The sequence below is a fragment of the Dendrobates tinctorius genome, unplaced genomic scaffold, assembly GCF_039654945.1.
Source record: "Dendrobates tinctorius isolate UK_male_01 unplaced genomic scaffold, ASM3965494v1 ptg000202l, whole genome shotgun sequence".
Classification (NCBI taxonomy): Eukaryota; Metazoa; Chordata; class Amphibia; order Anura; family Dendrobatidae; genus Dendrobates; species Dendrobates tinctorius.
In genome coordinates, this window is record NW_027361869.1 from 6037562 (window position 1) to 6181740 (window position 144179).

Here is a 144179-nt window from a genome sequence, read left to right on the forward strand (position 1 = left end):
CACGTGTAATCCATACTGGGCGTGAGAACGTCTGGCGAGCTGTTAAGCAAGCTACAGCACCTGTGGTTTGCACACGTAAGTTTTTCATTTTTTCAGGAATGACGGTTAGGCCTAATTCCGGAACTGCGGTTGACCTGCACTTACTGGGAAATCATTGATCGCGGGTAATAATTGTAATCAGTGATGCCCATCACTAACGTTGTTCAGCGGGTTATCTGCACCTGTAAGCGACAAACGCTGGCCTTTTCAGTGTAGCGCACATGCAGCCACGGACATGTAAGGGCATGACACACCAGTTATTGGCCAATCTCATGTGCCAGAGCCTCACGTGTCCCTCTAGTAAGCCGGACTCGGACCGCGGGGCATGACGGAGTCTCGTTCGTTAACGGAATTAAGCTTGCAATGTGTGCATCTGTTCTGTAGCTGGCATGGTTGAGGTTTCCCAGGTGGAGTCGAATTTAACTCCACTCCTGGTGGCTCCACTCCTGGTGGTGCCCTTCTGGACATTCCTTTAAGGTTCAGCTTTGCAACCATACTGCCCACGTAAAACAAACACTTTGCCTTCATGAACGCTGTTTGGAGGGTCATGACTCGTGGGAATAACGCCGCCCAATCAGTTAACCTGCTAGAGAGATCGTTCGCTGCTCCCAAGCATGACATCAAACTCCCTAGGAAGAAGGTAATGCCACTGTGGCGACCGTACTCCTGGGGGCGACACAAGTGCACTGATGCCCAGCCACTGCTCGATGAATCTGCTGGTACATTGACCCAGACCACTACATTCCCCTCGCACGCTACACGGCCTGAATCTGACCCTGATGAAACTCAGGTTACCCTTCCCATATACAGTTCCATCTTACACGGTGACAAAGAGGAAGCTGCAGATGAAAGTGCAGGTTCGGCCCATCCGCCATCAGACACACCAGCGTACTATCAGGGGCCCTGTGCCATTGCCGTCGCCAACGAGTGGGCTCCCCCTGCTTGCTCAGGATCACAGCACTTGCAAAGTTGAAATACTGTGCAGTGAGATGGAAGATGGGGACGACGAGGAGTCCAGACAAGTACAGGGATTCCCTAGCGAGGAGACTTATTTGATTGTTTTCAATGTTGGGACAGCAATTTTTGGGGAGCACTATACTCTGGAGAATGATAGATGGGGCCCACCATACACTGGAACATTCTAAAGGTGGACATCAGACACTGGAGCAGCATTTACAGGGCCCATTATACACTAGAGCATTAGAAATGGGGCCCATTATGTTTGGAGCATTATTTGGGCCCATAAGACAGTGGAGCTTCATCCATGAGGACCAACATATACTGTAGCATTATGTGGAGCTCATCATATACTGTTTCAAACATTATATGGGACCAATGATTCTGTAAGGAGAAATAGATGGGCCTCGTCATGAGATGTAAAAAGTGAAGTATTTTTCATTGTACTATACCGCTATTTCTCTGCCGTATCGGAGCATGATGAGTTGTAGTATGTGTTAAAGGGGCGCTCTTTCGCCCAGGGCACATGAAAACCTGGAGCCAGCCCTCCCCCCCCACAGTCTGTAGCCAAATAACCCCCATTTTTCAGTGCGTAACTTGTATTATGAAGTTAATTAAGGTTGACAAGCTTAAGTAAGAAGAATTGATGCTTTTGGCATTCAAATGGGCACTGTTGGTGTGTTTCCTGTCCTCCTCTCACTGCCGACTTTTATTCCCCATTGACTTACATTGGGTTTTGTGTTTCGGGACGACCCCGACTTTTCCCTATAATCGGACGATCTTGCTCGACTCGACTTTTGGAAAAGTCGGGTTTCACGAAACGAAACGCGACCCTAAAAAACCAAAAGTCGCTCAACTCTATTTAATACCCTAACAAAGCATAACCTTGTCATTATAGGACATTATAGGCAATGATATAGTGTGAGTTGCCATTTCCTTGTACAGGGCAAATATTTTGACCCCCTATCCCATGGACCATTAGCATTCCCTGAGTCCCATCCACCAGCCCAGTATTGAACCTCTTATTCCACAAGAGTATGTTTTATATTTTAAGAAAATACTAATGTAACTATATATTTTTCTATTACATTCATTTTTATGTAGCTATTTTATTCCCCTAACCCTAGATAAGGTCGGAAAAAGTTTTTTAAAAAAATGAATTATGAAACTAAACAAAATTGGGACAGCTTTCCCTTTAGGCCCTGACTCTCCACTCACAAAATTACAAGGGAGAGAAGAGGCAGAGATCTACAGAAGTGTGCAGCGCAGCACATGTGTATTTATCCAATACTGGTGCTACCTATGCAGAGCACAACAGTTGAGATGAGTTTGTCATCGACTGCTGCACTCTGCATAGGTAGAAAAAATAATAAAGCTCACTTTATTATACTGAGAGCTTTGTCATCTTGATAGCACTTACTGCGCCCCTCCAAGAAGAAAGTTCTCACTGCAGTGGAGTCCGTCTTCATTTTACAATGCGGAGGAGGAAATTGGAAAAATTTTGCCTCTGAAGAATTTGAGGCCCCTCTCCATGCTGTGCCGCTAGTTGTAGACATCCACATACACGGCTGCCAGGACATGCCAAGAGTTGTAGCTTCCCAATGGTTAGTCTGGAGACCATGGTTTTCGAAGATGATTTCACCTATCATCTCTAATACCCTCATAAATTGCCATATCTTTATAGGGTCCTATAAGCAGTCAGATATTTCGCCTTTTATCTGCGCTGCCGATTTTGTCGCTCTTTGAACATGAGCAGTGCTCAGCGTCTAGGGAGCGCAGCACAATTACTGAACACACATTTCATCAAAATTCAGTACAGTCACTCTTTTAATTGACTGCTCCTCAGCATGCAGTGCAATCAATTTGTAGCCTAATAATAAGCATTTTCACATAATACCTCTGTGCGGTGTAAGGCACTAGATGGGACTGACGCTAAGAAGCAGTTTATAAAATTGGCACAACCTCGGACAGCACCATGCCCCAATGACGGGTTTATCTGTATATTCCTTTAAGAATCAATAAAAAGAAGTTCTGAGCCTGGGCTTCACAGATCTTCCCTTTTACTATTACGCACATGTGCCTGATGTTAGGACATCCTTAATGAAGATATCCCATGCCTATAGCATAAAGTTGTTGTGCGTCTGCGGGCGAAGAAGAACTAATTGGCTTTTCTTTTTCTCTCGATGTCCTTTGTAAACAAATTGCCAGCATAAAAGATTTTCTTTGATTACAAGATGCTGTATATTAAGTATGTTCTTTCTGTTTTTTTGGTTGCTATTGTTATTTTTTTCCCTTTTTTTTGTTTTAACGGAAATGTCCACCCACGAAGACGTTATTTTATAAATAAGTTTGACTCTTTCATCATTAACTATTAATCAAGTGTAGCACCAGATAAATTATAAAAATAATGCTTTTGAAAACTTAAACAATGTATACAAATGAAGGGTGAAGTGTCAACTGGGTGCAGCCGGACATTCCAAATGTTCTGGTCAGTCTTCGTTAGACACACCCCTGGTCTGGTCATTGAGGAAGAGATGAAAACCAGCCCACATGCTGAGCATTTGTCCTTTTGTAGGCAGAGTAGTCAATTTTACTCTGTGCATTGCCTAGCCTTGGCCGGGCCTACTTGGATCTTGGAGAAAAGTGAGAACTTTACCTTTTCACTACTCCCTTCTTTTGTAGTGAGAGAGGCATGGGAAAAGAAATATCCAGGAAAAATGCTGGAACCAGGGATGAGCCATCCCAGCCATAGATGCCCTTTGATGTTTTGCCTCCTAGTAGTCAAAACAGAATTCACATTGGTAGTTAAAGTTGTGCTCTCCTTCCTTTGTGGTCACCTTTTCTCCTTTAAGTGCTTCAATGGCCACAGCAGCCCTCCTGCATCCTCAGTAGTTACTTTAGCCCCGTCACATATCTCAATAGTCAAACCAATTCAAATTATATCTCCCTAGTCATAACAGTAGTCTGCATCACTGCCAAAACTGTCCTAGAATCCCCTGTCCGTTCCCAGTAGTCCCAGTAGGGGGTCTTCATTTTAACAGTTGTCTTGGAATCTCCTCATAGGTCCCCAATAATCACATGAAGATCCCCCAATTTAACAGTCATTCTGGAACCCCTTGTCAGCTCCATAGTGCACACAACAACCTGCCTTAGTCCCATGGTAGTCCTAAAATCCCCTGTCAGTACCCCAGTAGCCACATCAAGCCCTCTCACTTAGATAGTAGTTCTAGAATCCCCGCTTAGTTCACATCATCATTCATCAGTCATCCTAAAATGTGCTCTCAGTTCACCAGTACACACAGTAGTCTTAGAATGCCCTTTCCATTCACCAATAGTCACAGCAGGCCCCCTTACTTCCATAAAAGTCTGAGAATCTCCTATCCATTCCTTAGCAGTCTTAACAGGTTACTTTACCTAGAATCCTAGAATCCCATCTCATTTCCTTAGTAACCAGAACTGATGCCCTCTCATTACCACGTCAGTCCTAGACTCATGTTTCTGTTTCCCAGTAGTCACAGGAGGCCCCCTTACTGCCATAAAAGTTCTAGAATCTCCTTTCAGTTCCCTAGGAGTCATAACAGGGCCCTTACCTTCCTCAGTGGTCCTAGAATCCCTTCTCAGCCCCTTAGTAGTCAGCACATGCCCTCTCATTTCTACACCAGTCCTAGATTCATGTTTCAGTTCCTCAGTAGTCACAGCAGGCTCTCTCACATCCACAATGGTCCTAGAATATATTCTCAGTTCCCTATGAGTCATAACAGGCCCCTTTACTTTTATAGTGGCCCTAGAATCACTTCTCGCCTGCTCAGTAGTTAGGACAGGTCCTCTCATTTCTACACCAGTCCTAGATTACATTTTCAGTTCCCCAGCAGTCACATTAAACCCCTCACTTCCACAACAGTCCTAGAATATGCTATCAGTTTCCTAGGAGTAATAATGTTCCCTTTTACTTCAATAGTAGTTCTAGAATCTCCTCTGAGCTCTTTAGTAGTCAGGACAGGCATCTCATTTTTACACCAGTCCTAGATTGATTTTTAAGTTCCCCAGTAGTTACATCAACCCCCTTCCTCCCCCACACACACTTCTACAATAGTCCTAGAATTTGCTCTCAGTTCCCTAGGAGTTGTGTAAGGGGGACGACAAGACAGCGGGTACCTGCATGCCGGGTCCGGAACTGAAAAGGCTGCATCCCCTGTTCCCTGGAAGGGAAGCCTGAGTGAGCCTGAGTTTGGCGCAAATGCAGAGCAGCACGCAGAGCAGTGAGCGTCGCGCTCTGCTTCCCCTGCCCCCACCACAGAGCACCGGCACAGCGACAGGCAGCACTGACAGGGTACCCTGATCTCTGCAGAAGGACCGCTGCACTGAGGAGAGCCGGGAGTGCCACAGCAGTTCAGGATGAGAGAAGTGCTCCGTCCTGGGAGCACCAGCATCGTGCAAGCCAGCGTCCGTCATTGCCCGCCGCCAGCAGCGGGGACCAGAGAGGGAGAGGAATGGGCAGTGTGTGCCCAGTGACTACAGAGAGAAAGTGCAAGGTGCCGGTGACCACCAGAGAGAAAATATGCACCAGTGGTTGTTGGCGCTTGAGTCTTGGCACGAACAGGCAGCACACAGCATGAAGAGGAAAGTGCAGCATGCCCAGCAGCGACCAGAGAATGAGTTGTAGTATGCTCCATGTCCGTGAGTACAGAACACGTGCCACATAAGAGTGACCACATACGGGACAGACACTTGTGCACTGATGTTACCAGCGACTATTTGCCCAGACACTTGCGCCTTTACTTCGCCAGTGTGTATTTGCAGAGCCACGTTGGGCTTGTACAGGACTGTGGCCCATACCCTTTGGAGCCACTGTAGTATATGGACTAGGCTCAGTGGAAGGTACTGGAGACTGACCACTGCCGCCAGAAGACTTGACATTGTTGTCCACAGTACCTTCCTGGAAAAGACACTACGTCAACTGTTGTCGGCGCTATTGAGTTCCTAGCATGAGTAACAGTTTGGGGAACTCCTGACACCAGTGCTACACAGGAACTTCTGCACTTGATCCTTTATCCTTCATCTTACAATATCCTTTGCCATTTACACTGTTTTATCTGTTGTTTAGCCCTTCACCTCGCTGCGTGGAGTATTCCCCTGTTAAATAAAACTGTTCATCCTTGCTCTGCCTCCCGTCCGTCACTGCATCCCGCAACCTGCTTACAGTCATAACAAGCCCTTTTATTTCCACAGTGGTCCTAGAATCCTATCTCAGCTCCTCAGGTGTTAGGATAGTAGCCCTCTCCTTTCCATACCAATCCTAGATTTATTTTTCAGTTCCTCAGTAGTTTCATCAGCCCCCCCCCCACACACACTTCTAGAAAAGTCCTATAATTTGCTCTCAGTTCCCTAGGAGTAATAACAGACCCTTTTACTTCCATAGAAGTCCTACAATTTCCTTTCAGCTGTTTAGTGGTCAGGACAGGCATCCCATTTTCACACCAGTCTTAAGGGGGCTTTACACATAGCGATATCGCTAAAGCGTCACCGATTTTGTGACGCAGCAGCGATATTGCTATGTGTGATACTTACCTCCAACCGGCTCCCCCACTGGCTATCGCTGATTGCGCTAGATCGGCCTGGTCCATTTCTCGTCGTCGGCTTCCTGCTGGCGCCGACGAGCGAGCCATGGACGCGGGCGGAAGACGGACACCCTCGCCGCGTCTGAAAGGTAAGAGCGACCGCCGACCGCTGCTGCATCGCTAGTGAGATCTGCCTGTTTAGCAGCTCACTAGCGACCATTTAGCGATGCACCAGCGATCCTGACCGGGTCATATCGTGGTCGGGATCGCTGGTGCATCACTAAATGTAAAGGGGCCTTTAGATTCATTTTTATTTCCCCAGCTAGTAACATCTGTCCCTTCCCCCCCCCCCCACACACACTGTTCTACTGCAGTCCTACAATTTCTTCTCAGTTCCCTAGGAGTCATAACAGGCCCTTTTACTTCCACAGTGATTCTAGAATCCCCTCTCAGCTCCTTAGTAGTCAGGATAGTAGCTCTTTGATTTTCATACCAACACTACATCCATTTTCAGCTCCCCAGTAGTCACAGCAGGCTTAGCCTAATTCTTCAGTCACATCCTCCACAGCAGATCTACACTCTGTTCTGGATCATAAAACGAGATCATCTCCTTGATGGATGCAGGTTATGAGACAACCTCTTTAACCAGATGATTCTCACTTTCTATTACTGGTTATTCCAGAGATTTCTGAAGCCTTATTATGTAGACCCAGATTTTTGTAAGGTCACAGGTCACCTCTTTAGTGCTTCATTCAAATTCAATTTTCTGACGCTTACACCATCTCATCATGACCTTTTCTTTTTCTTCTCGTCTATTGAAATTTTCACGTCCTATTGTAATCACTCTTTTCAATTCTCTTGTAGTAAAAAGTGCATTCAACTTCAATAGAAGAGAAAGCCAGAAAAAAAAATATATAACATTTCTTGACCTATCAGTCTCCGATGAAAGCAATTTCTTAACTTACCGGAATGTACAGGTTGGATACTCTTCAAGGTGCTTAAATAAAAATTGATTTTCTTATTTCAATATCTTCAAGTGTTCCTCTTGTTGAATGGTGCGATAGAAAGCCAAGCTGATTCATTTCTCCTGATTACATTTACCTACCTTGGAAATGCACACAGACAATGTTAGATTCTCCTCTGGAATAATCACAGGTCAGAGGGCGCAAAATGCCAGTCGTCTGCCCGAGAGAGTGCACCACGCATTTCGAAACAAAACGTGATCCTGTGTCTTGAAGCTGCCAGGTCACACGCAAATTGTTGTTTAATTAGGCCCATACAGAGCAAGATATGATCTGCCGAAAAAAGCAGATGGCATCCGATTCCAAACTGCCCTTTAGCAGTAGGAATCTATCCAATGTTTGCAGAAGAAATAACATTTTATGTATTATTCCTTATGATTTGCATCATCATTTTATCAGTCACATTTAGAAGGAAATTGCTTCTCTGCAGATGAGCAGCCATATCAATCTGCAAACCGCTCATGTCACAGCCAGAGAATATGGTCAGCTCCTCTTTGGCTTTCATATATTTATGAATTAGATATTTCCATGACATAGTAGTTATTGCATAAAATACTAGATAAGGAAAATAAGTACTGTCAAATTCGAGAAGCGGATCCTTTATTGGATGTTTTCACATGTCCTTGTAATACTGCATTTCGCCTGCAGTGGCCACTGTAGAAAAAATCAGCAGCTGGCAGCATCATGATCACAGCAATCAGCTGATTGAGCCGCAGTAGCTTTTGAATAAAAGGTGAGAAAATCTCTTAAAGGGAATTTTCCAAAAGGTTCATGCAACCTGATCTGAGAGCAACATAATGTAAAAAAAGAGACCCTGATTCCAGAAAAGTGTTAAAGAGTGTTGCACATTATCCTTATGGCTGGCTTGTGTCTTGGTGTTCCTGGAGGCTCTGCATCAAGGCCGCTCCCGGGTTTTTGGAGGTCTGTCCACTAGGGGAACTATTACAAATCATAGAGCTATAGCTTGCATCACACAGGGTAATATACAGTTAAAAGCTTGGGATTAGCCCACTAGTTGGGAGGGGTTAGACCAGCTATTAAGAAAAGCACTTCCTACTTTAGTCAGAGTCAGAGAGAGAGAGGGATTTATAGTCAAGAGAGTGTGTGAGTGGAGTTCAGTCAGAGGAAGTGCTAGATAATCACAGTGTTTACATGTTCCAAGATGGTTGATGCAGCAGAGGTGAAAAAGTTCTGTCAGTGCAAGTCTACAACCAGTATGAGGACACATCTGAAGGTTTGAGAGGACACCAGGGAGTCTTGGGCCTAGGGCCCAGAAGAGGCATTGACTGTCATGTCTTTGTCTCCTCTGAGAGGAAGATGTCGGCAGGGTCTTAGCAAAAGGGAAAAATGGTGGGCCTCAGGGAAGCTGTACTGCCAGATAGAAGGTCACTGGTATCACTAATGAATGTTGAGGTGAGGGCAGGTCAGGCAGAATGGAGGCAAAGACTGATAGTACACAAGACAAAGAGAATATCACCAAAAAGGGACTCTATCTCAATATTTATGCTGAAGCCATGTGTGTAACTCAATTGCGCAGTAACGCTGAACCTGTTAAACCGAACCCAAGGTCTCCTGTCATATCTGTAGCTGTAACCGGCCCCATGGACGGGGAGGTAACATGGACTCCCGAACTACAAGTGAGTAGAGAAAGCACTTAACAACACGTCACACTCAACTCTGATTCCTGTTTAGAAGATGAGTTTCAGGGCAGAGAGAACTCAGTTCCAGTACATAGCAACCGGCACAGTATCCCCATTCAGTTGGACCAGGAGGCGCGAGACACCTAGTCCTGTAGTGATTCTCTCCTGCTGGTAAAACAATCATTGAATGATAATAACAGCACTCAGCCTAATAAGTGACATATTACTGAAATCAACGCCTCAGCCTCTACATCATTCTATTCTCAGATAAAAAAGGAAAAACCTGCTGACAGATTCTCTTTAATCTAGTACCTGATCTGTTAGGAAATCCAGTAATCTGGCAGAATAAAATGGCATCGTTCACTGGAATTTTAAAGAATTGTAAGCAGAAGAAAGAGCAGGGAGATGATTATAAAATATATTAAAAGCAGATTATGGCTCTTTATTAACTTCTCATTTAGAAATCTATGGGATCCATATTCTTGCTCCATATATTCTGAGTTATGTTTCTTTTGCATTCCATATGAAGTCAACAGAAGAAGTTGCATCATCCAGCCAACAGTCCCCTTCATTGTACTGCAGACAGGCCAGAACCCCAAAATAGCTGCACATAGATGGGTGACTAGTTTGACTAATATGGAATATTTTTTCTTCCTTTTTTTCTTTCTTTTTTTGTTTGCATACTCATTTTCCAATAGATTATTGTTTGTAAATAAGTCTTCACATTGGGAACCGGCACCACCCTCTGATCAGCTATAATTAGTACCTATTATGGATGTTTTCTCCCATAGCACCTAAAAAGTAGAGAAGCTTCAGCTAGGACCAGTAGAGAACATTTGAGGAAATCTGTTATCCATGGACCGGGGTGTCTTAAAACCCATGGAGCAGATAAGCTCCAGGAGTGGCAACACACACCTTAACTTTCCTGGCTATGCCAATATGGGGGTAGCTGGGTAGTTATCAGGGTACATATCTTCATAACTTATTTTTGCTCTCGTGTTGTCCACTTTTTGACCAAGCAGGATGTGGTGCCCTCATGGGTTGTCCCTATTGTGATCTAGGGTGTGTGTGTTCATAAGGTTCTGCCACAACCCTTAAGCCACCTCCTTTGGAAGGCAGAGAGATCTAGGTTGAAGTTCTCAGATTAAAATGGGATGCCAGCCTAGATGGAAGCCAAAACTAAGACAGGTTCTTTCAAGATGTTTGTGAGGGTAGGCCACCTATCTGTGACTTTAGCCGTGGGTTTTTAGTCTGTAGTGATGGGAAAAGGTTTCTATAGGGGGATTGTGATATTCTATCCTTGTGTAAAGTCACAAGTTATGGGCTTTCAGTACAAAAAATGAATATCCAAAAAAAAAAAAAAAATAAGCGTTTAATTTTAATACAGCATTACTACAGGGGATATAAAGAATTACATAAAGCCCATGGAAATCAGCAGATGTGAGACCTGGAAGATAAAAAAAAACAAGACGGACGAAGAATCGACGTCTTCGAAAGGTGGTGCTTGAGAAGGATGTTCTCAATACCATGGATGGCAAGAAGAACAATCAATTTTGGAACAATTCAAGCCAGACTACGACTTGTCTACTTTAGACACGTCATGCGAAGAGAGCGATCACTGGAGAAGGACATCATGGTCGGAAGAATACAAGGAACGAGGTAAATAAGACCAGTAACCCAACAGCTTGATGCTATCAAAATAAAGGTTAAAGATAGGTATGCAGGACGCATGCAGAAGTAGGGGGACCTAAAATGAAGAAGTGCAGAAGTGGGCGGAGCTTCAGGGAGGAAGTACGCAGCCCTCCGCAGAGCCCCGCTACGCTAATGTGAAACCAACCTAAATGAGTATTTCTAAATCAACTTTTTTGTATAAAAATAAAACAATATTTCATTCTTCCATGTACAGGATTGTAATGTAATTTTGAGTGGCATAAATAGCATTTTCATTTTTATCATTTTAGAATCCATCCATTTTTTTAGAAACATCCTAGGCAAAAATAAATTGCAGAATGATGCCCTTCTGATGGCCTATAGTTGCAGCTGGAGGGTTTGGTAAACAGCTTGGCCACCGAGAAGCTTTGGCTCTTAGCATTGTATATTTCTGTCAGTTTTCTCAATTAACCAATCAAATCGCTTGAATTCATAGAGAGAAAGCATCTGTTGTATAATTCCATTAGCTATTTCTTCTTCCCTAATCTTGTTATCCCAAAGCAGGAGTTAGCTTTTCACTGCTTAATTTCTGCATTAAGGGCCATTCAGAGTAAATCTGTCTTCTGTGGCGGGCTATGATTAAAATAGAAAATGAAGGAGAAATCATTGTGTGAACCGACCAACAAGAGAATTATTTCAAGTGTTTGAGTTATGAAACCAAACATCTGCGCCTCTTATCAGCAGGATGTGTAAATTTACATACTATGGATTTGGGCCCTAAATATTTTTTAAAGTACAAGAAACATCCTAATAAAATCAAAGCCCCCTGAGTTGTTCCTCTGTTTTTTGTGTAGTACCGTCATCATACATACTAATATTCCCCATAAAAGATCAACTCTGGAGCATCTTCTCTTAGAACTAGAGTAGAATCGTAAGACCTGGTCCGGTGGCCACTGGATGGGAGCCCCGAGAACTCCTTACTACGTGATGGCATCCGCGGCTTTATTTTAATTAGACGGCCTGGCACGATGTCAAACGTATCAATGCATCGATTATGACGTTGTACCAGACGGGCTAATCAAAGGAAAAGCCACTCATGTTTTCAGGTTTGACTCCAATCCAGTGGCCACAGATCACTGACGTGGCCAACGAATCAGGTACTGAGAATTGATTTGCCCAAATTCTACGCAAAACTACGGTATGTGTTATGCTGCTACTCTTTTATTCCTCCTAGAGATGAATGAATTAATTGGCACCGAGTGTTAGCCGTTGGGGTGGTTGACTTTTGCACACTTGTTGTACTTCTAGTTTATTCTTTATAGTAATTCAGAAATAAATCGACAATATTCTGTTACAATTATTCTTTTTAAAGAAGCTTTGTCACCAGGTTTTTGCCACCTAATCTGAGAGCAGTATAATCTAGAGATAGAGATCCTGATTCCAGTGATGCGTCACTTATAGAGCTGCTTGCTGCTGTTTTGATGAAATCATTGTTTTATCAGCTGAGATTACTATAAGAAGAATAGTAATCCTGCTGCCATGTAGTCCAACCACACCCCTTGCACTGATTGGCAGCTTTTTGCCTATGAACAGTGTACTTAGAAAGCTGCCAATCAGTGGTATGGATGGGGTTATACAGAGCTCAGCAGTCAGAGAACGTCTAGACATACAGCAGAAAACAGTTTTTTATTAAAACTGCAACATTGAGTAAAGTTAGTGATGCATCAGGATCTCTGCTCGTACATCAGATGGGTTAGCAAAAAACAGATTCCCGTTAACAAGTGTATTAGCAACAGCCAGTTGTTAATTTATTCTGAAACTTCTAGAAAGAATAACAGAGGAATGGAAAGTCATAATCATGAGGAAATGCAATTTAATGGGGAATACTCAGACTTTCCTGGAGAATGTATGTCCTCTTTAAGCAGCTGGAGCGCCCTCACTCACCAGGGCAGTGGGGTACTCGGTACCGGGCTGGTTGATCTTCTCAACAGGGGGTTGTCACGGCAGCAGTGACCCGGTCCGTGGCCCCGGGGCTCCATTACAATAGGGGTTGTTTCAGTGTGCTTATGGTGGTGAAAGTTTATAAGTGATTCATGACGCCACCTGTGGTGTTCGGCAATGAAGATGTTGAGCCGACGCTGCAGACAGATCCTCTGGGACAGATGGTGTGGTGCAGCAGTGATGTTATAGCCCTCCACAGGCAGGGCTGTAGTCCCAGGGCACAGTAGGTGAAGTAACACTTAGATAGTGTAGTGTCAGGCGCAAGGGATGTAGCAGTGCTGGACGGGTTGGCACAGGAGTACGTGGAGGACACCAGGGCATGTAGTTCCAAATCTTTACTCACAGTCTGTTGCAGGTACAGGTGTCCGCATCGGTGCCGTGTCCTCCGGGTCAGGAGCTCAGCCAACCTCCAGGCAAGATGAAGTACTCCTTTCCAACACTCCGCCAACATATGTGCCTTTTCTGAACATCTCCCTCTTAGCGCCTTTGAGTGAAGTACTCACAGTACTGAGTTACACTAGAGTTCCTCCTGTCAGATGTTCCTAAGAATCCTACTTGTACGGCAGACAGCTGTAGCCTACTTCGGGGACTCCTTCTACCTAGTCCCGGCTCACTATCTTTGCTGTTGTGCCCCCAAGTCTTGTGTGGGAATAAAGTGGTGACAACTTCTATTTCTCCCGTGTCTGCTGCAGGACCATTAGTATCCATACAACCTCGGGGACCGGACCCCGGCCTTGCGCTTAGAACTTGGGAAGAGTTCTTCTCTAACCCTGGTCCTTTTTCTCTTCTACTCCTCACGTTCCGTACTAATCCTTTCCTTCTTATTGAGAGTCAGGATTTCTTTCAATGTTCCTTCCTTGTGCCAGCGGACCCAGATCATTGAGGTCGGCTGCAGCATTTCCTTCGTCCGTCCCACACAGGGGATCTCCTTTCACAGACTGACCTCGTCAGACTCCTGTGACTCACTCCCTGAATCCTATCCTCTTCCCGCTCTTTTAGTGCAACTAAACTCAGCTCCACCCACCTCCCAGCACGTTTCATGTTCCAAGCAGGGAGCCACCAAGGGGTGCTTTGCTACACTACTATGTTGTGTGGGATGCAGGTGTTGGAGTGTGGTCAGGTGTCTCCACCTTACCTGGATGGTGGGGTACCACACCTCAGGAGGAGGTGCAGTACCTCTGTGGCGACTGAACCCTCAGGGGTGCCACACAGCCATACTGTTACCTTGAAGACTAAAATCCTACTTTTTGAGTTGGGCTTAATGGCTTTTTTTACTCTGAACAAGAAGGTTCCTCCAGTAACAAAGTGCAATTTTTTTCTTCATGAAACTCCAGCAGCTATCTTTCTGTGAGTAAGAACTAGCATATGAAGTCAAGCTAGGGAATATGAGCTTTATAGAGGGGCTCCCGTTATTGGTCAGGGTACGTGGCTGATGTAGGAAATTTGTGCAGCCATCCAGAGTGTCATCTGTAATCTTTGTTATGTAATATGAGAGCAGCATAAAGTAAAGCAAGAGATCCTGATTCCAGTGATGTGTCACTTACTGGGCTGCTTGGAGTAGTTTTGATAGAATCCCTGTTTTATAAGTGATCAAAATGCTGAGCTGTGTATAATCCCACCCACATCACTGATTGGTTGCTTCCCGTATACAGTGTACAATGTCAGCAAGCTGACAATCAGTGTTGAGGGTGGGGTTGCACAGATTAGCCTGACTGCTGTCCACGTGAGACCTAGTCCTGAAGTGATAGATTCCTGTTGATAAAAGACTGATTGTATTGAAGCTACAACATACAGCCTAGTAATTGATAGATCACTGGATTTGGGCTCACTTGCTCTATATTGTGCTGCTCTCAGGTTAAACAGAAAAAAATCTGCTGAAAGATTCCTTTAATGGCAGTCTGTCAGCACAAAATGACTACACGCACAAGTGCTCGGTGCACCTTTGTCCTGGCAGACAGTTCAGTGTGCAACTTCTCATCTACTTGTTTTCCATCAGTCAGTACCCTCCTCTGGTTCCTGTAAAGCCTGCAAAGAGGAGATAGATGGACAACAAGCAGGTGGGAAGGTGCATTGAACTGTTCGCCCACACCAATGGTGCACTGAACACCCATATTTTTTTAAGGAAAAATATGGAAGAGTCAGAGATTATTGGAGGAAAGTCCATATTAATCATAGCCTTCCTATTACTGTTGGTGGTTGTGGAAAAGTCAGATTTTAATCTTTACTGTCGGACCCCATAGGTATGTACGACATCTCTAATAATGTTTGGCAAAAGTTTTAAATTATGAATAATTCCTTGGAATACACAATCATGCATTTTATGGGCAGCACGGTGGCTCAGGGTTTTGCTTTGTTTCTTTGCAGTCTTGGGTTCAAGTCCCACCAAGGACAACATTTTCAAGGAGTTTGTATGTTCTACCCGTGTTTGCGTGGGTTTCCTCCGGGTTCTCCGGTTTCCTCCCACATTCCGAAGACATACTGATAGGGAATTTAGATTCTGAGCTCCAATGAGGACAGCGATCTTAATGTATGTAAAATGATGCAGAATATGTTGGTGCTATATAAGCAATCATAATAAATGAGAAGACATTTAAGATAAAAATGGCTACCATGTGATGGAGAAAACAGGAGGAATGATCCGGACAAACTGCTCTCTATTGGTTTGGTATTTAATATGACGTAGACCAGAAATGATCATGAGTCCCATAGACCAGAATGACTAAGTAATGGCTGAGGAATCCTATCAAGTAGACACACTAATTGGCACACGTTGGTTTCCAACATGAGAATCCCTATAGATTGCTGTTAGTTGCATGCTCGGGCTTGTTTGTTGTGCTCCTTTCAGAATCATGAGCCTAATTAGTTGAGAATTGTTCACACCCTTAGAAAAATGAAATCACCAGAGATATTACACTTTTCCTTGCCTCCTTCAGCTGATATGAGTTAACAACGTACCACTGCACGAAAAGAAGATGTTAAATTGGGTTACAGTAGGCACGAGCGCTCTAAAAACAACCCCAACAATTACGCAACAGGAATGAGAATAAAGTGTAGATTTGAAGAGGAGAGAAGATAATTCATTATTTGAAAGGAAAATCCAGTTAAACTCTTCATCCAATTGGTCACATTGATGGAGCTTTGATGTTGGACCCTCAATGATTTCTGAGAATTTTGGATTCCTTAGAGTAATTAAATCTCTTTGGTGTCGTCCAGAGATTCCAGTCTGTTTAGAGTCAGAAATCTATAAACATTGTCAAAAGAGTTGGATAACTCTTCATTCTTGGATGACCAACCATCATTATGCTACCTTGTCGCTCATCTGTCTGGCCACCACCGCAACCCACCATCAGGAACTCTTCTCCATTCAGCCTCTTCGTCCCACCTGTCCATCTCCTTCAGGCATCTTGACTTTACACCAAGTAAGCCTCTTTCATGTTGCATTTAATGACATCACCATGAGCGCCACCTGAAGCCTAGTCAGCTCCTTAGGTGGTACACGTCATAATATCGCGACACATGCCATGACGAAAGAGGCCTACTCAGCATAAGAAGTCCCAGTACAAAGTGAAGATGTCCAAAGAGAAAGAAGAAGAAGCTGGACGGAGTGGAGCACTGCACGGTGGGCTGCAGCAGTGAGCATCGAGGTGAATATTAGTTTTTCTTTACACCCTACATCCATTATGTTGTGGGAGTCTGTAGATAAGAATCAAATTTTCCTTCTAAATTTGACCGATCTTATTCCAATCTCAGCAAATTGGCTTATCATTAGCAGCAATAATTGTTTCTATAACTCCTTCACAACAAGGCCAATTTCCATTTTTGCGGTTTCATTTTTTCCTCCTTTTTTTCCAGAGTCATAACTTTTTTATTTTTCTGTCCACATAGACATATGTGGGCACAGTGTACTGGAAAATGGGAAAAAATTCCAAGTGGGGAGATATCGTAATAGGGCTCATACTCACATGAGAGAAACTCGGACGAGTCTCGCACATCAATATCCGGCAATGATGTTGGCACTCGGAGCGGAGCGTTCAGCTGCATGTATTTCTATGTAGTTGAACGCTCCGATCCAAGTGCCGGCAGAAGTGCTGGGTATTGACAGTGTACATTTTGTGGGAAAAAATGGCCTCGCAATATAATTCTACTCATCAGTACAATAACAGCGATATTATTATTTTTAATATTTTGATAAATCAGACTTTTCTGAATGCGGCAATACCACATATGTGTATTTTTCATATTTTTAAATTATCTTTATTCTTAATCAGGGATAAGGCGGGTGATTTGAACTTTTAAGCTTTTTTCTTATTTTTAAAAAAACTTTTTTTTTACTTTTCATTGTGCTGCCATATTGTGAAGGGGTTAAGAATCATTGCTCAAGTCTTTCATTCTTGGCATTGGGATAACACAAAAAATGAAAACACCAAATGCTGTGATGGGAGTATAATCACAGACAACTGAAGAGAACTATGACATAATCTAAAAATATAATATATTAATACATTTTTAAAAAACATACTGGCAACAAAACAGGGAATACCTCAAACTTGAGGGACACTAAAATACCTGAACTAAATACATGGTGTATATAAGACATGGAGCATAACTGTGAAGGATAGAGGTATAATTCAATGTCGGTGCTAATAAATGAGAAAAATTCCCTATCCACAGCATGTATTTGCCTATACTCAATGTAATCTCAAGCAGCCTAACATGCATAAAATGAAACTTGAACCGTAGTGATGTCTAAAGTATCTATACCTCTGCTATAGAGGATATGTCAAATTCAGTGTCCCTCCACCCCGACGCGCGTTTCACCTTGCTTCTTCCCAGGGATTCTGCCAATGGTTTTTGATTATCATCACCACCTTATTTTCTTTTAAAGCAGTAAGTATTTAATTTTTAACAAGATAAAGGACATTTCAAATGGTATTACAGGATAAAAAAAAAGATGTGCATATGCAAGAATATACAAAATACCATAACAAAAATACAATGTTACTTCATCATTCAATGGGATCAAGATACAACATCTCTGTGGATAGCTGAATCTGTAACTGCAATGTCCACTGATAAACCATAAGAGATGCCCAAAGGGTCAGACAAAAAAAGTCAGGATGTGCTGCTGTCTTGTTCATAATAGGGAAGGAGTTTTAATAACCATGCTATAAGGCAGTCTATGCGCTAAGCTGATCTTGTTGAGATAGTGAATAAATGTTTGTGGTGGAATCTGTGCTGTGGTGTGAGTACTTGATTGCACTGCTTCATTAGTAGAAGCGTGACAATGCAATAATTATTGTGATGGGGAAATTGATTCCTCTAACCAACCAGTGATGAACTTCGAAGGTCCTGTGAAGTCCTTGGGAGTTTTGAACCTCTCCGGGGGTGAACGAGATGAATAGCTTGGATAGATATACTTGTTGCCCGGCATGTGCAGGTTGATCACAATTCTCAGCACTGCTACCGGCTGGTGCCGTACTCTGAGACGAGATCACTGCCAGTTGAACTCAGTGGTATGTAATGCTAGTGTTTGACGTCACTCTAGTCCAAGTCTAGCTGATTCTAATCAGATACATTTCAAAAGCTGCGGCTTTCTTCGTCAAGTCCACCGCCCCTCTGACATCTCCTCCTGCCAGAGTAGAAAGAAAATGTTAAATGGGCATGGATTGGGGTGTGGCCAGAGGCATGGCCAAAATTTGCTGCAGCGAGCATAGTGCATATCTCCATTCAAGAGATATGGTCCTTTCTCCATGTATATAAATCTTGACTTTTAGCCTTTCTAGTCAAGTGGGTGACTAGTCAATTTTTTGGCTAAGAACCAGTGAGGGAGTTTCCTTCAGGACCACGCCTAGTTGGCTGAAATTACTAGATTTTTGCACATGTCAGTGGGGCTATATCTCAGGAACGGAGAAGTATGGGATGAAAAAATAAACAATGCTAGATTCAGGAGAACAGCGGTATTTCCAAAAGTTTAAAAAAATATATAATTAAGGTAAGTGACAGATCTTCTTTAGTGATGAGCGAACGTGCTCAGACAAGGTGTTATCCGAACATGCTCGGGTCCTAACCGGGTGTCTTTGGCATGTCTCACGGCTGTTTGACAGCCACAACGCATGCAAGAATTGCCTATTTTTGAGCATGCTCGGTTAGCACATGAGCACGCTCAGCGAACACCTTGTCCAAGCACATTCGCTCATCACACCTTTCCTTTGAGGCTGAAGATTTTTCAGAATGAAGACCTTTAGATAGAATAATGCTGCTCTGCCAGATGCAGTTTATGCTATATGTGTCTGAATGAGAATATAGGGAATTTGTTTTGCGTTCCTCCATTAAATTGCGGATCATGGCAGAATGCAGCAGAACATAGCTTTATGTCTCTAAGTCTATGGATGACTTGTCTCTTGGAGGTTGCATTGTGCGATAGTGAATGAGACTTAAGGATGCATGAGGCTTTAGGGTGCGCTCACACATGCGACACGTGACCTTGCCCTTACCACCCTGAGTGATTGCATTGCACCCACATATCCTTCTTAGACCCGCCATGCACTTATGTGAATAGGTTAATAAAATAAAATACTTTGCACTCATCGAACGCATCATTCAGAAAACAAAGTAAAAAAAGAACCTGTTAATTCCGCACATGAAACAGCGATACATTCCCTAATGGAAAACTAATCTTTTATAGAAAGGATAAACAAGGCGATCAAGTGAAATGTGTCATAGAAATTACACTCTGAAAATACAGTGCAATACAGAATATTAAATTGGTGTTTTATGAAGGCTGCAAAGTCCAATTAAAGGGTAGGAATTTAAAGATCCTATTTCTGGTGTATCTACAGTATATATTACTGAAAAAAAGAGAAATGTTGTAACACCGCTCCTTCCTTAGTGCTTTTAGTCCAAAAGGACGCTCTATGGTAAGTGGGATTTTTTTAACTTGTAGGATGGTCTTGCAGACAGATTTGCTAGACAGAAGGACTCACCAAAAATCAAGAGGTATACATATTTTTGCAATGGCAGTCAATACTACAGTACTTTGCCTAGCAAACTATAGCGGCATACTGCGTAAAGCCTGCGTAAAATTTTCTTACGAGTGAGGAAGAACAAATCAATTCGAAGTTAATCAAATTTCCTTACAATTTCCCAAAATTTGCAGATTCCAGTAAATCCAAATTTTAGGAAAGGAATTTTCTGTTTCTATGAATTCATCAAAACCACTGGCCGCCATTTTGCTGGATTCATTTGAGCTGGGAAAGAGGTAAAAAACAATAACATAGGTTACTCACTAAGCCCATCAGCTCTCACTTCCAGTCCTCCATTTGTAGTCTTCTATTCACTTTGTGCCGAGTTTCTGGTGCCGGAGAGGTTTCGACATATGTTCTGATGTGGGGCAACACACACTCTGACATCGCCCAGCCGACCCTGGTTGTGTCAGCAAACAGCGAGGTGGAGACCAGCAGAGTGAGGGCCTAGGAAGCCAGAGGAGGACTAATGGGGATCTGCAGAGGCAGGAACAGGTGAATATGATTTGATTTTTTTATTGGCTTTTAAGCTCTTCCTAGACCATCTATTTTTTAGGCTTTGATTTGTATCTAATACATTTAATTCAAATTGAACTTCCTGCCTGATTTTGAATTTGAATTTTGGCATAGTTTGAATTTGAATTTTAGAAAAGTTTGGGAATTTCTTCTACTGTTGTTTTTTTAATTTTTTTTCATAGATCCTCTTTAAGCTCCTCGGGGGACGGTTGAGCTTCCTGGAAGCATTTTGCAAATGCTTTAATCTAAAGACTAGCCTCCATGATAAAAAGTTCCCTTGACTATTTGGTCAGAGGGAATGTAATCTTCTTGAGTTACCAGAATGGAGGTTAATCATTGCTACTATAGTCTTGTCTGTCTAAGATCCTCAGGGGCGGTTCATACTGTAGTCTAATCTGTCTAAGATCCTCAGGGGCTGTTCCTACTATAGTCTTTTCTGCCTACGATCCTCAGGGGCAGTTCCTACTACGGTCTTATCTGTCTAAGATCCTCAGGGGTGGATTATTTTTCATGAATTTCTTTCAATATGCTTTAATCTATAGTTAGCTTCCATGATGACCGGCTCCTTTTGCATCACATAGTTCAACAAACTAATAACTTGAGTACTTACCCTTTAATATTCATGTTATAAGAGCCTATGGTGAATGTTCTTTTTCATTTCTGTCATGTGCTTCTCTACCTTAGGAACATTTCGGATAATTGTGTGATTTTGACATTTGTTCTAAACAAGGCTACATATTTCATTTAGCAATCTGCATATTTCACAGTACGCTGAACACAAATAATTCCTCGTCAGAGCCAAGGCACAGTTTTTACTTGACATTTAATGTAAGATAGCGGCACTCATTAATGAATAATTACAGCTTTTTTCGCTTTTTGTTACTATATGTTGCATTCAGCTTGTTAGTTGCTTTTGTGATTGGTTTTAAATACATATTAGCCAATTTTTACAGACTTAATTGCCTATAAAATTGCTTTCTATGGAAACCCCTTATTAGCTGTTCTGATTCATTGCCTCTCTCATGCCCACTGAGGTTTACCTGCCATCTCATTTACAGGGAATCATAAACACAATGGCTGCGCAAAAAAAAAAAAAACAATAGACCCAAAGATGCATAGGATGCAATGATCTGTAGATGCATCACCATAAAGCCATCTCATGGGAGTTCTGGTCCGTTAAAAACTTCTGCAGATTTATTTTTGCAGATTTAGTTTGGCTGGAATTAAGAAGTCATTAGGTTTGTGAAAATCAAGTGATAAAACCAGTTAAATAGAAAATGTGATAAAAAAAAGTAAAGAAATATCCCAGATGCTTTTTTATATAGTTTTGCTTGTACAATAAAAAAACATCAAATATAATAAGAAAGTTAAAAGGGCCAAGGAATATGAGATAATTTACTGATTGCTTGGGGTCCAACTATTGTGACCCCAAGCGTTTCCGAGATTGGGACTCTGAATGAGTGATGAGCGAGCATGCTCAGATAATGTATTATCCCAGCATGCTCGTGTGTTAATAGAGTATCTTCATCAGACACAAATACTATGTTCGAGTCCCCGCCGCAGCTGTTTGACATCTGCAACATATGCAGGGATATATTGTTTGTTAGACAATCCCTACATGTGTTGCGGCTGTCGAACAGTCACGAGACATGCATAGTATTCGAGCACGCCGAAAATACTTGGTTAGCATCTGAGCATGCTCGGATAACACCTTGCCCGAGCACGTTTGCTCAACACTACTAAGTACAGGACTCCCATAGGCAATGAATAGAGAGAAGGTCAAACATGTGCATCTCTTCTCTATTGAGGACTGGGAGGGTTCTGAAGCTCTATTCTTGGGGTTTTCGAACACTGATGTTGGGATTGCTGATTGTTGGTTATGAGTTTGTTAGTTATTGTTTTCCCCAGCATGCTAGGGTGTGTTCTGAGTATTTTGGAGTGCTCGGAGATTTAGCTTGTGTTGACATAGCTGCTTGATTTCTGGCTGCTGGACAGGCTGAAAACATGTGAGGAATGCCCGTTTGCTAGGAAATCTCCACATGTATTCAGGCTGTCTAGCAGCCGGAAACCATGCAGCTGCTTCCACACAAACTAAATCTCAGAGCACACCCAAATACTCGGTGGACACCCGTGCATGCTCGGGAAAGCCTCAAGCAACTAAGAGTTTAATTATAAATTTATTGGTGCTTTAAATATTATTCTTTATATTTTCTGGGAGGAAAATAGAGGAGGGATAGGTTGGAAAATTTTGGTTGCTCCCCAGCTTCCCGTCCTCGTGAAATCCCCAAATGATGAAGTTCAAGGAAAATACGGCGAGTTTGCCAATCCTCTGTGAATCATGTGATCTTCAAGGTTGAAGCCCATCGGAAAAAAAGGTATGTCCAATTAACATGGAGAAATCCACTGAATATCTGACTTCTGGAAATCTACAGAGAAACCACACAAAATCCCTATATATAATGAGAAAATCTATCACTTGATAAATATATTGATTCTGTAATAATCCATCATTATTGATCAGACATCTAGAACATGATGGGGGTAAGATGGGAAGGATGGAATGAAAGAAACGGACACTTATTTGAAGACAATGCTACACTTCACAAATATTGATGACCTATTTTGAAGACTGATATTAATGTTGTATGGAGCAGATCGTCATCACTCTGTCACACTGGTTGATGCTCTAAAGGTGCAGCAGCTAAGCTTCATTCTGTTGTTGGAATTGCTAGCAGCTGATCAGTGGGGGTGCCAGGTGTCTGACCCCAGCTGATCTCGTATTGATGAACTATTCAAAGCAAAAAAGAAGGCTAAGAGGGGACGTAATAGCTGTCTACAAATATCTGAAGGGCTGTCACAGTGTAGAGAGATCATCATTATTCTCATTTGCACATGGAAACATGAGAAGCAATGGAATGAAACTGAATGGGAGAAGAAATCTCCTCTTAACCTTCTCTTTTCCAAGCTAAACATTCCTAGATCCTTTAATCGTTCCTCATAGGACATACTTTGTAGTCCCCTCACCATCTTGGTCGCTCTTCTCTGAACTTGCTCCAGAGGAGTAGAGGGGGATGATTACTTCACATGATCTAGACCTTCTGACAGCAAAATGTAACGGTGAACACTCTCTGCTCATTCTTCTCGACCTTTCTGCAACTTTCGACACTGTTGACCACCATCTCCTACTCCATAAGCTCCAGTAGCTAGGCATTAAGGACATCGCTCTCTCCTGGTTCTCTTCCTATCTCTCTGACCACTCCTTCAGAGTTTTGTTCACTGGGTCCACGTCATCTCCTCTTCCTCTCGCTGTCGGGGTACCTCAGGGCTTAGTTCTTGGCCCCCTTCTCTTCTCTCTCTACACGGCCCCAATTGGACAGACCATCAGCAGATTTGGGTTTCAGTACCATCTTTATGCTGATGACACACAACTACAGTATATACGTCATTCCCCGAACTTACCCCCGCTGTACTACAGAACGCCAGTGACTGTCTGTCCGCAGTTTCCAACATCATGTCCGCTCTGTATCTGGAACTCAACCTCTCCAAAACTGAACTTCTGCTCCCCCGTCTACTAACTTCCCTAAATCTGACATTTCCCTCTCCGTGGGTGGCACCATAATAACACCCCAGCAGCAGGCACGCTGTCTGGGCGTTATATTTGACACCAATCTCTCCTTCACATCTCATATACAATCTCTTGCAAGCTCTTGTCGCTTACACCTAAAGAACATTTCCAGAATTCGCCCTTTTCTCACCATGGAAACAACAAAAACCCTCACTGTTGCATTGATCCACTCCCGCCTGGACTACTGCAATGCTCTATTAATTGGCCTTCCCATTACTCAACTTTCCCCTCTCCAGTCTGTACTTAATGCAGCAGCCAGGGACATCCATCTGGCTAATCGGTACTCAGACGCGTCCGCTCTTCGCCAGTCCTTACATTGGCTGCCCATTCATTATAGGATCCAATTCAAAGTACTTGTTCTCACCCACAAAGCTCTCTACAGTGCTGCACCCCCCTACATCGCCTCCCTCATTTCTGTCCATCTACCTAACCGACCGCTGGGCTCTGCAATCGACTTTCGACTAACCTCTGCACTAATCCGTACCTTCCACTCCTGACTCCAAGACTTCTCCCGCACTGCGCCAATCCTCTGGAATGCTCTACCCCAAGAAATTAGGACTATCCACAATTTGCACAGTTTCAGGCGCTCCCTCAAAGCACATTTGTTCAGAGCGGCCTATCACGTTCACTAATCAAAGTCATTCTATGTGTAAGTGTGCGTGTGTAGCCCATTCACTATCTCCATCCATTACTCACTCCCTCAAGAGGTCTGGACCATCATTGTAAATACATCACTGTAAATACACACCTGTACTTTGTATCTCCCTTACCTCATGGTAGATTATAAGCTCTCACGAGCAGGGGCGGCTTATTTTACTTTAATTATTGTATGGGTTAACGTTGTTACTTATGACTTGTATTTTGAAACTGTTAAACTGTAAAGCGCTGCGGAATCTGTTGGCGCTATATAAGTAAAGATTATTATTATTATTATTATTATTATTATTATTATTATTATCTAGACTCTTTGCTTCTTTTAATACATCCTAGAACTGTGTTTGCCTTTTTTTCTGTAACAAATCTGTGCAAATTATCCCTACACTGTGACATCTCTGTGTATATTATCCTGTACTGTGACATCTATGTGTACATTATCCCTATACTGTAACATCACTGTCTGCATTATCCCTATACTGTGACATCACTGTGTGTATGTTCTCTGTACTGTGATATCATTGTGCTTATATTACTGTACTGTGACATCACTGTGTGCATTATCCCTATACTGTGACATCTATGTGTACATTATCCCTATACTTTGACATCTCTGTGTGCATTATTCCTATACTGTGACATCACTGTGTACATGATCTCTGTACTGTGATATCACTGTCCTTATATTACTGTACTGTGACATCACTGTATGCATTATCCTTAGACTGTGACATCTATGTGTACATTATCCCTATACTGTGACATCTCTGTGTGCATTATTCCTATACTGTGACATCACTGTGTGCATGATCTCTGTACTGTGATATCACTGTCCTCATATTACTGTACTGTGACATCACTGTGTGCATTATCCCTGTACTATGACATAGCCCTGTGCATTAGGAAGACCAATTATGATATTTTCTTAACATTCTGCTGAAAGTTTTCATGCTGGAGTCGTGGTCCCATTCCAGGCTTTGTTGTGGGCCCCAATTTTCACTTTTTAATCCTGTATTTGTCGTGGATCATTTGTACTATTTTAGAGACACTTCTCCTTCTCATCATCACTTTCTCCAATGTAACTTAGATAAAGGGTAACCTTTATCCCGACAGCACTAAAAGTTTCCTATTAGACTCCCTCATTACATCCTATTCTGATTTATCTGGCTACAGTAACAGAGCATGACAAAGGCATTGTCTGGGTCAATCTCTGTTTCCCTCTTCATGCCCGTGGGCAACTAGCACATGGCATTTGTTTAACGCGCATTGATTTCCATCCAGTGTGATTTGTGGACGGTTCATTCTCCGTTTAAACTTGGGAAGATACTGTTCAAGGACGTCGCCTGATGTTTCTGCGAGTGACAGCTTTATAGAGCAATAGATGTTGATATGATGTATGCTTTCTGATAATAAGACCTTTCTATACAATGTTTGTTCCCATAAAAATGATTGGTTTTAAGCTGTTATTGTAATATTGCAATGACTGTACCACTGAATGCAACGCTCTAAAGCGAGATGGGTATCGAAAACTGATTAATGGATTTCAGTGTATTCTCGCGGCCCGGCTCTCGCCGTCTGTATGCACATACTCTTTCAGAAATCATAAAACTCAGTCTGGAAATATTTCTGCATTTACATTTCTTCTAGTAACATTGCATGATTTTTACCAGGATGGATTTACTGTATATAAGACGTCCAGCAAGAGGTTGATGGGCACTAGGGCAGAGCTATAGGGCGTGTAGAGGTGACAGTCATACCAAAACTCTAGTACTGGAGGGGAGAGCATAGGGTATGGTCACGTAAGGCCATGGGGATAACTATAGTGGGTGAAGGAGTTAGATTTGCACTGGGGATATGGAGATTACGGGGGCAAGACGATCGTCTTGGTACACAGTCAGAACAGGGACCCAGTACAAGAATAATATATGGGTCCTTTGCAGTCCAATAACTTATCAAATTGCACAATTCCATTTGTTTTGGATGTAGAAATTGGCCCCATTACCTCCTAAGCCCCTGTGCGACTGCATCGGTTGCACCAATGGTATGGCCGCCCTTGTCTTGGCCCACATAAGAAGACCAACACTTAAAGTTCAGTGATAATTGAGGGCTATGAGTTATGCCAATAGATAAAATGCCAATATTATAAATGGTAGGTGGAGCCCTATTAAAGATTTTGCAATGAGGCCTAGTGACTTTAAATTACTCCTTAGTCAGACACAGAAAAAATATGTGCAATACCCAATGAGGCCACTGATAAAGTCATATTGCGAGGATCTTTAAAAGTTGGCACATTGATTTACATAATTTTATAATTTACTGTTATGACTATCAGGATATTCCAAACTTATGACTCCTGTATAATAAATGTGTAATAACCAATTTACTACAGTCACTATATGGAGACACATCACTAATGTGTATGGTGACAATCAGTGTTACAAGTGCACATAATGCATAGACAGGCATATGCCAGGACATGGATGCAGCTGGAAGAAGGCTAGGCAGAGAGGAGGCACAGGTAGCCCACTGTGGGACATCTCGGGGGAGCCATGGTCAACGGTAGAGATGAGCAAGTCAGGTAAAACTTGAATCCCCTTCTTTTATGTGTTTTCCAGTAAAAATTCAGTTTACAAAGTTATTCTCTGCATTTTTAATGTTCCTTATTATGCTTTCGGGTCTTTTAAAACCCTAGAGTATTATAAACTTATAATGTAAAAAATGAGAAAAAATCCTTTTATTCACCTCTCCATCCCCCCTGCTGCTCACCACCACCTGTCTGGTCCTCATTGCATCTTCTAATCCCCGCCACTTTAGTAAAAGGTCTTGATTAGTGATGAGCATATGTGCTGGGATAAGGTGTTATCTGAGCAAGCTTGGGTGTTATCCGAGTGTTTTTGGCGCGCTCGAATACTATGTTCAATTCCCTGCAGCTGCATGTCTCACGGCTGTTCGACAGCTGCAACACATGCAGGGATTGTCTAACAGACAGGAAACCCATGCATGTGTTGTGGCTGTCTAACTGCCGTGAGACATGCAGCCGCGTGGTTTCAAACATATTATTTGAGCACGCCGAAGTCACTCGATTAACTCCTGAGCATGCTCAGATGATGCCTTATTGGAACACGTTTGCTCATCACCACTAATCACTAGTGGTGATTAGAGTTGAGCGACTTTTGTTTTTTTAGGGTCGCGTTTCGTTTCGTGAAACCCGACTTTTCCAAAAGTCGGGTCGAGCAAGATCGTCCGATTATAGGGAAAAGTCGGGGTCGTCCCAAAACACGAAACCCAATGTAAGTCAATGGGGAATAAAAGTCGGCAGTGAGAGGAGGACAGGAAACACACCTACAGTGCCCATTTGAATGCCAAAAGCATCAATTCTTATTACTTAAGCTTGTCAACCTTAATTAACTTCATAATACAAGTTACGCACTGAAAAATGGGGGTTATTTGGCTACAGTTGTGGGGGGGGGGAGGGCTGGCTCCAGGTTTTCATGTGCCCTGGGCGAAAGAGCGCCCCTTTAACACATACCACAACTCATCATGCTCCGATACGGCAGAGAAATAGCGGTATAGTACAATGAAAAATGCTTCACTTTTTACATCTCATGACGAGGCCCATCTATTTCTCCATACAGAATCATTGGTCCCATATAATGTTTGAAACAGTATATGATGAGCTCCACATAATGCTACAGTATATGTTGGTCCCCATGGATGAAGCTCCACTGTCTTATGGGCCCAAATAATGCTCCAAACATAATGGGCCCCATTTCTAATGCTCTAGTGTATAATGGGCCCTGTAAATGCTGCTCCAGTGTCTGATGTCCACCTTTGGAATGTTCCAGTGTATGGTGGGCCCCATCTATCATTCTCCAGAGTATAGTGCTCCCCAAAAATTGCTGTCCCAACATTGAAAACAATCAAATAAGTCTCCTCGCTAGGGAATCCCTGTACTTGTCTGGACTCCTCGTCGTCCCCATCTTCCATCTCACTGCACACTATTTCAACTTTGCAAGTGCTGTGATCCTGAGCAAGCAGGGGGGGCCCACTCGTTGGCGACGGCACTGGCACAGGGCCCCTGATGGTACGGTGGTGTGTCTGATGGCGGGTGGGCCGAACCTGCACTTTCATCTGCAGCTTCCTCTTTGTCACCGTGTAAGATGGAACTGTATATGGGAAGGGTAACCTGAGTTTCATCAGGGTCAGATTCAGATTCGAGTAGCGTGCGAGGGGAATGTAGTGGTCTGGGTCAATGTACCAGCAGATTCATCGAGCAGTGGCTGGGCATCAGTGCACTTGTGTCGCCCCCAGGAGTACGGTCGCCACAGTGGCATTACCTTCTTCCTAGGGAGTGTGATGTCATGCTTGGGAGCAACGAACGATCTCTCTAGCAGGTTAACTGATTGGGCGGCGTTATTCCCACGAGTCATGACCCTCCAAACAGCGTTCATGAAGGCAAAGTGTTTGTTTTACGTGGGCAGTATGGTTGCAAAGCTGAACCTTAAAGGAATGTCCAGAAGGGCACCACCAGGAGTGGAGCCTACGGTTAAATTCGACTCCACCTGGGAAACCTCAACCATGCCATCTACAGAACAGATGCACACATTGCAAGCTTAATTCCGTTAACGAATGAGACTCCGTCATGCCCCGCGGTCCGAGTCCGGCTTACTAGAGGGACACGTGAGGCTCTGGCACATGAGATTGGCCAATAACTGGTGTGTCATGCCCTTACATGTCCGTGGCTGCATGTGCGCTACACTGAAAAGGCCAGCGTTTGTCGCTTACAGGTGCAGATAACCCGCTGAACAACGTTAGTGATGGGGATCGCTGATTACAATTATTACCCGCGAACAATGATTTCCCAGTAAGTGCAGGTCAACCGCAGTTCCGGAATTAGGCCTAACCGTCATTCCTGAAAAAATGAAAAACTTACGTATGCAAACCACAGGTGCTGTAGCTTGCTTAACAGCTCGCCAGCCATTCTCACGCCCAGTATGGATTACACGTGATTGCACAAAGGTGAGAAAGGGTACCGTATCCCCAGATAACATGTATTGATAGCGTACACATTCAAAATATATGTCTATACATCAGGAGGCAGGCTCAGACGGTGTTAGGCCCAGTATGGATTGCACGTGATTGCACAAAGGTTAGAAAGGGTACCGTTTCCCCAGATAACATGTATGGATAGCGTACACATTCAAAATATATGTCTATACATCAGGAGGCAGGCTCAGGCGGTGTTAGGCCCAGTATGGATTGCACGTGATTGCACAAAGGTTAGAAAGGGTACCGTATCCCCAGATAACATGTATGGATAGCGTACACATTCAAAATATATGTCTATACATCAGGAGACAGGCTCAGACGGTGTTAGGCAAAGTATGGATTGCACGTGATTGCACAAAGGTGAGAAAGGGTACCGTATCCCCAGATAACATGTATGGATAGTGTACACATTCAAAATATATGTCTATACATCAGGAGGCAGGCTCAGACGGTGTTAGGCCCAGTATGGATTGCACGTGATTGCACAAAGGTGAGAAAGGGTACCGTATCCCCAGATAACATGTATGGATAGCGTACACATTCAAAATATATGTCTATACATCAGGAGGCAGGCTCAAACGGTGTCAGGCACAGTATGGATTTGACGGCCCAGACTACACAGCGGAGGAGCAGGGAGAGGTAAAGATTGCAAATGCTGGGGCCCTGCCCAAGCAAGGGGGGCCCACTCGTGGGCGTCGGTACTGGCACTGGGCCCCTCATAGTACGGCGGTGTGTCTGACGGCGGGTGTGCACCACCACCGTCAGAGACACTTGATTGCACTATGAGGGACCCTGTGCCAGTGCCCATGCCCAAGAGTCGGCCTACCCACCTGTCCAGGGCAACGGCACTCGCACGGTGTCGTGCGCTTGGTGGTGACCCCGGCCATGGGGGGGGGAGGCAGCACAGTTAGGGAGTTTTAGAAAGTGGCATATGTTGATGTTGGACATTCAGCTAATGCAAAAGGTGAAATAGGTCAAGTCCCAGGAAGCGGTGGACCAAAGCAAGCCATTTTTCTGTCACCCTATGTGTCATCAGGGGAAGGTGGGACAAAATCCTTGGAAACCCATGCGTGGTTCATTTTAATGAAGGTTAGATCATCCACATTTTGGGTTGACAGACGGGTCCTTTTTTCTGTCAGGATTGATCCAGCTGCACTGAAGACTCTTTCCGATAGCACACTTGCAGCTGGGCAAGCGAGCTCCTGTAAGGCATATTGGGCCAATTCAGGCCAGGTGTCCAGTTTAGCGGCCCAATAGTCAAAGGGGAATGACCTGTGTGGGAGAACATCGATATGGGAGGAAAAGTAGTTTGTAACCATAGTTGACAACTGCTGTCTCCTGTCACTTTCCATCGATGCAGTATTACCAGTTGTGTGAGCGGTACTTGAAAAATCAGTCCACAACATTGTCATGAAACCCCTGTCTCCAATGCCACTTCTGCAGTGTGCACCATGAACACCTCTGCCAAGCTGACCCCGGCCCGTACGGCTCGTGTGAGAACCATCACCGCTGCTGTGTGCTGGGAATGCCTCAAGCAACCGATTTACCAGAGTTGCTTGTTTATTAGCCAATATTAGGTCAAGGTTCTCCTGTGGCATGATGTTTTGTAATTTGCCTTTATAGCGTGGATCCAGGATGCTGGCCAACCAGTAGTCGTCATCGTTCATCATTTTGGCAATACGGGAGTCGCTTTTTAGGATCTGCAAGGCATAATCTGACATGTGGGCCAATGTTCCCGGTGTCAATGATGCACTGCGAGTGCTGGTTGGAGGAGCACTTTCTGGCAAATCCACATCCCTCCAGTCACGCACAAACCCTGTACCAGGCCTTGCCACGCCAACATTTTCACTTGCCCCACGAGATGCATCCTCCTCCCCTAAGTAATCATCCCCATCATCCTCCTCCTCCTCCTCCTCCTCTTCTTCCTCCACCTCGTCCAGGAGAGGTCCCTGAGCAGACAATGGCTGAATGTCATCAAGGATTCCCTCCTCCTCTTCCTCCTCATCAACATTGGCTGCAGAAGCCTGCTCCTTAAGGTGCGTCAAAGTTTGCATGAGCAGACGCATAAGTGGGATGCTCATGCTTAGGATGGCGTCGTCTGCGCTTACCAACCGTGTGCATTCCTCAAAACACTGAAGGACTTTACTGGGGTCTTTCAGCTTCGACCACTGCACACCTGTCAACTCCATGTCTGATCTCAAAGTGCCTGGCCGTGTATCCTCCCACAAATGCATTATGGCCTGCCTCTGCTCTCACAGCCGCTCCACCATGTGCAGGGTGGAGTTCCACCTTGTTGCAATGTCGATAATGAGGCGGTGGTTGGGAAGGTGGAGCAATCGCTGCAGCTTCTGCATACGAACGGAGTGTACAGGCGACCGGCGGATGTGCGCGCACAGTCTTCGCACCTTCTGGAGCAGGGCTGTTAACTCCGGATAATTTTTGAGGAAGCACTGCACCACCAGGTTCAAGGTGTGAGCCAAGCAAGGTATGTGGCTGAGTTTTGAAAGGGCTATGGCTGCCACAAAATTACGGCCATTATCACTAACTACCTTGCCTGCCCCAAGATGTACACTGCCCAGCCATGACTCAGTTTGTCGCTTCAAGTACTCGGCCAGCACCTCGGCGGTGTGTCTGTCGCCCAAACACATCATCTGCAACACAGCCTGCTGACGCTTTCCACTAGCTGCTCGATAGGGGGACACCTCGTGTGCAACAGTGGCAGCTGCAGATGAAGTGCTCGTACGACTGCGCTCTGTGGACGAGCTTTCGCTTCTGGAGGAGGAGGAGGAGGGTCGAACGCCTACAGCCAACTGTTTCCTATACCGTGGGCTAGGCAGCACTGTCCCACCACCGCTGTCCCCTGTGGACCCTGCATCCACCACATTAACCCAGTGCGCAGTGATGGACACGTAACGGCCCTGGCCATGCCGACTGGACCATGCATCAGTTGTGAGGTGCACCTTTCCGCTCACTGACTGCTTGAGTGCATGGACAATGCGGTCTTTCACATGATGGTGGAGGGCTGGGATGGCTTTGCGAGAGAAGAAGTGGCGACTGGGTAGGTCATAGCGTGGTACTGCATAGGCCATGAGTTCGCGGAAAGCTGCGCTTTCCACCAACCGAAAGGGCATCATCTCAAACGAGATTAGTTTGGCAATGTGGGCGTTCAAACCCAGTGTACGCGGATAAGAGACTGAGTAATTTCTTGACCTACTCATAGTGTCTGGGAGGGTGAGCTGGACTTGAGAGCTGCATATGGTGGAAGTAGCGGTGGACAGGGCGGACTGAGAGAGGGTTGATGATGGTGATGGAGTTGGTGTTCTTTCTGATGGCCTAGAATCAGTCTTTCGTTGATATAACAGTGGGATTCCCTGACTGCTGTGGCCTTGCAACGACACCTCAACATTTGCTGCTTTGCTAACCGGTGGGCTTACAGTGGGGGAAACAATGTAGCGTTGCTGACTACCTTCGTTGTGATCAGTTGCACATGTGGCACTTGAGGTTTGGTGTTGTGTCCACGCTTGCAAGTGCATGGTGTTTAAATGTCTAAGCATGCAACTGGTATTCAAATTTTTCAGATTTTTCCCTCGGCTAAAGGTCTTTGCGCACTTCTTACAGATAACCTTGGCCTGATCATGAGGATTTTGTTCAAAAAAGTGCCACACTGCACTCTTCCTACTTTGGCAGACATTTTGCGGCCTAGCACGCTGTGATCTTTTGACCCTCTGGACAACCTGTCCAGCAACTCTTTTGATTTTTGGAACCTGTCTTTGGAGTGCTTCGGGCCTGCCAGATAACAGCTGTTGCGATGTCGATGTCTGCTGTGGATGCTCCTCATCTGAGCTATTGGAAGCAGCACCCTCTTCCCCCAATGGATGCCAATCTGGGTCAACAACTGGGTCATCCATTACCTCCTCTTCAATGTCATGTGCACCTTCCTCTGTGTCACCGTGTATGGTGGTATAGTGTGCGGGAAGGGGCACCTGAGTCTCATCAGGGTCAGAATCTGGCTCTGTACACTGCGAGGACAATGTAGTGCTCTGAGTGAATGTACCAGCAGAATCATCCATCAGCGGCTGTGCATCAGTGCACTCCATGTCAGATTCATCTTGGCCTGGGTAACACACACTTTTGGACACTGGACACTTTTGGATTGTGTGAGGCCCACTGAATATCTGAGCGCTATGTCACAGGCTCGATGGCACAGCTGTGACCAAAGTGACTAGAGGATAAGTGAGATTTTGAATTTCTGCAGACACTTGTGGACACTGGACACTTTTGGATTGTGTGAGGCCCACTGAATATCTAAGTGCTATGTCACAGGCTCGATGGCACAGCTGTGACCAAAGTGACTAGAGGATAAGTGAGATTTTGAATTTCTGCAGACACTTGTGGACACTGGACACTTTTGGATTGTGTGAGGCCCACTGAATATCTGAGCGCTATGTCACAGGCTCGATGGCACAGCTGTGACCAAAGTGATTAGAGGATAAGTGAGATTTTGAATTTCTGCTCACACTAGTGGACACTGGACACTTTTGGATTGTGTGAGGCCCACTGAATATCTGAGCGCTATGTCACAGGCTCGATGGCACAGCTGTGACCAAAGTGACTAGAGGATAAGTGAGATTTTGAATTTCTGCAGACACTTGTGGACACTGGACACTTTTGGATTGTGTGAGGCCCACTGAATATCTGAGCGCTATGTCACAGGCTCGATGGCACAGCTGTGACCAAAGTGACTAGAGGATAAGGGAGATTTTGAATTTCTGCAGACACTTGTGGACACTGGACACTTTTGGATTGTGTGAGGCCCACTGAATATCTGAGCGCTATGTCACAGGCTAGATGGCACAGCTGTGACCAAAGTGACTAGAGGATAAGTGAGATTTTGAATTTCTGCTCACACTAGTGGACACTGGACACTTTTGGATTGTGTGAGGCCCACTGAATATCTGAGCGCTATGTCACAGGCTCGATGGCACAGCTGTGACCAAAGTGACTAGAGGATAAGTGAGATTTTGAATTTCTGCAGACACTTGTGGACACTGGACACTTTTGGATTGTGTGAGGCCCACTGAATATCTGAGCGCTATGTCACAGGCTCGATGGCACAGCTGTGACCAAAGTGACTAGAGGATAAGGGAGATTTTGAATTTCTGCAGACACTTGTGGACACTGGACACTTTTGGATTGTGTGAGGCCCACTGAATATCACAGCACTATGTCACAGGCAGAAATTGGCTAGTGTATCACAAACTGCAAGGTGTATGTAGAATTGGGCAGAGTAGGAATCTCCCTAGAGTGCAGGTCTGTAAGAACGGAACATGTCCTCGACTTATTCTCACAGAGTGACACAGATAGCTTCACTGTGGCTGTGATAACAGTCGTTACACGGTACTGTGTGAGGAGCGTACACCGCTGTATGGTGTGAAAAAATGCACGCTCAGTACCTCAGCAGGACAAAAAAAAAAATTGGGATTGCTTTTAAAAAAGCAGTTTGCAGCTCAGTACCTCAGCAGGACAAAAAAAAAAAATTGGGATTGCTTTTAAAAAAGCAGTTTGCAGAGCAGTGGGTAAACAGCAATGCAGCTGTCAGGAAGCCTTATAAGGCAGCCCAACAACCAACACCACTGATACACCACAATATAACCTCCCCTTGCACAGCACACACAGTGACTGGTGTGTTGTACAGGCACAATCGCTAGCAGCAGAAGCAGTTTTTTTTTCTTCTTCCCTGCCTAACGCTCTCCCTACAGAATCAGCAGCAACCTCTCCCTATGCTAAGATCGGCAGAAGTAAGATGGCGGTCGGCGTGCACGCCCTTTTATACCCCCTGTGACGCCCACCAAAGCAAGCCAATCACTTGCATGCCCTTCTGAAAGATGGTGGTGACCCATGCCTATGTCATCACGTTGCCCACAGTGTTCGTGGATCCTGATTGGCTGAAAAAGAGCGCAAAACAAACTTTTGAAACGCGACTTTGGCGCGTAAGTCGCCGACCTCGTGGCCGACCTCATCCTAGGGTTTCATTTCATGAAACCCGACTTTGCCAAAAGTCGTCGACTTTTGAAATTTTTCGACCCGTTTCACTCAACTCTAGTGGTGATGATTAGAGTTGAGTGACTTTGGTCGGATCGGGTTTCGTGAAACCCGAATGAAACAAAATTTGTTTTGGATGAAACTTGTCTGACTAGGGCAAAAAAAGTCGGATTTTTGTCCGAAACCCAACCCCAATGCAAGTCAATGTGGAATAAAAGTCAGCATTGAGTGGATGAATGTCATCCGCTCAATGCCGACTTTTATTTCCCATTGACTTGCATTGGGGCCGAGTTTCAGACGAAACTCCGACTTTTTTTGCCCTAGTCGGACCAGTTTCATCCGAAACAAATTTTGTTTCATTCGGGTTTCACGAAACCCGATCCGACCAAAGTCACTCAACTCTAGCGATGATATGATCAAATCATCTGTGCATAGTGGTGATGATATGTATAGTGGTGATAATATGACCACGTGTGCACAGATTCTTCCTGGTCCTCATCAGAGCCAAAATTCCCAGCTCAGTGCGAGAGGATTTCAACAAAAGTGATGGGGATGAGATGTGATGAGGAGTGGACGGATGATGGAAATGAGTGGCAGGTCGGAGAGGTAAGCCGTCAGTGCAAATATTTTTTTCTTTTCTTTCCCTTTTGATGGCCTTTTTTGGTTCAGAAAAATGGTGGTCATTTTGCTGATTATGTGCAAAAAGTACGCATTTTGACAAATAAGGATTTTTGTAAAATATGAGTAGAATTCAATTCCACTTGAATTTATTCTTTCATCTCTAGTTTATGCAGTGTGGATAACGAGGAAAAACCTAAGCAGGTCCATGGCGCTTGTCCAATTTGCCCTTCTTGCAATCTTAACCGGAGAACATCAATTTGACATCTGCCGCCAATCCGGCATGCACACCACATGATCACTGAGGCCAGTGATTGCAGGAAGTGACCGGGAAAGAGAGTTGATGACCAGAGAGGTGGAGGATTGATGACGTGATACATTACTATAAAACCTTTTTAACAGATTTTTAAGTCTATTCTGTACCTTTACAACAGCTGATGTTACAGCCCAGGGGACTTTACAGGGGTTTGGGGCTTTTTATGGTAAAGAGATTTGACTTCTATAACATTATATTAATAATCACAAAGATTCATTTAGAATTTACAAAAAATTGGGTTAAATAAAATGCAGCATTTATTTTCCGTAGACTGAGAATCAAATGTGCATGTGGTCTTCCATGTTCTCCCTCCTACAACGAAACAAGTCGCTAGCGAAAATACACAACAATAATCATAGATTACCTAGACTCACAAAATAATGTCAAATTGACCCAGGTCGGCCAACTAAATAAGGATTTGTTTGTTTAAGTCAGAGAACTTTAGTTCATTGTCATCTTTTTCATTTCTAGTGGTAAAGAGATAAATTGTAGTTATAACTATGGAAACAAATTGGTTCTTCTTTTGTATAAAAAAAAATGTCATAACCATGGAAACAGGCAATGGAATAGCTTTATTTTATTTTTTATTTTTAAGAAAGCATTGTACTTGTATTTTAGAGTTTCACTCATTAGATATAGAAAAAAAGCAAAAGGCTTGAAATACTTTACAATTGAGCGAAGCACACAAGACCCCTATTAACCAGACACATGGAAATACTAAGACATGGCAAAAAATATATCTTGTAGTTCGAAAATTATACAAAAACCTTCATTTTCGGAGTTCTGTAATGTGTAGGGTCATTAATTTTTGAAGGGGGTTATCCAGTGGAAACAAGATATCTACTATCCACGGAATTGGTGATAGCTTAGCGATCGCTGCGGTCTGACCGCTGACCCCGATGACAAATTTTTATCTCAGATGGGGAACTTTGTCTCCTGTTACAAAAAGGAGAAGCATTGCATCTGCCCAACCACTGCTCTATTCTTTCACTATAGGCTTCACGAAAAAAGCCTAAGACAGCGCTCCGGAGCTTCAGGAGAAAGGCATCAAGCATTGGTCCAGCATGTGAACTCTTGGCAAAACTAATGACGACAAAAGTTCCCCGTTTGACCAATTCGTGCAGGTCCCCGTGGTCAGACCGCCACCGATCATCAAGTTATCACCTATCCTGTGATAGTTGATAGTTTGTTTTCACCGGACAATCCCGTCAAGCGTAAGGTTTACTATATCCGAAAATGTCACTATGTCGAAAAATGAACAATGTAGTTTATCATATTTGTCAAATTAGTTAATTTATTTCTAATGGATGTGCCTAAGTCTGTTTTTTAGAGTTGAGCAAAAATGATTCACAGGATCCTGGTACAGCGGCAGTGGCCTACTAATCAGAAGCGGCATCATGGATGCCTCAGGCAGTAGGAGATTTGCAGTGCTTTGGTCCAGTGGCCTTAGACTACAGACATGGTTAGTGGACCAGGGTCATAAAATTCTTTTTTTGCTCAATTCTAGTGCTGTAGCTATTTTTTCTTGCTAGGCTGCCATTGGTGTATAAAGGTCATGTCTAGTCAGTTCCTCATGGAAGCAAAAATCTCGGATTGAGCTACATAAAGTGCATGGTCGACCATAAAGGAAGACTAAAGTCCAGCATTTCATACTCACGGTATCTCCAATCTTTTTCAAAGTTGTTTTTTGCTGCTTAAATTTTACATTTTTCTTAGGTCCCAGTCACATGTACCTATCTCCGGTATTTGTGACGTCCATTATTTTTCACAGATACCACACGTACCCATTATAACCTATGGTGATCTTCACATGTCCGTATTTTTACATGGACCAAACGTCTGTATGAACCATATGGAGACATGTCCATTTTTTACCGATAGCACCATGACAACTGCCAATACAAGTCTTTGCACGCATTTAACATTGCAAAGTATTAAAAAAGCTTAGTAATTCATTTATTTCTTTCATAGAATCATAGAATCATAGAATCGTAGAGTTGGAAGGGACCTCCTGGGCCATCTGGTCCAACCCCCTGCTCAAAGCAGGATTCGCTAAATCATCCCAGTCAGATGTCTGTCCAGCCTCTGTTTGAAGGCTTCCATTGAAGGAGAACTCACCACTTCTCGTGGCAGCCTGTTCCACTCATTGATCACTCTAACTGTCAAAAAGTTTTTTCTAATATCTAATCTGTGTCTCCTCCCATTCAGTTTCATCCCATTGCTTCTAGTCTTTCCTTGTGCAAATGAGAATAAAGTTGATCCTTCTACAATGTGACAGCCCTTTAGATATTTGTAGACAGCTTTGAAAAACATGGATAAAACACTGATGAGACCGGTACTGTTTATTTCTGGCAACGACTTTATATGGACATGTGAAGGAGCCCTTCTACCTTGAAAATTCAATTTTGGACGATTGGAGGTCATCAAATTAATATTTAGTCTTTAACTATTCTTCAAAGATTCCAGACCATTTAAAGAGAACCTGTCTATAGATTCCTGATGCCTGATGGTCAGCAGGAGTTACATACTGTCTGCGTCATTATAGCTGTGTATGTTTTAGGCCTCGTTCAAACGTCAGTTTTTTGCATACAAGTGCAGCCTAAGTTTTTTAATTAATAGCATTTTTACCATTCACATGTCCATGTTTTTTCAAGGAATGAACAGTCCGTGAAAAATCGCAGAGATGCGTCTGATCCTGATCCAAGTGTCGGATCAAAATCGACAATGCAAGTCTATGGGTCTGTGAAAAGCTCGGACATTACTCAGATGGCATCTGAGTGTGGTCCATTTTTCATAGACTGTGAGATAGAAGAAGCTAAACACTCACCTTACCCTGACGACTCCACACGATGTCTAATTAGACCAGAAGAGAAATCTGAAAATTGTGGCAACAAAAGGGACAAATGATTATTACTTTGTTTTTGATGGGAGAAAATAAACAAAAAAAATCACTGCTTTCAGTATATTATTGCGGTGAAACCATCTTGGTATGAAAACTCCCACACAGGCTGTCAAACATCAAAGGGAATGGTTAGAACTGAGGAGACTGGTAATGAGGGAACAGATTCATCAACTTTACAGAAAAAAATGCAACACTGGGCTCATTTTGTGATAAGGAAAAGCAATGGGTGAGATCACTGTTTTATCACTTTTAATTCACATAGTTACTCAATGGCTAGTGATACCAGATATGTTCTAATGGTTTTCCGTTCTTTATGTCTATCGCAAGGTTAAGCAATAAGTACTTAAAGGAGTTTTCTAAAGTTGTTTCTTGAGCAGTTCAGAGCAATGCTGTCCCTTCAATTCCCGGTTTCTGGCAGGGCGGTCTCTCCTCTTTGAGTGACAGCTCTGAACAGAAAAAATCTTGCAGGATATTCCGGGCACTGCCAGTGGATGAAGGATGTCCAAAGTCAGGTAGATGAAGAGTTTTTATTGTATAATGTGTTACAGAATTGATCCAACTCTTTCCTCAGAGAGAAGGAAAGTGAGCAGATAACTGCTCTATAGAAATCAAAGGGCTGGAGAAAGGTGACTGGGAGGTTAAGAGTTAACTCGTCTTCTGGAATCTAACTACTGACACTGACTGCCAAGTACTAGAGGCTAGGCTACATGGAAACCAGCTGTACACTGTAAAATATAAAAGCTCTCATTGCAGGAAAAAGGCAATAGATAGAAAAAGCAAATCAATAGCAAATTTTCTACTTTTTATGCTGTCTAATTAATTAATTTAAAGGGAATCTGTGAGAAAGTTTATGTTATGCAATATGAGAGCCTGAGTTAGGGGCTGAGATACTGATTTCAGTGATGTGTAACTGGCTGTGTGCTGTATTTTCATCACAATCACTGCTCTATCAGCAAGAGATGACGACTGCCTTCGGACTAGCTGCCACATGGCTCCTGGTCCAATCACCCCCCCAGCAATGATTATCAGAAAACTCTGGTTGCATCGCAACTGCTGCACCTAGTAAACCAAGTGATACATCATTGGAATAAGGGTATTTTTCCCTACATTATGCTGCTCTCATATGAGGTAGCAAAAGCCTTCTGACAGATTCCCTTTAGCTTGAGTGCAAATCTTTAATAAGGGGTACTGCGTGTCCTTTCTTCTGTTGATCATTGGGCATCTAGCGGTGAGAACCCAACATTTGCAAATTTTTGGCCTATTTTAAAGAGGTTTTTCACTACTTTTACATTGATGACCTATTCTTAGGATAGGTCATCAATGTCTGATCTGCCGGGATCCGGCACCCGGTAACCTGCAGATCAGTTGTCATCGGTGACGGCTGCGGCTGGCCGGAAGCACTCACTTGCTGAGCTGCTCCATCTTCTGATAGTGGCCTCCCCAGGGTACTACACATCTGTCTCCTATTCAAATCAATAGGAGGCGGATGTGTAGTACCCTTCAGTGGCCACTATCAGAAGATGGAGCAGCTTGGCAAGTGATTGCATTCAGCTAACCGCAACAGCCGCTCACACAGACAGTATCTCATTAGTGGGGTGCCAGGGGACTGACCCCGGCCAATCAGACATTGATGATCTGTCCTAAGAAAAGATTATCAATGTAAAAGTAGTGGACAACTTCTTTAAGGATAGCAGATCATTGTAAATCTCAAAAAAAACCTCTTAGAAATGTTTCTAAATTAGTTTTAATTATAAATTTGATTACACTAAAGTGACCATAAAGGACTTTTCCCAGAATTACAACTCCATAGGATAGGCGATAAGCATCTGATTGCTGAGAGTCATTATATCACGGCACCCATTGATCACCAAAATGAAGGTGTCTAGTCCTCTGTTAAATTGCTAGAACAATCGTGTGTACTTCTGCCCCTTTCATTTTTCTCTGGGATTTATGGAAGTTGATTGCTACAGCGTTTTCAATCTCCGTCAGTCCTATAGACAGTAAATGGGATGGCAACGCACAATACCTCCCCTCCTTTAAGACAGGAGTATCAGAAAAGTAAATTGATTCTAAACAAATTGAATTAGTGTAGAATTTTCCAAAATCCATGAATTTAGAGGAATTTAAATTTTGGGCTTTTATCTTCCCCTGAATCAAGCAAATAATAAAAATTTATAGTCTACTTGACTTGGCCCTCTCATGTCCAGCCTTGCTGTCCTTCTCCACTCTCACACAGCAGACTTGGCATCTTCAGCCCCTCCGCACTGACCTGACCAGGCCTCAAAATGTCATGATGTAGGTTCCCCGACATTGTGACTCCTTGGGGTAACGTTGTAAGTCATTGATGCCCAGTCAGTGAGGAAGAGCTAAAGAAGCTGGGACGCAGTGTGCAAAGACAGTGGAAGACGAGAACAGAAAGGGGCTGTGAGACTGGACAGGGAGAGACCTTGGTGATATATCATAATAATCTTTATTTTTATTTTTATAATCTTTATTTTTATCATTTTGTTATATGCGTTTAAATTATGTTTTATTATGCTCTGAGGCGGCCTCAAGCCTTGAAGGGAACCTATCACGTCCCTAAACGCAATTTAATCTGCAAATATTGGGTTAATCTGCAAGTTAATAGCATTCCAAAGCTGCCCGGCTGCTGCACTAAAATCTCGGCTATGGGAAAAAATGAACTTTATTCCTTCCGATGGCCTTGGGCTTTCAGTCATAGAGGCGTGGCTTTCAGTCATAGAGGCCGAACTACAATGTACTGAGCGGTGACTAAAGCCACGCCGGCCATGGCTCTATGATTGAAAGCTCCAGACTGCGGGGAGGAATAAAGATCATTTCCTCCCATTGTTGGGCTTTCAGGGCATCGGCCGGGCAACTTTCAAACGTTATTAACCTTCAGATTGATCCCGCATCTGCAGGTTAATAGCGTTTTGGTACGTTACAGGTTCCCCTTAAATAATAGCAAAAAACAGGTTTGTAGCAAATAAAGTCAATCTGAATGGAGTTTCTTGGCCAAATTCGAATGAATCTGCCAAATCAATTTTCAGCAAATTCGCCCAGCGTCATCCATTTCTTATAAGTCAGTGTACTTTTCAATACGCAGACATGTCTACATGCATATTTCCTATCTCTAGCTATGCTCGTTGTATCCGCAGCGCCAGTTTTTCATCTTTCTATCCTCTTTTATAGATCTGTAAACAGCACTATGAACGAGAAGTGAGTTATGAGTGAAGAAGTGCAGCTAATGCTCCAAAGTCTTTATATACAGCCAATTACCGGGGAAATACTTAGGCATTATGAAAGATAATACCAGTCATTTACTAACTGCTTGTTTAAATAACTGGCGCGGTTGGCATTAAAATACATAGATGAGTTATGGGAATGGTGTATGCCGCGCTAATAAAAACTAATACTAAGGTCCTTGGCTGTAAACCAGGATGACTGGCGAGAAAGTGGAACTGCCAATGATAGTGACTTAGTGGCAGCTGCAAATGCAGTTATAATACCCGTGCGTCTGATTGGTGCCCAAATGGAGCCATAAAGGCGTGATTTCTACAGTATCTTAACTGACGGTAATAATCCGTAAAGTCTGAGGATTTAGGAAGCAAGAGGTCCAAAGATCTACCATCAATGACCAATCAATTGTCATCCGTGTGAAATCCGTTTTTTTTAATACATCAGCAGTTAGAGATGAGCAGATCGACTCTCCAGACTCCCGTCCAAAATCCAGGTCTGTGGTACCTGTCAGCTGTACGGGACCTTCTGAATTATTCATGGTCAGGGTGACAAATCGTTGCAGTTCTACCGAGATTGTGACAAAAAATGCACCATTTTCGCAACGTTTTGAGAGCATCCTTACAGGGGTGGTCCGAAGTCAAATGAAATTTCATTCTCAATCCCTATCTATTTTTTTGCCATAATCTAAGCTATTTTCTCTTTTACTTATATTAAAAACTCCCTACCGTTTCATAATTACACTATCCAACAGTTATTCTATTTTTTTCCCTGTGTGATAATGTTTCATTTGAGAGTCCCAGGGCATGCTGGGATACTCAAATTAAACCTTAGAGCAGGAGGCAAAGGCTGCAATCACCGCCACAGCCCCTGCCCCCTCCCTGAAACAAAGAATCATCCGTGACGCTGTTTTCAGGGACTTTGCTCGTCCCTGCTGTGTCCCTCCCTGTGAGCTGTGCATTCTGCACAGTGACAGCGTCCACTCTGTTGTCGGCTCAGATTACTAATAATCAGCCGGCAACAGAGCAGTGTCAGAATACCCAACATAGAATCATAGAATCATAGAATCATAGAGTTGGAAGGGACCTCCTGGGTCATCTGGTCCAACCCCCTGCTCAAAGCAGGATTCGCTAAATCATCCCAGTCAGATGTCTGTCCAGCCTCTGTTTGAAGACTTCCATTGAAGGAGAACTCACCACTTCTCGTGGCAGCCTGTTCCACTCATTGATCACTCTAACTGTCAAAAAGTTTTTTCTAATATCTAATCTGTGTCTCCTCCCATTCAGTTTCATCCCATTGCTTCTAGTCTTTCCTTGTGCAAATGAGAATAAAGTTGATCCTTCTACAATGTGACAGCCCTTTAGATATTTGTAGACAGCTATTAAGTCTCCTCTCAGTCTTCTCTTTTGCAAACTAAACATTCCCAAATACTGCAACCTTTCCTCATAAGACAGGGTTTGCAGACCGGTCACCATTCTGGTCGCTCTTTTCTGAACTTGCTCCAGTTTGTTGATGTCTTTTTTAAAATGTGGTGCCCAAAACTGGACACAATATTCCAGATGAGGTCTGACCAAAGAGGAGTAGAGGGAAATAATGACTTCACGTGATCTAGACTGTATGCTTCTGTTAATACATCCTAGAATTGCATTTGCCTTTTTTGCTGCTGCATCACACTGTTGACTCATATTCAGTCTGTGATCTATTAGTATACCCAAGTCTTTTTCACATGTGCTGTCACTTAGCCCTATTCCTCCCATTCTATATATGCTTTTTCCATTTTTATTGCCCAGATGTAGTACTTTGCATTTCTCCCTGTTAAAAACCATTCTGTTAGTTGCTGCCCACTTCTCCAGTTTATTTAAATCTTTTTGAATCCTCTCTCTCTCTTCTCTAGTATTAGCTATCCCTCCTAGCTTTGTGTCATCAGCAAATTTAATCAGTTTACCCTCAATTCCTTCATCTAAATCGTTGATAAAGATGTAAGTGACTAGTGTTGCTACCCCGCTAGTGACATCACTGGTCTCCTGCACGCCGATTATTCTGACAATGCTCTTTTGCCGGCTGATTATTACTGATCTGAGCCAACAACAGAGTGGATGCTGTCACTGTGCAGAATGCACAGATCACAGAGAGCAGCCTCTGCCCCCTGCCCTGATGGCGCATTGTTTCAGGGAGCGGGCAGGGCTGTAACAGGGACCGCAGCCTCTGCCCCCTGCTCTGATGGCGCTTTGTTTCAGGGAGTGGGCAGGGCTGTAACAGGGACCGAAGCCTCAGCCCCCTGCCCTGATGGTGCATTGTTTCAGGGAGCGGGCAGGGACTATAACAGGGACCGAAGCCTCTGCCCCCTGCCCTGATGGTGCTTTGTTTCAGGGAGCGGGCAGGGCTGTAACAGGGACCAAAGCCTCTGCCCCCTGCTCTGATGATGCTTTATTTGAGTATCCCAGCAAGCATTGGGATTCTCAAACGATGCGTCATCACACTGGAAATAGGAAACAAAATGTTACAGACAGTGTAGCTAGGAAACATTAGGGATTTATTAATTCAAATATATTAGAAAATAGCTTAGATTACGGCATTAAATAGATAGGGACTTAGAATGAAATTTAATTTGATTTCGGACCACCCCTTTAAGTTGCAGTAAACAGAGAACAGACCTTGTTTGGTACAGAGGAGGTTAAAAGTCTTAAGACTTTTTGATCATTAAAGGAGTGACAAAGGGAGATTCTTCTCCTTATCAAACGCTTTACATTCCACCTTTTACGGATACATTGCGATTCTGTAACATAGGAAACTGTAAGTTGTCTTGTAAATGATTAATAGTTCCTGCTGTAAAAAAAAATGCCCAAATTACATGTTTTTTTTCTTTTGTTTGTATCATATTGTTACTGTAGTTTGGGTCATGAGCTAATGAGTAAGAGTCCGTCTCATATCCAGAAGTCGTGGGAATCGAGGAAACTAGGGGAGCGCTATTTTTACATTCTGACGAAAGAAAGTTCACATTGACTTTTACATGCCAAGCAATACCAAGCAGAAATGAAGAGAAGTGGAAATCGCAGCAGGTGGTAATGACCTAAATAATAATCTTTATTTTTATATAGCGCTAACCTATTCTGCAGCACTTTACAGCTTGAAACATTTTGAACACTGTCCCCGATGGGGCTCACAATCTATATTCCCTATCAGTATATCTTTGAAGTGTGGGAGGAAACCAGAGTGCCTGGAGGAAACCCACGCAAACACGGGGAGAACATACAAACTCCTTGCAGATGTTGTCCTTAGTGGGATTCGAACCCAGGACCACTGAGCCACCGTGCTGCCCTAGATAGGGTTACATTATTGTAACTGTGTCACCTCTATTGAATTAGGATTAGTATTTACAGTTTTTATGAATCCAACGATCCACATTATAGCACCCCCATGGTGAAAAATCCATAAAATTCTTGAAAACAAAATGTACATTAAAGTCGATAACTAAAACCCACGTTAACTGGAAACGGTCACATTCTTCTTAGAAATAATGATAATTTACAATAAAAGTTATTTAGTTCTTCACCTTTCTATTCTGTACAGTGTTTTATTTGCATGACAACATGATTACATAATTGATCCATCAATCAATGTTGATGTTTATTTCTGGATTTCTCACAGGTAAAAAAACATCATGTAGCTATTAAATGCACTTGGGAACCCAACAGTGTTCCTTCAGATCACAGCGTTAGAACATTTGTTCCATCGGAAGGTGGAAATTCACTTTTAGGGCAATTAAAAGAACACCAACTAGCTCAACTTTTATTAAAATGAAGCCCAAGACGTGGGCGATTGACTTCTTTAGAGAAAAGTAAAGAAGTTGACTCCTGATCCTTTACTGCTTTTGTCATTTGAACACTTCTGGCATGACCCTCCCGTCACGGTCATTACATTTGGAAACAATGGAAACACAGTCAGCAGAGGTACAATGTAGCATATCTGTAACTGATATTAAGAAAAAAGGGACTGTCAGCACAAAATGAAGGTCCTAACTAGTGTTGAGCTTTCCGATACCGCAAGTATCGGGTATCGGCCGATATTCGCTGTATCGGAATTCCGATACTGACTTCCGATACTTTTTTCATATCGGATACCGGAATCGGAAGTTCCCATAATGCTATCAGCACGCTCGCTTTGATTCAGCCAATGGGATTCCTCAGAAGTGTGGGCACATCCTGTTAGGCATGTAGGCATGTTAACTATTGGCATGGCTGTGATTGGCTGCTGAAATGATGTCATGATGCACTATAAAAGCCACTGCCGCCGCCATTTCTGGTCACTCTGCTGTGAATTCAGTTAGGGACAGGCTGCTGTTGAAGACTGTGAGGGACAGTTAGAAATAGCGATTCTCAAAACAATATTGTGCTTTACCCAGGCTACATATACCACCACTGTAGCTTGCTTTTCCCTAGCAGCAGTGTTCACAGCTGTCTGCAAGGGCTGTGTGAGTGCAGCTCACACTGTGGAGTGGGTCCTGCAGCCACGTCTGGTTGTAGGCCGCCCAGCATGCCTCACTGCTGCCTCATACATATTTTTCTTTTTGAGCTGCTTATTTAAAAAAAATTCTATCTAGTGTGCTTCCATCCGTATCCATATACGTTAGTTGCAAACACTAATAGTAGACAGCAGAGCCTTTCTGCAGCCTTTCAGTGCTAGTGCCCACTTATCTGCACTGTTCACGGCTGTCTGAGAGGTCTCTGACTGTGTGTGAGTGCAGCTCACGCAGGGTAGAGTGTCCTGCAGCTACGTCTGGTTGTAGGACACTCAACGTGCGTCACTGCCTCACACATATTTGTCTTTGAGTGCAGCTCATTTTTTCTTCTCCTATTAGTGTGCATCCATCCGTATCCATCTACATTGGTTGGTTGCAAACACTATATAGGAGTAGGTAGAGGAGCCTTTTTTCTGGCTTGTGCCCTTCAGCTGCAGCCAGATTAGTATTACCCAATTTTTTTGGAGCCTCATCTTTTGCATTGTAGGTTACCTGCCTGCATTGTAATAGCTCCAGAAAGTTGGTGATACTCTGACTTTCAAATCTTTGGTCACATCCTTTTAGTTTTTTTTCCCCCCCCAAAAAAAAACAAAGTTCACCAAACACTACATTTGAAAGTTGTGTAGGCCACATTAGCTCCCATTAAAGTGTAGTCGACACACACTTCATAAAATTTGTGTTTCTTATACCTGTAACCAGCTGTTCAGGAATAAGCACACTAAGGCCACCCTTTGTACTTTTCTGCCTATCTTTCTCAGTCTAGCAAGATGAAGAAGGCAGGGAGTAAGGCGCGTGGCCGTGGGCGTGGAGTTTCAGCAGGGAGAGGACGTGGGGATTCTGCAGGGAGAGGACGTGGGGATTCTGTGCCTGCTGTTGGCACCAGTGAGTCAGCATCCCCCAGTTTTAGCAGGCAACAGTCCTTTATGCGCAGCTTTGTAGGACCTCACCGTACCCCACTGCTGCGGGAGGAGCAAATTGAAGCCGTTGTCGGATGGATGGCAGCTAATGCATCGACTTCAATTACTTCCACATCCTCTCAGGGCCAGAGCACCGAAGAGCAACCATCTGTCTCTTCACCACCTGCCAAAGTGCCCAGGCAGTCAGAGACCCCTGGACAGGAGCCATCACAGTCTCTACTTCTGTTCTCGGAATCTGTTGGTTTGGAAAGAGGGGACCAGCCAAGCAGCATTCCAGAATGTGAAGAAGAGGGAGTATGCAGTGATGCGCAACTTCTTTGTCCCTCTGAATATGAAGAGGCGGGTGGGCCAGTGCCTATGGTCAGCACACCTCATTACGCATCAGATGATGACAAGACTCAGTTACCACTTTCTGGTGCGTACGGTGCTGGCGAGACAACCCAGGAGAAGCAGGTGTTTGAAGAGGGGAGTGTAGATGATGAGGTCCTTGACCCATCATGGTGTAAGGAACAGGAAGGTGGTGGGAGCAGCTCTGAGGAAGAGATTCCCCGAACGGCCAAAACCATAGGGAGAGGGAGGGGGCAGACTTGGTTGCCTGTAACCTCCACTTCGGCACCCGTTAGGAGCATTCCACTTTCAAAAGGCAAAAAGGGCGCTCCCAAGACTTGCAGTGCGTGGTCCTTTTTTGACACAGTTGCAGATGACATTTGCTTTGTCAAATGCAAGCTGTGTCATCAGAGAGTCAAAAGAGGGAAAAATGTCAGCAACCTCAATACCACTAATATGTGGAAACATGTGCGGACCAAGCACGTGGTGGAGTTACAAAGACACACTGAAGACCTAGGCCAACCTACAGCGCCACCTACCACCTCTTCAGCTCGTGTTGGGGCCTCTTCCTCCAGCTCACACACAGCTGGTTCGGCTTCCTCACAGGATCACCAAGGAAGAACCTCTGGCACTGTTGTCCGGAGACCCTGTGACATTCCACCCACAGCACCACGTTCCCAGTCATCCTCACACTCCCAGGCCACTCGGCAGCCATCGGTAGCACAGGCATGGAAGAAAAGGCGGCCATACTCGGCAAACCATCCCCGAACACAGGCTCTGAATGCTGGCATTGTCAAACTACTGGCCCTTGAAATACTGTCATTCAGGCTGGTGGAGACTGACACCTTCCGGGACTTCATGGCATTGGCAGTCCCACAATACACTGTGCCCAGCTGCTTTACTTTCAGCAGGCGAGCCGTCCCTGCCCTGCAGAAACATGTGGAGGCAAACATAAAACATGTGCTACTAAACACCGTCAGTAGCAAGGTCCACCTGACCACCAATGCGTGGACCAGTAATCATGGACAGGGACGGTACCTTTCCCTCACTGCCCATTGGGTCAATGTTGTGGAGCCGGGTACAGATCTGGAGAGTGACGCTCTACGTGTTCTGCCAACTCCACGTATTGCAGGAATCCAGTCTGTACACATTGACTCCTCCTCCTACTCCAGTTCCTCTGAAACAGCGCAGCAGGAGCCTGTTACAACCGATATGAGCACAGCCATGGCCAAACGTCAACAGGCCATACTGAAATTAATTTCATTGGGGAATCGAAGCCACACAGCACAGGCGCTCTGGAATGCCATCAAGCAGGAGAGCGACATGTGGTTTCTGCCAGCGAATCTCCAGCCGGGCTTGGAAGTGCGTGACAATGGCCGAAATCTGGTGGCAGCTCTTGGCCTTGGCAACCTCACTCACATCCCATGTCTGGCACATGTGCTCAACTTGGTTGGGCAGAGCTTTCTGAGGGACTATCCGGATCTTGATGCACTGCTGCACAAGGTCCGCATAGAGTGCGCTCACTTGCGTCGTTCCAGCACGGCAAGATCGCGCCTTGCTGCTCTGCAGTGCCGATTACGCCCTCCGGAACATCGCATCATATGTGACCTACCCACCAGGTGGAATTCAACGTTACATATGTTGGAGCGGTTGTGTGAGGAGCAGGCAGCAGTCATGGAGTACCAGCTGCATCAGGCGCAAACAAGTCGCAATGTGCGCCGGTCACACTTCAGCACCACTGAGTGGGCCTCTATGAAGGACATCTGCTTCGTTTTGCGTGCCTTCGATGATTCCACGTGGATGGCGAGTGCAGATGATGCATTAGTCAGCATGACTGTCCCCTTTATCTGCATGCTTCAAAAAACACTGCAAGCACTAAGGGATGAGGTTTTGGAAGAGGTGGAGGATGAGGAGTCCCAAATGCCATCTGCTTCTGGACAGTCTGCGCTACATGCTTCCTCACAAAGGCCTAGGCAGGGGACACTTTGTGAGGAGGATGAGGAGGAGTCGATGGAGGAGGAAGACATCTCTCTACAGGAGGGAGGTACACAAAGCTGTAGTCAGTATGTACAGCGAGGGTGGGGTGATGCAGAGCAGGCAGAGATCACGCCTCAAGCAGGGGACAGCGGTACTTTGGCAGTTGGGAGTCTGCAGCACATGGTTGAATTCATGCTGCACTGCCTGAGAAACCACCGCCGCATCGCCCACATTCTCTACACGGCTGATTATTGAGTGTACACCCTCCTAGATCCTCGCTACCGGGACAACTTGCAAACCCTCATACCAACGTTGAACTGGGAGCGTAAACTGCGGGAGTACCAAGACACACTGGTGCAGTCCATCATGTTTTCCATTCCACCCGACAGCAGTGGTGCTAGTGCTTTACAAAGCACCTCTGCGCGTCTACCCAGTGGAGGAAACTCGGCACAAAGAGGGAGCAGAGGCAGCGCCTCAGCACAAGGCAAGACCACTATGGCCCAAATGTGGCAAAGTTTTGTGTGTCCGCCACAATTGTGTACACCATCACTGACGGCTCCAGTCAGCAGGAGGCAACGTTTCTGTCAGATGGTGACAGACTACATGTCTTGCCTGTGACGAAAGGCCCACTGCCGTTCGTCCAAATACGGAGGCGACTAACGGGGGTCCCGCTGCCACCAAAACGCGACGGACAGCAGACCCTGTGTCACCACTATGTCACAGTCCCACCACTGACACGGGTGTATCAGCGGACGGAGGGACGAGACACAATGCCGGCACACGGTTATCACAGGCACAGTTGGGGCTTATCTTAGTTATCCCACCACTGGCACCATGTGACAAAAATATCCAGCAAGCTACTCTCGCTCTACAATTTGCCGCAGGGGGAGTTTAATTTGGATGCCCCACCACTGCTATCAATCTTCCAAGTACTGTGGGGATTTATGTATATCCCACTTTCTCAGTTCCACTTTGGAACTCGCAGCTCTCCGGCGCCCCCCTTACCCTCAGGTCAGTCAGGGAACTGCACCTAGGATAATTAGTCGCCGGACGGACTGCCTGTTGTGAACCGGCAATTAGGCTTCTGCAGTAAGGGAATTATCAATGCTGTGGCCGCAGCCCCTTATTCAGCAATATAAGACCCTTCTGTACTGCCAGCAAGCCGCAATAGCCGTGCACAACGTGCTGCCACCAGTCACGGTTACTTAATTCACAGTGTTAAATTAAGAGGGTCCGTGGCAAACCCCTTGAATTAGTAGCGATTATCTATCAAAGGCGTATAGTTCGATTCTTAGAGCATAGAGACAGAACTAAATAATTTTATCATTTATTCCCCGAAAAAGTAGGGCAGTGGTTACAGATAAAAGATGCTATAAAATTGAGACATTAATTATGTACAGTACAGATATAAAATAAAGGGATTAAAAACAGAGGTACACTCACGGTTGTTCATGACTCGTTAGGCAAACCCATGCGGCTGAGAAAGAAGGCGGAGCCACACATCTCCACTCATCTGGAGTTCTTGTCAGCGCGAGGATTGGAGCTCTTCTGAGCTGGTTTGCCCAGGGAATGCCTTATAGACTTTCCTATGTGACATCACGGAGAGGTGCATTCTGGGTTGATCCCACCTCTCTCATCCAAGTTATGTTTTGGCTACAAAACTTAGATTAGCTATAACTTTATGGGAGAAGCTGGTATGGACTCATCAGTGGTATCATGTTTCCCAGCGTAATGAGCCCATCAAGAAAACATCAAACATCTATGCGATATGACCGTCCATTTGGGAACAAATCATATCTCATGTTCTGGACAGGGTAGAACTTCGAAAGATATGCGGTATCGAAGCTGGGACCGCTCAGGTTACAAAAATATGATTTTCATAAATCTACTTGGTACGGTTTTTGCAGGGCAGGCTCTTAAAGGTTTACTTCTAACTCCTGATTTCAAACAAAGAGTTTTTCCCGCACTTTTTCTCTTTCAGCTGAGAGAAGAGGAGCCAAATGGTGTGACAGGAAGTCTCCTAGCTAATTAACATTCCTGCTCTGCCAGAGGAAGTGGTAGGGTTGATAAAACCTGGGGGGAAGGAATTCCTACTACTGACAGTTTACAATGTCCTAGGATGGAGGAATTCTAGCACAGTCCAACAGAAAACATATTTTGCAGACATTGTATATCACACCTCCCACCTTAAGAGGGCGCTAAGGAGGCATTACCTCTCGGTAATCGGCCATGCGCACCTCAGCGGGTTCGCCCCGGCAGGACAACCCATCGGCATTGCCGTTTTCACTGCCCTTCCTGTGTTTTACAGTAAAGTCATACTGCTGAAGGGCAAGGCTCCAGCGGAGCAATCTTCCATTGGTTCCCGACACTGTGTGCAACCAGCTCAGAGGGTTGTGGTCGGTTACCACCGTGAAGGCGCGCCCGTACAGGTAGGGCTGCAAACGTTGCAGTGCCCACACCATGGCCAGACACTCCTTCTCGATGGTCGAGTATGCCACTTCCCTCGGCAAAAGTTTCCGGCTCAGGTACAACACGGGGTGCTCTTGGTCCCCAGAGTCGACCTGGCTAAGCACAGCACCGAGGCCAAACTCGCTGGCGTCGGTCTGTACCAGAAACGGGCGACTGCTGTCGACTGCTCTCAACACTGGAGAGTTGCACAGGGCTGCTTTCAAAGCTTGGAAAGCCGCCTCACAGTCATCTGTCCAGTTGACTGTTTGGGGTAGCCTCTGCTTGGTGAGGTCAGTCAAGGGTTTGGCAAGGGCGCTATAGTCCTGTATGAACCGGCTATAGTTCCCTGCAGTGCCCAAGAAGGACTTCACCTGTTTCTTGGTCCTGGGGGTGGGCCAGGACACGATTGCGTCCACTTTTTCTGGCTCCGGACTCATGAAACCCCCGCCTACCCGGTGCCCCAGGTAGTGGACCAAGCTCATGCCCATCTGGCACTTCCCCGGCTTGATGGTCAGGCCTGCCTGGTGAAGACGCTTGAGCACCTCCTGGAGGTGATGAAGGTGTTCCTCCCAGGTGGAACTGAAGACAGCAATATCGTCTAAGTACGCTACCGCGTACTCCTCCAGTCCCCGAAGCAGGTGGTTGACCATCCGCTGGAAAGTGGCAGGGGCATTCTTCATGCCGAAGGGCATGACCATGGACTCGTACAGTCCAAAGGGGGTGATAAAGGCGGATTTCTCCTGCGCCTCAGAGCTCAGGGGAATCTGCCAGTATCCCCGACTCAAATCCATGATGGATATGTAGTTGGCGTTTGTCAACCGCTCGAGCAGATCCTCGATGCACGGCATCGGGTGGGCATCAGAGGTTGTGATGGCGTTGAGCCCCCTGTAGTCCACGGAGAACCGGGTGGTTCGATCCTTTTTAGGCACGAGGACTACAGGTGAAGCCCACGCGCTTTTTGACCGTCGAATCACCCCCAGCCTTAACATCTCATCGATCTCTTGGCGCATGACTTGTTGCACTGTTTCAGAGATCCGATAAGGTGTTCGCCGTAATGGGGCGTGATTCCCGGTGTCCACCTCATGAACCGCTAACTCCGTCCTCCCCGGTTGGTTGGTGAACACGGGCCGGAAGAGTTCCAGGGTGGCCATCAACTGCAACCGCTGGGACACGGTGAGCGAACCACTTATCTCCATGTCCTCAATGGACCCATTGGCCTTGGCCTGGGCCAGCATGTCCAGGAGGGGATCTTCCTCCCCATCCTCTGGCAGATTGCAGACCGGTAGGACGCAAGCTTCACGTTCGTAGTGCGCCTTCAGCATGTTGACGTGAAAGGCCTTGCGCCTACCCCGAGCATGGTCAAGCGTGACCACGTAGGTGACCGGGTTGAGCTGTTGGTGGATGACGTACGGGCCTTCCCAGGCTGCCTGAAGCTTATCCGTTGGTACAGGGACCAGCACCCACACCTTTTGACCCACCTGGTAGGTCCGCTCCCGGGCGTTCTGGTCGTACCAGTGCTTCTGGTCAGCCTGAGCCTGCGTCATGTTGTCATGTACCAACTGCGTCAAGGTCTGCATCTTGTCACGGAAGCGCATGACATAATCCACGATGGACACTTCTGTGGGGTTTGGCTCATCTTCCCAGGATTCTCTTATCAACCCAAGGGGTCCCCGGACTCGCCTGCCATACAGGAGCTCGAAGGGGGAGAACCCGGTCGAGGCCTGCGGAACTTCTCTGTAAGCGAACAGCAGGTGTGGGAGGTACCGCTCCCAGTCGCGCCCTTGGGTCTCAACCAGTATGCGGAGCATCTGTTTGAGGGTACCGTTGAAGCGTTCACACAAACCATTAGTCTGTGGGTGATACGCACTCGATACCAGGTGCGTCACCTGCATTTTCTCACAGAGAGCCTCCATTAGGCGAGACATGAATTGGGGCCCTTGATCGGTAAGCATCTCCCTGGGAAATCCTACTCTTGAAAAGATGGTCACCAGTGCGTCAGCCACCTTATCTGCCCTTATTGAAGACAGAGCTACTGCCTCTGGGTACCGGGTAGCGTAGTCTACCACGGTGAGAATGTATCGCTTTCCGGAGCTGCTGGGGACGGACAGCGGTCCTACAATGTCCACCGCGATTCTCTGGAAAGGCTCCTCTATCACCGGCAAAAGAATAAGGGGAGCCTTAAGAGCAGGCCCCGCCTTACCCACTTTTTGACAGGTGGCGCAGGAGCGGCAGTAGTGTGTTACATCTGTCCCCATCTTGGGCCAATAGAAGTGTTGAGACAGCCGTGCCTTTGTTTTGCTGATCCCCAAGTGTCCAGCGAGTGGAATCTCATGGGCAATCCGCAACAACTCAGTTCTGAACTGATAGGGGACGACCAGCTGTCTTTCCCTCAACCACTCCATTTTAGGATCTCCGGGTACTGTCTCCCGGTACAACCTTCCTCGTTCCCAGAACACCTTCTCCTTATCAGACTCGGAGGTGGGCGTCTTGGCGAGACCTCTCAATTTCTCCAGGCTGGCATCTGAGTGCAGAGCAGCCTGGAACTCCATGCTGGAGGCTGCCAGAAGTGACGTCAGGGTCCCCTCTTTACTGGGACCCTCTGGAACCGGCTCTGGGTTCACCTCTGGTTCAGTCTCTCCTGTAGCAGCAGAGGGTCCAGAAGACAGTGCGTTACCTGCGATCTGGGCACTCTGACTGCGTGTGACAGCTGCTATGTATGCTGCCTCCCTGGGGATTTCTACAGACCCACCAGCCGGTGCTGCCCTGGGCTCTACCTCCCCATCCACCCCCAACACTTCAGGAGCAGTGCTACTTATGGGCCAGTTACCTTCCTCGGTGGCACTGGTCAGCTGCATGGCATTACCTTCCTCATGGTCCCCATGCACCTCCCCATTTCCTTGAGCACCGTTGCTTGCTCCTGCCAGGGGTTCCTCAGCCGTCTCACTCCGCAGAGTGACGGGGCTGAGCACCTCGGTACCTGTGGACACATCTACCGTTTCAAAGAAAGGGTTAACGGGTTCAGTCGGCACAGATACATCAACATCATCATCATCCTTCCTAGGAAAAGAATGGTTATCAGTTTGCTTTGGTACATTCACATCAGCATCAGCATCATACCTGGGGAAAGAATGGTTGTTAGTTGCATCATTACTCATCAAGGCATTAGCAGGTAACACATTCAGTTTCCCATCATCAACATCATCAGGGTTAACGTTACCCTTATTATCAGTTTGGGGAAGGGTGTCAGGGACATAGTATGCAACCATCCTCCCCAAGTCAGTCCCCAATAAAACATCAGTGGGCAGGTTTTCAGACACTCCCACCTCCCTCAACCCGCTCCCGGCACCCCAATCAAGAAAAACCCGGGCCACTGGCAAGGGACAACGGGTGCCTCCAATCCCGGTGACAGTCAGGGTTTTCCCCTCAACAAACTCTTCAGGGGCCGCCAGTCCAGGACGGATGAGGGTTCATTCAGCCCCGGTGTCCTTGAGGCCTGTAGCAAGACGGGCCCCCACCTGAACAGGTTGAACGTTGTCGTCAGCCCTCCCAACCACACCTCCCACCAAAAGAACAGAGGCGTTGGGCCCGGGGGCCTTGGCTGGGGGGTTCTTCGGCCTATCCGGACAGGTGTAAGAGAAGTGACCAGGCCGCTTGCAGAGGTGACACAGGCGACTGTCAGTAGCCGGCCTGCTGTTGGCAACAGGGACTGGGCCTCCGGAGGGACGGCTAGCTGGGGCACTGGGGTTGGTTGCAGGCTTACCCCCTTTCCAGCTGGTGGCACTGGCCTCCGCATCTCGGGCTTCCGGTTGGCCTCGTAGTTGTCAGCGATCTGCGCCGCTTTGTCCGCGTTCGTTGGTTCGCGGTCCAGGATGAACTGTCGGACCTCAGCTGGGCAGAGATGCAGGAACTGGTCTTTGATCATCAGGTCCCGTAGCTGCTCAAAGGATTCAACGGACAGTCCATGGATCCACTGGTCAAAGTGGGTCCTGAGTCCTTGCACCACATCACTGTAGCTATCATGTGGGCCACGTTGGAGGTGTCGGAACTTCTTTCGGTATACCTCAGGTGTCAGCCGATATTTGGCGATCAGCGCCTCCTTTTTGGCGCGATAGTCATCATCATGCGCTGGCGGAAGAGAAGCAAACGCCTCCAGAGCTTTGCCTTTTAGCCCTGGGGTCAAGTACCTGGCCCTTTGGTCTTCGGGCAGTCGGTACTGTCTGCAGGCTTTCTCAAAGGCTCGCAGAAACGTGTCCAAGTCCCCGTCCTTTTCCATCAAGGGAAAATGCTCTGTCCGGGGTTTAGGAGTCTGGACGCTGCTGGGCTCACTGGTTCGGGCTGTGGGGGCATTCCACCCCCGCTGGAGCATCTCCAGCTCATGGGCCCTCTGAGCTTCTGCATGGCGTTCAGCTCTCTCAGCCTGGGCTTGACGCTCACGTTCGGCTCTCTCAGCCTGGGCTTGACGCTCGGCCTGGGCCTCCTGCCGATATTGCCGGATCAGTGTCAGACGACCCTCACTGTCTTCGGCAGGGAGTTCGTCCAAGGCCATTTGCAGATAGGGGTCCACCCCGTTATGGTTGAATGTGGGGCCAGCGCTCATGAGTGGAGCCTCTGCTGCAGCCCCATTGTTACTTGAGCCCGCTTCTGCTTTCGCTGGGCTCTGGTCGTTTTCCCATTGCACCAGAACCGCGATCATTTGGGCTTTGTTTTTGTTCGTGGTGTCGATCCGCCACACCCCGCAGAGGGCAATAAGAGATGCCTTGTTATGCTGCTTATACCACTCTGCTCCCATCGTAGCCATGGTTGCCAAATAAAAGACAGAAAAGAAAAACGGAGGAAAAGGGAGGGAATACTTGCAAGTACACACTAATGTCTCAGGACTAGTAACCACTGAGTCTGTTCTCCAAAACCTATGATGCAGGATTCCCGCAGGAACCGTGCAGGTCTTTAGTGAGAGGAATGATTGCTCAAACCAAATCACTAATGCTCTAGGATTATCCCACCGCTCTGCCACCAATATGTGACGAACGGCCCACCGCCGTTCGTCCAAATACGGAGGCGACTAACGGGGGTCCTGCTGCCACCAAAACGCGACGGACAGCGGACCCTGTGTCACCACTATGTCACAGTCCCACCACTGACACGGCTGTATCAGCGGACGGAGGGACGAGACACAATGCCGGCACATGGTTATCACAGGCACAGTTGGGGCTTATCTTAGTTATCCCACCACTGGCACCATGTGACAAAAATATCCAGCAAGCTACTCTCGCTCTACAATTTGCCGCAGGGGGAGTTTAATTTGGATGCCCCACCACTGCTATCAATCTTCCAAGTACTGCGGGGATTTATGTATATCCCACTTTCTCAGTTCCACTTTGGAACTCGCAGCTCTCCGGCGCCCCCCTTACCCTCAGGTCAGTCAGGGAACTGCACCTAGGATAATTAGTCGCCGGACGGACTGCCTGTTGTGAACCGGCAATTAGGCTTCTGCAGTAAGGGAATTATCAATGCTGTGGCCGCAGCCCCTTATTAAGCAATATAAGACCCTTCTGTACTGCCAGCAAGCCGCAATAGCCGTGCACAACGTGCTGCCACCAGTCACGGTTACTTAATTCACAGTGTTAAATTAAGAGGGTCCGTGGCAAACCCCTTGAATTAGTAGCGATTATCCATCAAAGGCGTATAGTTAGATTCTTAGAGCATAGAGACAGAACTAAATAATTTTATCATTTATTCCCCGAAAAAGTAGGGCAGTGGTTACAGATAAAAGTTGCTATAAAATTGAGACACTAATTATGTACAGTACAGATATAAAATAAAGGGATTAAAAACAGAGGTACACTCACGGTTGTTCATGACTCGTTAGGCAAACCCATGCGGCTGAGAAAGAAGGCGGAGCCACATATCTCCACTCATCTGGAGTTCTTGTCAGCACGAGGATTGGAGCTCTTCTGAGCTGGTTTGCCCAGGGAATGCCTTATAGACTTTCCTATGTGACATCATGGAGAGGTGCATTCTGGGTTGATCCCACCTCTCTCATCCAAGTTATGTTTTGGCTACAAAACTTAGATTAGCTATAACTTTATGGGAGAAGCTGGTATGGACTCATCAGTGGTATCATGTTTCCCAGTGTAATGAGCCCATCAAGAAAACATCAAACATCTATGCGATATGACCGTCCATTTGGGAACAAATCATATCTCATGTTCTGGACAGGGTAGAACTTCGAAAGATACGCGGTATCGAAGCTGGAGCGGTCCCAGGTTACAAAAATATGATTTTCATATCTCTACTTGGTACGGTTTTCGCAGGGCAGGCTCTTAAAGGTTTACTTCTAACTCCTGATTTCAAACAAAGAGTTTTTCCCGCACTTTTTCTCTTTCAGCTGAGAGAAGAGGAGCCAAATGGTGTGACAGGAAGTCTCCTAGCTAATTAACATTCCTGCTTTGCCAGAGGAAGTGGCAGGGTTGATAAAACCTGGGGGGAAGGAATTCCTACTACTGACAGTTTACAATGTCCTAGGATGGAGGAATTCTAGCACAGTCCAACAGAAAACATATTTTGCAGACATTGTATATCACATTGCTCTGTCAGTGTACTCCCAGATGGCTCTTCCCCTTCAAGTTTTGGGTCTCTAAGCTGGATACATGGCCAGAGCTTAGCCAGAATGCATTGGAGGTGCTGGCTTGCCCTGCTACCAGTGTATTATCGGAACACATCTTTAGTGCCGCAGGTGGTGTACTAACAGACCGTCGCAAGCGACTTTCTTCCGATAACGTCGACCGGCTTACTTTTCTGAAAATGAACAAGGCCTGGATCTCCCCAGAATTTGCCAGTCCTCTTCCAGACTAAATAATTGGTTGGCAGCTGTATCCGGGTCTCCTGTTGTGTTCATGTTTCTACCACCTGAACTATAATCCCTGGGCTTCAAAACAGCCAGTTGTTGCTCAGATGTGTCGTCTGCACAGAGAAAAACACTAGCTCCTGTGTTAGTGGGGTTCAGTAACGCCAGCTGCTCCCCTGCTGTGTGGACGGCAAAGTCTCCTGCTCCATCCACATTCAAACTACTACTGATTTCTAACCCTGCTCCACTTAGGCCTCTGGCTCCACCTTCTCTAGTATTTCCCCTGGCCTCCAACCCTGCCAGTGACAGCTCTTAAGTGGCGTCTGCATAATCCACACTTGTTCCAGTGTTACTTGGCCTCAGTCACGTCAGTTGATCCCCTGATGTGTGTCCGGCAAGGTCTCCTGCTCTGTCCACATTCCCATTACTAGTAGTGTGAATGAGGACAGAGCAGGAGACCTTGCCGGACACACATCAGGGGATCAACTGAAGGGACTGAGCCCAAATAACACAGGAACAAGTGTGGATTGTGCTGACGCCACTTCAGAGCTGTCACTGGCGGGGTTGGAGGCCAGGGGAAATACTAGAGACACTGGAGCCGGAGGCCATAGTGGAGCACGGTTACAAGCAGTTGTAGTCTACTACCTCTATAAAACATGCTGCAAGTTGGCCTCAGCCAGCTCCATGCCTCATCCTGGGCTCCAACAACGTCAGTTGGTGTTCAGAAGTGCTGTCTTCACAGAGAAAAACACACTAGCTCCTGTGTTAGTGGGGTTCAGTAATGCTAGCTGTTCCCCTGCTGTGTAGACGGCAAAGTCTCCTGTTGCCTCCACATGCCAACACCATCAGGCCTCAGCCTGCTCCAGGCCTCATCCTGGGCTCCAAAAACGTCAGTTGGTGTTTAGAAGTGCCGTCTTCACAGAGAAAAACACACTAGCTCCTGTGTTAGTGGGGTTCAGTAATGCCAGCTGTTCCCCTGCTGTGTAGATGGCAAAGTCTCCTGCTGCCTCCAAATGCCAAAAAACAGCAGGCCTCAGCCTGCTCCATGCCTCATCCTGGGCTCCAACAACGCTAGTTGGTGTTCAGAAGTGCCGTCTTCACAGAGAAAAACACACTAGCTCCTGTGTTAGTGGGGTTCAGTAATGCCAGCTGTTCCCCTGCTGTGTAGACGGCAAAGTCTCCTGCTGCCTCCACATGCCAAAAAACAGCAGGCCTCAGCCTGGTCCATGCCTCATCCTGGGCTCCAACAATGCCAGTTGGTGTTCAGAAGTGCCGTCTTCACATAGAAAAACACACTAGCTCCTGTGTTAGTGGGGTTCAGTAATGCCAGCTGTTCCCCTGCTGTGTAGATGGCAAAGTCTCCTGTTGCCTCCACATGCCAAAAAACAGCAGGCCTCAGCCTGCTCCATGCCTCATCCTGGGCTCCAACAACGCCAGTTGGTGTTCAGAAGTGCCGTCTTCACAGAGAAAAACACACTAGCTCCTGTGTTAGTGGGGTTCAGTAATGCCAGCTGTTCCCCTGCTGTGTAGACGGCAAAGTCTCCTGTGCCTCCACATGCCAACACCATCAGGCTTCAGCCTGCTCCATGCCTCATCCTGGGCTCCAAAAACGCGAGTTGGTGTTCAGAAGTGCCGTCTTCACAGAGAAAAACACACTAGCTCCTGTGTTAGTAGGGTTCAGTAATGCCAGCTGTTCCCCTGCTGTGTAGACGGCAAAGTCTCCTGCTGCCTCCACATGCAAACTACTACAGATTTGTAACTTTGGTCAACTTAGGCCTCTGGCTCCACTGTCTCTAGTATTTCCCCTGGCCAACAACCACGCCAGTTACAGCTGTGAAGCGGCGTCTGCACAATCCACACTTGTTCCTGAGTTACTGTGGCTCAGTCCCGTCAGTTGATCCCCTGATGTGTGTCCGGCAAGGTCTCTTGCTCTGTCCACATTCACATTACTAGTAGTGTGAGAGGACTGAGCAGGAGAGCTTGCCAGACACACATCAGGGGATCAACAGACGGGACTGAGCCACAGTTACACAGGAACAAGTGTGGATTGTGCAGACGCCACTTCACAGCTGTAACTGGCGGGGTTGTTGGCCTAGGGAAATACTAGAGACTGTGGAGCCGGAGGCCATAGTGGAGCACGGCGACAATCAGTAGTAGTCTACAACCTCTATAAAACCAGCTGCAAGTTGTCCTCCGCCTGCTGCATGCTTCATCCTGGGCTACAACACAGCCAGTTGTAGCCTGGAAGTGCCGTCCGCACAGATAGAAACACTCGCTCCTGTGTTAGTGGGGTTCAGTAACGCCAGCTGTTCCCCTGCTGTGTAGACGGCAATGTCTCCTGCTCCATACACATGCCAACACCATCAGGCCTCAGCCTGCTCCATGCCTCATCCTGGGCTCCAACAACGCCAGTTGGTGTTCAGAAGTGCCGTCTCCGCAGAGAAAAACACACTAGCTCCTGTGTTAGTGGGGTTCAGTAATGCCAGCTGTTCCCCTGCTGTGTAGACGGCAAAGTCTCCTGCTGCCTCCACATGCCAACACCATCAGGCCTCAGCCTGCTCCAGGCCTCATCCTGGGCTCCAACAACGTCAGTTGGTGTTCAGAAGTACCGTCTTCACAGAGAAAAACACACTAGCTCCTGTGTTAGTGTGGTTCAGTAATGCCAGCTGTTCCCCTGCTGTGTAGATGGCAAAGTCTCCTGCTGCGTCCACATGCCAAAAAACAGCAGGCCTCAGCCTGCTCCATGCCTCATCCTGGGCTCCAACAACGCCAGTTGGTGTTCAGAAGTGCCGTTTTCACAGAGAAAAACACACTAGCTCCTGTGCTAGTGGGGTTCAGTAATGCCAGCTGTTCCCCTGCTGTGTAGACGGCAAAGTCTCCTGCTGCCTCCACATGCCAACACCATCAGGCCTCAGCCTGCTCCATGCCTCTTCCTGGGCTCCAACAACGCCAGATGGTGTTCAGAAGTGCCATCTTCACAGAGAAAAACACACTAGCTCCTGTGTTAGTGGGGTTCAGTAACGTCAGCTGTTCCCCTGCTGTGTGGACGGCAATGTCTCATGCTGCCTCCACATTCAAAAAACAGCAGGCCTCATCCTGGGCTCCAACAACGCCAGTTGGTGTTCAGAAGTGCAGTCTTCACAGAGAAAAACACACAAGCTCCTGTGTTAGTGGGGTTCAGTAATGCCAGCTGTTTCCCTGCTGTGTAGACGGCAAAGTCTCCTGCTGCCTCCACATGCAAACTGCTACAGATTTGTAACTTTGGTCAACTTAGGCCTATGACTCCACTGTCTCTAGTATTTCCCCTGGCCAACAACCACGCCAGTTACAGCTGTGAAGTGGCGTCTGCACAATCCACACTTGTTCCTGAGTTACTGTGGCTCAGTCCCGTCAGTTGATCCCCTGATGTGTGTCCGGCAAGGTCTCTTGCTCTCTCCACATTCACATACTAGTAGTGTGAATGAGGACTGAGCAGGAGAGCTTGCCAGACACACATCAGGGGATCAACAGACAGGACTGAGCCACAGTTACGCAGGAACAAGTGTGGATTGTGCAGACGCCACTTCACAGCTGTAACTGGCGGGGTTGTTGGCCTGGGGAAATACTAGAGACAGTGGAGCCACAGGCCATAGTGGTGCACAGCGACAATCACTAGTAGTCTACAACATCTATAAAACCAGCTGCAAGTTGTCCTCCGCCTGCTGCATGCTTCATCCTGGGCTACAACACAGCCAGTTGTAGCCTGGAAGTGCCGTCCGCACAGATAGAAACACTCGCTCCTGTGTTAGTGGGGTTCAGTAACGCCAGCTGTTCCCCTGCTGTGTAGACGGCAATGTCTCCTGCTCCATACACATGCCAAAACCATCAGGTCTCAGCCTGCTCCATGCCTCATCCTGGGCTCCAACAACGCCAGTTGGTGTTCAGAAGTGCCGTCTCCGCAGAGAAAAACACTCTAGCTCCTGTGTCAGTGGGGTTCAGTAATGCCAGCTGTTCCCCTGCTGTGTGGACGGCAATGTCTCCTGCTCCATACACATGCCAACACCATCAGGCCTCAGCCTGCTCCATGCCTCATCCTGGGCTCCAACATCGCCAGTTGGTGTTCAGAAGTGCCGTCTCCGCAGAGAAAAACACACTAGCTCCTGTGTTAGTGGGGTTCAGTAACGTCAGCTGTTCCCCTGCTGTGTGGACGGCAAAGTCTCCTGCTGCCTCCACATGCAAACTACTACAGATTTGTAACTTTGGTCAACTTAGGCCTCTGGCTCCACTGTCTCTAGTATTTCCCCTGGCCAACAACCACGCCAGTTACAGCTGTGAAGTGGCGTCTGCACAATCCACACTTGTTCCTGAGTTACTGTGGCTCAGTCCCGTCAGTTGATCCCCTGAAGTGTGTCCGGCAATGTCTCCTGCTCTCTCCACATTCACATACTAGTAGTGTGAATGAGGACTGAGCAGGAGAGCTTGCCAGTCACACATCAGGGGATCAACAGACGGGACTGAGCCACAGTAAATCAGGAACAAGTGTGGATTGTGCAGACGCCACTTCACAGCTGTAACTGGCGGGGTTGTTGGCCTGGAGAAATACTAGAGAAAGTGGAGCCGGAGGTCATAGTGGAGCACGGCGACAATCAGTAGTAGTCTACAACCTCTATAAAACCAGCTGCAAATTGTCCTCTGCCTGCTGCATGCTTCATCCTGGGCTACAACACAGCCAGTTGTAGCCTGGAAGTGCCGTCCGCACAGATAGAAACACTCGCTCCTGTGTCTGTGGGGTTCAGTAACGCCAGCTTTTCCCCTGCTGTGCGGATGGCAAAGTCTCCTGCTGCCTCCAACATCACACTACATGTTATTTTCCACTTGCTCTAAGTAGGCCTCAGCCTGCTCGGAGCATTGATCCTGGGCTTCAACACAGCCAGTTGTAGCTTGGAAGTGCCGTCCGCTCAGATAGAAACACTCGCTCCTGTGTCAGTGGGGTTCAGTAATGCCAGCTGTTCCCCTGCTGTGTGGATGGCAAAGTCTCCAGTTGCCTCCAAACTCACACTACAACGCTTTTTCTCCTCGCTCCAAGTAGGCCTCAGCCTGCTCGGAGCATTGATCCTGGGCTACAACACAGCCAGTTGTAGCCTGGAAGTGTCGTCCGCACAGATAGAAACACTCGCTCCTGTGTTAGTGGGGTTCAGTAATGCCAGCTGCTCCCCTGCTGTGTGGACGGCAAAGTCTCCTGCTCCATCCACATTCAAACTACAACTGATTTTTAACCAAGCTCCACTTAGGCCTCTGACTCCCCTGTCTCTAGTATTTCCCCTGGCCTCCAACCCCGCGAGTGACAGCTCTGAAGTGGCGTCAGCACAATCCACACTTGTTCCTGTGTTACTTGGCCTCAGTCACGTCAGTTGATCCCCTGACGTGTGTCGGTAAAAGGTCTCCTGCTCTGTCCACATTCCCATTACTAGTAGTGTGAATGAGGACAGAGCAGGAGACCTTGCCGGACACACATCGGGGGATCAACTGACGGGACTGAGGCCAAGTAACACAGGAACAAGTGTGGATTGTGCTGACGCCACTTCAGAGCTGTCACTCACGGGGTTGGAGGCCTGGGGAAATACTAGAGACAGTGGAGCCAGAGGCCTAAATGGAGCACGGTTACAATCAGTAGTAGTCTACAACCTCTATAAAACGTGCTGGAAGTTGGCCTCAGCCAACTCCATGCCTCATCCTGGGCTCCAACAATGCCAGTTGGTGTTCAGAAGTGCCGTCTTAACAGAGAAACACACACTAGCTCCTGTGTTAGTGGGGTTCAGTAATGCCAGCTGTTCCCCTGCTGTGTGGATGACAAAGTCTCCTGCTGCCTCCAACATCACACAACATGTTATTTTCCACTTGCTCCAAGTAGGCCTCAGCCTGCTCTGAGCATTGATCCTGGGCTTCAACACAGCCAGTTGTAGTTTGGAAGTGCCGTCCGCACAGATAGAAACACTCGCTCCTGTGTCTGTGGGGTTCAGTAACGCCAGCTGTTCCCCTGCTGTGCGGATGGCAAAGTCTCCTGCTGCCTCCAACATCACACTACTACTGACTTTTACCCGTGGTCCACTTAGGCCTCTGGCCCCTGGCCTCCAAACCCACCAGTCGCTGCTCTGATGTGCCGTCTGCACAATCCACACTTGTTACTGTGTTACTGGGGCTCAGTCACGTCAGTTGATCCCCTGTGGTGTGTCCGGCAATGTCTCCTGCTCTGTCTCCATTCCCATTAATAGTTGTGGGAATGTTGACAGAGCAGGACACCTTGCCAGACACACATCAGGGGATCAATTGACGTGACTGAGCCCCAGTAACTCAGGAACAAGTGTGGATTGTGCAGACAACTCTGCAGAGCAGCAACTGCCGTGGTTGGAGGCCAGGGGAAATACTAGAGACAGTAGAGCCAGAGGCCAAAGTGGATCACGGTTACAATCAGTAGTTGTGTACAACCAATATAAAACTCGCTCCAAGTTGGCCTCAGCCTGCTGCCTGATTGACCCCTGGGCTTCAACATCGCATGTTGCTGCTCAGAAGTGTGTTTGCCACGGGTACTCCCTCCTGCCCAGCCGGGTTCCAGCAACGTCAGCTGTTTCTCGGCAGAGCCTTTGGCCTAGGTGCCTCCTTCATGGTATCCGAGTTCCAGCAACGTCTGCTGGTCCTTGGTAGTGCTTTTTTAGCACAGGTACCTCCTGCTTAGTAACCGTGTTCCAGCAACGTCAGCTGGTCCACGGTTGTGCCATTGGCTCTTGTTCCTTCTGCTGCCCCTCCGGGTTCCAGCACCGTCAGCTGGTTCTCGGAAGTGTCTTTGGCATGGGCACTCCCTCCTGCCCAGCCTTGTTCCAGCACGCCTGCTGTTTCCGGGTAGTGTCAATGTCACTTTGCCACCTATACGTTGTCCTGTCGTGTTGCGGTTGGCTTAGCCGAGTCTAGGGTGCCTGCAGTTTCGATGCTTCCTATGTGGGCTGCGGGTTCTGGTAATAAAGGCTGGTTCCGTAGTGCCAATAGGACAAGCACCCCCTGTAGAACTGTGGGTTTCGGTAACTGCGGCCGGCTCACGGCCTTGCAACTTTGTTTTTTTCCTGGGTACCTTCTGCTACCCATCCGGGTTCCAGCACCGTCAGCTGGTTCTCGGCAGAGCCTTTGGCCTACGTGCCTCCTTCATGGTATCCGAGTTCCAGCAACGTCTGCTCGTCCTTGGTAGTGCTTTTTAGCACAGGTACCTCCTGCTTAGAAACCGTGTTCTAGCACCGTCAGCTGGTCCACGGTTGTCCCATTGGCTCTTGTTCCTTCTGCTGCCCCTCTGGGTTCCAGCACTGTCAGCTGGTCCTCGCTAGTGTCATTTGCTCTTGCAGCTTCTGCTACCCATCAGGGTTCCAGCACCGTCAGCTTGCTCTCAGCAGAGCCTTTGGCCTAGGTGCCTCCTTCTCGGTATCCGAGTTCCAGCAACGTCTGCTGGTCCTTGGTAGTGCTTTTTAGCACAGGTACCTCCTGCTTAGTAACCGTCCACGAATGTGCCATTGGCTCTTGTTCATTCTGCTGCCACTCCGGGTTCCAGTACAATCAGCTGGTTTTCGCCAGTTCCTCAGCCTTCTTGTAACTTCTGCTACTTTTCAAAGTTCAAGCTTGTGGAAATGGTTTTTGATTCTCACTCTGGATCTCCCTGACAATGACCCTGAAGACGATGACCCTGAAGACCACACAGAAGAATACCTAAAAGATGACCCTGAAGAAGATGACCAAGAGGACAAAAAACAGGAAAACAACCACCAAGATGCAGAACAACAAGAGACAGAAGACCAAGAAGCATAAAAACCAAAAGCAGAAGAACATTAAGCATAAGACTAAAAATCTGAGCAAATGAGATAATCAAATTTATAAGCAGAAGAAGACTAAGCAGTGTATGGGGGTGGGTCTGTTCCTCCTCGTGGTGCCCCTGGAAAAGGCCTGCTGCTGCAGGCCAAACTGAACGTGGACAAATCCTGTTGTAAATCTTTTGTGACAGGCTGAACGGAAGCTGTAATCTTCAAACTTTTAGAGATAACAACTACAGGAATGCCTGACACAAATAAGAATATGATGAAGAAGAGTAGGAAGAAGAAGAAGAATAGGAAGAAAAAGAAGAATAGGAAGAAGAAGAAGAATAGGAAGAAGAAGAAGAAGAAGAAGAAGAAGAAGAAGAAGAAGAAGAAGAAGAAGAAGAAGAAGAAGAAGGATACTGCTGCTGCTGCTGCTGAAGATGATGAAGGAGAAAGTGTGGGAGAAGTAAAAAAGAAGGTGAAGAGCATGGAAGTAGTGAAACATACATATCTGACAAAAATTAAAGACTTTAACATAGTCAATATCTTTGTAACTACGAACGTCTTTAAAAAAAAAAAAAAATTCCTGCTATTCCATTTGATTGGGCTAAACCTCTATGGCTTTAATGTCTCCTACACCTCCCACAATACATTCTACATTATTATTAGTTGTTTTTCTCCATGTAGAATTAACCAACAGGGAAAGAAAGGGTTTTTTTTAATTCCGATATTTCTGTTCCATTGACTTGAATGGGACTTCCGGGATCGGAATCGGCGATACCCGATACTTTTTTTAGATCGGCCGATCCATTCCGATACGATATTTTTCAGTATCGGGTGGTATCGCTCAACACTAGTCCTAACCAAGCACAGGTACTTGGTGCACCCTTGGTGTAGCCAAACAGATAAGTGCACCTTCCCACCTACTTGTCTGCCCTTCTCTGGCTTTACAAATCAAAGTAGAGAGTGGTTAAGGGAGCACCAAGCACATGTACTTGGTTAGGACTGTCATTTTGTGCTGCAGGCCTAAACTGTTGATCTTTAGGAGTGTACTTCCACCCTCCCCAGCATGCAGAACAATCTCCTGAAAATAAAAAAAGATTTTAGAGCTTATCATGGAGTAAAAACGAAGCCAAACTTTATATTGTTCACCCCTATTTCCTTCAATTTCTAATAATCTTTACTACAACTAACTCTGATGTCAACTATTCCCAAACTTTATGTTCCCATTTTTTATTGCTCTGACATAACCATAATACTTTATAAAGAAGGCGCTTACATCAATCACTGTTCCAAAGGCCAAACTAATTTATCAAGCACACATGTACACTAGGGCCAATATGAGAGTGAGCAGAGAGAGCTTGAGGAAACTGGAGCAGCTGTACAAGCCTACAGAGATGCAACCCAGGTTAGATTGGAAAAAATTATGTGAGGATGCTAACGTGCTAACAACCTTGACAGGTTATATTCAGATCTACGCTCTGGCATTTAGGAGAAAACAAAGTGCAAAAATCCAGCTGGGGATCATTGTCAGAGATGAGAACAGTCCAGTGCCATCTACTCCTTTCATCACTCTAGTTGATTGACAGGTCTCTTCTCCATATACCTGTCAAACACTTGTAGTAGAGGGGAAAGAAGTCGGTTAGGGTCTGCAGCAGACTAGCTTTCTCTCTGCCTAGCGTCCATAGTCAGATCCTTAAATTTTTTGGGTTTGGGGGAGCATTTCAAAGTAAGCAGCTTTTATTCATGCTGCCCGTGTATAATGCAGCATGAATTGACTGGCAAGTTCCCTTTAAATTGTGACCGGTTTATTGGAGAGGAATTAGAGGGCAATTTTAATCTTTCAAAATGGACAAAAACATGAATAAACAGCTACCAATTGAGTGGAGACCTAGTGTAGTCTGCCAACATCTAGAACAGTGTACTTAGTTATTTCTGGCAGTCCCATAGACAATGAATGAAGTGGAGATAATAGAGCCCCATAATTTGGATCGCTGGAATTCTCAGCAGTCAGACCCCCAATGATCAGTAGGATATCCCTTAGTATACAGGTAGGGACTAACTTGCAATATGGGGAAAATCCATTTTTAACATAACCTGTATTTACTTACCAGTTACCTATGCAACCTGAGCTGATTGTGATTGACTCCTATTGTTGGGATCCTAAATATGGAGTGGTATGTGAATAATCTAAGCCAGAAAATTATTTTAACTTGATTCAATGCTCAATGAAAGTGGATGGTGAAACACAGGAACTCGAAGAATAGTTCTTGAAACCACCATGTTTGGTTTCTATTAGATATAGCATTGACCATTATTCATACATTTTAGGCAGGAGTGAAGACGTAATAGCCTCATCCAGGTCTTGGTTCCTGAGGAGGCCCAAAGACCTCTTGCCAGATAAGAAAACACTAGTATTATTAATACTTGTCAACCTTTCTAGATCATCCCAGAGACTCTAGGAAAAAGTAGAAAACTCCCAGATTCTTAGGAACATTGGTACATTTAACAGTGCACACCAAATCCTTCCGAAATGGACCAAAAAGCATGGCTTCTGGAAGGGTTCTTCCATGTAAGAAGCATGAACTAGGCATGTAGGGAGTGTGGCAAAATGGTGATTTTACATTCACTAACCTGTGTGGTGGAACCTGCCTAAAAGTTGGTAAATGTGATACTATAAATGGTACATGGCAGGTCTGGGCCCTGTTACAGATCTGAGAACCTTCAAATGGCGCCTCTGATGTTACCTCTTGAATAATATCAAGCAAAGTTTTCTATTTCTATGGGAACCTCAACAGTAAAAGAGTGCAACCTGAAGGTCTTGTCCCCCTGTCCCCTTCATGGTGCTGGAAGGAGTTGCATATTGTAGGGGGACTAACTCATTTTGAGAAATAAAGGTTTGTGATGGTGGCAAAAACCAGTAAAAACAAGGTGAGAGGCTCATTTTCAGCTTTTCTGAGTGTCCCGCTCTCCTCTATGTACAGTATGTTCCTGTTGGCAAGCATACAGTAATTTTATAAAAATTTTCTTGCTTTTAAATTACGGTAATTGGTAGATTAAAGTATTCTCTTTTTAAAGTCCAAAATCACCTTTTTAACAACTATTTTACTTTTTGACATAACTGAGAAAATAAATTCATCTTTGTGAATTGGAGAGAAATCAGCATGTCACGTATGAGTACAGCCATTTTACAGCACTTTGTAGAAAAATTACCGACAGATAATCTTTCTGAGTTAGAAAAATTCCACATCAGTCAACCGGAAAAGCTACATAACCTGCAAACTTTTTTTCTACAAGCTAGTTGAAATATATAATACTGTAAATTCAAGCAATATTAAAATTGTGATGATATTTTTTTTTTCGTTTAAGTGAGGTTCACATAGTTCAATTTTTGTACAGTTTTTCCCAAATGTTTCTTATGTGCTCTGTGATCCAAAAACAACAGGAGTAGTGGATCAAATACATGGAATGTACAATACTGTATTTCCAAATGTTAGGAGCAGTGACAATTAAAGGTGACTTTTTCGAACACTCTGATCAATGGAAGTCCACATTTCATTGGATATCATGTCATACTCTTAATTTCCCTTATGATGGGGCTGCAGGGAAATAAAAAATTGCTGTTGCAAATTGTAGGTCCCTGCAGCAGGAGACCTAGAGATCATTTCATTTTTAAGAAAATATTTAGTAAATGACGATCATTCAAAATGATCAACTAGGCATGAGTGAACCAGTGGAAGTTCGGGTTCGCTGGGTTGATCGGAAATTGAGAGTTTGGTTCGGGAACCAAAACGTGACCCAAATTTAACCCATATAAGTCAATGGGGACCTGAACTTTGGTTCTGTAAAATTGTAGAAGTAATTGTCTCTTTTGTAGGAAGGCTGGGAGGATCTTTGTTTCTGTGACTCTTCTCCCCCGGCACACTACAAGCTGGCACAACATAGAGGCGAGCTTTTAGTTTAGAGCAGTCAGGCCAATGGACAATGGCAGGAGCTACGTATTCTCAGAAGTTAGGAGAAAGGAAGTTTCTACATCTATGGTGCAGGCAGAATGCTTAGAAAGAATTAAGAGAATTCACCCACTCAAAAAGAATGGATGGCAATTTACAAAGTATGAGAACTGAAATCGTTTTTGGATATATTACACTGGTATGTCCACCAGAAGCAAATTTAACTTGTGGGGGATGATGCCACCAAGACCATTTTTTTTTAACAAGTTTTGTGTGAAAGGATCAGTACATTTAAATTTGGAGTCTGGTTTACTACTTTTGCTTTGCATCTTTCACTTCTCGCCTTTCAAACCTTTCCCCATGTTACACGATTACCACTGTGAGATAGCATCGGCATAAATGTTTGTGTCTGGCAATTTCCATACTGAATCCACCTTGAACATAGCGCCGCGGTTAATGGTCTCATTTTTATATAATATTTCATGCTGTGCTGTTTTGAATTCGCTGCAAGTAAACTGCCACATTTATAGATAAACAGCATCAAAACCAGAAGAAAATGCCTCATTTGTGTATTTAGTTAAATGAATGAACAGCTCTGCTCGTAACAAGGCTGTCATTTGTTTCTATGTCAGCGGCTGCACAAAAGAGATTGCTCCGAATCCCAATAACATACGCATTTCATCATTTCACTGCACAGGAGAGCAGCGATATTTCAGAAAGTCGACTCCAGCTTCCATATTATCTGCACCTACTTTATAAACGGGGTAGCATAGTTGAATAGTAGCCCCTATCAATAGTCCCCAATAGAGTTGAGCGAAACGGGTCGACAAAAAATTCAAAAGTCGCCGACTTTTGGCAAAGTCGGGTTTCATGAAATGAAACCCGACCCTAGGATGAGGTCGGCCACGAGGTCGGCGACTTACGCGCCAAAGTCGAGTTTCAAAAGTTTGTTTTGCGCTCTTTTTCAGCCAATCAGGATCCACGGACACTGTGGGCAACGTGATGACCTAGGCACGGGTCACCACCATCTTTCAGAAGGGCATGCAAGTGATTGGCTTGCTTTGGTGGGCATCACAGGGGGTATAAAAGGGCGTGCACGCCGACCGCCATCTTACTTCTGCCGATCTTAGTATAGGGAGAGGTTGCTGCTGATTCTGTAGGGAGAGCGTTAGGCAGGGAAGAAGACAAAAGAACTGCTTCTGCTGCTAGCGATTTGGCTTGCACAACACACAAGTCACTGTGTGTGCAGTGCAAGGGGAGGCTATATTGTGGTGTATCAGTGGTGTTGGTTGTTGGGCTGCCTTCTAAGGCTTGCTGACACGCTGGCATTGCTGTTTACCCACTGCTCCGCAAACTGCTTTTTTAAAAGCAATCCAATCTCCCTTATCCTCTAGTCACTTAGCTCTCAGATATCAGTGGGCCTCACACAATCTACAAGTGTCCAGTGTCCAAAAGTGTACGCAGAGATTCAAAATCTCCATTATCCTCTCGTCACTTTGGTCACAGGCAGCTGTGCCATCGAGCGTGTCACATAGCGCTCAGATATCAGTGGGCCTCACACAATCCACAAGTGTCCAGTGTCCAAAAGTGTACGCAGAGATTCAAAATCTCCATTATCCTCTCGTCACTTTGGTCACAGGCAGCTGTGCCATCGAGCGTGTCACATAGCGCTCAGATATCAGTGGGCCTCACACAATCTACAAGTGTCCAGTGTCCAAAAGTGTACGCAGAGATTCAAAATCTCCATTATCCTCTCGTCACTTTGGTCACAGGCAGCTGTGCCATCGAGCGTGTCACATAGCGCTCAGATATCAGTGGGCCTCACACAATCTACAAGTGTCCAGTGTCCAAAAGTGTACGCAGAGATTCAAAATCTCCATTATCCTCTCGTCACTTTGGTCACAGGCAGCTGTGCCATCGAGCGTGTCACATAGCGCTCAGATATCAGTGGGCCTCACACAATCTACAAGTGTCCAGTGTCCAAAAGTGTACGCAGAGATTCAAAATCTCCATTATCCTCTCGTCACTTTGGTCACAGGCAGCTGTGCCATCGAGCGTGTCACATAGCGCTCAGATATCAGTGGGCCTCACACAATCTACAAGTGTCCAGTGTCCAAAAGTGTACGCAGAGATTCAAAATCTCCATTATCCTCTCGTCACTTTGGTCACAGGCAGCTGTGCCATCGAGCGTGTCACATAGCGCTCAGATATCAGTGGGCCTCACACAATCCACAAGTGTCCAGTGTCCAAAAGTGTACGCAGAGATTCAAAATCTCCATTATCCTCTCGTCACTTTGGTCACAGGCAGCTGTGCCATCGAGCGAGTCACATAGCGCTCAGATATCAGTGGGCCTCACACAATCTACAAGTGTCCAGTGTCCAAAAGTGTACGCAGAGAATCAAAATCTCCATTATCCTCTCGTCACTTTGGTCACAGGCAACTGTGCCATCGAGCGTGTCACATAGCGCTCAGATATCAGTGGGCCTCACACAATCCACAAGTGTCCAGTGTCCAAAAGTGTACGCAGAGATTCAAAATCTCCATTATCCTCTCGTCACTTTGGTCACAGGCAGCTGTGCCATCGAGCGTGTCACATAGCGCTCAGATATCAGTGGGCCTCACACAATCCACAAGTGTCCAGTGTCCAAAAGTGTACGCAGAGAATCAAAATCTCCATTATCCTCTCGTCACTTTGGTCACAGGCAGCTGTGCCATCGAGCGAGTCACATAGCGCTCAGATATCAGTGGGCCTCACACAATCTACAAGTGTCCAGTGTCCAAAAGTGTACGCAGAGAATCAAAATCTCCATTATCCTCTCGTCACTTTGGTCACAGGCAGCTGTGCCATCGAGCGTGTCACATAGCGCTCAGATATCAGTGGGCCGCACACAATCCACAAGTGTCCACTGTCCAAAAGTGTACGCAGAGATTCAAAATCTCCATTATCCTCTCGTCACTTTGGTCACAGGCAGCTGTGCCATCGAGCGTGTCACATAGCGCTCAGATATCAGTGGGCCTCACACAATCCACAAGTGTCCAGTGTCCAAAAGTGTACGCAGAGATTCAAAATCTCCATTATCCTTTCGTCACTTTGGTCACAGGCAGCTGTGCCATCGAGCGTGTCACATAGCGCTCAGATATCAGTGGGCCGCACACAATCCACAAGTGTCCAGTGTCCAAAAGTATACGCAGAGATTCAAAATCTCCATTATCCTCTCGTCACTTTGGTCACAGGCAGCTGTGCCATTGAGAGTGTCACATAGCGCTCAGATATCAGTGGGCCTCACACAATCCACAAGTGTCCAGTGTCCAAAAGTGTACGCAGAGATTCAAAATCTCCATTATCCTCTCGTCACTTTGGTCACAGGCAGCTGTGCCATCGAGCGTGTCACATAGCGCTCAGATATCAGTGGGCCGCACACAATCCACAAGTGTCCAGTGTCCAAAAGTGTACGCAGAGATTCAAAATCTCCATTATCCTCTCGTCACTTTGGTCACAGGCAGCTGTGCCATCGAGCGTGTCACATAGCGCTCAGATATCAGTGGGCCTCACACAATCCACAAGTGTCCAGTGTCCAAAAGTGTACGCAGAGATTCAAAATCTCCATTATCCTCTCGTCACTTTGGTCACAGGCAGCTGTGCCATCGAGCGTGTCACATAGCGCTCAGATATCAGTGGGCCTCACACAATCCACAAGTGTCCAGTGTCCAAAAGTGTACGCAGAGATTCAAAATCTCCATTATCCTCTCGTCACTTTGGTCACAGGCAGCTGTGCCATCGAGCGTGTCACATAGCGCTCAGATATCAGTGGGCCTCACACAATCTACAAGTGTCCAGTGTCCAAAAGTGTACGCAGAGAATCAAAATCTCCATTATCCTCTCGTCACTTTGGTCACAGGCAGCTGTGCCATCGAGCGTGTCACATAGCGCTCAGATATCAGTGGGCCTCACACAATCTACAAGTGTCCAGTGTCCAAAAGTGAACGCAGAGATTCAAAATCTCCATTATCCTCTCGTCACTTTGGTCACAGGCAGCTGTGCCATCGAGCGTGTCACATAGCGCTCAGATATCAGTGGGCCTCACACAATCCACAAGTGTCCAGTGTCCAAAAGTGTACGCAGAGATTCAAAATCTCCATTATCCTCTCGTCACTTTGGTCACAGGCAGCTGTGCCATCGAGCGTGTCACATAGCGCTCAGATATCAGTGGGCCTCACACAATCCACAAGTGTCCAGTGTCCAAAAGTGTACGCAGAGATTCAAAATCTCCATTATCCTCTCGTCACTTTGGTCACAGGCAGCTGTGCCATCGAGCGTGTCACATAGCGCTCAGATATCAGTGGGCCTCACACAATCCACAAGTGTCCAGTGTCCAAAAGTGTACGCAGAGATTCAAAATCTCCATTATCCTCTCGTCACTTTGGTCACAGGCAGCTGTGCCATCGAGCGTGTCACATAGCGCTCAGATATCAGTGGGCCGCACACAATCCACAAGTGTCCAGTGTCCAAAAGTGTACGCAGAGATTCAAAATCTCCATTATCCTCTCGTCACTTTGGTCACAGGCAGCTGTGCCATCGAGCGTGTCACATAGCGCTCAGATATCAGTGGGCCTCACACAATCCACAAGTGTCCAGTGTCCAAAAGTGTACGCAGAGATTCAAAATCTCCATTATCCTCTCGTCACTTTGGTCACAGGCAGCTGTGCCATCGAGCGTGTCACATAGCGCTCAGATATCAGTGGGCCTCACACAATCCACAAGTGTCCAGTGTCCAAAAGTGTACGCAGAGATTCAAAATCTCCATTATCCTCTCGTCACTTTGGTCACAGGCAGCTGTGCCATCGAGCGTGTCACATAGCGCTCAGATATCAGTGGGCCTCACACAATCTACAAGTGTCCAGTGTCCAAAAGTGTACGCAGAGATTCAAAATCTCCATTATCCTCTCGTCACTTTGGTCACAGGCAGCTGTGCCATCGAGCGTGTCACATAGCGCTCAGATATCAGTGGGCCTCACACAATCTACAAGTGTCCAGTGTCCAAAAGTGTACGCAGAGAATCAAAATCTCCATTATCCTCTCGTCACTTTGGTCACAGGCAGCTGTGCCATCGAGCGTGTCACATAGCGCTCAGATATCAGTGGGCCTCACACAATCTACAAGTGTCCAGTGTCCAAAAGTGTACGCAGAGAATCAAAATCTCCATTATCCTCTCGTCACTTTGGTCACAGGCAGCTGTGCCATCGAGCGTGTCACATAGCGCTCAGATATCAGTGGGCCTCACACAATTTACAAGTGTCCAGTGTCCAAAAGTGTACGCAGAGATTCAAAATCTCCATTATCCTCTCGTCACTTTGGTCACAGGCAGCTGTGCCATCGAGCGTGTCACATAGCGCTCAGATATCAGTGGGCCTCACACAATCCACAAGTGTCCAGTGTCCAAAAGTGTACGCAGAGATTCAAAATCTCCATTATCCTCTCTTCACTTTCGTCACAGGCAGCTGTGCCATCGAGCGTGTCACATAGCGCTCAGATATCAGTGGGCCTCACACAATCCACAAGTGTCCAGTGTCCAAAAGTGTACGCAGAGATTCAAAATCTCCATTATCCTCTCGTCACTTTGGTCACAGGCAGCTGTGCCATCGAGCGTGTCACATAGCGCTCAAATATCAGTGGGCCTCACACAATCCACAAGTGTCCAGTGTCCAAAAGTGTACGCAGAGATTCAAAATCTCCATTATCCTCTCGTCACTTTGGTCACAGGCAGCTGTGCCATCGAGCGTGTCACATAGCGCTCAGATATCAGTGGGCCTCACACAATCCAAAAGTGTCCACTGTCCACAAGTGTGTGCAGAAATTCTATATCTCCCCTGTCCTATAGACACCTTTTACCTTGTTTTACATTACTATATAGTTTGTTGGATTTTGTCTACATTTCTACCAAAAATGAGGAAGGCTGGTGGAAGAGGCCGTGGAATTGGGCGGGGGTTGGCAGCTGGTAATGATGGTGTTGGTGGTGGATCTGATGGTAGTGGCAAGAGCAAAATAGGACCGAATGCAGGAGGTGCTGACCCTGTGTCATCGTCTGGCTACATAAGGCCTCGAACGCTTAGTTTTCTAGGAGTTGGCAAACCGCTTTTAAAGGCAGAGCATCAGGAAAAAGTTTTGTCTTACATTGCTGACTCAGCCTCCAGCTCTATCGCCTCCTCTTCTTCAGTTGTAAAAAGTAAAAGCACTGAGTCGTCATTGGAGGCTCATGTTCATGAACCACACCTTTCCTTGTGTACTTCACCCCAACCAAGATTGAAGGATGACGCAGGCCATACTACTGATTACTCCATGGAGCTGTTTTCACATACCATGCCTGGATTATCAAGTGAAATGGTGAATTACCCAGGCCAAGATGAATCTGACATGGAGTGCACTGATGCACAGCCGCTGATGGATGATTCTGCTGGTACATTCACTCAGAGCACTACATTGTCCTCGCAGTGTACAGAGCCAGATTCTGACCCTGATGAGACTCAGGTGCCCCTTCCCGCACACTATACCACCATACACGGTGACACAGAGGAAGGTGCACATGACATAGAAGAGGAGGTGATGGATGACCCAGTTGTTGACCCAGATTGGCATCCATTGGGGGAAGAGGGTGCTGCTTCCAATAGCTCAGATGAGGAGCATCCACAGCAGACATCGACATCGCAACAGCTGTTATCTGGCAGGCCCGGAGCACTCCAAAGACAGGTTCCAAACATCAAAAGAGTTGCTGGACAGCTTGTCCAGAGGGTCAAAAGATCACAGCGTGCTAGGCCGCAAAATGTCTGCCAAAGTAGGAAGAGTGCAGTGTGGCACTTTTTTGAACAAAATCCTCATGATCAGGCCAAGGTTATCTGTAAGAAGTGCGCAAAGACCTTTAGCCGAGGGAAAAATCTGAAAAATTTGAATACCAGTTGCATGCTTAGACATTTAAACACCATGGACTTGCAAGCGTGGACACAACACCAAACCTCAAGTGCCACATGTGCAACTGATCACAACGAAGGTAGTCAGCAACGCTACATTGTTTCCCCCACTGAAAGCCCACCGGTTAGCACAGCAGCAAATGTTGAGGTGTCGTTGCAAGGCCACAGCAGTCAGGGAATCCCACTGTTATATCAACGAAAGACTGATTCTAGGCCATCAGAAAGAACACCAACTCCATCACCATCATCAACCCTCTCTCAGTCCGCCCTGTCCACCGCTACTTCCACCATATGCAGCTCTCAAGTCCAGCTCACCCTCCCAGGGACTATGAGTAGGTCAAGAAAGTACTCAGTCTCTCATCCGCGTATACTGGGTTTGAACGCCCACATTGCCAAACTAATCTCGTTTGAGATGATGCCCTTTCGGTTGGTGGAAATCACAGCTTTCCGCGAACTCATGGCCTATGCAGTACCACGCTATGACCTACCCAGTCGCCACTTCTTCTCTCGCAAAGCCATCCCAGCCCTCCACCATCATGTGAAAGACCGCATTGTCCATGCACTCAAGCAGTCAGTGAGCGGAAAGGTGCACCTCACAACTGATGCATGGTCCAGTCGGCATGGCCAGGGCCGTTACGTGTCCATCACTGCGCACTGGGTTAATGTGGTGGATGCAGGGTCCACAGGGGACAGCGGTGGTGGGACAGTGCTGCCTAGCCCACGGTATAGGAAACAGTTGGCTGTAGGCGTTCGACCCTCCTCCTCCTCCTCCTCCTCCTCCTCCAGAAGCGAAAGCTCGTCCACAGAGCGCAGTCGTACGAGCACTCCATCTGCAGCTGCCACTGTTGCACACGATGTGTCCCCCTATCGAGCAGCTAGTGGAAAGCGTCAGCAGGCTGTGTTGCAGATGATGTGTTTGGGCGACAGACACACCGCCGAGGTGCTGGCCGAGTACTTGAAGCGACAAACTGAGTCATGGCTGGGCAGTGTACATCTTGAGGCAGGCAAGGTAGTTAGTGATAACGGCCGTAATTTTGTGGCAGCCATAGCCCTTTCAAAACTCAGCCACATACCTTGCTTGGCTCACACATTGAACCTGGTGGTGGAGTGCTTCCTCAAAAATTATCCGGAGTTAACAGCCCTGCTCCAGAAGGTGCGAAGACTGTGCGCGCACATCCGCCGGTCGCCTGTACACTCCGTTCGTATGCAGAAGCTGCAGCGATTGCTCCACCTTCCCAACCACCGCCTCATTATCGACATTGCAACAAGGTGGAACTCCACCCTGCACATGGTGGAGCGGCTGTGCGAGCAGAGGCAGGCCATAATGCATTTGTGGGAGGATACACGGCCAGGCACTTTGAGAGCAGACATGGAGTTGACAGGCGTGCAGTGGTCGAAGCTGAAAGACCTTTGTAAAGTCCTTCAGTGTTTTGAGGAATGCACACGGCTGGTAAGCGCAGACGACGCCATCCTAAGCATGAGCATCCCACTTATGCGTCTGCTCATGCAAACTTTGACGCACCTTAAGGAGCAGGCGTCTGCAGCCAATGTTGATGAGGAGGAAGAGGAGGAGGGAATCCTTGATGACATTCAGCCATTGTCTGGTCAGGGACCTCTCCTGGACGAAGTGGAGGAAGAAGAGGAGGAGGAGGAGGAGGATGATGGGGATGATTACTTAGGGGAGGAGGATGCATCTCGTGGGGCAAGTGAAAATGTTGGCGTGGCAAGGTCTGGTACAGGGTTTGTGCGTGACTGGAGGGATGTGGATTTGCCAGAAAGTGCTCCTCCACCCAGCACTCGCAGTGCATCATTGACACCGGGAACATTGGCCCACATGTCAGATTATGCCTTGCGGATCCTAAAAAGGGACCCCCGCATTGCCAAAATGATGAACGATGACGACTACTGGTTGGCCAGCATCCTGGATCCACGCTATAAAGGCAAATTACAAAACATCATGCCACAGGAGAACCTTGACCTAATCTTGGCTAATAAACAAGCAACTCTGGTAAATCGGTTGCTTGAGGCATTCCCAGCACACAGCAGCGGTGATGGTTCTCACACGAGCCGTACGGGCCGGGGGCAGCTTGGCAGAGGTGTTCGTGGTGCACACAGCAGAAGTGGCGTTGGAGACAGGGGTTTCATGACAATGTTGTGGACTGATTTTTCAAATACCGCTCACATAACTGGTAATACTGCATCGATGGAAAGTGACAGGAGACAGCAGTTGTCAACTATGGTTACAAACTACTTTTCCTCCCACATCGATGTTCTCCCACACAGGTCATTCCCCTTTGACTATTGGGCCGCTAAACTGGACACCTGGCCTGAATTGGCCCAATATGCCTTACAGGAGCTCGCTTGCCCAGCTGCAAGTGTGCTATCGGAAAGAGTCTTCAGTGCAGCTGGATCAATCCTTACAGAAAAAAGGACCCGTCTGTCAACCCAAAATGTGGATGATCTAACCTTCATTAAAATGAACCACGCATGGGTTTCCAAGGATTTTGTCCCACCTTCCCCTGATGACACATAGGGTGACAGAAAAATGGCTTGCTTTGGTCCACCTCTTCCTGGTACTTCACCTATTTCGCCTTTTGCATCAGCTGAATGTCCAACATCAACATATGCCACTTTCTAAAACTCCCTAACTGTGCTGCCTCCCCCCCATGGCCGGGGTCACCACCTACCGCACGACACCGTGCGAGTGCCGTTGCCCTGGACAGGTGGGTAGGCCGACTCTTGGGCGCGGGCACTGGCACAGGGTCCCTCATAGTGCAATCAAGTGTCTCTGACGGCGGTGGTACACACCCGCCGTCAGACACACCGCTGTACTATGAGGGGCCCAGTGCCAGTACCGACGCCCACGAGTGGGCACCCCTTGCTTGGGCAGGGCCCCAGCATTTGCAATCTTTACCTCTCCCTGCTCCTCCTCTGTGTAATCTGGGCCGTCAAATCCATACTGTGCCTGACACCGTCTGAGCCTGCCTCCTGAGACATATATTTTGAATGTGTACGCTATCCATACATGTTATCCGGGGATACGGTACCCTTTCTAACCTTTGTGCAATGACGTGCAATCCATACTGGGCCTAACACCGTCTGAGCCTGCCTCATGCTGTATAGACATATATTTTGAATGTGTACGCTATCCATACATGTTATCCGGGGATACGGTACCCTTTCTAACCTTTGTGCAATGACGTGCAATCCATACTGGGCCTAACACCGTCTGAGCCTGCCTCATGCTGTATAGACATATATTTTGAATGTGTACGCTATCCATACATGTTATCCGGGGATACGGTACCCTTTCTAACCTTTGTGCAATGACGTGCAATCCATACTGGGCCTAACACCGTCTGAGCCTGCCTCATGCTGTATAGACATATATTTTGAATGTGTACGCTATCCATACATGTTATCCGGGGATACGGTACCCTTTCTAACCTTTGTGCAATGACGTGCAATCCATACTGGGCCTAACACCGTCTGAGCCTGCCTCATGCTGTATAGACATATATTTTGAATGTGTACGCTATCCATACATGTTATCCGGGGATACGGTACCCTTTCTAACCTTTGTGCAATGACGTGCAATCCATACTGGGCCTAACACCGTCTGAGCCTGCCTCATGCTGTATAGACATATATTTTGAATGTGTACGCTATCCATACATGTTATCCGGGGATACGGTACCCTTTCTAACCTTTGTGCAATGACGTGCAATCCATACTGGGCCTAACACCGTCTGAGCCTGCCTCATGCTGTATAGACATATATTTTGAATGTGTACGCTATCCATACATGTTATCCGGGGATACGGTACCCTTTCTAACCTTTGTGCAATGACGTGCAATCCATACTGGGCCTAACACCGTCTGAGCCTGCCTCATGCTGTATAGACATATATTTTGAATGTGTACGCTATCCATACATGTTATCCGGGGATACGGTACCCTTTCTAACCTTTGTGCAATGACGTGCAATCCATACTGGGCCTAACACCGTCTGAGCCTGCCTCATGCTGTATAGACATATATTTTGAATGTGTACGCTATCCATACATGTTATCCGGGGATACGGTACCCTTTCTAACCTTTGTGCAATGACGTGCAATCCATACTGGGCCTAACACCGTCTGAGCCTGCCTCATGCTGTATAGACATATATTTTGAATGTGTACGCTATCCATACATGTTATCCGGGGATACGGTACCCTTTCTAACCTTTGTGCAATGACGTGCAATCCATACTGGGCCTAACACCGTCTGAGCCTGCCTCATGCTGTATAGACATATATTTTGAATGTGTACGCTATCCATAAATGTTATCCGGGGATACGGTACCCTTTCTAACCTTTGTGCAATGACGTGCAATCCATACTGGGCCTAACACCGTCTGAGCCTGCCTCATGCTGTATAGACATATATTTTGAATGTGTACGCTATCCATACATGTTATCCGGGGATACCGTACCCTTTCTAACCTTTGTGCAATGACGTGCAATCCATACTGGGCCTAACACCGTCTGAGCCTGCCTCATGCTGTATAGACATATATTTTGAATGTGTACGCTATTCATACATGTTATCCGGGGATACGGTACCCTTTCTAACCTTTGTGCAATGACGTGCAATCCATACTGGGCCTAACACCGTCTGAGCCTGCCTCATGCTGTATAGACATATATTTTGAATGTGTACGCTATCCATACATGTTATCCAGGGATACGGTACCCTTTCTAACCTTTGTGCAATGACGTGCAATCCATACTGGGCCTAACACCGTCTGAGCCTGCCTCATGCTGTAAAGACATATATTTTGAATGTGTACGCTATCCATACATGTTATCCGGGGATACGGTACCCTTTCTAACCTTTGTGCAATGACGTGCAATCCATACTGGGCCTAACACCGTCTGAGCCTGCCTCATGCTGTATAGACATATATTTTGAATGTGTACGCTATCCATACATGTTATCCGGGGATACGGTACCCTTTCTAACCTTTGTGCAATGACGTGCAATCCATACTGGGCCTAACACCGTCTGAGCCTGCCTCATGCTGTATAGACATATATTTTGAATGTGTACGCTATCCATACATGTTATCCAGGGATACGGTACCCTTTCTAACCTTTGTGCAATCACGTGCAATCCATACTGGGCGTGAGAACGGCTGGCGAGCTGTTAAGCAAGCTACAGCACCTGTCCAGACAAGTACAGGGATTCCCTAGAGAGGAGACTTATTTGATTGTTTTCAATGTTGGGACAGCAATTTTTGGGGAGCACTATACTCTGGAGAATGATAGATGGGGCCCACCATACACTGGAACATTCCAAAGGTGGACATCAGACACTGGAGCAGCATTTACAGGGCCCATTATACACTAGAGCATTAGAAATGGGGCCCATTATGTTTGGAGCATTATTTGGGCCCATAAGACAGTGGAGCTTCATCCATGGGGACCAACATATACTGTAGCATTATGTGGAGCTCATCATATACTGTTTCAAACATTATATGGGACCAATGATTCTGTATGGAGAAATAGATGGGCCTCGTCATGAGATGTAAAAAGTGAGGTATTTTTCATTGTACTATACCGCTATTTCTCTGCCGTATCGGAGCATGATGAGTTGTGGTATGTGTTAAAGGGGCGCTCTTTCGCCCAGGGCACATGAAAACCTGGAGCCAGCCCTCCCCCCCACAGTTTGTAGCCAAATAACCCCCATTTTTCAGTGCGTAACTTGTAATATGAAGTTAATTAAGGTTGACAAGCTTAAGAAAGAAGAATTGATGCTTTTGGCATTCAAATGGGCACTGTAGGTGTGTTTCCTGTCCTCCTCTCACTGCCGACTTTTATTCCGCATTGACTTACATTGGGTTTCGTGTTTCGGGACGACCCCGACTTTTCCCTATAATCGGACGATCTTGCTCGACCCGACTTTTGGAAAAGTCGGGTTTCACGAAACGAAACGCGACCCTAAAAAACCAAAAGTCGCTCAACTCTAGTCCCCAACAGATTGAGTGGACATCATAATGGGGGAGTCCCTTACTCGGGACCACTTTCTATGAGCCATTTGCTTTCCAGAAGGTTTTGACAGTGCCCTGTGAAATTTTCCGGAAGTCTGCTTTTTCCAGGAGTCACGCAGATGTTTCAGAAGAGTGGGCAAATATGAGTTAAAGGTTTTTTTATTCATAAAACTTTTCAGAATAAGGAATCCACTAAACAACGCTACAAGACTCTGACTGCTACTTGGAGGTAGGGATCCTATTTAAAAAGAAAAAATCTTTTCCGCAAAGTCTTTGGGTTACATAATACAATTCAAGCTTCTGGACACCACCACTAGGAGGAGCTGCAAGTCTAATCTATGCTTTTTTTATTATTTTGCCTAAGAGTTTTATCCTATTTCAGAAAATCTGCAAACACATGTGGATAGGACAATGACTTAAAATAACATAAAAAAAAAATTAAATTAACAATATTGAATCAGGAGATGCAGGTCCAAGAAAAGGAGTGGAGCAGTGCCTTGTGTGTGTATTTTACTCTACTTGTTAATAAAAAATATAAATAAAAAAAACATATGGCATCCCCCCTATTTTTTAGTAACCAGCCAAGGGAAAGCAGACAGCTATGAGCTGCTCTTATTATGCTGAGAAAGGGCCAATGTCCATTCCTATCAGCTCCCAGCTGTCTGCTGTGTCGTTGCTGGTTGTTACAAATGGGAGAACCCTAAAAAAATGATGTGGGGTTCCTATATTTTTAATAACCATCTAAGGCAAAGCAGACATCTGGGGCTGATATTACTAGGCTTGGAAGGTAGATGTATATTCCCAGCGTAACAAGACCAGCTTTCAGCTGACCTAGCCCTGGTGTGGTGGTAATAGGGGTAATAGTTTTGCGGGTTGTTGTCAGCTGTGTAATGTCAGCTGGCATCAAGCCCAGGGGTTAGTAATGGACATTTATAAAGAAATACACACAAAAAACTTTATTTGAGAAAAAACTTCGCAACAATATCCATCTTTCATCCATTTATTAAAAAAATATTTTAAAAAACCATTCCAGTCTGCCATAGTCCACATCGATGTCCAACTCTTGTCCACTGTAGACCATATCATTGTCCACGGCGATCCCTTTCTCTGTGGTCCAGTGAATGGAGTGCCATTCACAGAATGGAGCTCCATGGACTAGAGCAGCAGCCACAGCGGTGTCCCTCACTGCACTCCGCGAGACACGGTGAATGTGAACTAAGGTGATGTTAGTAAGGTTACCTCAGTTCACAGGCGCCAGGTCTCATGAAGGCAACACAAGAGCCAAAATGATGAGTGATGACGTCATTGCTCATTATTCTGGCTCTCGCGCTGTACTCCACGAGAACCGGCGGCTGTGAACTGAGGTGGTCATTAAGGTTACCTCAGTTCACAGGTGTCAGATCTCAAGAGTGCAGCGTGAGAGCCGATATGATGAGTGGTGAAGTCTCACGGAGTGCAGCGTGAGACTTGAAAGTGGCTTCTGCTCTAGTCTATGGAGCTTTGTTCTCTGAACGGGGCTTCATACACAGGATAAAGAACACAGGGAGTATCTTGGGACCTCCATTTGGACTACATTGGACAATGTGGATTTTTATTTTAAATAAATGGATCAAAGAGATAAATTCTCGGGGAGTGATTATTTCAAATAAAGGACTTTTGTATGTATGTTTATTTCTTTTGACTATTGGGTTAGAAATGGGGTGTCTGACAGACACCTCTCCATTACTAACTCCTGGGCTGGCTTGATATCAGGTGACATTACAAAGCTGACATTAACCCCATAAACCATTATCCTGGATGCCACCGCACCAAGGAATTTGGAAAGAGCCAATGTAAAGCACCAGAATTAGCGCATCTAATGGATGTGACATTTCAGAGGTGGCTGTGAGCTGATCTTATTACGCTAGCAATGGGCCAATATCCATGTCCTGTCCCAGTCTATTAATATCAGCCCCCAGCTGTCTGCTTTGCCTTAGCTGGTTATAAATAAATGGGGGGACACACATTATTTTTTTGTGGGTAGCCCCATTTTTAATGACCAGCAAAGACAAAGAAGACAGCTGTGGGCGGATATTAATAGGTTGAATATTGGCTCTTTCCCGGCCTAATAAGACCAGCCCACGGTCGCCCCAGAAATAGATGAGCCAATTCTGATGCCTAGCCTATTAATAATAGGTTGGGAAGCTCTATTATTATCTGGCCCTTCCCAGAATATTGATACCAGCCCACAGCTGTCTACTTTCCCTTGGCTGGTTATTAAAAACAGGGGAGCACTAAACATGTTTTTTTTAATTATTTATTTTACACTGTCAGGACAGATTAAATGGTGTGCTGTCCAATCACAGCCATGCCAGTATTTAACATGGCTATGATGAAACCGTAAGTGAACACAGCCTTAAAGCTTGTTGATTGGCTGCATTGCAGCCTTACAAGAAGCTTTATTAAGCTGCTGAACCTGAACAGTAACACAAACGTCCAGTAAGAGGTTTGTGTTCAGGGTTCGGTATCGGACACTAGGTGACCGATACAACCTCTGAACTTTACTATTCGGGTTTGCTTATCCCTAATCTGTATCTTCAGTTCTAGAATGGGATAAAGGACCCTGTGACATGATCAAATCGATCAGTACCCCCATGTTGCAATACACCGTGCTTGTCTAATTAACTGAGAAACAAATATTGATGAAAGTATTGCACCAAGCTTTAATATGCACTTGCACAATAGGAAGCTAGCGCATACACAGTGTGTTTCAGTGGCAGCAATTTTTTTTTCCTGGTTATGACTATGGGTAACTCTGTCACTTTCATTTTCCACCAGGTTGATACAACACCCCTTTTGTGATAACAGGGGGAGATACACCAACAGACCTGCTACAATCTGCTCTTTAAAGGCCATATTTAGACGTCCGTTTGTCTCATGTACGAGAAAAATAAACAAATTAATTTGCTCAGACTCTGATCAGAGTTTGATCAGGCAGTTTTTCTCATATTTGGACAAAAAAGTTTCTCCATCTTCTACTTTTTGAAAGTCCATGTATCATGATCCAGCATGGATCTGACAGACAAAATGGATAAGTGAAATTTTTTCCTTTGGCTAGGTGCCAAAGTGAGTTGATTGCCCCTGGTGGCCATTAGAATTATTACACATGGTGTCGTTCATTCTGAGTTGCCCCGGTGGTGTGGTAGTGAGTGGTATCGCACCTTAGTTTTAGGGTTAATGTGCACGCAATTACACATCAGGTGTTAGGCTCTATAAAAGGGAGCCAGGTGGGTTCAATCACTGGTTGGTGAGATTGATTATGCGTTAGTCATTCACTAGGAAGCCTGGGTGAAAGAAGGAGCTGAACGTGAGTCCTGTGCAGCCATGCCAGAGGGGACGAGTGGCAGCTAGGTGGTCTGCAAGAAGGGCTGGCATGGCGTGGTGGAGTCACAGTTTATGGTGTCGGCAGGAGGTGTTTGCATGGCTTGGTGGAGTGGCGAGATGGTGAGAGTTGCACTCACCATGCTGGACCTGGTTGCTGAGAGCTGGACTCAAGCATGCTTGACTTTTTGGGCAGAAGCTGAATTCATCATTGGGACTCTGTTACTGGACTGCTGCAATTGGTGGTGGACTCTGCTCCAAGGCTGCACTATGGTGATGGATCCGATTATGTTGATGGATCCGGGTGGAGGAGAAGATGCACACAGGTGGTGGGCTCTGTTGCTAGGAGCGTACGCAACAGAGCAAAGCTAAGTGGTGTTTCCCCTGTGTTGCCATCTTTTCTCATGTGTGTTTTAGTGCAGTGGTGGGATTAGTTTCCGCACCAACCAATTCCCTAGTGAGGGTTTAGGTCAGGGCGAGCTAGGGTTTTTAGGTTCCTGTTGCGTGCCCGGTGCGGAACCGGCATAGGGAACGTTAGGAGTGCAGGGACACTGGCTCAGGGGAGCTCAGGAGGTCTCCACTTCCCTATTCCCTATCGCAGGGCCCACCATTGTTAATGTTTCCCAGGTTTCCCTTATTGTTTAAATTTGCCTTACTGGAGGCGGGGTTTCCAGACTTGTATATACGTGTAATGTCTAAATTCGCCAGTTGGAGGCGGCGTATCCAGCTGCACGTTTTATTATTTAAATTCGCCCCTCTGGAGGCGCTGTATCCAGGGCCACGCGTGTCATGGGTTCGCCTTGCGGTACTCGCTGCGTCCAGACACACGTGATCGTGACACCATGAAAATCCAATTTTTCCACTGACCCATAGACTTGTATTGACAATTTTGATCCGAAATTTGGATCAAAACCAGAAATTTCATTGCAATTTTCCACAGAATGCTTGGACCGTGAAAAATCAGAGATTTGTAAATGGCCCCATAAACTGTCACAGGTACGAGTGCTACTCGTGAAAACCACGGATAACACTCGTATGCGAAAAACAGATTTCTGAATGATGCCCAACAAGGTCCGCTCTGCTACTTTCGTACTTAAGAAACAGATGTGATTCATTATGCATTTCTTTCTTTACAAGTGCTTAACAGAAAATATTAAATCCAAGTAACAGGGATCGATAACCCAGGATCCTATTAAAGTGAAAAGCGTCTATTCATTCATCTTCATTGCTGCTCCTTAACATCTGGGAGGCCCTTTAATCATAAATTACGCTGCACATCATTCATTTGTGAATTTGATTAAGATATTTTTTACAGGAAGAAGGGAAAGGAGCATTATCTGAAAGTAAAAGGTTCATTAACGTTGTTTTGTCTGAAGCAGTGAAGCAATGTCGACTAGAATCAGAAAAATAACAAAACAGAAGCAACATTTTTTTGAAGAGTTTTTTAATTGGGTTAAAAATAATATAAAAAAATTGTAAAAAAAATTTAGGGAGAATTTCAAACTACGAAAAATTATTTATCAAAATAATCGAAGTGTGGAAGTAAGAAATAATTTCATATTTTACCAATATTTAAAGACGTTATCCACTATTTTATCTTTGATGACCTATCCTTAAGATTGGTCATCAATGTCTGATCGGTCAGGGTCCAACACCCAACACCCCCACCGATAAGCAGCTATTATTGTCAGGGACGGCCTCCGGCCAGAACTACTCGATCAGCCAAGGGTGCCACGTGTCAGACCCAGACAAATGAGACCTATCCTAACCTATCCTTAATATATTTGCATATTTTATTTGTGTGATTCTCTCTCTCTTCTCTCTCATTTAAATGGTACTAGTAAGGCAATTCATGAGGACATAGACACGGCCAGCATTAATCACATCATGGCTGCATAAGCATTTCTGATAAAATATAGTTTGAAAATCTGGCCAGGGTTCATAGCTAGAGAAAGTAGGTACTCCAGGACCACCGCTAATTTGCTCTTCCCAGTGCCGCTACAAGCAATTGACAGGTCTACTAATAACATGCACAAAGGGAGAGACCTGTCATTCACAAGTTGTAGCGCTAGGAAGAACCACACAGGGAGCAGTGCCGGACTAGTCACTTCTCGAGCAATGATCCCCAGCCAGATCTTCAAAGTATATTTTCTCTGAAATGCCAGGGCATTTCATGGAAAGCTACACCTACAGTTGTGGCCAAAAGTATTGACACCTCTGCAATTCTGTCAGATAATACTCAGCTTCTTCCTGAATATGATTGCAAACACAAATTCTTTGTTATTATTATCTTCATTTAATTTGTCTTAAATGAAAAAAACACAAAAAGAATTGTCCTAAAGCCAAATTGGATATAATTCCACACCAAACATAAAAAAGAGAGTGGACAAAAGTATTGGCGCTGTTCGAAAAATCATGTGATGCTTCTCTAATTTGTGTAATTAACAGCACCTGTAACTTACCTGTGGCACCTAACAGGTGTTGGCAATAACTAAATCACACTTGCAGCCAGCTGACAAGGTTTAAAGTTGACTCAACCTCTGTCCTGTGTCCTTGTGTGTACCACATTGAGCATGGAGAAAAGAAAGAAGACCAAAGAACTGTCTGAGGACTTGAGAAACCAAATTGTGAGGAAGCATGAGCAATCTCAAGGCTACAAGTCCATCTCCAAAGACCTGAATGTTCCTGTGTCTACCGTGTGCAGTGTCATCAAGAAGTTTAAAGCCCATGGCACTGTGGCTAACCTCCCTAGATGTGGACGGAAAAGAAAAATTGACAAGAGATTTCAACGCAAGATTGTGCGGATGTTGGATAAAGAACCTCAACTAACATCCAAACAAGTTCAAGCTGCCCTGCAGTCCGAGGGTGCTACAGTGTCAACCCGTACTATCCATTGGCGTCTGAATGAAAAGGGACTGTATTGTAGGAGACCCAGGAAGACCCCACTTCTTACCCCGAGACATAAAAAAGCCAGGCTGGAGTTTGCCAAAACTTACCTGAAAAAGCCTAAAACGTTTTAGAAGAATGTTCTCTGGTCAGATGAGACAAAAGTAGAGATTTTTGGGCAAAGGCATCAATATAGAGATTACAGGAGAAAAAAAGAGGCATTCAAAGAAAATAACACGGTCCCTACAGTCAAACATGGCGGAGGTTCCCTGATGTTTTGGGGTTGATTTGCTGCCTCTGGCACTGGACTGCTTGACCATGTGCATGGCATTATGAAGTCTGAAGACTACCAACAAATTTTGCAGCATAATGTAGGGCCCAGTGTGAGAAAGCTGGATATCTCTCAGAGGTCATGGGTATTCCAGCAGGACGATGACCCAAAACACACTTCCAAAAGCACTAGAAAATGGTTTGAGAGAAAGCACTGGAGACTTCTAAGGTGGCCAGCAATGAGTCCAGACCTGAATCCCATAGAACACTTGTGGAGAGATCTAAAAATGGCAGTTTGGAGAAGGCACCCTTCAAATATCAGGGACCTGGAGCAGTTTGCCAAAGAAGAATGGTCTAAAATTCCAGCAGAGCATTGTAAGAAACTCATTGATGGTTACCGGAAGAGGTTGGTCGCAGTTATTTTGGCTAAAGGTTGTGCAACCAAGTATTAGGCTGAGGGTGCCAATACTTTTGTCTGGCCCATTTTTGGAGTTTTGTGTGAAATGATCAATGTTTTGCTTTTTGCTTCATTCTCTTTTGTGTTTTTTCATTTAAGACAAATTAAAGGAAGATAATAATACCAAAAAATTTGTGTTTGCAATCATTTTCAGGAAGAAACTGAGTATTATCTGACAGAATTGCAGGGGTGTCAATACTTTTGGCCACAACTGTAGCTGTAATCATGCTGAAAGGCCTGCAATTCATGCTGTCTGTGGTTTGGGTAGTATGAATCCCCTGACAGGTTCTCCAGCGGAGGAGGATCTAAGCCCCAGGACCTGGAGTGCACTCAGTCTCCGGGAGTTGATGCAACAAGTTGAAAAGGTCGTTGGCAGTGAGGACTTGGCACAGTCATGAATCTCAGCAGCCACAAGAAGAATAAAGTGGAACCCAGCAGGGATGGAAGAACACCAAACAAAGGTTTAGAGACTCAATCTCAAGATGCTCAAGACGCCGGTGTGTGTCTTAATCGGCTTTAAATAGGTTTAGGGATACAATGTCATTGATCAACACCGGGCAACTTGCAAAATCTGACATTGAGCACAACAGAGGGCAGTGGACCCAAGGGAAGGAAGTGGAGCATGAGATGCCAGAGACATGTATATAATATTAATTGCATAGATATACCATTGATTTATATGAATTCTGTGTCAACCTTGATGTCTCCATTGGTGGCTCTGCAGAGAAATTGAACCATTCATGTTGTCTTCAGCCATTAGGTACAGCAGTTCGCTTAGGGTCATTGTAGCTCTTTAGAAATGCTCCTAGCCCCTATCCCTTAACATCTACAATTTAGTGAATTCCTTGAAGATCCTCAAATACTAAAATGTTTTATTCACAAAACTATATTGATCTCGATCAGAGTGATCCCTTCTTAGAATGTGGCTGAATTGATGAAATAAATTCAGCCTCTTTCTGAAATACTTTCTATTCAGGAATATCGTTCTCTGGTGTTACCAGAAGACTTTGTATGTACCATTTTAATCAACAAAACCAATAATGTAGCAATTTCTAGAATGGGGAGGAATTAAATGGTATCTAAGCCTTTAATAGTCTCGAGCGAGCGAGTCTTAGAAACTGCGGGGAGACTTCATGACATTTCAGTCTTCAGATGTTTCTGATTCTGTAAGATAATTAAGGACTTTGGCCTTACCGGATCATGGTAGCACATGTTAGTTTATTTGTTTTACCTTTGATTAAATGTTAATGTACTGTAGTGTTGAATGCGGTTTGACTTTAAACACTAATATACTGCCTAATCAATCTGATTTATCATTCCATGCAATGGAAATGGGGACAGGTCGTATTTGTAGAACACAAAGATAAGAAGGGGCCGCATGTCATATTTTTGCACCCAGGATGGAATGAAATGGGGATCTGTCATGGTTTATTGAGAGTTCAGGGTAGGTGGTGTAGGAGTTAATATGGAGAGCCTCTCTGTGGATCTGGGGAGGGTTCTTATAGCATCAGGGGAGAGCCGTCCCCTGTCGTTTATACTCCTATCTGAATGTGCTCGACGCTGTTCTGTCCGTGCTTCACGCCAATCATTGTCTGTCTGGTGTTTGATCTTGTTCTGTTACTGTTTATGTCTCTGGTTTGCTGATTCGGTACTTTCTCTGTCCATGCTGTGTATGACCCTTGGATACGTCTGACCTCCCTCCTGAATTCCCCTCCTGTACCGCGCTGCACGTTCTGTGTATGACCCTTGGCTATGTCTGACCTCTCTACTGAGCATCCCTCCTGTACTTTGCCGCCCGCCCGCCCCGTGTATGACGGTATTGTTTGCCTGACTTCTCTGTGACGCTCCTGTGTTACTGTATCCAGCAGCACTGTTCAGGCTCCGCAGTAACTCCGCCCCCTCCCCTGATGCATGGTCACGTGACCGCAGGTCCTGCGGGCTTTGAGCGCTTCCCTACCGCTCTGCCCTCCTCGCAGGTCCTGGACCCAGCTTTCCTGCATCCACATGGTGCCTCAGCTTCTCTCTGCTAGGTAAGAAGCTGTATTATATTCTACCTGTGTGTTGGTTCCCTGGACTGTTGGGCAGTTACCCGGTCTCTGACTATAAGCCTGACAGGATCCCCCACTATGGACCCCACCTATGAGCCACTATGAGAGCCTCCTGTGTTGGCAGACATTAAACCATTTAAATGGCTTCCATGTTTCCCCTGCAGCAGCCATGACTTTACATGTCAAATTCAATGGTTTTCTTGGGTGCAAAGGGTAAAACTGATCACAATGATCACCTGATCACCCAGAAATGTGAACTAGAATTGTGAGAATTAAAAGGGTGTGGTCACTTTATTTTTATTTTACCAAATGTGTTGGGGATATGAGTTTGTGGCACTTACTAATATATATATAAGTATTACCGTTTCTCCTCCTGTACTCATTGGCACAGCCTTCCTCAAAGACTGCACAGTTGTCCTAGCTACAAAGCGACTGCTGATGGAGGAGCATGTGACCAGACCTGTCCATTTACCTCATCCAATTGAATACCTGCTTTCTGACTTGCAGGTATTTTTAAATGGAGGAGGGAGATGGAAAGAACTTGTCCATCAGCTGAATTGTAGTATTGTGCAGTCTGTGAGAAAAGCTGAACTAAAAAGAGCGAGAGGAGACCCTTATCTACTATATAATCATCTAATTCTGTCTGTCTGTCTGTAATGGAAATCCTGTGTCGCTGATTGGTTGCGCCTGGCCGGCCGCGACCAATCAGCGACAGGTGCAGTCCGGCCGCGAATTGGTGCGGAATTCGAAACAATGCACGCCACCGCTACTGTTGGGAGATCTGCAGGACTGGAAGATGCTGGGAGCATGGAGAGGAGATCGGGGGCCATCGGAAGGAGAGAATAACCTTTTTTTATTTTTTTTAAATTATTTTTTACATTGCATTGATGCATAGGCAGCATCAATAGTAAAAAGTTGATCACAATTGTCAAACACTATGCTTGGCGAGTGTGACCAACCTGTCAATCACATTCCAAGCGATGCTTCAAATCACTTGGAATACGCTTGAATTCCGCACGCAAAAATTGTGTGAAAAACGCATGTTTTCCACGGGAAAATGCATGCGAATTCGCATGTGTTTTTCCCGGGGCGGGAGTTGCGGAAACGCTGTGGAAATTTCCGCAGCATTTCTGCAACGTGGGTACTTAGCCTCAGTGTGACACACAGCAGCAACCCGCTGTGAGATCGCCTATCGTGGTGGATAGTCTTGGACCATATTTTGAACGTCGGTCTCCAGCTGGCCATATTCTGGAATACCCGATCCGTTAGAATCAGGCCACCATCAAGTATTCATATAATAGCAAGTGCGACAAAATCATGTCCCCAACACATCTGATAAAATAAAGATTTAGTTATCAGATAATTAGATTGCAGATACTTCAATGAGAGTGGGACACATTATGTGTTTCTGTGATACCTAGAAATTGTTAAATAAAGCTACCCATTCACATTAAAATCCAATTCAAATATATCAATTTGCTATCACCCCCCCACTGCCAACCACTCTGCCAATGTTCTACATTCTGTCATCAGTCTAAGATTCACCTTCTCACGAAACTGCAGACGCCCTGAAACGCGCGTAGAGATGCGAGAGCGCAGCACACACAGCCCTTCCATCATGGCCACAGTAATGGAGAATATGTTTGACCTTTCTTACTACTGTATTTGGCCTACTTGAGTCACTTACATATGTTAGCTAATTGTATTCATGGTCTATTATTCGTTTGTGCCATCATTGAGACTATATAGATATGTATTCCCCAGCGTGTATTTAGTAATATCTGTATACCGTAATTGATCCTTGTATAAACTGGATGCCTATTCCACGTATTATAGGATTGTTAGGATGTGTGTCTCAGCTTTTTGGTTCCTGCTATCATGTCCCACTATGGCAATGAGTTTTTAACTCTTGTGCTATCTAATATAGTGTATATTATTTATTTTTTATAATATCTTAATAAAATTTGTTATTTTTTTATTATTTCTGATCAAGTTGCTCTTTCATGGTCACTATAGGTTTATGCAGCTTATAACATCGCCTGCATTTTTGTTAAACGTTTTACCGACCCGTTTGCAATGCTGGTCCCTTTACTGATGTAGTTTGGTTCCTGCTATTCTCTAATTGACCTAAGACTAAGGCCAGGGTCACACTTGCCAGTGCAATGCGAGAAACTCGCGCAAGTCTCTCACCTCAATACCCGACACTGCTGCTGGCACTTGGGACAGGAGAGTGTGGCTGCATGTCTTTCTATGCAGCTGATAAAGTGAAAACCTGGCACTCAACTTAATGCTTGGTGAGGCAGTTTATTGGAGTACCAGAAAACGTTTCGGTCAATATAGACCTTCATCAGTTACGTGATAGTATGTTTGAAAGTAGCTTGAAGGAGGGCACTTTTTATGATATTCACTGATAATGCCAGTAATCAATTGGTCAGAATGCTGCTGTAACGCAGGATAATCTTAATAGTTGAAAATATCAGCGCAGCCTGGTCCTCCTGGACGTGGGTAAACACCACTTTCTATGCAGCTGAGCGCTCCGGTCCGAACCACCGGTGGAAGTGCCAGGTATTGAGGCGAGAGACTCACGCATGTTTCTCGCATTGCACTCGAAAGTGTGACCCCAGCCTAACATCCTCAATAACCCGAACCATTTATTCTCATCTCTAAGACTTCTCTCGTGCTGCACTATTTCTTTGGAATTCACTACCATAGACAATCAGACTAATTTCTAACATCGGTTACATGTTTGCCTTAAAACATATGTTGGGCAACATTTCAATCACATGTCCTGATTTTGTTCAATTCACCCTCCAACCTACCCTCCCAAAATAATTTCTCAAAACCTGACACCTTAGAACACCACTGTGCTCTATACTCTGTGCACTTTAATCCATTTTATAGCTAGGTATACAAAAATACAGGATGGTAAATGACTCATTCAGCTTTACATGTGCTACCCAATTTTTTTCTATAAGATTGCATAAAACAATCACTTTTTACTAAAACTGAGCAAATCTGCCAAAATTCAAAGTTGGCAAATTCGCTCAAATTGAGCAGTGAAGTTGATTTGCTTTCAATTTATTCAATGGGAATTGATTGTGCATTATTGTGCTCAGAGATGTCTCCAGATCACAGTATATAATAATTGTAGGGTTTTGGATGAAGAAAAATTTACACTCACTTTGAGCAGGTCTCAGGCGACATCATGACGTGCTTCACTCTGTGACATCATGATGCCAAATGATGTCTATTTCCTGCCGAAGAACACTGTAAAAATGGAAGACACTGCACCAGGGGGATATTGTGAGGGCCGTTGAGAAGTGAGTTTATGTTATTTTAAATCTTATTCTCAGCCCTAAAACGAATCCACCGAAAAGGTGGCCAACCAATCTCCATTTTGCAGAACTCAAGCCTAAAAATTGGTATTCTGGCAAATCCCAACTGTTTTTTGAAACTCAAAACAAATTCAATTTACTTGAAGAATCGTTTCACTCATCTCTAAAGTTTTCCTTTTTGGGTGCCCCATATATCCTCATGGATTGTAGACTCGTGGGTGCATGGTTCACATTTATTTTCGTATTTAGTTTGCTAATCTAAATTTGTTCATCTACACTTATTTCCCATGCTCCAATTTAACAGACGCCTTTATTATAAATATATGCCGTATTTTTAGAAGGCATATCAGTTTGCACGGACACACAGATTTCAGTTCCGACATGAACTTTGGTGGGAGACACAAAGAAAAAAAAATGTCAGAAATAAATTGGTATGAAATTTAGTATATAAATTTACAGCAAGCAAAAAAATAAAAAGGTTCATTTATAACCGATTCTCTGGACTTCTAATTTCCGCCGCTTTTGCCATCAGATGAGATAGGATCAAGTTATATTTCAGGCCAGACAACTGATTATCCAGAACATTAATCATTTCTTTCAAAGAAGAAGCGAAGTTGAAAGGAAACTTTAACTCAACAATAAATGATGTATTAAATCTTGTTAAAAAACAGACTGCTCCTCACCTTCGGTCTCTTTTAATTAGTGCGAGGGAGAGAGAAGACTTACAGTAATGCGGTCAGTATGCTGAGATGCTTCATTGAGATCAAAGCTCCGACTATACATTGGTCCTGATGAAAAAACTGGAGGTGGAACAAAGATGATGCACTAATGTGCAAGCAGTGGATTCTATCAGTAGGCCAGGTGAACTTCTCGATAAATGATTTAGATATCATTTAAAGGAGATGTCCACCTTTCTTTTTTTTACTGCTTTTTTTACGTTTGGGGCTAAAAATAAATTTTGCACAATTGCAAAAATTATTTTGTCTCCCCTCCAAAACAGCAACAACATCATTAACCATATACTGTACATATTTATTCCAATAATAACATGTACAGATGTGGCCATGAGAGATGATCTCATTGATTTTAGTTTCTTTTTGCTTCAAATTTTACAAAAAAATAAGGGTCGCCTGAATTCGGACTTTAGGCCATTTGATTACCTCGAATCAAGCAAAATAATGACCTACTGGACAAGCAACTCTGACAAAGTGGATTTTGTCAAAATTGCTCATTTCTGTTGACTAAATTTTATCAAAGGGTTATTCTCACCATCACATTATTTTTAGCTAAGCACAGTAAATGCCTAGTTGTGCTAATATTCAAACTCAGCGCAACAACAACAAAAAATTCTTGTAACTTTGTTACCTTTTTACATCTTCATCTCCCCTTCGATGCATCCAGTTTCATAGCTGAATTCACAAACTATTTATTTACACTGCTAAAACTACATCTCCCAGCAGCACCTTGCTTCTTTTCAGTGATGCATGTCCCTTTCTCATTTTCCTGTGTGCTCCTGATTAGCCTCACTTTTGAGTTGATGACTAAGATGAATTTGTTATTAGTTATTTTTTGCCTTCATTAGGTTTATACGTTTACTAGCTGAAGAGCCCGGTGTTGCCCGGGCATAGTAACTAACTGTGGTTAGTTATAACAGATTATAATGATTATATTGCACATAAAAACATTTCACATCATATATTCAACACTACAGATTTGCAACACAAATTAACTAAACGATTACCCAAGTATCCTCTCTTGTGTGATACTTTCTGCTGAGCTGCGTATCTAATCCTATCATGTGTGTTACAGACTGCTCAGCCATGTATCTAATCCTATCCTATGTGAGCTCAGCAGTCAGTATCACACAGGATAGGATTAGATACACAGCTCAGCAGTCAGTATGTGTATCTAATCCTATCCTGTGTGATACTGACTGCTGAGCCGTGTACCTAATCCTATCGTGTGTGTTACTGACTGCTGAGCCGTGTATCTAATCCTATCTTGTGTGATACTGACTGCTGAGCTGTGTATCCAATAGACGATAACACCATAGAAATGATAAGAATAATAGGCCTCAGTTACCACAACTGTCTACAAAGAAAACTGTTGCCGATAGCAACCAATCACAGCTCATTTTTCATCTTTTAAACAGCTCTGGGACAGCGTGGCGACTTTTGTGTTTCGACTTTTATGTGGCGAGGTTGGTGTATGTGTGGCGAGCTTGGTGTATGTGTGGTGAAATGTGTGCTGAGGGTGGTCTATGAGGTGAAGCAAGTGGTAGTGTGTGGCGCATCTTGTGTGTGTGTTCATATCCCCGCGTGTGGTGAGTATCCCATGTCAGGGCCCCACCTTAGCAACTGTACGGTATATACTCTGGCGCCATCGCTCTAATTCTTTCAGTCCCCCTTGTTCACATCTGGCAGCTGTCAATTTGCCTCCAACACTTTTCCTTTCACTTTTTCCCCATTATGCAGATAGGGGCAAAATTGTTTGGTGAATTGGAGCACACGGGGTTAAAATTTTGCCTCACAACATAGCCTATGACGCTCTCGGGGTCCAGACGTGTGAATGTGCCAAATTTTGTGGCTGTAGCTGCGACGGTGCAGATGCCAATACATACATACACTTTTGCCACATTATGTAGATAGGGTAAAAATTGTTTGGTGAATTGGAACACGCGGGGTTAAAATTTCACCTCACAACATAGCCTATGACGCTCTCGGGGACCAGATGAGTGACTGGGCAACATTTTGTTGCTGTAGCTAGCTACAACGGTGCAGATGCCATAACATATACATTTTTTCCCAATTATGTAGATAGGGGCAAAATTGTTTGATGAATTGGAACACGCGGGGTTAAAATTTCACCTCACAACATGGCTTAGGACGCTCTCGGGGTCCAGACGTGTGACTGTGCCAAATTTTGTGGCTGTAGCTGCGACGGTGCTGATGCCAATCCCGGACATACACACACATATATATACACACACACCCACATTGCGCTTTATATATTAGATTATTGTATTGCAGTTTGCTATTTAAGTAAGTCAAATTGTAGGGTGGAACCACTTAAATGGAATCTGTCACCTCATTTTTGGCCTACAAGATGTGGCCACTGCAGGCGTACTTTACCTGCCCTGTTGACCTTTCTCATCGCCTGCGCATTGTAGTACTTTACTCTGCCCTCAACAGGGCATATAAAGTGCCCCTGCACAGGAGCCGCGGCAGAAGAAGGAGGACGTCATCGCTAGAAGATGGGAGGTGCCGGACCGGACTGCAACACCCATCTAGCCGGACCCCTGGGTGAGTATAATCTAACTCGTCTTTCTTATCTTTCAGGTTACATCGGAGGCTTACCTACAGAATTACAGAATGCTGTAGATAAGCCCCTGATGGCGGTGGCTGCATCTCATAGGCCAAAAATGAGGTGACAGATTCCCTTTAAAGCATCACTCCAGATTTGTTTTATTACCCTGCTGGAATGGTGCTTTAAATGTATGACCCATGCCCCTTGTCTCATACTCACCAGTAGAGTTGAGCGACTTTTGTTTTTTTAGGGTCGCGTTTCGTTTCGTGAAACCCGACTTTTCCAAAAGTCGGGTCGAGCAAGATCGTCCGATTATAGGGAAAAGTCGGGGTCGTCCCGAAACACGAAACCCAATGTAAGTCAATGGGGAATAAAAGTCGGCAGTGAGAGGAGGACAGGAAACACACCTACAGTGCCCATTTGAATGCCAAAAGCATCAATTCTTCTTACTTAAGCTTGTCAACCTTAATTAACTTCATAATACAAGTTACGCACTGAAAAATGGGGGTTATTTGGCTAAAGTTGTGGGGGGGAGGGCTAGCTGCAGGTTTTCATGTGCCCTGGGCGAAAGAGCGCCCCTTTAACACATACCACAACTCATCATGCTCCGATACGGCAGAGAAATAGCGGTATAGTACAATGAAAAATACTTCACTTTTTACGTCTCATGACGAGGCCCATCTATTTCTCCATACAGAATCATTGGTCCCATATAATGTTTGAAACAGTATATGATGAGCTCCACATAATGCTACAGTATATGTTGGTCCCCATGGATGAAGCTCCACTGTCTTATGGGCCCAAATAATGCTCCAAACATAATGGGCCCCATTTCTAATGCTCTAGTGTATAATGGGCCCTGTAAATGCTGCTCCAGTGTCTGATGTCCACCTTTGGAATGTTCCAGTGTATGGTGGGCCCCATCTATCATTCTCCAGAGTATAGTGCTCCCCAAAAATTGCTGTCCCAACATTGAAAACAATCAAATAAGTCTCCTCGCTAGGGAATCCCTGTACTAGTCTAGACTCCTCGTCGTCCCCATCTTCCATCTCACTGCACAGTATTTCAACTTTGCAAGTGCTGTGATCCTGGGCAAGCAGGGGGGGCCCACTCGTTGGTGACGGCACTGGCACAGGGCCCCTGATAGTACGGTGGTGTGTCTGATGGCGGGTGGGCCGAACCTGCACTTTCATCTGCAGCTTCTTCTTTGTCACCGTGTAAGATGGAACTGTATATGGGAAGGGTAACCTGAGTTTCATCAGGGTCAGATTCAGGCCGGGTAGCGTGCGAGGGGAATGTAGTGGTCTGGGTCAATGTACCAGCAGATTCATCGAGCAGTGGCTGGGCATCAGTGCACTTGTGTCACCCCCAGGAGTACGGTCGCCACAGTGGCATTACCTTCTTCCTAGGGAGTGTGATGTCATGCTTGGGAGCAACGAAGGATCTCTCTAGCAGGTTAACTGATTGGGCGGCGTTATTCCCACGAGTCATGACCCTCCAAACAGCGTTCATGAAGGCAAAGTGTTTGTTTTACGTGGGCAGTATGGTTGCAAAGCTGAACCTTAAACGAATGTCCAGAAGGGCACCACCAGGAGTGGAGCCTACGGTTAAATTCGACTCCACCTGGGAAACCTCAACCATGCCAGCTACAGAACAGATGCACACATTGCAAGCTTAATTCCATTAACGAACGAGACTCCGTCATGCCCCGCGGTCCGAGTCCGGCTTACTAGAGGGACACGTGAGGCTCTGGCACATGAGATTGGCCAATAACTGGTGTGTCATGCCCTTACATGTCCGTGGCTGCATGTGCGCTACACTGAAAAGGCCAGCGTTTGTCGCTTACAGGTGCAGATAAACCGCTGAACAACGTTAGTGATGGGGATCACTGATGACAATTATTACCCGCGAACAATGATTTCCCAGTAAGTGCAGGTCAACCGCAGTTCCGGAATTAGGCCTAACCGTCATTCCTGAAAAAATGAAAAACTTACGTGTGCAAACCACAGGTGCTGTAGCTTGCTTAACAGCTCGCCAGCCGTTCTCACGCCCAGTATGGATTACACGTGATTGCACAAAGGTTAGAAAGGGTACCGTATCCCCAGATAACATGTATGGATAGCGTACATATTCAAAATATATGTCTCAGGAGGCAGGCTCAGACGGTGTTAGGCCCAGTATGGATTGCACGTGATTGCACAAAGGTTAGAAAGGGTACCGTTTCCCCGGATAACATGTATGGATAGCGTACACATTCAAAATATATGTCTCAGGAGGCAGGCTCAGACGGTGTTAGGCCCAGTATGGATTGCACATGATTTCACAAAGGTTAGAAAGGGTACCGTATCCCCAGATAACATGTATGGATAGCGTACACATTCAAAATATATGTCTCAGGAGGCAGGCTCAGACGGTGTTAGGCCCAGTATGGATTGCACGTGATTGCACAAAGGTTAGAAAGGGTACCGTTTCCCCGGATAACATGTATGGATAGCGTACACATTCAAAATATATGTCTCAGGAGGCAGGCTCAGACGGTGTTAGGCCCAGTATGGATTGCACGTGATTGCACAAAGGTTAGAAAGGGTACCGTATCACCGGATAACATGTATGGATAGCGTACACATTCAAAATATATGTCTCAGGAGGCAGACTCAGACGGTGTTAGGCCCAGTATGGATTGCACGTGATTGCACAAAGGTTAGAAAGGGTACCGTATCCCCAGATAACATGTATGGATAGCGTACACATTCAAAATATATGTCTCAGGAGGCAGGCTCAGACGGTGTTAGGCCCAGTATGGATTGCACATGATTGCACAAAGGTTAGAAAGGGTACCGTTTCCCCGGATAACATGTATGGATAGCGTACACATTCAAAACATATGTCTCAGGAGGCAGGCTCAGACGGTGTTAGGCCCAGTATGGATTGCACGTGATTGCACAAAGGTTAGAAAGGGTACCGTTTCCCCGGATAACATGTATGGATAGCGTACACATTCAAAATATATGTCTCAGGAGGCAGGCTCAGACGGTGTTAGGCCCAGTATGGATTGCACGTGATTGCACAAAGGTTAGAAAGGGTACCGTATCCCCAGATAACATGTATGGATAGCGTACACATTCAAAATATATGTCTCAGGAGGCAGGCTCAGACGGTGTTAGGCCCAGTATGGATTGCACGTGATTGCACAAAGGTTAGAAAGGGTACCGTATCCCCAGATAACATGTATGGATAGCGTACACATTCAAAATATATGTCTCAGGAGGCAGGCTCAGACGGTGTTAGACCCAGTATGGATTGCACGTGATTGCACAAAGGTTAGAAAGGGTACCGTATCCCCGGATAACATGTATGGATAGCGTACACATTCAAAATATATGTCTCAGGAGGCAGGCTCAGACGGTGTTAGGCCCAGTATGGATTGCACGTGATTGCACAAAGGTTAGAAAGGGTACCGTATCCCCAGATAACATGTATGGATAGCGTACACATTCAAAATATATGTCTATACATCAGGAGGCAGGCTCAGACGGTGTTAGGCCCAGTATGGATTTGACGGCCCAGATTACACAGCGGAGGAGCAGGGAGAGGTAAAGATTGCAAATGCTGGGGCCCTGCCCAAGCAAGGGGGGCCCACTCGTGGGCGTCGGTACTGGCACTGGGCCCCTCATAGTACAGCGGTGTGTCTGACGGCGGGTGTGCACCACCACCGTCAGAGACACTTGATTGCACTATGAGGGACCCTGTGCCAGTGCCCGCGCCCAAGAGTCGGCCTAACCACCTGTCCAGGGCAACGGCACTCGCACGGTGTCGTGCGCTAGGTGGTGACCCCGGCCATGGGGGGGGGAGGCAGCACAGTTAGGGAGTTTTAGAAAGTGGCATATGTTGATGTTGGACATTCAGCTGATGCAAAAGGCGAAATAGGTGAAGTCCCAGGAAGAGGTGGACCAAAGCAAGCCATTTTTCTGTCACCCTATGTGTCATCAGGGGAAGGTGGGACAAAATCCTTGGAAACCCATGCATGGTTCATTTTAATGAAGGTTAGATCATCCACATTTTGGGTTGACAGACGGGTCCTTTTTTCTGTCAGGATTGATCCAGCTGCACTGAAGACTCTTTCCGATAGCACACTTGCAGCTGGGCAAGCGAGCTCCTGTAAGGCATATTGGGCCAATTCAGGCCAGGTGTCCAGTTTAGCGGCCCAATAGTCAAAGGGGAATGACCTGTGTGGGAGAACATCGATATGGGAAGAAAAGTAGTTTGTGACCATAGTTGACAACTGCTGTCTCCTGTCACTTTCCATCGATGCAGTATTACCAGTTGTGTGAGCGGTACTTGAAAAATCAGTCCACAACATTGTCATGAAACCCCTGTCTCCAACGCCACTTCTGCTGTGTGCACCACGAACACCTCTGCCAAGCTGCCCCCGGCCCGTACGGCTCGTGTGAGAACCATCACCGCTGCTGTGTGCTGGGAATGCCTCAAGCAACCGATTTACCAGAGTTGCTTGTTTATTAGCCAATATTAGGTCATGGTTCTCCTGTGGCATGATGTTTTGTAATTTGCCTTTATAGCGTGGATCCAGGATGCTGGCCAACCAGTAGTCGTCATCGTTCATCATTTTGGCAATGCGGGGGTCCCTTTTTAGGATCCGCAAGGCATAATCTGACATGTGGGCCAATGTTCCCGGTGTCAATGATGCACTGCGAGTGCTAGGTGGAGGAGCACTTTCTGGCAAATCCACATCCCTCCAGTCACGCACAAACCCTGTACCAGACCTTGCCACGCCAACATTTTCACTTGCCCCACGAGATGCATCCTCCTCCCCTAAGTAATCATCCCCATCATCATCCTCCTCCTCCTCTTCTTCCTCCACCTCGTCCAGGAGAGGTCCCTGAGCAGACAATGGCTGAATGTCATCAAGGATTCCCTCCTCCTCTTCCTCCTCATCAACATTGGCTGCAGACGCCTGCTCCTTAAGGTGCGTCAAAGTTTGCATGAGCAGACGCATAAGTGGGATGCTCATGCTTAGGATGGCGTCGTCTGCGCTTACCAGCCGTGTGCATTCCTCAAAACAATGAAGGACTTTACAGAGGTCTTTCAGCTTCCACCACTGCACACCTGTCAACTCCATGTCTGCTCTCAAAGTGCCTGGCCGTGTATCCTCCCACAAATGCATTATGGCCTGCCTCTGCTCGCACAACCGCTCCACCATGTGCAGGGTGGAGTTCCACCTTGTTGCAATGTCGATAATGAGGCGGTGGTTGGGAAGGTGGAGCAATCGCTGCAGCTTCTGCATACGAACGGAGTGTACAGGCGACCGGCGGATGTGCGCGCACAGTCTTCTCACCTTCTGGAGCAGGGCTGTTAACTCCGGATAATTTTTGAGGAAGCACTGCACCACCAGGTTCAAGGTGTGAGCCAAGCAAGGTATGTGGCTGAGTTTTGAAAGGGCTATGGCTGCCACAAAATTACGGCCGTTATCACTAACTACCTTGCCTGCCTCAAGATGTACACTGCCCAGCCATGACTCAGTTTGTCGCTTCAAGTACTCGGCCAGCACCTCGGCGGTGTGTCTGTTGCCCAAACACATCATCTGCAACACAGCCTGCTGACGCTTTCCACTAGCTGCTCGATAGGGGGACACATCGTGTGCAACAGTGACAGCTGCAGATGGAGTGCTCGTACGACTGCGCTCTGTGGACGAGCTTTCGCTTCTGGAGGAGGAGGAGGAGGAGGAGGGTCGAACGCCTACAGCCAACTGTTTCCTATACAGTGGGCTAGGCAGCACTGTCCCACCACCGCTGTCCCCTGTGGACCCTGCATCCACCACATTAACCCAGTGCGCAGTGATGGACACGTAACGGCCCTGGCCATGCCGACTGGACCATGCATCAGTTGTGAAGTGCACCTTTCCGCTCACTGACTGCTTGAGTGCATGGACAATGCGGTCTTTGACATGATGGTGGAGGGCTGGGATGGCTTTGCGAGAGAAGAAGTGGCGACTGGGTAGGTCATAGCATGGTACTGCATAGGCCATGAGTTCGCGGAAAGCTGTGCTTTCCACCAACCGAAAGGGCATCATCTCAAACGAGATTAGTTTGGCAATGTGGGCGTTCAAACCCAGTGTACGCGGATGAGAGACTGAGTACTTTCTTGACCTACTCATAGTGTCTGGGAGGGTGAGCTGGACTTGAGAGCTGCATATGGTGGAAGTAGCGGTGGATAGGGCGGACTGAGAGAGGGTTGATGATGGTGATGGAGTTGGTGTTCTTTCTGATGGCCTAGAATCAGTCTTTCGTTGATATAACAGTGGGATTCCCTGACTGCTGTGGCCTTGCAACGACACCTCAACATTTGCTGCTGTGCTAACCGGTGGGCTTACAGTGGGGGAAACAATGTAGCGTTGCTGACTACCTTCGTTGTGATCAGTTGCACATGTGGCACTTGAGGTTTGGTGTTGTGTCCACGCTTGCAAGTGCATGCTGGTTAAATGTCTAAGCATGCAACTGGTATTCAAATTTTTCAGATTTTTCCCTCGGCTAAAGGTCTTTGCACACTTCTTACAGATAACCTTGGCCTGATCATGAGGATTTTGGTCAAAAAAGTGCCACACTGCACTCTTCCTACTTTGGCAGACATTTTGCGGCCTAGCACGCTGTGATCTTTTGACCCTCTGGACAAGCTGTCCAGCAACTCTTTTGATGTTTGGAACCTGTCTTTGGAGTGCTCCGGGCCTGCCAGATAACAGCTGTTGCGATGTCGATGTCTGCTGTGGATGCTCCTCATCTGAGCTATTGGAAGCAGCACCCTCTTCTCCCAATGGATGCCAATCTGGGTCAACAACTGGGTCATCCATCACCTCCTCTTCTATGTCATGTGCACCTTCCTCTGTGTCACCGTGTATGGTGGTATAGTGTGCGGGAAGGGGCACCTGAGTCTCATCAGGGTCAGAATCTGGCTCTGTACACTGCGAGGACAATGTAGTGCTCTGAGTGATTGTACCAGCAGAATCATCCATCAGCGGCTGTGCATCAGTGCACTCCATGTCAGATTCATCTTGGCCTGGGTAATTCACCATTTCACTTGATAATCCAGGCATGGTATGTGAAAACAGCTCCATGGAGTAACCAGTAGTATGGCCTGCGTCATCCTTCAATCTTGGTTGGGGTGAAGGACACAAGGAAAGGTGTGGTTCATGAACATGAGCCTCCAATGACGACTCAGTGCTTTTACTTTTTACAACTGAAGAAGAGGAGGCGATAGAGCTGGAGGCTGAGTCAGCAATGTAAGACAAAACTTTTTCCTGATGCTCTGGCTTTAAAAGCGGTTTGCCAACTCCTAGAAAACTAAGCGTTCGAGGCCTTATGTAGCCAGACGATGACGCATGCTCAACACCTCCTGCATTCGGTCCTATTTTGCTCTTGCCACTACCATCAGATCCACCACCAACACCATCATTACCAGCTGCCAACCCCCGCCCAATTCCACGGCCTCTTCCACCAGCCTTCCTAATTTTTGGTAGAAATGTAGACAAAATCCAACAAACTATATAGTAATGTAAAACAAGGTACAAGGTGTCTATAGGACAGGGGAGATTTTGAATTTCTGCAGACACTTGTGGACACTGGACACTTTTGGATTGTGTGAGGCCCAATGAATATCTGAGCGCTATGTGACAGGCTCGATGGCACAGCTGTGACCAAAGTGACTAGAGGATAAGGGAGATTTTGAATCTCTGCACACACTTTTGGACACTGGACACTTTTGGATTGTGTGAGGCCCAATGAATATCTGAGCGCTATGTGACAGGCTCCATGGCACAGCTGTGACCAAAGTGACTAGAGGATAAGGGAGATTTTGAATCTCTGCACACACTTTTGGACACTGGACACTTTTGGATTGTGTGAGGCCCAATGAATATCTGAGCGCTATGTGACAGGCTCGATGGCACAGCTGTGACCAAAGTGACTAGAGGATAAGGGAGATTTTGAATCTTTGCACACACTTTTGGACAATGGACACTTTTGGATTGTGTGAGGCCCAATGAATATCTGAGCGCTATGTGACAGGCTCGATGGCACAGCTGTGACCAAAGTGACTAGAGGATAAGGGAGATTTTGAATCTCTGCACACACTTTTGGACACTGGACACTTTTGGATTGTGTGAGGCCCAATGAATATCTGAGCTCTATGTGACAGGCTCGATGGCACAGCTGTGACCAAAGTGACTAGAGGATAAGGGAGATTTTGAATCTCTGCACACACTTTTGGACACTGGACACTTTTGGATTGTGTGAGGCCCAATGATTATCTGAGCGCTATGTGACAGGCTCGATGGCACAGCTGTGACCAAAGTGACTAGAGGATAAGGGAGATTTTGAATCTCTGCACACACTTTTGGACACTGGACACTTTTGGATTGTGTGAGGCCCAATGAATATCTGAGCTCTATGTGACAGGCTCGATGGAACAGCTGTGACCAAAGTGACTAGAGGATAAGGGAGATTTTGAATCTCTGCACACACTTTTGGACACTGGACACTTTTGGATTGTGTGAGGCCCAATGAATATCTGAGCGCTATGTGACAGGCTCGATGGCACAGCTGTGACCAAAGTGACTAGAGGATAAGGGAGATTTTGAATCTCTGCACACACTTTTGGACACTGGACACTTTTGGATTGTGTGAGGCCCAATGAATATCTGAGCGCTATGTGACAGGCTCGATGGCACAGCTGTGACCAAAGTGACTAGAGGATAAGGGAGATTTTGAATCTCTGCACATACTTTTGGACACTGGACACTTTTGGATTGTGTGAGGCCCAATGAATATCTGAGCGCTATGTGACAGGCTCGATGGCACAGCTGTGACCAAAGTGACTAGAGGATAAGGGAGATTTTGAATCTCTGCACACACTTTTGGACACTGGACACTTTTGGATTGTGTGAGGCCCAATGAATATCTGAGCGCTATGTGACAGGCTCGATGGCACAGCTGTGACCAAAGTGACTAGAGGATAAGGGAGATTTTGAATCTCTGCACACACTTTTGGACACTGGACACTTTTGGATTGTGTGAGGCCCAATGAATATCTGAGCGCTATGTGACAGGCTCGATGGAACAGCTGTGCCCAAAGTGACTAGAGGATAAGGGAGATTTTGAATCTCTGCACACACTTTTGGACACTGGACACTTTTGGATTGTGTGAGGCCCAATGAATATCTGAGTGCTATGTGACAGGCTCGATGGCACAGCTGTGACCAAAGTGACTAGAGGATAAGGGAGATTTTGAATCTCTGCACACACTTTTGGACACTGGACACTTTTGGATTGTGTGAGGCCCAATGAATATCTGAGCGCTATGTGACAGGCTCGATGGCACAGCTGTGACCAAAGTGACTAGAGGATAAGGGAGATTTTGAATCTCTGCACACACTTTTGGACACTGGACACTTTTGGATTGTGTGAGGCCCAATGAATATCTGAGCGCTATGTGACAGGCTCGATGGCACAGCTGTGACCAAAGTGACTAGAGGATAAGGGAGATTTTGAATCTCTGCACACACTTTTGGACACTGGACACTTTTGGATTGTGTGAGGCCCAATGAATATCTGAGCGCTATGTGACAGGCTCGATGGCACAGCTGTGACCAAAGTGACTAGAGGATAAGGGAGAATTGAATCTCTGCACACACTTTTGGACACTGGACACTTTTGGATTGTGTGAGGCCCAATGAATATCTGAGCGCTATGTGACAGGCTCGATGGCACAGCTGTGACCAAAGTGACTAGAGGATAAGGGAGATTTTGAATCTCTGCACACACTTTTGGACAGTGGACACTTTTGGATTGTGTGAGGCCCAATGAATATCTGAGCGCTATGTGACAGGCTTGATGGCACAGCTGTGACCAAAGTGACTAGAGGATAAGGGAGATTTTGAATCTCTGCACACACTTTTGGACACTGGACACTTTTGGATTGTGTGAGGCCCAATGAATATCTGAGCGCTATGTCACAGGCTCGATGGCACAGCTGTGACAAAAGTGACTAGAGGATAAGGGAGATTGGATTGCTTTTAAAAAAGCAGTTTGCGGAGCAGTGGGTAAACAGCAATGCCAGCCTGTCAGGAAGCCTTAAAAGGCAGCCCAACAACCAACACCACTGATACACCACAATATAGCCTCCCCTTGCACTGAACACACAGTGACTGGTGTGTTGTGCAGGCCAAATTGCTAGCAGCAGAAGCAGTTTTTTTTTCTTCTTAGCAGGACAAAAAAAAAAATTGGGATTGCTTTTAAAAAAGCAGTTTGCGGAGCAGTGGGTAAACAGCAATGCATGAATGTCAGGAAGCCTTAGAAGGCAGCCCAACAACCAACACCACTGATACACCACTATATAGCCTCCCCTTGCACTGCACACACAGTGACTGGTGTGTTGTGCAGGCCAAATCGCTAGCAGCAGAAGCAGTTTTTTTGTCTTCTTCCCTGCCTAACGCTCTCCCTACAGAATCAGCAGCAACCTCTCCCTATACTGAGATCGGCAGAAGTAAGATGGCGGTCGGCGTGCACGCCCTTTTATACCCCCTGTGACGCCCACCAATGCAAGCCAATCACTTGCATGCCCTTCTGAAAGATGGTGGTGACCCCTGCCTATGTCATCACGTTGCCCACAGTGTCCGTGGATCCTGATTGGCTGAAAAAGAGCGCAAAACAAACTTTTGAAACGCGACTTTGGCGCGTAAGTCGCCGACCTCGTGGCCGACCTCATCCTAGGGTCAGGTTTCGTTTCATGAAACCTGACTTTGCCAAAAGTCGGCGACTTTTGAAATTTTTCGACCCGTTTCGCTCAACTCTACTCACCAGTTGTCCCCTTCATTCTTTTCCATCATTGCTCTGGTCCATCTCTGGTGAAAACTGACCTGTCGGCACACTCCAGTGTCTGCTGGAGAGTGTGAGAAGTCACTTTTCAATACAACTCTATGAGAGACTCATTCTGGCTCAAATAGATTTCAATTGAGAGCTTGTGACGTAGCTTTGGACCTCCAGACAATTATTATTTTTATTATTTTTTATTTTTTTATTTTTTAATCTTATATAGCGGTAGCATATTCCGCAGCGCTTTACAATCTGAAACTACTGCCACAAAATGGCGCTACGGGAATGAAGCAGCGTCTGTAAAAGGTGAAGACGCCAGAGGGTGAGTATATGAAAGGGGGCAGGGTGCTTACATTTAAAGCACCACTCCAGCGCTGGAATTAAAAACTCTGGATTGGTGCTTTAAAATAATAAATATGCAATACATCCTACATAAGACATGATATCTTAAACCAAAGAAAAAAGTGGATGTGAACAAGGCATGATAAGGTTAGTATTATTGAAGCATTCCGGCAGTAATGCAAATCATTTTCCTGCTATTTATGCAATATTTATTAATGCTGTAAAACAATTAAACAAAATAAAACTGAAAATTAATGTCAGAAAGTCTTGGTTTTTTTGTGTTGTTCTAGCTATTAAAATATTAAGATAAAAAGTGATCCAACGCACATATATGTACTGCAATATGGTACAAAAGAAAACTAAAATTTGGTCCACAAAAACTAGACCACAACCATCTCTGTGAATGAAAAAATAAAAATGCCATGTCAGAAAAAGTAAAACATAATATTTTTTTTTTCCTAAAAATTTGATTTAGTTGTAAATGTACTTATCTCCAGAATAAAGTTATCATGTAATCAATACTGTACGATGAATGTTGCAAAACAAAACCCCCAAAAAACATAGTGGAGTTGCTGTTGTTTTTTTACTACCCCTAAAATAAAATAATAATAATACAAATTATACAATACATTACATGTACCCAAAGATGGTGCCATAAAAAAATAAAACTCGCAAATAACAAACCTTCGTATTAGAGATGAGAGTATCGATTTTAATCTAACCAAATTTATTACCAATTTCCACCAAAATTTTGATTGTAGCAAATCAGAAATCAGGGATTCAATTTGTGCAAATCAAGCAAAATTGAGGCCACCCAAGAAGGTTGAGCTTAAGAGTTTATTGTTTTCCTTACGCCCTTTCCCAGCCTACTGAATTGAATCCCATCCTTCTGAACTGATCGATTCAGAAGGCTAAGAAAGGAGTTATGAAAATAATGAATTCTTATGCTCAACTCTCTTTCACTATCTGCATATCATACCTGACCCACCGCCTCCTTGACTCTTTTTTCTTCTGATGAAGACTCCTCTTCCTTGATCACCAGTCCAATCTTCTCTTAATGCTGGATCCGGTGAGCCCCACTGTTTGTTAGACCCAGGGCCGGCCCGAGAGATTATGGCGCCCTAGGCGAAACTATTTTGTTGCACCCCTACTATTCTTGGCAGTAGATGAAAACTTGGGATATAAATTTAGGAGCAAAATAAACCACAACAACAATGATTAATTAACTCTCTCCTAACTTTTTAATCTTCTGAGAAGTTGTATAGGACAACTATATACAAAGTAATCAATAACACAAAACAAAAACGACCATAGGTAATTAAAATTTTTGTTTCCTTGCCTTTTTTTTGAAAAGGATGACACTAAGTCACCGAGATTAATTTGTTTAGCAACTTCAGATTCTATCGAAATTGTTGCCAACCCAACCAACCTCTCTTGCGTCATATTTGCCCTTAAATATGTACACTTTTCTTTCCATCCCTAAAACTTTTTGCCTTTTGAAAAGATTTTTTATAATTTTTTCTATTTTTTCTCTGGCGCCCCCTTTGGGTCGGCGCCCTAGGCGGCCGCCTAGTTCGCCTATACGTTCGGGCCGGCCCTGGTTAGACCCAGGTGCCTAGTGACTTGATACGCGCTGCACATGCAGTATGCACCACGCCCTATTTGACCTCTAGAAGCTAAATAGCAATGGCGGAGTAAAGGGAGACCGGACGACAAATCAAGGAAGAGGAAAGACAAGCGGCGGGACTGGTATGTGGAAAGCTAAAGAAAGCTCAGGAGGAGTTTATTATTTTTGCTAACATCATCCGGGCAAATTCGATTGACATCAAAAGTATTCAATCTGATTTGAATCCCACCCACCCGCGAATTTAACAAATTTGCCTGAATTGAAGTTTGTGATATTTTCTCAACATTATTTTACTGTTTGTGATAAACAAAATGAAAAAATTGGCTTTCAAAATGAGGAGGTTAAAGAAAAATTATAGAAGAATTATACAAAAATTGGAATGTTCATGGAATTATGGGTAGCCAAGAAGAGGTTTAGATATAAAGAGGGTGAGTATGTAAACAATTTATAGGACATTTTATCTATATTTACAGCAGATGGTTCTATAACATATTGGGCAGCACAGTCAAGCAACAAACAGCAGTAAAAGGACAGAGAAGAGCAGCCGTATATTATACCGTCCTCTGATATATCTCAGTAATTTTGCTGGCCTGTGATGGCACTTGCTCTTCTTTTCTATAACTTTATATAAAGCCAATACAAAATTTATCTGTTAAAGGATGTGTCTTGGCCAGAATGTATTTTGAAGCATTAAAAATTTATCCGGCACAAGAGCAGGATCAGCACTTTTATTTTTTTTTGGCATCTGTGATATGTTTACAACTATATTAGTCGCTGGTTAAGGCGGTCATTGCATTTTAGATGGAAGCATTTTTTATGTTTCTGTTTATCAGACTTTCTTTTAAGACAAAGGGAATGCAATTTCCAATTGAGCAAAGCATTTTTATTTCAAAGTAATGCTGATTTCCTCTTCTTTTAACTTTTCATCAAATTTGGTCTTTTTTTTAAAGCAACATTACCAAATAAAAACATAATTCAGACTCAGGGAAGAGAATTAAGGGGAAAATTTCAGAACATTAATTTCTAGTTTTACTAACTGAATGTGAGCCGGTAGAAGAGAAATAATAGGTATTTTTATATTTTCTATTAAAAAGTTGCAGATATCTATCAATCAATATATCAATGATCAGTGATCAATGAGTGGAACAGGCTGCCACAAGAGGTGGTGAATTCTCCTTCAATGGAAGTCTTCAAACAGAGGCTGGACAGACATCTGTCTGAGATGGTTTAGTGAATCCTGCATTGAGCAGGGGGTTGAACACGATGACCCTGTAGGTCACTTCCAAGTCTAATATTCTATATATTTTTTTATTTTCAGAAAACTTCCTTTGGAGCTATCATATTGGATGAATGCACTTTCTTTTTATATTTTCTGTCTAGTTAGTAGGAAGTGAATGACTTATTGCAATTGGAAGAGACCAGTAATGGGGAAAATGTCTCCACAGCTGCCAGTCCTCATATCACAAGGCTATGACAAATAATCATGGATCTGCCATATCACACAATTGTGCCATGATTGGCTGCTATGTCCAAGCGATATAACATTTGAATTGATGTAAGGGGGTTATAAATGTAAAGGGTTTTATTCCAAAACGTACCAAGAAGTGTGCCCTTTTTTATTAGAGCAAAATGTGTGGTCCTGTCATGATCCCAGTACAGGTTTTTGAGCTGCACACCTGGGGTTAATGTCTGGAGCTCGGTGCAGGTTTTGACCTGCACACCTGGGGTTAATGATTGTGGCCTCTTTCTGGTTCTGGGAGAGCTTCTTAAACCCCTGGGAATCTTCAATCCCTGACAGTTATATTTTTGCCTTGGGCCTAGTGTGCTGACCCTTGTGTGCCCGTGCCTGTTGCTATAGCTTGTTTATATGGTTCTGACCCGGTTCTGTTTCCCGTTGTGAGTTTGCCTGTTGATTTTGTACTGCGTTATTATCTGTGTATGACTCATTGCCTGTGACCTGACTACTCTCTGCTCGCCCCTCTTGTACCTTTGCAACTATCTCTGTGTGTGACTCATTGGCTACGTCTTGACTATTCTCCCTGTCCATGCCCCCTGGTAACTTTGTCTCACAGTTACTCTTCTAGGAGTTATCTTGCAGCTCCAAGCTCTGTGGAGTTTAGGCCTCGCCCCTAGTAGTCACATGCTTCAGGTCCTGCGGCTCTGAAGTACGCATCTACTCGGCTGCCGCCCCTCCACAGGTATCTTTGAGCACTGTTCGCTTTACTCAGGACACGCGCACTGGCTCAGTGGCAAGTTCAGTGCGGTGTTCCTGACAGGTCCCTTCCTTAGGACACCACCTTATGAGAATTTGTTGCTTGCTAAGAATTTAAGAGACAGTATATAAGGGAAAATGTATCACTTGGCAAAGGTCTCCATGCTCATAAAAGCTGGAGTCAAAAAATGCAGCCCAGTTGATACTCTTTAATTTTACTAGGGTTATCTAAATGAGAAAACCCGTTTAAAAATAAAGTCCTAAATCAGGTAGAACTTGGGATGTGCTATAATAATAATAATAATCTTTATTTATATAGCGCCAACAAATTCTGCAGCGCTTTACAGTTTAACAGTTTCAAAACACAAGTCATAAGTAACAACGCTAACAATATATTAAAGCAAAATAAGCCGCCCCTGCTCGTGAGAGCTTACAATCTACAATGAGGTGGGGGAGATACAAAGTACAGGTGTGTATTTACAATGGTGTATTTACAATGATGGTCCAGCCATCTTGAGGGAGTGAGGGATGGATGGAGATAGTCAATGGGCTACACAAGCACACTTACACATAGAATGACTTTGATTAGTGAACGTGATAGGCCGCTCTGAACAGATGCGTTTTGAGGGAGCACCTAAAACTGTGCAAATTGTCAATAGTCCTAATTTCTTGGGGTAAAGCATTCCAAAGGATTGGCGCACCGCGGGAGAAATCTTGAAGTCGGGAGTGGGAGGTGCGAATTAGTGCAGAGGTTAGTCGAAAGTCGTTTGCATAGCGCAGCAGTCGGTTAGGCCGATAGACTGAAATGAGGGAGGAGATGTAGGGGGGTGCCGCACCGTGGAGAGCTTTGTGGGTGAGAGCAAGTACTTTGAATTTTATCCTATAACTAGCTGAAGAGCCCGGCGCTGCCCGGGCATAGTAACTAACTGTGGTTAATTATAACAAATTATAATTATCCTCCATCTCATAGTCCCGTGCCCATATACCCATCATACATATCCACCATCCCATAGGCCCGTGCCCATATACCCATCATACATATCCTCCATCCCATAGGCCTGTGCCCATATACCCATCACACATCCTGCATCCCATAGGCCCATGCCCATATACAAATCATATATATCCTCCATCCCATAGTCGAGTGCCCATATACCCATCACACATCCCCCATCCCATAGTCCCATGCCCATATACCCATCACACATCCTCCATCCCATAGTCCCATGCCCATATACCCATCATACATATTCGCCATCACATAGTCGAGTGCCCATATACCCATCACACATCCTTCATCTCATAGTTCTGTGCCCATATACCCATCATACATATCCGCCATCCCATAGTCCCGTGCCCATATACCCGTCATACATATCCTCCATCCCATAGTCCAGTGCCCATATGCCCATCATACATATCCGCCATCCCATAGTCCCGTGCCCATATACCCGTCATACATATCCTGCATCCCATAGTCGAGTGCCCATATACCCATCATACATATTCTCCATCCCATAGTCCCATGCCCATATACCCATCATGCATATTCTCCATCCCATAGGCCCATGCCCATATACCCATCATACATATCCTCCATCCCATAGTCGAGTGCCCATATACCCATCACACATCCTCCATCCCATAGTCCCATGCCCATATACCCATCACACATCCTCCATCCCATAGTCCCATTCCCATATACCCATCATACATATTCACCATCCCATAGTCGAGTGCCCATATACCCATCACACATCCTTCATCTCATAGTCCCATGCCCATATACCCATCATACATATCCTCCATCCCATAGTCCCGTGCCCATATACCCGTCATACATATCCTCCATCCCATAGTCCAGTGCCCATATGCCCATCACACATTCTCCATCCCATAGTCAACCATTAAGACATCATAATGAGCGGTGGGGCTTGCAACCTATGATGATGACATCAGCGTCGCCATGGCAACCATTATGACATCATAATGAGGGGCGGGGCTTGATACGCACACACTGTTTCCCCAGTATGTAGAAAGGGGCATTATGACATAATGAGGGGCGGGGCTTGACGCACACACACTTTTTCCCCAGTATGTAGATAGGGGAAAAATTGTTTGATGAATTGGAATGCGCAGGGTTAAAATTTTGCCTCACAACATAGCCTAGGACGCTCTCGGGGTCCAGACGTGTGACTGTGTCAAATTTTGTGGCTGAGGCTGCAACGGTGCGGATGCCTATCCCGGACATACACACACATACATACATACATACACACTTTGAGCTTTACATATTAGATGAATGGGCAGCTAGTGTAACGATTGACGAAGAGCGCACGCGTCCGAGTACCCATTAGCCAGATGGATGACCCTGGCTGCTGCATTAAGTATGGACTAGAGAGAGAAAAGTCGAGTAATGGGGAGGCCAATTAATAGAGCGCTACAGTAGTCTAGGCGGGAGTGGATCAAGGCGTCAGTGAGGGTTTTTGTTGTTTCCATGGTGAGAAAAGGCTGATTCTAGAGATGTTCTTTAGGTGTAAGCGGCAAGAGCAGGCAAGAGATTGTATATGGGATGTGAAAGAGAGATTGATGTCAAACATAAAACCCAGACAGCGCGCCTGCTGCCAGGGTGTTATTATAGTGCCATCCATGGAAACGGAAATGTCAGATTTAGGGACGCTAGTAGATGGCAGCAGCAGAAGAAGTTCCATTTTTGAGACGTTAAGTTTCAGATAGAGAGCGGACATGATGTTGGAGACTGCGGACAGAAAGTCACTGGCGTTCTGTAGTACTGCGGGGGTAAGGTTAGGGGATGAGTTGTGTATAGTTGTGTGTCATCAGCATAAAGATGGTACTGAAAGCTAAATCTGCTGATGGTAATAATAATAATAATAATCTTTAATAATTTTTATTTTTTTACATAGTGCTAACATATTCCGCAGTGCTTTACAATTTGCTCACATTATCATCACTGTCCCCGATAGGGCTCACAATCTAAATTCCCTATCTTTGGAATATGGGAGGAAACCGCAGTACCTGGAGGAAACCTATGCAAACACGGGGAGAACATACAAACTCCTTGCAGATGTTGCCCTTGGTGGGATTCGAACCCAGGACTCCAGCACTGCAGTGCTATCCACTGAGCCACCGTGCTGCACCGTGCGGGTCTGTCCAATTGGGGACGTGTAGAGAGAGAAGAGAAGGGGGCCAAGGACTGAGCCCTGAGGTACCCCGACAGCAAGAGGAAGAGGAGATGACATGGAGCCAGTGAACAAAACACTGAAAAATAGGAAGAGAACCAGGAGAGAGCGGTGTCCTTAATGCCTAGTGGCTGGAGCCAAGAGAGTAGGAGACAGTGGTCAACAGTGTTGAAAGCTGCAGAAAGGTTGAGAAGAATGAGCAGTGAGTGGTCACCATTAAATTTTGCTGTCAGAAGGTCATTGGTAACTTGGATGAGTGCAGTTTCCGTCGAATGTAGGGAGTGGAAGCCGGACTGTGAATGGTCTATGAGGGAGTGAGTGGAGAGGTAACGGGTATGGCAAGAGTAGACTAGGTGCTCCAAAAGTTTAGAGATGAAGGGGAGATTGGAGACTGGTCTGTAGTTGTTTGTGCAGGATGGGTCGAGAGTGGGTTTCTTTAGCAATGGAGATAGAGTGTTTGATGGAGGATGGGAAAATGCCCGAGGAGAGGGAGAGATTAAAGATTGTAGTTAGGTGAGTTGTGATGACTGGCGAGAGAGACTGGAGGAGATGTGAGGGAATGGGGTCGGTAGTGTATGTAGTCAGATGAGAAGAAGAGAGGAGTCTGGAGACTTCTTCTTCTCTGATGGGATCAAATGTGGAAAGTGAGCCAGGGGAAATGCAGGGAGGGATGGGAGTCACAGCACTTGGTGGTTGGGAGAGGATTTCCTGACAGATTATCTATTTTCTCTATAAAGTGGGAGGCCAGGTCATCAGCACAAATGTCTATGATAGAGGCTTGTACTTTTGGCCATAGGAGGGAGTGAAGGGTGTCAAAAAGTTTCTTGGGGTTGTTGGCTAGCGAGGAGATCAGGGTGGTGATGTAGGTTTGTTTGGCAAGGTGAAGGGCAGAGTTATAGTTTCTTAACATAAATTTGAAGTGGATGAAGTCTTCTGGTGTGCAAGTTTTTCTCCATCGGCGTTCAGCACTCCTAGAGCATCGCTGGAGAAGTCGAGTTTGCAATGTGAGCCAGGGCTGTTTTACTCTGTGTTTGGAAGTTCTGAGGGTGAGGGGTGCTACTTGGTCAAGGGTGCTTCTGAGAGTGTCGTTGTAGTGATTTACAGCCAGATCAGGACAGGAAAAAGAGGAGATTGGGGACAGGGATGATTGTAGGGAGGCTGAAAGTGTCTGAGGGTTAATGGCTTGAAGATTTCTGAATGTGTGATAGGTAGGAGTATGCTGGGGTGGGCGAGGATTTGTGAGTGTGAAGGAGAGAATGTCGTGGTCAGAGAGCGGACAAAGACCAGGTCAAGGGTGTTACCGTCTTTGTGTGTCTCAGAGGTTGAGAGCTGTGAGAGGCCGAGAGAAGTAGTGATAGAAGCTGGGATGCAGATGTGGAAGTGAGGCTGTTAATGGGGATGTTGAAGTCTCCCAGGATAAAGGTTGCTAGTTCTGAGGACATGAAGTCAGGCAACCAGGCTGAGAAGTGATCAAGGAAGTGGGTGGGTGATCCTGGGGGCCGGTATATGACCGCTACTCTGAGGGAGAGGGGACGGAAGAACCTGATGGTGTGGACCTCAAAAGAAGGGAATGAGAGTGATGGAACTGGGGGGATGACCTGGAAAGTGCATTTTAGGGACAGGAGTATGCCGACTCCACCACCAGGTCTGTTTGCGGGTCTCGGGGAATGGGTGAATTGTGAGCCACCATGGGAAATGGCAGCAGGGGAGACAGTGTCAGAATCCTGAATCCAGGTTTCAGTGAGGGCCAACAGATTCAGAGAGTTGCTCAGAAAGTAATTGTGCAGGAAAGGAAGTTTGCTACATACAGACCATGGATTCCAGAGGGCACAATTAAATGAAGGAGATAAGGGAGTGCAAGTAATATTAATAAGATTATTATGGTTTTGATATGGGGTAGAGTAGGGGTTGAAGTTGGGGGATGGTGGACCGGGGTTGGGGGAGATGTCCCCTGAAATCAGTAGGAGTAGGAACATAAAGAGCAAGTAGTTCTTTGAAATGTAAGAAGTTTTTTTGTGCAATGTCTTTGGACAAGATGGGCTGCGGTTTCTCAGGAAGGTGAGAAGTGCATGGGAGCTGTACATGGGAGAGGGAAGGATAGAGGGGCTGATGTGTATGAGTTGTGATGGAGGGGGGATGGGGCGATGTATGTAGATGGGAAGGGAACACAGGAGAATAGAAATAAAGCACATGGTTAAAAGGGAGATCAAAGTGTGATTTACCTGACTCCTGCCCTGACTAAAAGCCATGGAGTAACTGTCTTTTGCTGGATGCTTAGCTAATGCGATGCTTTGCTGAATTTGTGCAAGCCTCACACATGCGAGCACCCCTTAGAATGATTCTAAATTTATATACCACACTACAGGGCCAGGAGAGAGGGATTGTGGGAGCTGCTTAATTATAAATTAAAAACGTACTATAGTGAAATGGAGAGCAGACCCTATCGGCACGTGCATCTTTGGTCCTTCCTATAATCCAGTTCTAGACTTCGAAATTAAAAGAGGACTTCACATTGAAGAGGTTGTCCCATGACTAACATGTATTACCTTTCCACAGAATAGATGATTGATGAATGTATGATTGCTGGGGTGAAGAATTCCGAGACCTCACTGATCCAGCAAGAGGACGCCAAGGTCCCCTGTATGAGTATGAATATAATGGTAGTGAGCACGTGCGGCCACCATTCCTATGGCCAATGAATAAAGAGGTAGTTGCACATGCTCACTATTACTCTGTTCACACGGGATTATTTGACACATATTTTGGAGATCTTGGGGTTTCATGAGGTCAACCTCCCAAAAGATTCTATATTTATTATCTATCTTATATAAAGTTTATTTATATATATATACAGTCATGGCCAAAAGTATTGACACCCCTGCAATTCTGTCAGATAATATTCAATTTCTTCCTGAAAATGATTGCAAACACAAATTCTTTGGTATTATTATCTTCATTTAATTTGTCTTAAATGAAAAAACACAAAAGAGAATGAAGCAAAAAGCAAAACATTGATCATTTCACACAAAACTTCAAAAATGGGCCGGACAAAAGTATTGGCACCATCAGCCTAATACTTGGTTGCACAACCTTTAGCCAAAATAACTGCGACCAACTGCTTCCGGTAACCATCAATGAGTTTCTTACAATGCTCTGCTGGAATTTTAGACCATTCTTCTTTAGCAAACTACTCCAGGTCCCTGATATTTGAAGGGTGCCTTCTCCAAACTGCCATTTTTAGATCTCTCCACAGGTGTTCTATGGGATTCAGGTCTGGACTCATTGCTGGCCACCTTAGAAGTCTCCAGTGCTTTCTCTCAAACCATTTTCTAGTGCTTTTTAAAGTGTGTTTTGGGTTATTGTCCTGCTGGAAGACCCATGACCTCTGAGGTAGACCCAGCTTTCTCACACTGGGCCCTATATTATGCTGCAAAATTTGTTGGTAGTCTTCTGACTTCATAATGCCATGCACACGGTCAAGCAGTCCAGTGCCAGAGGCAGCAAAGCAACCCCAAAACATCAGGGAACCTCCGCCATGTTTGACTGTAGGGACCGTGTACTTTTCTTTGAATGCCTCTTTTTTCTCCTGTAAACTCTATGTTGATGCTTTTGCCCTAAAAGCTCTACTTTTGTCTCATCTGACCAGAGAACATTCTTCCAAAATGTTTTAGGCTTTTTCAGGTAAGTTTTGGCAAACTCCAGCCTGGCTTTTTTATGTCTCGGGGTAAGAAGTGGAGTCTTCCTGGGTCTCCTACCATACAGTCCCTTTTCATTCAGATGCCGACGGATAGTACGGGTTGACACCGTTGTACCCTTGGACTGCAGGGCAGCTTGAACTTGTTTGGATGTTAGTCGAGGTTCTTTATCCAACATCCGGACAATCTTGCATTGAAATCTCTTGTCAATTTTTCTTTTCCGGCCACATCTAGAGAGGTTAGCCACAGTGCCATGGGCTTTAAACTTCTTGATGACACTGCGCACGGTAGACACAGGAACATTCAGGTCTTTGGAGATGGACTTGTAGCCTTGATATTGCTCATGCTTCCTCACAATTTGGTTTCTCAAGTCCTCAGACAGTTCTTTGGTCTTCTTTCTTTTCTCCATGCTCAATGTGGTACACACAAGGACACAGGACAGAGGTTGAGTCAACTTTTATCCATGTCAACTGGCTGCAAGTGTGATTTAGTTATTGCCAACACCTGTTAGGTGCCACAGGTAAGTTATAGTTGCTGTTAATTACACAAATTAGAGAAGCATCACATGATTTTTCGAACAGTGCCAATACTTTTGTCCACCCTCTTTTTTATGTTTGGTGTGGAATTATATCCAATTTGGCTTTAGGACAATTCTTTTTGTGTTTTTTCATTTAAGACAAATTAAATGAAGATAATAATACCAAAGAATTTGTGTTTGCAATCATTTTCAGGAAGAAACTGAGTATTATCTGACAGAATTGCAGGGGTGTCAATACTTTTGGCCATGACTGTATATATATATATATATATATATATATACAGTCATGGCCAAAAGTATACATATATGTATGTATGTATATAAAAAAAACTTTTTTATATATAAAAGTTTTCTTTTTTATTAATTATAATTATATTGAATATAGTGAATGTTTTTGTCATTTGGTAAAAACTGCTGTCTGGTCCATGGTGAGAAAAAAATTCAAGTAATGACTGTTTTGATCTATAGCTCTAATAATGGGTCTATCTGCACAAGCAGAGAATAACAGCTCTGCATATAAAAACCAGCACAAAGATTCAATTTGCAATGACCAGTGAATCATTAACCGAGCACATTATTGTCATGGTTTATAGCTCATTAAATCTGCCTGTGAAAGGTTAATACTCAGTATTAAGTTATATTATTGGGGTTTGTGTTGTAAGCATTAAGATAACTTAAAGAGTAACTCTTGTTTTACTTTTTTTTCATTAAATAACATAGTAGATGTGAAAATAAGAAACTTTGTAATATATTTTATCAGAGAAATCTACTTCTTTCTCCTGGATTTTTGGATATGTGTGTACCTAGCTTTTCTTATTAAATCATTTTTTGGAAAGAAGGTTGAATTTTGTTAACAAATAGATTTTTTGTAAATATAGACAATGACTTGTGTATATCCTTGCATTCCTGGGGCATTATTGAATAAACTGCATATCACTTATTTAAGTTACAAAATGATATTACCTCTCACAGTGAGGCTATGTGCCCACACTGCATTTTTTTAGCGTTTCCGCTGCGATTTTGCTGCCGCGGAATCGCTTAAAAATGCATTCCCATGCAATCCTATGGGATTCTGCAGTTGCTGTGCTAAAGCTGCGGATTTTACCGCTGCGGAATCGCATAGCGGTAAAATCCACAGCATGTTCATTATTTCTGCGGAATCGCGGCGATTCCGCTGCCATTGGGTTGCATTGAAATGCTCATTTTACACATGTGGCTATGCCCACCATGTGTGAAGTGAGCGCTTCATGTGCGGATGGTACCCAGGGTTTGGAGGAGAGGAGACTCTTCTCCAGGCCCCGGGTACCATATTCCTGCAAAAAATAGAATAAAAAATAGGGATATACTTACCTTCTGGCGGCCCCCGGAGTCCTCAGCGATACTGCCGGCAAGTTCCGCTCTCAGGGATGCTTTGCGAGAATCACCCCCGATGACGTAGTGGTAACGTGACCGCTATGTCATCAATGCATCCCTGGGAACGGAACTTGCTGGCAGCGTCACAGAGGAGTCTGGGGGCTGCCAGAAGGTAAGTATATCCCTATTTTTAATTTTTTTAATTATTTTTAACATTCTATCTTTTGCTCTTGATGTTGCATAGGCAGCATCTATAGTAAAAAGTTGGTCACACTTGTCAAGCACTATGCTTGACAAGTGTGACCAACCTGTCAATCAATTTTCCAAGCGATGCTTCAAATCACTTGGAAAAGCGCTAGTATTCTGCAAGCTAAAAACGCTTGCAAAACACTTGTGCTTTGCAGGAAAATGCATGCATTTCTGCAACGTGGGCACATAGCCTTACACCGTCAGTTCAAGTTACTGTTCTGCACAGGTTGTCCTGCCTAATCACAAATGACTAAAGGGCCTGTCACACTAAGAGATATCGCTAGCAATATCGCTATAACTAGTGACGTTATAGCGATATTGCTAGCGATATCTCTGTGTCTGATACTTACCTACAACCGGCTCCCCCGCTGGTTATCGATGATCGCGCGAGAACGTCCAGGACTGTTTCTCGTCGTCAGCTTCCTGCGGCGCTTCCTGCTGTGAGGACGAGCGACGAGCGTGGAGCCGGGCAGGAGGACGCTGGATCGCCTGGTGTGACAGGTAAGTAGCGATCCCCGTCCCCAGCGATGTCGCTAGTGAGATCTGCCTGTGTGGCAGTTCACTAGCGACCACTTAGCGATGTACCAGCGATCCTGACCGCGTCATATCGCTGGTCGGGATCGCTGGTACATCGCTAAGTGTGACAGTACCTTAAAGCGATATTTTTGTACCTTTTTTTATTAAAAGAAACATGAATAGTATCTGAGACCTCCGATTGTTGCACACGAATTTTCAGGGCAATTGCATGCTTTTCTTTATTGAGACTCTTGGCAAATCAATTTGCAGCAAATTAAATTAAAAAAAAAAATCTAACCTGATAAATTTGAATTTCAAAATATACTAATGAAATTAATAGGAACCTGTCACTAGAATCATGCTACCAAAACCGTGGCCAGCATGAAGCAATGTCAGACTGTGCAATTGCGTGAAGCATTTCAGAGAGAACATGGCTTGAAAAGTCAGCTGGAGACTAGCGGAAAAGACGTAATTAGTCCGTGAAGCCTCTAGCCAGCTACACCCCACCCTATTCCATTTGATTGACAGCTCTCTCCCATACCTTTCTGCAACTATTCAGACTGGCTCTGATTAATGCTGTTCGTGGTTCGGGCAGCATGAATCTAGGGACAGGTTCCCCATAAAACCATTCTTTAAACTAAATTTACATGCAGAATAGGACTGATTCTCAAAATCATCTCTCAGTGAATCAAGGCACAATAAGCTGTTGTAAGTGTACAGCAGAAGACAATTATTTGTAGCTGACTTGCTACTAGGGTCATCTTTCATTTACAGTTTTAGCAAAAACTCTCTCTAAAAAGTGTATGCATCTTATAGTTCGGAGGCAGCTTTCTGCGATGGAGTATGCAGACACTGTGTCCTTTCCAATAATAAAGAGAAGTGCTCTGTCCTCCTGTCCCACACTGATCTGCTCTCCGTTAATAACATACAGTAGGAGAGGAAGCTGCCAGGACTTGCATGAAGGATAACAACAAAGTCTGAACACAACTCATATAGCACTTATATTGAAAGCGGGACGTCCACCATATCATGATCAGGACCAATATATCCCCCAAAGGACACGCTTATGAAGTTTATAAACACCTGATAAACACAGAGTAAATGTCCACAAAAAATCTTGTATGAAAAACATATACAAGTTTATTAAATAGAGCAATTCAGTATATGTAGTACACTCATTAGTATGCGACAGAGGGTCTTAACCATAAGGACAAGGTAAACAGAAAAGTACCATGTGTCCAGACATTAGTATGCGAGGTGGGGGAGCAAATAAAAGGCTATTAAAATTACTACAATAGAATACTTGAGGTGCCAATTGCGATTGCTGACTAGGTACTATCAGTGTTAGAAAACTTCCAGTAATCCTATTACTCTTTCAGTACAACCCCTAACAGGTATAACAAACATCATAATAGCACAATTTGCTCTCACCCATAGTGCCTCAGCCCAGGAACACGCCGTACCGCAGCCCCAACGCGCGTTTCGTGTTGGCTTCTTCGCCACCCGAGGAAATAAAAGGGACTGAAATAGGAACGGCGGAGACTTGGCAGGAAAGTGACAGAAGAAGGTTAACTCCCTCCCTACTGCTCTGTCTGCTGACTCCACGTTTTCCATACCTCAGCGTACTGACTTTCATTTTAACTGTATCACTATCCAGCTGTCTTCGGACCCTTCCTTGTTGGACAGCTAGTACCCGGCTGCAACTGAAGATAAGCTGACTTGTTCCATTCCTAGAGACTACTCCAGAGGGCTGCACGCTGCCACGGTCTGTGAGTGTGCCCACGATTCTTGTTCAGCGCCATTCCAGAGGAATCTACATAATGGACTGTTTCCACATTCCAGCGTACCAAAGCCAAGTGAGACCGGATATATCGGCACCGTCAGGAGACGGTGTTTTTCATTCCTCCGTAACAGAGCCAGAGACATTGTCAATGATCTGCGTCATCGTAGGGAGATATCCCAGCCTTTCCCAAACATCCCAACAAGAACTGCAAGCGATAATTTACCTTTTTCTTGTATACCTTTTTCTCAAGCATTGTGGAGTAATTCCCTGTATAATAACCTGTTCTGGTAAATCCTGTTAACCCCTTCTCTGCCTCCGGCTCTTCACTGCATCCAATGAACCTCTCCTTTTACACTTGCATATGTGCACATGTAGCAGAACTATGTATGCCTTTATATGTGCATGTGCAGCAGGATGGTGTTTGTATGTATATATGCACATATTGTAATGCTGTTGCAAAAAGCTAGTGGTGAACCTCAACCTCTGATTAGTGTTTGCAATTAGTTCTAGAAAGTTGTTTAGATTCAGTCGAGAAAATGTCTTCATTCTGAGCTTTATTTACAAAGCGTTCCTTGAGTCTGAAAACATTTATAAACCGAGCTGTAACACTATGTAATTATATGTTATTACTCTTTGTTTTATATTTTATTAATAGTTTCTCAATGGTTCACTTTTCTGCTTTTGATTCTGCTGTAGAAATCGAGTGTAGGAGTTGTAATTAGCTTATCTATTTGTTGATTTTCTGCTTTATTGGTTGACTGCCAGTGAACCCTATAATCAAAGTATTAAATCAAATTTCCCAGCGACAGATTGTAAAGAAGTCTTTTCAAAAGCTTTCCATTTAGTACTAAAATATATTTTAGTTATATTTCGTCTGGTGCATTGCAATAGTGAAAACATTGGGGGATTTTTTTTTATTTATGAAGGAGTGTTAAAACCAAATGTAGGAATAGGAAGTTCACACTAGTTTTTGACTTTAAATATAATATGTGGACATACCTGTGTTGTATTTATCCATGATATGTTGCTTATACCCTGTTGTAGGCTTATACTGTACCTATGGGGCCATATACATACCCACTTACTAACAGAGTTGAGCAAAATGATTTGCAGGACCCTAGCCCAGCGGTTCCATCGATGGACCAGAGTCCTGCAAACCTCCTCATGTCTTCTGCATTCCTGGAGCCTTTTATTATTAGTAGACCGAGTGTGAAATGATCAATATGATTTGACTGCCAGACTAGAAAAATGGCTGCTGGCCTAGTGCCTTGCAAATCTTTTTGTTAAACTCTACAGTATATAGTAATTTTCCCAGAATGCCCAAGAAATTCGTGAAAAAAAGGAGACCTCGCGGTAGTCTTTTAGATAAGTTCGGATATCTTCCAGGTGGCAAGAAATTCTTCTGAGACCTCAAAAACGCAGGTTTCAGGAAGCTTTGGCTGCATCAAGCGCCCATCGAGAGATGATGGCCAGAGGGCGAAGCTGTCTGCTAAGCGAATAAAGACCAGGGCAGTGATCTGGTCAAACTTCGTTATGCCCACCCCTTGTCCATTTTTTGACACCGAGCTGAAAACCAACACATATACAGAATGTTGTGAAAACAGTATTCAATTTTAGCACATGCATGTGCTAGTTAAAAGATCACTTCGGGTAATGGGACTGGCGCATGAGTAGACCACAATTAATTACTCTGAGTCTGTGCATGAACTAATTTTTTACTTCAACCACTCAGACACCTGATTTCTAAAAGCCTATGAATAAAGATAGGCTTTAAGAAATGAATTCTACACAAAGATGGGCCGACAAACGTCAGTCTTCTGCTTAGATTTAGATATTGGTAGTTACATCTGACTAGTAGATAAAACTTCATAAAGATCTTCTCAGGTCACTAATAATGGCGGAAGATGTTGAGTGCTGTGTATCCAGCTCAGATGGTCCCTTAAAATGCTAAAATTCTAGGTTTTTTGTAGCTGCCTCTAAGGAGAACCTTAGAGCCTACCATATACTGTTCTATTATTGAAAAAAACTGACATGCCTAACATAGTGCAATTGGGTATTCAGTTAGGATTTGCATCAGCAAATTAGATAAAAAGGATCGGTACTGAATCATTTTAACCTATACCCTATGGTGCTCTTACAACGTACAGTAGAGGAAATAAATATTTGATCCCTTGCTTATTTTGTAAGTTTGCCCACTGACTAAGACATGAACAGTCTGTAATTTTAATGGTAGATTAATTTGAACATTCAGAGATAGAATATCAAAAATAAAATACAGAAAATCACATTGTATAAATTGTGTAAATTTATTTGCATTTTGCAGTGAGAAATAAGTAGTCGGTCACCCTGGCAAACAAGCCTTAATACTTGATGGCAAAACCCTTGTTGACAAGCACAGTAGTCAGACTTCTTTTGTAGTTTATGATGATGTTTGCGCACATGTCAGGAGGAATTTTGGTCCACTCCTCTTTGCAGATCATCTCTAAATCATTAAGATTTTGAGGCTGTCGCTTGACAACTCGGAGCTTCATCTCCCTCCATAAGTTTTCTATGGGGTTAAGGTCTGGAGACCCCTCCATGACTTTAATGTGCTTCTTTTAGAGCCACTCCTCTGTTACCTTGGCTGTATGCTTTGGGACATTGTCTTGCTGGAAGACCCAGCCACGACCCACTTTTAAAGTCCTGGCGGAGGGAAGAAGGCTGTCTGTTGTGAGTTCATTTTCCCCTTCACCGTTGATGTCTGATGAACTCCCTCTGCTGGTGAAGAGAGGTAGTGAAATTGATTGGGATGGGAAAAACCTGTCATCTGAACAGGCGGAGCGTGATTGGACACCCGGAATCACTGAGTGGATATAAGGCAGCTGATGCCCTGCAGGGGTGCTGGTGATCCTTTCTGCTCTGAGCTCTTGCAAACCAGTTCAGTACCTGTCTTCTGAAAGCTAAGTTTTTGCTCTCTTATTTTTCCATGAGATTGTGTCTGTTTACTTAGTGTTTGTGTTCTGCCTGCCCTTTTTGGTTCAGGCTGAGCTCCATTTTTGTCTCTGGTCAAGTTGATCTTTTGCTCTGTCTTCAGAATATACCTGAGTGCTGATATAGTGATTTTGAAGTCTAGCGACTTCAGGGCCTTTTTTCCTATCAGATGGTTGGGACATTCTTGTAGGGTTTTTTGCGGATTGCAGCCAGCATCTTTTCTGTCCTGTCCTATCTAGTTAGCTGGGCCCCATCGTTTGCTCAACCTGTCTTTCTGTCTATGTTTGTGTTTTCATCTGCTTTTCACCAACAATACATGTTGGGGGCGGTCTATTGCTTTGGGGTCTGCTCTGGGGCAGTTTAGATTTCCCCTTTCTTTCTTTAGGCTAATTTAGTTCTCCGGCTGTGAACAAGGGGTCTAGGGCACCGTTGGAACCCCCACGGCTACTGTTAGTTGTGTGAATAGGATCAGGGGTCTGCAATCCGATAGCTACCAACCTCTCTGGTTTTCTGGACTTAGCTTGTATTTTTGTTTTTTCCTCCTTCGGTGACTCATTCATAACAGAATCACCAGCCATACCGCAGATTCTAGGGTACTCAATAGCAGGAAAGAATCGTTAAAAAAAAAGTGTCAGAATTTTTTTTTTGGGTATATTTTTTCCTCTATGTCTTTGAGGCCGTAGGGGGAATTTTTTTTTTCTATCTCTCTCAATGGAGATGAAGCAATTGTCTGATCGTGTGGAGCAGCTCGCTGCTGAAGTGCGGGGAATTTCCGCCTATCTTGCTCATTCACATGTTGCTGAACCAAAGATCCCTACTCCTGATGTGTTTTTTGGGGATCGGTCTAAATTTTTGAACTTTAAGAATAATTGTAAATTATTTTTTGCCTTGAAGCCTAACTCATCAGGAAGCTCCGTGCAGCAGGTTAAAATTGTCATCTCTTTGCTGTGCGGCGATCCTCAGGATTGGGCGTTTTCTTTGAAACCTGATGATCCTATTCTAGCTAATGTGAATGCATTTTTTCAAGCCTTAGGGCTGTTGTATGATGAACCTAATGCTATTGATCAGGCTGAAAAGGCCCTGTTGGCTTTGAGCCAGGGTCAGGATTCTGCAGAGTTGTACTGTCAAAAATTCCGAAAGTGGGCGATCCTTACTACTTGGAATGATGGTGCCTTGGCAGCTCTCTTTCGGAAGGGTTTGTCAGAAACCATCAAAGATACTATGGTGGGATTTCCTCTTCCCTCTGGTCTTGACAATTCTATGTCATTAGCCATTCAGGTTGATCGGCGTTTGCGCGAATGTAAAACTGCACGAGAGGTGTTGCCACCTGTTGAACAAATGTCTGAACCTATGCAATGTGATGGAGTTTTGTCTAGGGCGCAACGTCAGGAGTTCAGAAGGCGTAATAAGCTGTGTTTTTTCTGTGGAGATGCCTCGCATATTATTTCTGTCTGCCCTAAACGAGAGAAATGTTTTGCACACACATTTGCTGTGGGTGGTGTTCAACCTAAGATTCTTCTGGCAATTACTCTGATCTGCTCCCTGTCCACATTTTCCGCTAAGGCTTTCGTGGATTCGGGAGCAGCTCTGAACCTGATGGACTTGGATTTTGCTAAACGTTGTGGATTTCCTATGACACCTCTGCGGACGCCTATCCCTTTGAGGGGTATTGATGCTACTCCTTTGGCAAAGAATAAACCTCAGTTTTGGACCCAGGTGGTAAAGCGGGTCGCCCCAGATCATCAAGAAAATTGCAGATTTTTGGTGTTGCATAATTTGCATAATACCATTGTTCTGGGGTTTCCCTGGTTGCAAATCCATAATCCAGTTTTGGATTGGAAATCTGTGTCTGTGGTGAGTTGGGGTTGTCGGTGTGCCCTTAGTGACACTCCTGTTTCCTCCACCTCTCCCCAGTCGCATGATGTTCCTGACTATTTGGCTGATTTTTATGATGTATTTAGTGAGAATGAGTCTGCGTCTTTGCCTCCTCATAGGAGTTATGACTGTGCAATTGAGATGAGCCCGGGGTGTAAGTTTCCCAAGGGTTGACTTTTCAATTTATCTGTACCCGAGCACAAGGCTATGCGATCCTATATTAAGGAGTCGTTGGAGAAGGGTCATATTAGACCATCCTCCTCAGCCTTAGGTGCTGGGGTTTTTTTCGTGGCCAAGAAGGATGGTTCATTAAGGCCTTGTATTGACTATCATTCCCTCAACAAAATTACTGTTAAATATCAGTATCCGTTATCCCTGATTTCTGATCTATTCTCTTGAGTTAAGGGTGCTTGCTGGTTTACCAAGCTTGACCTCAGGGGGGCATATAATCTTATTCGCATTAAGCATGGGGATGAATGGAAGACGGCGTTTAATACTCCGGAGGGACATTTTGAGTACCTGGTGATGCCTATTGGGCTCACTAATGCCCCTTCTGTCTTCCAGTGCTTCATGAACGATATATTCCTCCTTCTCACCCAGCACCTTACCTATGGTTTTGTAGCCCATTCCAGCTTTGCACAGGTTTATCATCTTGTCCTTGACGTCCTTAGAAAGCTCTTTGGTCTTGCCCATGTTGTAAAGGTTAGAGTCTGACTGATTTATTGAGTCTGTGGACAGGAGTCTTTATAAAGGTGACTATGTACAGAAAGACAGCTGACTTTAATGCAGGTAATGAGTTGATTAGGAGCTTCTAACTTGTCTGTAGGAGCCAGAACTCTTAATGGATGGTAGGGGACCAAATACTTATTTCTCACTGCAAAATGCAAATACAGTTATATAATTTATACGATGTGATTTTCTGGATTTTATTTTTGATATTCTATCTCTCAATGTTAACATTAACCTACCCTTAAAATTATAGACTGTTCATGTCTTTGTCAGTGGGAAAACTTACAAAATCAGCAAGCGATCAAATACTTATTTCCCCCCATTGTACTTTGCAGTCCTTCGGGAAGGACCAAAATGTGATCCTTTTTCTCATGGTCAAACCTTTTTTACAAGCCAAGCTTATCTTTTTCCTTCTATAATCTGTTTTAGGATCCCTGAAAGTGTCTGAGCTCTATCTCATGACAGACCATCCTACCGTTTCGCGCAAAAAAAAACCTTCAGGAGCTTTTGTTACGCATTTTTGGCCCCCAAAATATTTGCTATCTACTCCAAGAGTCTAATAAGTCTTATTCAAGAATCTCCTAGATGTTCCAGAATAGTTGTTAAATATTCCCTCAGGAACATTAGGAAACTAATAGTTTAATAATTAAAGCTTTAGAGTGGTGGAACCAAAGGATTTTTACAAACGCTTATATCCCTATAGAATTAAGTCGCAGATATTTTAGAATCTCCCACATAACATAGGGAAAGTATTGGTAATTAAATCAGAGAGCATACTGTACGCCCAGGTTAACATGTTAAATTAAAGTCTTACAGTTGCAGGTTTAAATGACCTTTTACACAGCCATGAAAACTTGCACCGCAAAAGTAATCTGTAACTTACATGGTGTGTGTATAAGGAAAGACAGATTATCCAGCTAGATATTGATTTGAAGATTCATTTAATTTAAAAAGTCAATTTGCTGGAAATTCCCCTGGGACAAGTGCCCCGTGCCTGTGACAGATAGTAATGCTCTGGAGCGCACTCCAATTGCCAATTTCCTATGTGTGAGAACTTGGAGCCATGGTTTACCCACTCTGAGAACTTCCTTACCCATCTCTGCTGAGAATTTAGGTCTGGTATCACTAAATATCACAATTTATATTTTGATTCCAGATGCTCTTTTACAAACTATGATATGTAGCCTAAAAAAGGAAATTTATACATATTTTACAGAAACGTACATTAATTATCCCAAAAGATCAATCAAAAAAAGGTTGCTGATTGTTTCTATGCACAATTAATTCTGATATTCCTCTGCAGAGAGTTAAAATATGATGAAAAGTAGCTGTAATTGCACAAAATATCTAGGTATTTCACAGGTAACAACATTTAGATATACTGGAAATATACAGTATATACACTAGTCAAATGGGATATCCTACTTTGAGTATACAAAGATGTTCCTATAGAACTTAAAAGCTAAGAAAAATGTGTTTCCTGCTGTAGCCACTGCAGTAAAAATGGGGTATCGCATGGTGTCCATTCAAATGAATAAACAACCACATACAGTAATTTGTGGTCATGCTGATTCCTCCTCCAGATTACGCTAACTGCTGTAAGAAACTTGTCACTCTAGTAAATGGCAAGAGATCCCACAGGAACCTCTCTCCCTTAGGATCAGCCATAGGAGCTGGTTTACTCTGGCAGGAGTTGTGGTTGATATTTTAATTTGTTGCTCAGGGTGAGCAACACTGACTAAAGCCGATAGCACAGGGTAGTAGTCGGATAGCATGTGAATTATCAAGCACCAGAATACCAATGTCACAAAGGAGGAAGAAAAAGACCGGGATTTTCAATGTATCCGCGCTGACCACACAAGGACAGAAATATTCTTGAAAGCTTTATTCCAAGGATATTGGCCCTCCCACCCTAAAAATTCAAGTCCACAGCTGATCCAGAAAAGGCGCATCCATTAGATGTGCCAACTCTAGCCCTTTGCATGACTCATATCACTTGCCCTGGTTCATTGGCAAGTGGGGTAATATTTTTGGGGTTGTTGTCGGATGTTTTATGCCCCCTGACACCAAGCTCAGCGGTTAGTAATGGAGAGGCATGTATCAGACGCCCCCATTAAAGCTCTCTAATACGAAATAGGAAAGACACACAGAAACAAGTTGGTTAATTGAACAAAACACTTACCCACAATAACGATCTTTTATCCATTTATTAATGTAAAAATAAAAATTAAAAATCAAAGTTATACTCGCCTTTCTGCTGATAATATAAAATGCTGATGTACCACAACGATCCCGCACTCTGCTACATCAGGTTACATTGCTGAGCGGTGACAAACGTAATGGCTCAGCCCGGCAACCATCACTCTGAGCTGAGCGTGAAAACGTGCCTGTGTATGACTGGTGGTGACATCACTAAGGCCAATACAAGACATGGCTATGACTGAGCCGGAAGTGCCCTCACCGGAAAAGCTTCTTGATTGGTTGCAATGCAGCCTTTCAACAAGCCTTTTTCATGCTGCTGAACAGTCACGTGGAGTTTTGGGAGAAATACATGTTAGGGATCCGTAAAGGGACACCAGATGTCCGATACAGACCCCGAACTTTACCGTTCGGTTTCACTCATGATTATTTGTCACTACAGTAACTTGAACTTGCACAAATTGAACTGCATATTGGGAAGGAACTAAGAACCTGTGATGGACCAAGGACAGTTGAGTAACAGTAGACTTCTTAATTTTTAGAGGCTTACCAAAGGAAAGAAGCCTCATGAGGAAATTAAATCACACTGTATTATTTAGTGTAATATGGTGGTATTATTTGAGAAACTATTTGTTTTATTATGCAGAAAGTATGTGGTAGCTCTGTGTGGGCTGTTCACGGAGAATCATATATAACCTGAATGCAATTTTGCCTCTGTATGATGGCTAAATGTGGGCTATATGTGACAGAATTATTGTTGGAGGCTAAAGGTATAAAAAGTCAAATACGCTTAAAAAAAAAAACCATGGACTGCACCTACAAAAAAATCATACATTGATCTAATGCCTTTAGGCAAAAATATACATTACGGAACATGAGGTTCTTAGTTTTGTATGAAGCCCACAGCCACGTCACGGTGAACTTCTCAGTGGGTCCTAACTTTTAAAGCCAAATGTAGGGACCCTGGTTCCTGGTCATCCACATCCATGTTCTATAAAATCAGCCAAAATAGGGCACGTGGTCAATGTTTGTGTCAAAAGACCCTCCGTGATGTTTATGAATGAGGTGATTCACTTACACAGTTCACATCCATTAGGCCTGTTTCGCACTTCAGTTTTTTGTGTCAGTTAAAATCCGCCAAAATGGCGGAAAGCGGATCCGTTGTTAACTGATGTGAACAGATGCCACTGGACCGTTTTTTGTTGTTGACGGATCCGATGAATGAAGAATTTTAAAGGAACCGCAGCCCGGGAAGAGGAGAGAGAGAGAGATTTTTTTCTGTCTGCCAGAAATGATTTCAGGGTTAAATTTCCGGCTGACTTCATTCCTCCGGGTATGCACACTATAAAATGCGGATCCTGCAGCAAAAAAAACCTTACATGGTCCGTCCAGGCATGACGGCGGGCGCAAAAAAATTGACGGATCCGCAAAAAAAACGGATCCAACGGATGGCCATCCGTCAAGATCCGCCGGTAATGCAAATCAATGGGGAAGAAAACGGATCCGCCAAAGAAAATGGCGGATCCGTTTTGTTTGCAAAACGGCGGATTTTGACTGATGGTCAAAAACGGAAGTATGAAACAGGCCTTACCTATAAAGCAATAACTAAATTAGAAGCTAAAATTTTTTCAGGATCGTATACAACTCGCTTCCTCCACATGTGCCAGGTACTGGGATATATCAAATGATCAGATGTCTTGCGAAGATAATTTAAGCCCAAAAGATTCAATGTACAGCGCTGCATAAAATTGTAGATACAGAACAAGCAATAATGACTTCAGGCACGCAGAGACAAACGAGTAGCGATCAGTCGCGCTTGTAGGACACGAGTTATATTCTGATATAACAACACAACACTACAGCCTACCCCGCTGTTCCGGATAAACACAGCCCGAAGTAACCTCGGCGCACGACAACTACAAATGCCATTGCCAACAAGTAACCTTTCGCATTAATGATTGCAGGATCATTACTTTCCAATCTGGCCTCGCCATCTACCTTTGAACCTCTTGTTTCCATTAGCACACTGAATAAAAAATGAAGACAGCTAAATAATAAAAACCGCGGCAAATATACTTCACGGCGTGTTCTCGTTCTGTACAAATCAGAGAGGAATTAAATAGCAGCTTGCGAGTGTGGCACATTTCCTATTTTCCTGACAGCTTATTTCATGGATCACAAGGACTTTAGTACAGCTGCTTATCTGAGAGAACATAGAATTAATCCATATTCATATTTTAATACCTCTCATAGCCTGTTTCCTGCCGCATCTTCCACCATTTTTCACTGAATATCCGTCTGAACAGGGAGAGGGAATGTAAACTAATGATAATAGGCCCATCCCCAAGAATCCTCGGAGCTGAGTAACCACTTGGCATGTAATAACTCCAAATGAACGATATTAGATCTTCCACTTTGATCTAAATAGACAAACTCAATCTTGATATCCATTAGGATCATATTTCTTGGCCTGCTGCCATCCCCCCGTCGATTAAACACTCTTGATAGGCACAATATCATTGTCTCCGCTTATATCTTCATCTCGCTTTAGTCACATTTGCTATTTTTGATGGTGCAAGGCAAAGATTTATTTTTAATATCCCAGATGCTGTCGAAAAGAATTTTGCCAATGGGTTTGAAAGAAGGGGGGATCGAATGTGAGTATACACGGCTATCTAGAGAACGACATGCCATGATAACAAGTAAAAAGCACATCTGGCAAAATGATCATTATGTTAAAACTGAGCGAGATGTTCTGAAGGTGTAAGTGTGAATTTCATCATCTTCTATACGGAGGAATTTGAGACCACAGTAATAATATTCTGATAAATAATCAATACTCCATCTCACACCATGACACTGCCATCTGTACATATGGCCCTGTTCACCATAATGTTTGACGGTCTGAGATAAGACACAGCGCCTCTTTTATTCCTGGCTGTGGCTGGTACTGCAGTTCCGCTTCATTCAAGTGTGCCGCTTACAAACTATAGGCAAACACAAAGATGAGCACAATGGATTTGTAGATTTCCATTATATTATAAATACAAGTACTTGATGTCGTTATATTTATTTTAATGAATTATTGCTTCTGATGAGTTTATGAAACTTTAAGATATATATTATTAGGAAAAAGTGGCATCTAATACATCTCCCCCAAACCTGTCATTTCCCTTTATCTACATGCAGGTTCTTGGTAAATCCCACGTGATAAAAAACTATATTCTATGCAAATGATTAAAAATAAGATTGAATCCCTCATTGGTCTAGTCCTAACTCTGATACCCCTAGAAGTAGTTGGTGAACCTGGCGAAACGCGAAGCTTCCCACATAGCCATTTATACAAGAAATTGCCCATCAGTTTTGAGACACTTTTAGGCTGGGGTCACACGGCTGTCGATTCTCTTATGCGAGAGAATCAATTACGCTTAAGTCACTCAGATCAGCCTCTAACAGAGTGTCGACTTACTGTGATCAAATTCTCTGAGCATTGGTGTCAACAAAATGGAAATCTTTATTTCTCCGTCTTCTCCATTCTCTGTGTCCGCGACAATCAGACTTCACTCAGATCACATCCCAGTGTTGTCCGATGTTTCACACGCACCTATAGACTTTCATGGCTGCCCATGATCTGATTATCGGATTCACTCACAATATGCTGCAATTTTTTTTCTCATGCCGAATGACAATAAAAGCACTAGTCGGCACTGCTCCATAGTAAAACATCGGATAGCACTCGGATCTTGGGCTCAAAATCACACTCTGATCGGATGAGAGAATCTCTGGTCGACTTGCACCATCTGCTCCTTGCTAGGCATATGTTATATCAATTTGGGCACATACCTTCCTCTCCGGCAGGCACCATATTTATACTACACTGCCATTATTGGAATTCATTATAAAGGCACAAATACAATATAAATATGTTCAGACCAAAATCTGGATGTGTCTATTACTACATACAGTATGGATATATCTGTTATAGTTTTTACCACTCGTTTTTGAGCCCTTTTAATTTTATAAGTTTATTTGTAATGCTTTCCAATGCCCAGCATACACATAATCTACAATTTCCACATTTGGCCTGTGATGTATATTTTCATTCACTGCCTGTTTGGTTCCTCACATGTAGTGGTGGTCAGTATACCACTCCAATAGATTGTACACTGATTGGCGGGGGACTACAGTTGTTATCCCAATAGCACCTTCAGGGCTTGTTCAGACAAGCGTATAATAACGGTGCTGTCTGAGCAAGAATCAGCCAACATACAGACCTATGTAAACCAATAGAGCAGTTCAGATGACAGTTTTTTGACCAAGTGTCCATGTGAAAAAATATCAGAGTATGCACTATTATTTTCTGAGTCCATGGACGATACTTGCGCATTTAAGTCTAAGGATATGCCAAAAAAAATGAGATCACATATGGATCATCCATACTGCATCCAATCTATATCTACAGTATATTGCCATTATTAACCTAGGAAACTGAATTATGCATAGGATGCAAGGGGTAATGTTTCTCCTTGCAGATAGTGACAAGTCAAGCCTGACATGCCGAGGTGAGGAGACTTTTAAGCCGCAAAACTCCTCTGGGAAATATGAAAATTAACAATTTGAAAATTAAGTATTAAAATGAATGTAAAAAAAATGGCACACAAAAGTTAGATAAGAATAGATGTCACACAGATAACAATATGAATCTAAGTCATCTGAGTTTTATGAATGCAAATTGGAAGATTTTTCAAAGGTTCATCTGAGCCTGGTCTCAAATTAATGTAGATTTGCACTTCGTCAGAACTTTTATCATGATAATCACTCAGTGTAGTAATTTTAAAATTTAATCAAGGTTATCTTTTATACTTTCGCCTTGTAATTATATTACTTTTTCTCCTCTTTAACTTCCAATTTTTCGATCAGACTCTGATGAAAGTAGTTCGATCAAAGTATGGTACGTGTGTCATCGATTTTCTTGTGCGTGGACAAAATGAAAAAATTCTCCTAACAATCCGTGAAAATTGGACTGCACTTGGATGTCATCCGAGTGCAGTCTTTTTTTTAAAAAAAGGTCCCATTGACTTGCATTGCTGTTTTTGATCCGACCCTTTGATAAAAATCAAACATGTCTCTGGTATTTTCTGTTGATCTCTCGGTCTGATGAAAAAATCAGATATCTGAATGGCCCCATAGACTATCACAGGTATGAGTGTGATCCGTGAAAAACAGGGATAGCGCTAAACATACATCTAAATGAGGCCTTAGAAGTCAGATCATTCAGCTTCAGACACCTAAAGCTGACTATACACATTAGACTTATGTTGGCTGAACCCGCCGATATCAACGGTTCAATGTGTATGGGGGCACCAGCCAAAGATGGTTGGGAGGGATGTCCAAATTCAGACTGCCGATTGCATTGTTCTTTCTGACATAAGCTGCTGGCCGACGTCTCAGCCGATGGCTTTCTCTTAGAGAACACGGGAGAGCTCAACCGAATGAGCTCTCCCGTATATAGGAGAAGTGGCTGAGATGTCGGATGACCGAATGATCTTTTGGCTTACAACCATCTAATGTGTATGTATGCCCAGCCTAAGAGTCTGTTGAAAAGTAAATATCTAAACCACTGTACTGAGAGTAGACTAGCAGATCTGACAAGAAATGTGCCTTCCTAAGCATGTAAAAATTAAAGAATTTTAGAAAAATGTATGATCAGAAAATAGAATCATAGAATCATAGAATCGTAGAGTTGGAAGGGACCTCCTGGGCCATCTGGTCCAACCCCCTGCTCAAAGCAGGATTCGCTAAATCATCCCAGTCAGATGTCTGTCCAGCCTCTGTTTGAAGACTTCCATTGAAGGAGAACTCACCACTTCTCGTGGCAGGTTGTTCCACTCATTGATCACTCTAAGTGTCCAAAAGTTTTTTCTAATATCTAATCTGTGTCTCCTCCCATTCAGTTTCATCCCATTGCTTCTAGTCTTTCCTTGTGCAAATGAGAATAAAGTTGATCCTTCTACAATGTGACAGCCCTTTAGATATTTGTAGACAGCTATTAAGTCTCCTGTCAGTCTTCTCTTTTGCAAACTAAATATTCCCAAATCCTGCAACCTTTCCTCATAAGACAGGGTTTGCAGACCGGTCACCATTCTGGTCGCTCTTTTCTGAACTTGCTCCAGTTTGTTGATGTCTTTTTTAAAATGTGGTGCCCAAAACTGGACACAATATTCCAGATGAGGTCTGACCAAAGAGGAGTAGAGGGAAATAATGACTTCACGTGATCTAGACTGTATGCTTCTGTTAATACATCCTAGAATTGCATTTGCCTTTTTTGCTGCTGCATCACACTGTTGACTCCTATTCAGTCTGTGATCTATTAGTATACCCAAGTCTTTTTCACATGTGCTGTTGCTTAGCCCTATTCCTCCCATTCTGTATATGCTTTTTTCATTTTTATTGCCCAGATGTAGTACTTTGCATTTTTCCCTGTTAAAAACCATTCTGTTAGTTGCTGCCCACTTCTCCAGTTTATTTATATCTTTTTGAATCCTCTCTCTCTCTTCTCTAGTATTATCTATCCCTCCTAGCTTTGTGTCATCAGCAAATTTAATCAGTTTACCCTCAATTCCTTCATCTAAATCGTTGATAAAGATGTTGAACAATACAGGGCCCAGGACAGAGCCCTGTGGTACCCCACTTGAGACATTCTTCCAACTGGATGTGCAGCCATTTACGACCACTCTTTGGGTCCGATCACTAAGCCAGTTATGAATCCACCTAACCGTTGCCTTGTCCATTCCATACTTAGTCATATTTTCAATAAGGATTGTATGAGATACTTTGTCAAATGCTTTGCTGAAGTCAAGATATACTATATATACAGCATTTCCTTGATCCACCCAATCAGTGATTCCGTCATAGAAGGAAATTAAGTTAGTCTGACATGACTTATTAGTTACAAACCCATGCTGACTCTGTTTAATCACTTCATTCTTATCCAGGTATTGACATACATGTTGTTTAATAATTTGTTCAAAGATCTTTCCTGGTATAGAAGTCAGACTCACTGGTCTATAGTTGCCTGGGTCCACCTTCTTCCCCTTTTTGAAGATAGGAACAACATTTGCTCTTCTCCAGTCTTCTGGGACTTCTCCAGTTCTCCAAGAATTTTCAAAGATTATGGAGAGGGGTTCAAAAATGTCTTCTGCTATCTCCTTCAGTACTCTGGGGTGTAATTCATCTGGACCTGGAGACTTGAATTCATTTAGGTTAGCTAAGTGTTTCCTCACTATCTTTCTGTTTATAGATATCCTGGTTTCTTCTATTCCCTTAATAGGACAGTGAAGAACAGTTGATGTTACATTTCCTTTCTGAGAGAAAACAGATGCAAAATAGGAATTTAAAAGTTCGGCCTTCTCAACATCCTGTCTTACCATTTCATCATTTTCATCCTGTAAAGATCCTATAGCATCTTTGACTTTTCTTTTACTTTTGACATATCCCCAAAATCCTTTATTTTTGCTTTTGACATCTCTTGCAAGCCTCAATTCATTGTCAGCTTTACTAATCTGATTTGTGCAATGCAGGTTCTGCAGACAGCATTATATTCTTCTTTAGATATGCCTCCCTCTTTCCATTTTATAAACATTTTTTTCTTCCTTTTTAGCATGTGCTTAAGTTCTGTGTTCATCCATCCTGGCTTCCTTAAATGCTTCCTATTCTTCCCACTTTTTGGAATTGTTAACAATTGTGCTTTGAGAATTTCATTTTTCAAGATTTCCCATCCTTCCTGGACATTTTTCTCTTTAAGGATATCCAGCCATTGGATCCCTCCAATTATCTTTCTGAATCCCTTAAAATCTGCCTTTCTGAAATCTAACCTTGATGTCTGAGTCTTCACAGGTCTTCCTCCTCTAGTTATCCAAAATTCTAAAATAGCATGGTCGCTACCTCCTAGCGTCCCAGCTAGAGTTGAGCGAAACGGGTCGAAAAAATTCAAAAGTCGCCGACTTTTGGCAAAGTCGGGTTTCATGAAACGAAACCTGACCCTAGGATGAGGTCGGCCACGAGGTCGGCGACTTACGCGCCAAAGTCGCGTTTCAAAAGTTTGTTTTGCGCTCTTTTTCAGCCAATCAGGATCCACGGACACTGTGGGCAACGTGATGACCTAGGCACGGGTCACCACCATCTTTCAGAAGGGCATGCAAGTGATTGGCTTGCTTTGGTGGGCGTCACAGGGGGTATAAAAGGGCGTGCACGCCGACCGCCATCTTACTTCTGCCGATCTTAGTATAGGGAGAGGTTGCTGCTGATTCTGTAGGGAGAGCGTTAGGCAGGGAAGAAGACAAAAAAACTGCTTCTGCTGCTAGCAATTTGGCCTGCACAACACACAAGTCACTGTGTGTGCAGTGCAAGGGGAGGCTATATAGTGGTGTATCAGTGGTGTTGGTTGTTGGGCTGCCTTTTAAGGCTTCCTGACAAGCTGGCATTGCTGTTTACCCACTGCTCCGCAAACTGCTTTTTTAAAAGCAATCCAATCTCCCTTATCCTCTAGTCACTTTTGTCACAGCTGTGCCATCGAGCCTGTCACATAGCGCTCAGATATCAGTGGGCCTCACACAATCCACAAGTGTCCAGTGTCCAAAAGTGTGCGCAGGGATTCAAAATCTCCATTATCCTCTCGTCACTTTTATCACAGGCAGCTGTGCCATCGAGCCTGTCACATAGCGCTCAGATATCAGTGGGCCTTACACAATCCACAAGTGTCCAGTGTCCAAAAGTGTGCGCAGAGATTCAAAATCTCCATTATCCTCTCGTCACTTTTGTCACAGGCAGCTGTGCCATCGAGCCTGTCACATAGCGCTCAGATATCAGTGGGCCTCACACAATCCACAAGTGTCCAGTGTCCAAAAGTGTGCGCAGAGATTAAAAATCTCCATTATCCTCTCGTCACTTTTGTCACAGGCAGCTGTGCCATCGAGCCTGTCACATAGCGCTCAGATATCAGTGGGCCTCACACAATCCACAAGTGTCTAGTGTCCAAAAGTGTGCGCAGAGATTCAAAATCTCCATTATCCTCTCGTCACTTTTGTCACAGGCAGCTGTGCCATCGAGCCTGTCACATAGCGCTCAGATTTCAGTGGGCCTCACACAATCCACAAGTGTCCAGTGTCCAAAAGTGTGCGCAGAGATTCAAAATCTCCATTATCCTCTCGTCACTTTTGTCACAGGCAGCTGTGCCATCGAGCCTGTCACATAGCGCTCAGATATCAGTGGGCCTCACACAATCCACAAGTGTCCAGTGTCCAAAAGTGTGCGCAGAGATTCAAAATCTCCATTATCCTCTCGTCACTTTTGTCACAGGCAGCTGTGCCATCGAGCCTGTCACATAGCGCTCAGATATCAGTGGGCCTCACACAATCCACAAGTGTCCAGTGTCCAAAAGTGTGTGCAGAGATTCAAAATCTCCATTATCCTCTCGTCACTTTTGTCACAGGCAGCTGTGCCATCGAGCCTGTCACATAGCGCTCAGATATCAGTGGGCCTCACACAATCCACAAGTGTCCAGTGTCCAAAAGTGTGCGCAGAGATTCAAAATCTCCATTATCCTCTCGTCACTTTTGTCACAGGCAGCTGTGCCATCGAGCCTGTCACATAGCGCTCAGATATCAGTGGGCCTCACACAATCCACAAGTGTCCAGTGTCCAAAAGTG